Genomic DNA, 142,220 nt, shown 5'->3' with positions numbered 1-142,220 from the left:
CAACTTTATTGAAAAATTGAATTGTTCAGATGACAATAATTAAAATGAAACGAGATATCATCCCTATACGAAGAAAATAAAAGAGTAGAAAAGAAAAAGAAAGACATTTGATGCTTCTATTGTGCTCCCTTGACAAAGACAGTGCTCTTCCGAGATCTCTTGCTGGTGAAACCCAGTCTTGCTCTGCGAGGATGATGACTAGGGGTTACTGGCTCTAATCGACCATCTTCATTTTTGCCTAACCCTCTGAAGGGCTGATAACCATGCTTCAGTAATAGATCGAATCCCTTTTTAGCTTTCATAAACTGTGGGAAAAGGGGATGATTCTTGACAGTGCTGTAGTCCAGGCGACCTCCAATCTTGAAGAATTATGGTCCTTTCCATCGAGTCATGGCTACAATATGCTCCAGTGGTTTTGTCATCTGAAGTATGTCCAAACTTTCTCCAAGGCTGACTTCATCAATTTCCCTAATGCTAGGGATGTCTACAGTAAAAGTGGGTCTGAGAATCATAGGCTGTGAAAGTCTTTGCTCTGGATCTTGTCCCAAGACAGTTGTGATCATACCACCTTTTGACCACTTTATACACCGATACAAGGTAGATGGCACTACATTTGTGTTGTGAATCCACTTTCGTCTCAATAACAGATTATACATTGGCAGTACATTGACCACGTGGAAGAGGACTGAGTGAACAGAATAATCAATGAAGATCTCCAGGAAGATTTTTTCTTTTGCTGTCTGGCCATGATTGTCGAACCTGTAGATGGTGATTGGGTCTGGGATGTATTCTTCTTCCTTGATGTCCAAAGCTTTAGCTGTCATTTCAGGGCATATATTGAGGTTGCTGCCTCCATCAATCAACACATAAGGAACAATCCCTCATATGAAAAAGTGATCGGAGCATTAGTCATGGCCTGATTGACGATCTGGGCCATATCTTCAAAAGTAGTACTTGAATTCACTTTAATCTTTCACAATAAATCATCCAACACTTGCTGATGCTTGGATGAAGTCTGTGCTAGGTCCAGAATTGAGACATTGGATAGGGCAATTATTGGTTTTGGTGCAGATGTCTCACCCTTTTCTAGGATGGATTTGATAAAGTGCTTGGAGAATCCCAAAATTCTCTTAGCTACTTCCAGGGATATCTTATCATGTTTGGCAGATACATTCATCTTGCCGAAGGCTGAAATGAGGTCCATCTTCTGAGCATTAGACTAAGCCTGTTGTGGTACAAGGACCTGATTTTGAATTTATATGTCTCTGTTTGAGCATTGCCTGATGTGATCTTGTGGCTGAAATAGTTGTTCAGAGATAACTGTCGCAGAATGATGAGAAAATGGTTGCTTCAGAATTTCCATCTCTTCATCTTTAGCTCCTTCTATCAAAAGATTCTTATCTCTGTAATCCTGAACAATATTTTTAAGAACAAAGTAGTTCTCAGTGTTGTGTCCCACTGTCCAATGAAACTTACGAAATTGATCTTTGAATTTCCCCATAGGCACAGAGGGATCGACCATTCTGAGCAATTTGATCATATCCTTGGACAACATGTACTCGAGCACAACTTCAAGTGATTTATCCAAGGAAGTGAACTTTCTGTCATATCTCCATCCTTATGTTTCACCTTTTCATATGATTTCAATCCCTACTCTAGCTAAAGTGGTTTGTTATTTTGAGGAGCCGACTTGACTTTTTTATCATTCTTGTAGGGATTTGAACCCTCTGCAACGTAACAGTAATCCTTATTCTGTTGTCTGCGATGATTTCAATTATTGTTTCTGACAGAATGGGTGAAATGAGCCTTCTTCTTCTGCTCATTCTGACTGCTGCCCTTGGTAAAAGTGAAGCCCTCATAGACTCCATTTTCCATGCTTAGTTCGAGCCATTCAGCTCGCTCTGTCAATTCAATGAATGCTCTTGATGGTGTGGTAGAAATGAGACCCCTCAGAGGTTACAAAAAATTGCTCAATATTAAAGACAATGCATGCCCCTCTAATATCGGGTCTCTCATCTTATTACAAGCTGACCTCCATCGATGAATAAAGTTTATGGCCTTCTTATTTCCTTTATGCTTGAGGCCACAGAGATGGCTGAGAGTTGGAAGTGCCTCAGCATTGAAAAAGAATGGTTCGATGAATAAATTCACTACCTTGTCGAACTCTTTCAATTCAATCAGAGTGACATGCTCTGAATACCATTTAGCTATTGTTCCCTCCAAACTTTTGCATATTCGACGAAGAACATGGCTAGATGTGCCTTCGGATCACCAAAACCATCGAATTTGATAAACTTTCTGGGGAGATTATCAAAATTGTCATCCCCGTCCAAACCATCATAGAAGTCTTCGCTCGTGAAGACTTTCTTGCCCTTATCGCGGGTCTGCAGATCTTTGACCATTTTGACTACATCTTTGAGTTGTGATTGGTCAGAATAATTGATAGATAGATCTTTGAATTTGTAGGCCGACCCCTATCTTTGAGTTGGCTTGCGAAATTCCTGCTGAGTCTCAAACTCTTCATCGGTGTCACCCACCGATTCCGATTCATCAGATGTATCCTCATGTTGGATACACTTCTTGGATATCTTTACTTGCTTTTTCAGTATTCGACCCTTAGTCTTCTTCTTGGTGGAGATTTTCTCTGAACTGGCTTCAGCCTGTTCACTTATCATTTTTTTCATCATTTTCTGAAAAGGGCATATATCTGCGGATCAACATCATCATTATTCTGCCAGCTCTGGCCCTTGGAAGATCGTTGAGACGACATCGCTTGCTCAGATTTGAAAGAGTGAACAATGAGTGCAATCTTCTTGTCAGATCTTGTCAGTACCATGAAGAATTGTAAATGCTCTATGCAGGGCAAAACTGAGGGTTAGGTCCTGAGAATGATTTTGAATGGAAAGAAAATACTTGGCGGGAATTTGGTAGACAATTGGAAGGATATCCCATTACTAGGGATTGAGTCATCGCTGGAGTCACGACAATTGTGTTGTCATTCTTTGCAAAATAAACAACTGGAAATGTGCCTTGTTACCTAGGCGAGGTCATCAAACCATGATAGAATGAAAATTGAAGGAATTTTATTGAAGAAAAACATAATTTTATCAATAATAAACTTGACAAAGAGGAGGGGGACAAATAATTTTCCACCACTCTTGATAATCGGCAAACACTCGAGGACCCAAAAAAAGAGTGAGAGTAACAAAAGAATCTTAGCCATATCTGGCAGAATGGTATGCTCTAGACCACTGCGCTGATGTGAGATCGAACTCTGGCATGATTCCTGATAGTAGACAAGCTTCTATGCACTTCTGTGTCTGCGAAAACTGCTTGACACATCGCTCTGGATGGTAGTAGACATAGAAGAATGGGCCAAGTAGCTTGAACCACTTGCCATATGCATAAATGTATCTGAGAGGAGACATTTAACGATCAAAGTAGTCCCATACCACCTCTTCTTCTTGGAGGTTATCGATCAAGGATCAGTATTGCGCAATTGGAAGAAGTTCTTTGCCATTGTACTTGAATGAGCTGGCTCTGGTTGGCACATGTCGGAGGAACCAGAACTGTAATGCGTAGGTGCACCCTTCGACTAAAATTGATTCTCCAAATGTGAAATGGGTCAACCCTCGGTACAAGAAAGCAAGTGCGGCCATGGCTATCGAGAGGCGGCTGGTCTGTCGACTTCCTCACCTTCGCAGGAGCTGAACTATTTTGATATTCACATAATTTTGTCTGTCTGAAAAGAAGTGCAGTCCCACAGTACATAAGACCATTGCATGCTTAATTCTCTCTTGAGCTGTTTTAGATAACGAGTTGACTTCTGCGAATGTCCCATACTGACGGTAGAGTTCGAGCAAATCAACATATTCATTTCCATCTGCTTCAATCAATGGTCGAGATTTACGTCCTGTCATGCGAGCTAAGGCGTCTCAGGGATCCAGACCCTTGACATTGATAAAAAATTGCTGCTTCAATGGATCTCTAGGCTGACTGGCTGACTCAGGCAATTCCATGATCTCTGAAAATCCACATGATTTACAACCATATTCATTTACAAAAAATATTAGTATTTAGTTACAATACATCATGACCAAATGGTTTGGCTTAGATACAATACATGACCATTATCATCAAAGAAAACTGATATCATCATCAGTATGAAACCCACATCCAAATAGTGATGTGCTTCAAATGCAATCCAGGTGTGCATGAAATACAGCTTGCTAGTGCAGAAAGCTTTGAAGCTGCATATTGTATGAGATACCAATACGCAGAGAAGATGAAGCTCGCACGACTGTAGCTTATTTGTCATGAAGTATATAAAAAATTAGGTAGATATTTTTCCAACTGCGAAGTATGGTTTGTGAATGATGGAGGGTCCAACAGTAGGAATAGATCAAATAGATGGTCATCAGCATCACCCCCTGTCTATCATGCAGAATATATGTGCTTACTCCGGTATGATGGCCACGATTGAGGATAATTATGGTCGTTATATTCTGCATTAATTTTAATATACTTTACGACAAATATGCCACAGTCGTATGTGTCATGAATATATCGATGTATACACAGAAGATAACTACCATAATTGTAAGACCCGCAATTTTTCAGAAAATATCTGAATAAAATTCATGAGGCATTTACCTGTAAAAATAGCATTTTTCTCAGAATGCGAAACGAATCAATTCCTGCGAGCCAGTTATACTTAGGATATTCGTCGAATCGCGAATATATGCTCAAACACTCTGTAAGCCATAACTTCCTACCTGAATGAAATCAAAGGATTCCTGCGAGCCAACTTTCTTAGTTACGTCAATACGAAGGGAATGGCGTACTCAGATTTTTTCGGAAAAAAATCGCCGGAAACCCGAAATTCTTGCGGGACCCACGGAAATATTGGTGGGACTCACAAAAATATTCCTCAGAAAATATCTGGTGGGACCCACAAAAATATCCCATGGAATATCCAAGTGGGCCCCACACCAAGGAAGCTCTTGGCATTAAAAAGAAGCCAAGGGCAAATGGGTAAAGGGGAAACTTGGGGCCCAAGTTTCATTTCCTATAAATAAAGGCCCTCCCCTTTAGAAAAAATCGTCCCCCCCCCCCTTTCTAGCCTCCTCTTTCTCTCTCCTACTTCCTAAAACCTCCCCTACCTAGCCCAGTAGGTCTGAGCCTACCTGACTTGACCTGAGCCTGCCTGATTTGGTCTTAGCCTGCCTGACCTGGTCCTAACCCACTTGACCTAGGTCTGAACCTACTTGACTAAGTCCAAACCCAGTTGACTTGTCTTGAACCTAGTTAGGGTTGAAGTCAAAGTCAAAGTCCTTTTTGGTCCAGATCTCGGTTTGGATTTTTGAACCCAGACTTAGCCTACTTGAGCTGAGTTCGAACCTGCTGAACCCAGTTGACTTGGATCGAACCCTGTTTGGTTCAAACCACTTAGGTTGAGTAGCTTGACCTACTCTACCTCTTTCTCAACTAAGTCAGCTTCATCTGACTTAGTCTGACCTCTCGAAGGAAGGCTCAAAGCCAAAGAAGCAACCCGGAGCCGTTTCTTCCGCGATTTGAAGTAAGTTCGCTTCATTAAACCATCTCTCTCAAGTATTTGATTGTTTGTATATAGCATATACTTTCTGAAGTAGTATCTTACTTTAGTTCTTGGTTGAGCCCTCTAGGACACTTCGGTGTTCACGCGCTCGCCTCGTAACTATCGTTGGATATATATGTTCGAATACGCAGTATATGCGTTCTTCAAAATAGTATCTCACCCTAGTTCTTGGTTGAGCCCTCTAGGACACTTCGGTGTTCACTCGCTCGCCTCGTAACTATCGTTGGATACAGATCTAGGTGTATATCTGCTGATACTGCCAACGCATCTTATATCGCACAGGCCATGTAATTTACCTTTGTCGTCGCGTCGTATGATGCCAAGGCTCCCTGCTTTCTGTACTTCCGATTACTGCACTTCCGATTATGCATTTACTTACGCCGTCGCGTCGAACGATGCCAAGGCTCCTGCTTTCTGCAATGTATTTACTTACGTCGTTGCGTCGAACGATGCCAAGGCTCCTGTTTTGTTATATATGTAGAATATTTCGTTCAGTTACACACCCTGAACAATAGTATATGCATTTCTTTACGCCGCCGCTGTATAAAGCACAGGCTTCTGCTTATACTACATATATAGCGCATAAATGAGCGTTCAAATGGAGATCAACTCCAAATCGCCCATGCAATTCCTTGACCACTCCTCGTGCAAGATTCTGCTTGACGAATGAAGCCCCTATTGGAAAGGCTTCGCCTTTTGGCAAAATGCTCTTTACGTAAAGACTAAATCAATTACGTATGGCCTGGCTATGGCCCAAGGTTTCGGTAACCTTGATGGATGCAAAGTACGCACAACGGTGCGCATCCATTTCCCGAGTTAAGCGTAGCGATTTCCCACCAAAGAGGGGAGATGCCGCTGAAATGGATAAAAGAAAACGCACGCTTTCTCCGTTAAAGAGAGGAAGTGCTGCTAAAATTCCTGAAGGGCTAAGAATAGCTCAGAAAGAACGTAGCAGAAGTGCTACCCAGTTATGGAACGCCTTCTACGATGTAGAAAGGTTCGTCGCACCACTGCCGGTAGAGCAGAGAAGGTGTTGACAGAATGGTTGACAGAAGAGCTGCCAAAACCAGTTAAGTGGCACAATGATGTCCTTTGTTGGAACGATGTCAGAATGACTCGTCTCCCTGACACCTGCAAGGGCATCATACTTGTAAGAGCCGTTGCGCCAAAGTAGTGGTAGCGCCTTGACAAGGTCCTGAGCTCGTTGCGTAAAAATACGCCGAGTAGCCGATCCGTAGAGATCGAGTCATGTGCATGCTCATTGAGAATTATCAGACAACCAGACTCGTAAGGGCCGCTGAGCCGGAGTGAGTTGTTTCCACCGAAAGAGGTGAAGTGCTCGTCAAGGCCGAAGTGCCGAGAGCAGAGTTAAGCATGCATATGAATAAAACCTTTGTTCCACGGTGAAAACCGTGTGGTTGATTGGGGTCAGGTACATACTTCTCAAAGGCTGCCCTATAGGCATGCAATGTTTGTCAAGTAATTGTAAGACCGGCAGGCCCCTTTCAGAATTTCTCACCGAGGAAGACGGTGATGGCGCAGCCTTGAGTGACATATATTTCACCCGAACCTGATAGAGTTCATTGATGGCCTTCGTCACTCAGAGGTATGGAGGTCGTGGTTATCCTTAAATATCTAAGGATTGAACCCAACTACTGCAGTAGCAGAATGCATTCGGATACCTAGTAAGGATCTCTTCCGGTATGCTGTACCGTCCTACTAGGGGGATGGGGTCAACAGGCCTCTGGGGTATCTAAAATACATAGAATAATCACCCCCCAGATCGTCGCGTTGTCGCCCAGATATGAGTCCTCTAAGCCCAGGGGGAGGTGCAATTATCGAAACAAAGCATTAGCTTAGGTACAGCGCTACTTTGAATGTATGATTGGATGACGTTTTTGAGTCAGTCCTGCATAACCTTTGTGAAGGTGTCATGGTCGGTATACTACTGGACCGATTGGGAAAGAACCCCATTGATATCCGTACGACTAAGTGAAGCTCGGAGAGCTGTCCTTAGATTCGTAGGATACAGATGTGCCAAGCATAAAGGTTTGAGCTAGACATCCATTCGTGACTCTGAGGAAGTCAAGGCTAAGTCGTAGAGACTTAAGAGGTTATTCTAACTCACAGCCCTGAAGAGGCTTATGCAAAGACATGAAGACTTGCGTGGATGTTCAACTCATAGCCCTGAGGAGGCTCTTGCGATATACGCTAAGTCTTGGAGGCTTGAGCGTCGTTATTGCGCATTGCGACCCTGAGTGGTCATTATCGTACTTGAGTTGAATGGATGTATGACTGCATGCTTACCAGACCATCAGTGGTTCTGACCACGTTTAATGGGGATTTCAGGTGTTGAACCTGCGTGGCGATATGCGGAGCAAGGCGGCATCAAGTTCCAGGGTTTCTCTAGACAGAGTTGTACTGCTTCCTTTTTATTGAACCTTCACTGCTTTTCTAAGCAGTAGTGTTGTAATAAACATGTGCTTTCGATAAAATGGAACACTTTGGTGGTCAATGAGTTGCTTGGTTACATACCTGCAACGTGCTCGGAGTTTTCTAAAACCGACGACTCATTATAGTCTTATTCCGCTGCTAAAAGCTTTTCTAAGTTCCGCTGCAAAGAAAAAAAAAGAAATCCATGAAAATTTTAACTTAGCTTTGTTTTGGAAATCCGGGGCGTTACAATAATCATCATCAAAGATTATACAGATCTTTCCACATGGCGTGAAACAACTACGTTATCAGCATCAAACACGATCTATCAAGCACATGTAGAAGGAACACATAAGAATAAAGAATAAAGAAAAATACAAGGAAGAAGAAGAAAGATAAGAAGAAGAAGACAACGACGGAGGAGAAAAAAGAAGAAGAAGAACTTGCGCTACTATAGAAAAGAGGAAGCGAGATTAAATAGATTAGGGTTTTAGACCTTGACAATATGTGAGGTCGGGTTTTACATAGAATTGGGTTTTACACAGATCTATATTAGGGTTTTATGTACGTGTACACAAATCAACATAATGTTTAGACTTAGTAAAGTAAAAATCAATTTAAGTAACAGTTATAAATCGATATCAATGTTTCGTTCATAATATTTTAGTGACAGTTGCAAAGCGATATAAGTAAATCATGATATTACATATCGATATCGTTAACAAAGACATATCGTTGTTGCAGTAACTTCATAAATACAATTCGACGTCCCAATAATTACCTACCAGTGATGATATTTATTTTCTTTGATGATGATGATCATGTATTTATCTGAGCCAAACTATTGGTCTTGATGTATTGTAACTAAATATTAATATTTTTTTGTAAATGATTATGGTCGTTTCACTCAAAATAGTCGAGAGGATTGAAGGTTTTAATGTTGTAGTGCATGTATGTAGGGTATTGCTGCATGTTGGGAATTACACAAGTTAGATATTGATAAGTTGCACATACTATAATTTACATCGGAAGCAATATAATGTATTACATGCCTGTTCATGCGAATGACTTAGTTGCTTTTGCTTAGGGGTTGGTTGTTTCTTAGACCTTTTCTAGCCAACCAATTCTAGTGCACCCGTTGTCCTCTGATGACTGTGATCAGAGTCAGGTTTCCTTTTGATACCCTTCGATAGATAATTGTTTCCATCATAATATACAACGTTGACTCCTGACTTGTTGAAGATGATGTTTACGCTTTGACATAACTTCTTATGCTGGTCAAGAGAAGCATGATTTTCACCTCTATTGTTCGCTCTCATTTTCTTAGACTGGTCTTCATGAGCTACAACAGACTGATGGTAAATTAACTGCATGTTTTCAACTCCTTTGACATTTTTCTCATGCATACATAAGCTTCTTCACTTTTTGATGCCAAATATGTAACATGCATAAGTGACCTATATAGTTGTTGGTAATGGGAGGCTATGTAGCACTTCTCATCAACACGAGATTGATTGACATTATCTGTATCCAGCAGTTTAATCTTTGCTTGTCTCATCCATCTTCGCATTAAATATGACTGAGGTATTTCTTGTATCTTCTCTTGATTAAATACCTTTAATGCATGACATCATAAATTACCTTTGAATTCATACATTTTGCACGTATATTCAACTGTTCCATTGTTAATATTATATGTAACATATGCTTCTTGCATTTTTGGATATTGTTCGCCCTCTTATACAATATAATATTTGTGCATATTCTCAGTTTGCATACGTCCTTCTATGTTGCAATTTATTACCTGTATAACCTCCTTCTTAATCCATTCAAATACAGTTAGTGTATACAGATCTATAGGTCACATCAATATTTTCATGCCCAAAGTTACATGGCGTATATTGAAGCATTTCACATCTTGTTCAAGCTCATTTTGTTTAAGACCGTCTACAAATAATTCATATTATTCCATGAAGCGAAACAATGTAAAACATGAATACAAGGTTTTCTTCAGTGTGACATGCATAAATTCAATTCTTTATGTGCTTATCATACCTGCACAAAAGTATTGTCTTCCATATGCCAATGCCCACTTCTCTTTGTCTGCATATAAATTTTATAACCACACACATTCTTCAAGGTCGTACATCTGAATCATTTTCTCCTAATCAGACATAAAGGTTATCTCTTCTACGCTCTCAAGTACACACATTGTAAACTTTTTATCAAACCTTGTCTTTCGATTAAATATGTGTCCTATGTTCTTTGTTGCATTTTGAAAGATATGCTACAAACATAGGCGATGATGTGCATCTGGCCATACATGTGATACTGCAGGCACAATTACGTGATCATCATCTATAAGTACAACTTCAGGTTGCTTCACATTCATTGCCTGTGTAGATACTCTAAACAACCACTCAAAGCTTTCCTTGGTCTGGTTATACAAAAATGTGTCGCCTAATATACAACTCTGCGAGTGATGGTTCACTCTGACAGACTGCGCAAATGGCCACTGTTCAGTATTAATCTTCACTGTCATATAAAAAATAAACACATCATTGAAGCATTCATAATCTACTCTTAACTTTGAATCTGCCCAAAACATATTCATAGCATATCCATCTTCATCCAGTTGCATTGTACTAAAGAAACCAGGGTTATTGTTTGATTTCTTCTGTAAGTAATCAACCAAAGAACATATTTCTCCATTCTTCATATTATCTGTCACCTTCCTTCTCAAGTGGTTTCTTAGATCCATAGGTGTGAATGACACATTCTCGCGACCACCATCTATGTGCACGCATAAATTGTATGTCTTCCTTGGTGCAATGTCGGCGCTATCAGCTATTTCAACAATTTCAGCATGCGCTTCAGTTACTTTACAATGTGACCTTAACATAGAAGTCATGAATGAAGATGCTAATTCATGATTATGATCACCGATTAAAGTACGAACTACATATTTTTCATTCGGAAATCTTCTTAACACCATTCTCGCTGGACATCCACATCTTGAATATGGCTTGCTCCTTGTTGGATTTCCATTTGACTTCTTCCAACCTTCCTTAGGACAAACATATGTCTTTCTCACCACGACACCCTTGTGCATTTTTTGACCAAGAATACCTTCTAACACTGAAGCCAAGTTTTAAGGCATAATCATTATAAAATTTATATGCAGCTTTCTCATTATTAAATTGCATTCCTTCTACAAGAACAGAGTCAAGTGTACTATCATGTATATTCTCAGTGCCTACACCTTTATCAAGTGTACTATCATGATCGTCTATCTCATTATCGAATTGCATTTCTTCTGCTGGAACATTCAATTCAAGAGTGAATCCAATGCCTGCACCCTTCTTATCATGTGCATCATTAGTGCACATGTTCACTTCTTCAGGTGCGTCATTAGTACAAATGTTCACTTCTCCATAACTTTTCAATGATTGAAATACATTATCTTCACTGCAATCAGATGATAAGCTCACCACTGTCATAAGCAAGATATCAATTTACGTTAGTCAACGCATACATTTACTATGATTTATTCAAGATGCATATAACAACGGATACCGATTAGTTAAGCAAGTCAAATAAACGATTAAATGAATCACTGTATAAAAGCAACAATGATTTGTTATTTGCTTATACTATGCATCGAGTTATTATTTACTATGCCAATAAAAGAAATGATTTATCGTATATGTGTGTTGATGATAACAATTCACGTGACAACGATTTAATTATATCTACGATGCAGTGAAGCGATTTCAATAGAAATCGCTAAATGAGCAACGATTTGAATATGAAAATTGCCACCACAAGCGTGCAATAATGTATTTATGCACGCACATGTTTTAAAATCATACTACAAATGTCTTACAAATCAATACTAGAAAACACATAATATCTTACAAATTGATATACATATCATATAATATATTACAAATTGATAAAACAATTCAGCATAATAGCTTACAAATTGACACTATAAAATACATAATATCTTATAAATCGATATACATATCACATAATATATTATAAATCGATACACAAATTTAGTATAATAGCTTACAAATCGATATTAACAAACAAAACAATATCTCACAAATCAATAATATGTTACTACAACCGCGATTTGCGTTACATTGCATATATTGAGTGAATGGACGATACCAGATGGGGTAGAGGCCCTTCCTCGCATCTGTAAATAAGCATTCTTGTCAACAGGTCCCAGCGTCTTATAAATATCTTTAATTTTCCAACCGTCGAAAAGACAATATCCACCTGCAATAACAAAACAATGCCTTAATGGTACTCACGATGACATACGTTCTTCAACAATAACATGATGACATGGAAAGGTACTCATGACGCCTTAATGGCATTTGTTGAAATGTTTGTGCGTCATTTTTTTTTATATACTGCCTAACAAAAATGAAGAAGAAGAGAAGACTGTAAAAAGAGATGGTCGACAAATGCCCCTATGACGCCCACCAATGATCGAACCAGTTGATCGATTTATAGTTATCTCCACGAGGTAGGAACGAACTCGAGAATGTTTTGTAACACAAGGCAGGAACGAGAAGGCATCAATGTGTTGTAACACAAGCTAAAAACCAAGGCGGGAACCTGGACTCAAGACGACGACAAAGGGTGCTCTGGCGGCAATAGAGAACAGTAAAGGGTGTGTCATCAAAGGGAGCTTTTGTTACTGCAGATGATGCATTGTCAAAGGGTGATCCGTTGGCAGCATTGGAGTTTACTGCTTAGGGCAAAAATAAAATATTTAGACTTTTTGAAGAGTTAAAGATCATCCTCCTTTTTCGGAATAGAGGACATTTTTGTCATTTTCTTGAACCATCATTTCATGGTGGGAAAGGGTACTTAAGTCTTTGCAACCGCACCGCACTCTGATGCTAAGTGATGTCGACACACACAGGGATATGAGCCCTACATGCTTATATACATGGCGCTCATTCGGTCCCCCAAACATGCACTGTAGCAAACCCCTCTTCTTCGGGGGGGAGAACACACAACACCCTCCCCTAAAGGAGGCTCACCCGTTGAATGGTGGACCACACCGATCAGAAGGAGAGAAAAAAGAGCTTATTGGAGAGGTGGCGACCCAAAGAAAAAGAGTATCGTTTTAGCTTTAGGATTAGAAACTAGAAATATATATATATATAAGTTATATGAAATTTTATTAAATCATTAAAGGTATTTTAGTGATTTTACTAAGAGTAAGAGGATGGGAGACAGAGTGAAGGCGAGGGAAAGCATAAGTCCAACTCCGCCTCCATCCTGCACGAGTTTTGATTTTAACCTCCATTCATGTTTCATGTGCTTCATCCCTGGTTCAAATGGGGGTGTCGAGGTGGGCCCCATTTTCCCATGGTACACTGCCATCCCTGCATGCTGCTAGGCTCTAATCCGCACTTACACGCACTGCAGGAAATTCCTTATAATTGTTTCTATTTCCATCTGTACCTTTCTTGGCATAAAATATGCAGGAATTGTACCAACAACATATCTGATTTTGGTGGCACATCTCGCAAGAGAGATACAGGCATCTCCATGATTATAACTTTGCTGCCACCCGGTCAATAATCGGCTTCCATTCAGTTGGGTGGGATCTAGTTAGGGGTGCAGACCGTTGGGGCAGCCAAAAGATGGAGGAGGCAGCGTGTGACGTAGCATGGTTCGAGTTAAACATAGTAACCGTGCATTTAGACATTAATATTTTTTTTTTACAGAGAAAGCTGGGGTTAGGCAGACCCCTATCAGTTATACAACCATACCATTGGGATTTGAACTTGCAACGCCCCAACATAAGGTGCCAGACAAGCCGAGCCCCATTGGTTAGACATTAATTTTTGTTAAGTAATTGTTTGAAATCTTGTTTTATTTTTTGTCACAACAGTGTCATCCACACATAATGGTGATCCATTTTTTAGGCAAATAAAGAATAATCAACTTGACTTCTATGGAAACCATGCTCTTATATCACACTACAAAAACTTTCAAATCTTAACCTTTAAGATTGTTTTAGCCCATTTATAGTTTTTTTTTAATCGCCAGACGTCATGCACCGGATCACCTTCACTGTATTCAACTGGTTGTTCTATATATAATTCTTCATTAAAATTCTCATGTAAAAAAGTATTTTTAACATTCTGATTGTCTATATGTAGTTTATTAAGAATCATATAAAAAAAACATTTTTAACATTTATTTGTTCAATGAACCAATTGAATCTAGTATTGTTCGAATAGTTTTCTGGATCAATGTTTCATCATAATTCATACCATATTCTTGTGTATACTCATTTGCTACAACATGACCCTTATATCTCTATGTTGTCATCATATTTATATTTAATTTTGTAAATTCATCTGGATCTGATCAAGATCCAAGGAGAGTGGCACCAATTTGTAACATTGGTGCCAATCTCTTTGGGCTAGATAGGATCTTGATCCGGGATCCAATCTAGATCCAAATAAATTGGTTGCAGTCTTCAATGCTGGTGCATGCATGGTTGGAATTCTCGAGACTCGGTATCGGATCAGCCACATACAACTCGGTGACTCGGGCGAGTCAACTCGGTAAATTAGGCAAGTCAAGATTTTTTATTTAATTTATTAAAAATAAATATTAAGTATGTATTTTATGTTACAAAAATAAAAAATAACAGATTAGGTGTGATTTATTATATATAGTAATAAACATAACTTATATATATATTAAAAATATTTTTAAAATATTAAAAAATAGCATGTTCACTATTTGAAATTGAAAAATAGCTAAGACTCAACCGAGTCAATGATAAATTAAGCCGAGTCCTAGCTGACGCAGCCAAGTCAAAATATGACTCAGCCGATTTTGGTCTTTGCCGAGTTATACTACTTTTTAACTCGGTTAGGTCCTGATCTGAGACAATCGGATGAGTCACGAGTTGACTCATCGAGTTTGCCAACTATGGGTGCAGGTCTCTTTAGACTTGATCAAATCTGGATTGGGTCATATCTGGATCCAATACAAATCCAAAGAAATTAATGCTACTTTTCAACACTGGTGTCAGTCTCTTTAGACTGGATCAGATCGAGATCGAGATCAGGTTGGATCTAGATTTGATTTTGATACAAATAGATTGACACTAGTTTGTTATCCTGGTGCCAGTCCAGATGGATTCATATAAGGATCATGTCAAAGACCAAAATCCAACTGGACTTGTTCCAACACACTATGGTAAAATGCCTATAACTTGAGTTCTATATGGTTGATACATGGTTTGGTGTGTTTGACAGCCGACATCCTCCACTACAATCAGTCTTTTAGGCTTGAAATCTAATTCAACTATTTAAATTATCAAAAATGCCCTCAAAGTGAGCTCTACTTTCCTAACAAGTCTTTTAAAATCCAAAATCATGTTTTAGTCATAACTTTTCACTTTAATGTCAGAATCAATTGATTTTTAGCTCATTGAAAATCTAAAAACCTCTACTTTTGATTAAAAATGGCTGAGGATGTTTTATGGGTCAAATTTTGATAAAAAACCATATTTTCTTTTGAAAGGCCCCAAAATACCAAAAACCTTTGAAAATATTATTTGAAATACAATTATCAAATAAGACTTTTAAAAAATACCATTTAAAAATACTTGAGTGTGTTTGGTATGGATTTGGGATGATAAAAAGCATCTTATTTTCCAAAATATTTTGTATCCTTGACAAATAGTGAAGTATAAAAGGTTCATAGCTTGAAACTGGAGGAATGTGAATGAATACATCCCGTTTTCTGATGAGTCATGGTATGACATGATGTCCGGACCAACATTCGAAGTTGGTTTGGGTGTCAATAAATGGGTCTGTGTTATCCTGCAGGTGGATCTCGATTTATAATAAAGAAGTTGACACACACCCAAAATTGCTTCAGAGAAAAGTTCGAAGAAACTAGAAACTCCTTACCAAAAGAATATGAGAATGGACAGAAAGGATGATGAAGACACATGCTACTGGAGAAATTTTAACAATCCACTTAGGGGTCCTAACGCTCATCCAAGTGAGTTGGGGTCTTGCTGGGTCACACAACTGGTTTAAAGACAAGGTTAGCAATTTATTCTACACAAGTGCTCATCCATGTGAGATGGAGGTTTTGTCAGATACAATGTTGGAGCACAACGATATCTTGCACACCGAGCAAGTTCTCTAATAACAAAAAGATGAAAGATAATGAATTTAAGGACACATCCAGATTCCTTATGCAAGAAGAATTTCAACAAAATCTAATGCATGTTGGAATCAGGGGTTCTGTCTAAAAAAGGAATACCCGAAGATCATGCTCGTTGAAAGATGAGAAAAGCTCGTTTGAAGACATGAAACAAAAAGACAAGTTGTCTCCCAAAAAAAGATGACCATGTTCTTTGAAACAAAGGAGTTCACTTCAGAAAATTTTGCCATACTTTAATTGGAAGAACTTTATCAATTTTAGGATATTTTTTGATGATTTTTTAAATTTTGAGAGAATTTAAAAAAAAAAATCCAACTTTTTTGTTCGACTTTTTTTTTTTATATTTTTTGGTTTTTATGAATTTCTCAATGCTGATTATGGTATAAAAGACCTTATTCAAGATTTCGAGAATGACTTTGAAGATTTTATTTGGATTTTTGTTAGAATTTTTCATGATTTTTAGATTTTTTATAATTTTTTTCTTTTGCATTTTTTCATAGTTTTATAGATTTTAGAACTTGGACTTTATTGAAAGATGTCCACTATGGGGTGAATGCATCGAATACATATTTCATCCACGAGAGAATGATTTATCCATTAAAAAGCTCGTCTTTCCTCTATTGAAAATGAAAGGAAATAGCAACCAAGCCTCCCAAGTTCTCTTTGGTCGCTTCTGGTCGGCCGATTCACCTATGCATGCATGCATCCATCCACCCCCACCTAAATCTATGCACTCTATTAGGTGAAATTAATTATTCTTATTTCTCATTATTCTCTCATACAATGATTCTGAGGCTAGAATGAAAAGGTAATTCTTCTGAAATCTCTCCCATATCTCTTTGCTCCATTAGAACTTTCTAGGTCCACTAACCTAGGAAAACATGATTTATGGGAGTATAGGTCATCCTAGCCTATTTCTACAGGGAATAGGCTTCAATCAAGGAGAATCTCCACACATACCCAGCCAAAAGAGTAATTCTACGCAGTGTTGTGAGAGCCGTACGCCTCAGTACCTGAAGCGTACGCCTCAGAGGCAAAGCGCACGCTCAAGGTACTGAGGCGTTGTACCGAGGCGTTTGAGTCTTGAAGCGTACGCTTCACATGGGTGAAGCGGACGCCTCTCATCGAGGCGCGCTTCACCTCTAAGGCTTACGCATCATGTAAAGCAAAAAAAACCCGATTCGCGCCCAACCCGCCGATCCCGGCTACTTTCAGCGCGTCGGTTAGCGCCCCCCCCGATGATCGCCTTCCTCTTCCTCGCTCGACGACACCTTCCTCTCGATTTTCTCTGGCAGCATTTCTTCAAGGTATCCCATTGTTCTCCCCTTATGGGTGGTTCTTTTGTTCGGGGCTCCAGTATGAAGGGTCTAGGGCACAAAGTGCAGGTGAGGAGAGGTTCTCCATTTACGTACACTCGAGGCCCGGATTCATCTTCGACCACACAACGACCATGTGCTCCTATTGCTACAGGCGCCATTTGAATCATAGCATTAAGGTTTGGGCTTCTTTTTTTTTTCTCCCTTCCTTGATTGATCAGCGGTAGATGAATTGGTTCTATTGTTGCTTTCGATGGTTTGAGTTTGTGATTATTTGGGTGGGGATGTAGGTAGCTTGGGGAGAGGCGAGCATGATCGATGCAGAGCTTATGTTGCTCGCTGAAGCTCTTCAGGATCAAACGAATCAACGATTTGTTCTTGTTTCTGACAGGTTCTGTCATGTCTTCCATGAGTTTCTTACCAATTGCATCCGTAATTTTATCATCTTAGCCAAAATTTCCCATGTTTTCCTTATTTATGTTGAATTATTGTATACAATATTTGGGTTTGTTGTCATTCGTTGTTTTTTGTTGATTGGTTTAATAGTTGGAATTGTTCTATTGTGACGATTCAGGAAATGAGTGTTCATTTTCTTTGATAGCAGAAAAAAAATCATGGAGTTTTTCTATTCGCACGATCGTATAAATTGCCTTTTCTTGTTGGCGTCATTGCAGTTGTGTCTTTCTAGCTTCTGCATTGCAAATTTCGTACTAAACTTTCTAGGATCGACTGATTCTGTGCTTTGTGGTGATATCAATTATCGGGTTCAGAACTAATGATGGCAATCTTTAGTGCAGTTGTGTTCCTTTGTACAACTTGCTGATGTACTAATAAGATGAAATATCATAACATGGAGGAAATTCACGAGCTAGCTGATTTATGTATTGCATCTGTTCTTACAACCAACAATCATGTGAGTTCAGTTTAATTTTCCAGCTATTTTCGTTACACTTTGTAGTGGTACTGTGATCGTGAAATAGGTGTGACCTTTTTTATTGGCAGCAAACCATATTTTAAGAATTCTGCCATAACCTTTGCTGTTTGAATGATTTTAACTGTATTTTGAAATTATACACCTTGTTGCATTGACAATTTGCTTCAGAACCATGCAGTATCATCATGGATCTGTTGTAGTATTGGATGGGTGTCCGCAAGTATCACTTATTGTGAATGCCATCTTTCTGTTATAGAACGCTTTTTTCCTTGTATATCATTTTTCTTTTCTCCTCACATGCTCTGCTTGTGCTTATAATCATCTTTCTTGAAGTTTGGATGAGTTATCTAGATACAACCTTAACAGTTCATGTCCTATAATAGAAGACCACCCTGCATGTTGGCGTAATGTTTCTTATCATCTCAATGTTTTCATTGAACCATCAGACAAGGAATAGATAATTCAAACTGATTCTATGTTGGGACTCTGATCAGGGCACTGTATCAGAGCCATAAGTAATCTGGATGATGAGAAACCCAAGAAAGGACAACCAATTACTCATGAATGGAGTGGTGCGTAGAAATGAGAGTCTGATTAATATGTTATTGTTGGAAGTCGATAAGATTGAAAAAGCTGGACTTAACAAAAAAATATTGCCAACTTAATCTTCTTGCCAAATGACCGTATAGATCGCCAATCGAGCTCACGGAGCTATTGACGCCACACACGCCAAGTGTTTGATGGTATGTGTGAGAGGACAGTGGTCTTGAAGCTTATTTTATTATTTTGATCATGAAGCTTACGCTTCAACGCCTCGAGGCCTACGCCTCGCTTCATAGCATGCTCAACGCCTCGCTTCGCCTCATCACATTTAAGAATTCACATGAAAACATCATAGCTTTATGCAGAAGATAACAAGTTAAAGAACCTGAAGCTATCAAGGTCAAAGTCAACTTGCAATAGGAAAAACTTTTTCAAGGAAGTTAGGTTTGAATGATCCCCAATGGAAAAATTATTTTCCTGGGTAAAACAATGACCTTGATAAGAAAATATGAGACTTTTTGAAAACTTTGTTTTGCTAAGAATTTTTTTTGAAGAGAAATGATGGAATATATAGATTTTTTTTTTTAAATTTTAAAATTGTTGGCTTTTTGGTGAAGAAACCAATTTGGCTTTTGAGGAATTTGGATTTTTTTTTAAGCATCTTTCAATTCTCTTGGATAAAATTATTTGCAGGAATATCTGATTGGTTGCTTTTTACTTGAGAGCGCAAAAATCTTGATGACATGATTATTTAAAATTAGGTTGCTCCACGCTTGTCTTTAATTTCTAAAAATTCTTTCGAAATAGTGAAGTATGTGTTTGAAGTGCATCTTTTGTTTTATTCAAGGTTCAATATCCTATCTTTTATTTCAGATCCAGACAATTCCTCTTTCCATTATCCTTTCAAGAAATATTATGGATTAGGAATTAGGTCAACATCTTGAAATTGTAGTCTTTTCTTTCCCATTTTCAGTTAAAAATAACAAATTAGTGATGCCCTAGTTAAAGCCTTTAGAACCTTTAGTTAATTTGGGATTCCTTAACATGAATAATACATTATATTAAAGAAATAAAGACAATTCTTCTAGTTGGCTTAAAATCAAAACACTTTATTCTCACTTTTGCCACTGCTTGGTTTGTGACTGGGTGAACCAATTCTAGGGGTAGCACCACTAACACGATATTCTAGTACAATCCCTACCCTTATGGCAGTCATATATTTTGGATCAACCGAGGCTGAATGTTGGCTTAAGTGCACCTCTCATGCCTTTTCATCATTTTCGATGCTTTGTGTATTTTGTGTGTCAATCCAATCCCTACCCTCATGGTATCCATTTTTTTGGAACATACTTGGGGTGGGCCTTGGCCTAAGTGTACCTTTCATGCCTCACTTTTTTGTATTCGCTTTTTTTATGCATAATTTTCCTTTCTTTCTCTTAATTTTTCTTTTCCTTTTTTTTGTTCATTCTCAGCCCCCCCCCCCCCCCCCCTTTTCCCTTTATTTGCCACTCTCTCGCTCCCTCTTCTATCTTCTTTTTTTATCCTTGCATGTGGTGCTTTCAAGGATAAGCCTTCTCAAATCATTGTTTTCATTTCTTCAATATATTTAATTATTCACTTACGAGTGCCTTTGTAAAATAATTTTTTAAGGTGTCACTCGAATTGTAACGCCCCAAAAATTTTAACTTAATTTTTTTTTTGTAAATATGATTCTTTCAAACAAAGAAAATGTTCAAATACAAGTTAGACAATTCTGAGCGAGTTATAATGAAAAGAAAACTACAAAAGACTGGATCCATTCCCCTCAAGGCTTGGATCCCGGTCCGAAATCAACGATTCCATACATCCAACTTTGATACCCATTCATCAAAATTAAAAAGATAATTAATTTAATATTCAAAGTAAATTGTCAAAATGGCTCCCGCCTAATAGGAACCCCAAAATAGTCCTAAGAACAACTACTAATAGTGTTATGGTTCACTAGCCTTGGTCCTGCACCACGCCATCTTTTCAACTAACGTTCCTCACTTCAGTTCTCCATAAAACAGGGTCAGTCTCTTTCGAACTGGTAAGATGCAACACAACATAAAGCTTATATATTCTAAAGTATTAATGTTCATATGTTGATTATAATTTCAGACAAGCATTCACAACATATAGACAACATAATTCATTTAGTGACATATGCATGATATGATGATAATGCAACAATTGCATAAATTTTTTGATTTATCAACTATGTATATGTGATATGATTTAAACAAGATGAAATAACAACAAATGATAACAATTCTCAATATATACACATAATTCTTTGTTTCATCTTAATTACTCAACTCGTGGTACTCAAGCCTTCATTGCATCAACAATGCTACTTTTGGAGTGTACTATTTGATTTACCCAACGAGTCAACCTGACCAAGGTTTCCAAAATAGGCGGTTCATGACCGAGAGAATTCCTGTAATGACAACCATAAACTAAAAGTGGATGCTTCCAACACTACTGCAGTAGATGGGGTAATCACCTAGGACACACTGAAAACCTCGGTCTCCCTAACTCCGAGTGATTGAAGACCAATGTGATGCCTTGCTCCCAAAACAAAGTGGCATCACAAGTGTTCACATGCCCAATGTCACTCGAGGTTGTACCTTCTATCTTCTCTGAGTAGATTTGTCGTGGATGGGTTAGTGGGTCTATTATCTTTATTAGATATATTATTATATCATGCACCTCATTCTGTGAGGCCATTCAGGGCTCGAAAGCCCAAGTACCCCCTTAGGGCATAGTCACATCAATGCCATTATGCGAACCCAACCAATTTTCACTTATGCTCGGACGTTTTTAGCCCACAAGGGCATACCACCGATGAAGGTGGCTAAAATTTTTAAGTGTGGAGTTATTCATGTATTATGACACTTCCTTACGTGCCTCACAGGTTCTTAATAGACCCCAGCTCGCTCACAAGCTTACGATGTGCAACCAACGACTCATAAGAATCATACATCAAGTTCAACATTAAGAACATCTAAACAAATGTGAGCATAGCACCGTGAAGGTTCCTTGAATCCTTCACGCAAACTTAAGCAAGATAATGAAAACATACATATCATTCATATGGCTTTTGACAAATGTGCTTTTCATTCATAACATCATTATCAAGCTCAAGCTCCAAACATCTGCTCAATATAAAATCCTAAACATTCATAGACATTTTTCAGCAAGTGTAAAATTTGTCGAGGTATAAGTGTGCATATCTAGACATATAGATATAGGCTCTTTCTTGGTCGTGCACACTACCCCCATACTCAAATGCATATGCTTGAAATTCAAAACACATGTATATATAGTTTTCCAAAATGATATATATATATATATATTTATTTATTTATTTATATTTATATTGAGAGGGTATATGAGTTAGAACCATATACATGAAGTTATTTTTGAAGGAGATAATATATTTGTATATATATCCTAAACAACATATACAATCAAAATTTTAAATATATCCTTATGGTCTGATTCAAAACACATACTCAGCCTGATAGGGTCATTATACTTGATCGGATTTGTGACTTCATGTCTGAATTAGGTTTGAACATGTTTCTGATTAGATTTTCCTTTTTTTTCTTGAATGTCAACAAATATGGTTTTAAACCATCCCTATATAGATTCTAAAAGAATCTTATTCAGTCTTGATTGATATGACATGTTTTTTTTAACTCAAACCTGATTAGGTTAGCCCTGATCAGATTTGTCAAATTGATACAAAATGTATATATATTTTTCTTTAGTTGACCCCGATCAGATCTCAGAGATTTTTTTTTCTATGCAAGCTTGCCAGCCCACACTACAATCAACCATGGTCCAGATTCAGACCTTTGTCTGATTTTGGACAGTCCAGTCGGGTGGCCTGACCCAAGACTTTAGACCGAGGTTCGAATATGGCCATTCCAAGTCTGGTCAATCCAACTCGGAGATCGACCCCAGGTCTGGCGCTGCCCAGGTCAGACCGTGGGTCTGATTGGCTGCGGGTCTAGACCTTGGTATGACCCAGCTGGGTTTAGGATAGGGTTCAAACCCCCTTTTTTTTATGGATGCTCTTTCACAAGCACACATACACACATACTAATATATATATATATATATATATATATATATATATATATATATATATATATATATATATATATATATATATATATATATATATATATAGGGCAGACCTGCGCTTATGCAATATGTGCATGAGACAGAACTTGCATAGGGTGTTGGCTGCCATATTACTAAACCATAGTCTACGTGTGTAATTTTTTTTTTTATAAAAAAAAATATGCAGACTTGCGCCTATGTAGTCTGCATACGAGACGCAGCCTCCATAGGGTGATGGCTGCCATGTGTGTTGCCAACCTCCATCAAAGCCATGGTCTGAACTCATGTGGGTTCAGACCTTAGTCTGGATGGACCAACTGAAACTAAAAGAAATCAGTCCATTATGGACCTGATTCTAGAATCCTTGCTTAGTTCCAATTTCGGAACCTAAGCAGGGTTCATCATTGAATCCATGTTTTGAAATCCAACAAACATAAAACTCGCCAAAACACGTGCTTAACAAAACAAAAGATGCATATATACATTTTTTCTAACCGTTGGTCATGCACAAGATTTATTTTTTATTGTGAATAACAATGCATTTACACCAACCCAACATAGAACATGAAAAACACATTGGAATGCATAGAAATTTAAACAACCATGAACATTAGCTAGAAATTCAAAAATCATTGTTAGAAATGTATATAAATTGAAACAACCATGAACATGAACTAGAAATTAAAAAATTATTGTTAGAAATGTATATAAATTGAAATAACCATGAACATGAATTAGAAATTCAAAAATCATTGTTAGAAATGTATATAAATCGAAACAACCATGAACATAAACTAGAAATTTAGAAATCATTGTTAGAAATGTATATGAATGAAACTTAACCATGAAAAACATATTCTTACCAAGAATGACTACATTAAACATATGCATGGGTGTTTTCTCATACGTACTCATGCTTTTACCTCCATGCATTAGTAGAATGCATGGATGTAAGAGGGGTAAACCAAACTTTAGAATGTATAAGAAATATGTTAGATTTTCATACCTTAGTCTTTCGAACAACAAGAACGAATGGGCTAGTCGAGTGGATCTTTTTCTTAACTCGTGCAGAGAGGAGTTCAGATGCACCTCTCTCTACACAGATTTTGGTTAGGTGAAGCTCCTCAAAAGATAAAATGAAGGTTAAAGAGAAGAGGAAGAAGATGGAGAAGGAGATATAAAATATGGTTTGAGCTCCTTCCTCAAAACTTGTTCTTATAGAGGTTTAGAGAGAGAAAGGTAGATAAGGATGGAGGATTGGGAGAGGTTTAAGGGAGATTGAGAGTTGACAAGAGTCAACACCAACATCCTTTTCCCTCTTCCAAGACCCTTTTACTACTTTCACAAAAATGAAAAGAAGAGGAAAGAGGTAAAACCCTCCCATGTCATAACTTTGTCTTTCCTTGAAAGATAAGTTTATGACCCTCCAATAGGACCAATGGCTTGGGAAGGGGAGAGAGGGTTGTTCCTATCATGTGGGCCCCACTCCTTCCCACAAAAAGTATTGAAATTCAATGGCCCAAACATTTGGATCTCAATCTTGTTTGGTCCAAAATAAAAACCGATGTGGGTCCAAATCCATAAGGATATAAATATTTTTATTTTTAGATTTTTGTTAATCATCTACATCTTAGGTAAAAAAAAATTATGTTCATAAATCATAATTAGAAATTCACTTAATACCTTAGCATAATTTACATTATATACTTGTTAATTAGCAAACAAATCACTAATAAACCCTAATTATTGAACATAACCACTTAATCACCAACATTTTCAGTTAGACACCAATTTAATTAATTAACCAATTAATTAAATAGTTTAATCACCATTCAAAATTATCCAACATTCTTAATTTAATTACCAGGTGACCCACAAGGTCAACTGCACCAAAAATTAAAGTCAGAGAAAATCAATTCAAACACACAAGGCAAAAATAAACCAGTATTCAATAATTAACAATGACCAAGAAAAATTTCTATTAAAATATTTTACATTTTTTTTGGGTTTTAGACAAACTCTACTAACTTTGTTATTTTAAGCTTTTTAATCAATCCAGTTAGGATAAAACTCTTCGCCTCTTGGCAAATTCCTCATTCTAGAATAATGACATTCATTCGACTTTCAAGAAGGATTGACTAAATTTAAAAGCCATTATTTTTTAGAAAATGGTAAGATAAAGCATCTTTATAAAACTTCAGATTAATTTTGAACAATTTTTCAAAAGATGGGCTCCTACCCTTAGTTTGGGAATGATTTTTTTATAAAATTGGTATAGGAAGCTAAAGGCTCGTTTGATGGTGATCATTTTCTTCTCGCATGTTGACAAGGCCTTGGCATGGTTGGTGAGGCCTTTACTTATGAAAGTCAATGGTTGACCTTCTTGAATCAAGACAACACAAATTCTAATATTACATGCATCGATCTCTATAATGAATTCCTTGAAAAACTTTAGTTAGGGAAGCACGGGAGCCTCACACATAGCCCGCTTTAGTTTTTTAATGGTAGCGCATTGACGGGAATACATCATTCATGACTCTCTGAAATGTAGTTGGGGAATTTATCAGTCCAAAGGGCATTACTAAGAACTCAAATAGACTATCGTCTTTGAGACATCTTTATGGTCATAATATTTAAGGCCCTATAATCGACACAAAATCGCCATATATGGTCATTTTTTCATACCAAGAACACTAGCAAAGATAGGAGCGCAAACTTGGCCGGATCACAAGCATCTCTCAGATAAGTCTTTCAATATTGTCCTTTTGGGAATGCACATATCGGTATGGCCTATAACTCACTGGTCCAACACTTGAAATAAGGGTGATGTGGTGGTCTTGGGATCTTGGGGAGATAGAAGTTGATTCAACGAACATCCTCAAACTTGATAAGAATCCTTTTCATTTTAGGGAGAACCTCCTCCACTTTTTCATCACCCGTTTGATCCTTCGCATGGATCATGCACTATAAATTTTGAGAGCCTCATCCTAGCCTACTTCATCTCCTCCCTTAAGATTATGAGCCTTTAGTCATTGTTTTCCTGACCTTGTCAAAATACATCTTCATTTTATAAAAATTTCATTTAACCTTTCAAGGTTACAAAGCCAACTCATTCCTAGCAACATATCGACATATTTTATGGGCAACATGTAAAACTCCAATTTGAATTTAGATCATTGGAGATCCAACTCCATATCAGGGCACACACTAGAGCATTTGAGATGGCTATCATCCCCAACCATAACATCTAAAAGGGCTTGCTCCTTAGCATGACACCCCATAACTTGCATGAGCTCTTCCTGCACAAAGTTGTGGGTCGACCCGGTGTCGATGAGCACTTTCACTTGTTGTTTATGTCAACACCCTTTCACCCTCATAGAGTTTGGGATAAAGACAATAGCAAGGACATGATAAGAGATTTCATGTCCTTGTTCGTCTTCCTCGTCTGTTTCACCATTGACACATTCTTGCTCACTCTCATCCTTGTTATAACGACCCCAAATTCACTTTCGAAAATACACAATTCTTTTTTTTTATGCAAAAAATATCCCATGGATTTGGGGTTCATCACAGATTTACTTTCCAATACACTAACCATTCATATCAAATCATATTCGAAATAAAATAATTCAAACCACAATTAAACTTAATAAACTTTAACTTAAGTTCACAAGTTTAAATCAATCCCAACGTTTAGAACCCAACAACCAATCATAAATCACGCCATCTCCAGCATGCCAGTTTTGCCTAAATATATGTGATTTTTTTATAAACATGCAAATTTTCTCCTAAATATATGTGAATTTTTGCCTAAACATGTGAATTTTCTCCTATATATGTAATTTCCTCTAAATATGCGAGGTTTCTTCCAAATATATGAATTTTATCCTAAATATGTGATTTTCTCTCAAACATGTGACCTCCAAAATATACAAATTTTTTCTTAAATTTTGAGAAGAAAAATCATATATTTAAGAGAAAAATGACATATTTGGGAATAAATTTGCATATTTGTATGCTTGGAAGGCAAATAGCATATTTAAGAGGAAATTGACATATTTGAGAAGAAAATCACATATTTAGGAGAAAATTCACATGTCTAGAAAAAAAATTCATATATTTATGAAAAAATTCACATATTTAGAAATAAATTTTTTATATTTGAGAGAAAAATCACACACATATATATAGAAGAAAATTCACATACATTTAGGAGGAAATTCGTATATTCACATATTTTTTGCAGAACAATCTTTGTTCTCCTATTTGTATCTCTCTGATCCAACTTAAAAAACTATGTTTTTACAATCATTGAAAAGTTAAGACATAGGCTTGTAACTTTTATATTTTGAGTTAGAACAAAAAACCCCTCCAGGGTTCCTATTTCTGAGTTCCAAATCCAGAATAGAAACATACTCTGCAGACTAAAACAACTGAACAATTTATTTCAGAGAACATTTCTCTCCAACCGCTCATTAGATCAAGGTGAACTTGGTGGCGTTGGAAAGCTAACACCCTAATTTATCTCTATCATTTTTATTTTTTTCCAAATTTTTGATGTAAGTATCCAAAAAAGCATAAAATAATCATGATTGGTGCTGTTGCACATGTTCATCTCTTGTTTTAGGAATATGGTCAGGGTTGCATCTCAATGTCCGCTCATCACTTTCCAACAAATCTGGCATCGTTGAAAATGTATTTTTGTCTAATTTCTTTATTTTTTTATATTTTTTTGAAATTCATCATTTTTTGAGTAAAAAATCAACGACAAAGTCTGTCATAATAAATCTTTGATGCAATACTTGAGCACATATTTCAGAGAAAATTTATATATATGAAAAAAAATCATTATGTAAAGGCTAACATGGTCATTTTAATACCAAACATTTGTGGTTTTGAACATCAAGTAGATTTTTTAAAATTATAGGTTTTTTCGAGAAACACATTATTTTTGCAATACAATACGGTAATTTTTTGTATATATATATATGTTAATCTAACATTAAACTAGTTATGTTTAACAATAAATGAGTTCAACCATATTAAAATAACTAAAATACCCTTAAAAAGTGATACTTTTGAAAATGAATGATTGCTTTTTGAAGTAAAAACGATAAATTTGATGGATTTATAAAGTTACTTTTTTAGAAAAGTTTTGACTTTTCAATTCCCTTCAAGTTCAAAAGACCTAAAAAAGTAACAATGCATTTCTAAAAGTATAATTCTTTTAAGAGTATTTTAATCATTTTCATAAGGTTGAATCGATCTAATGTTAAACACAACTAGTTTAATCTACCTTATATATATGTAGTAAATCTTTGGTATTGATTAATGTATAATTTGAGTAGAGATTACCTTTCTTTTCATAATTTTTTACAAATGTAATCTGCATGATTTTCTTTGGTAAGAAATGGGTTTTGAATCATGTGATTGAGACACGTGAGCAAGTTTTTCAAGTGTTCAAAACATCAACTTGCAATATATTAAAACTTGATGACTCGAATATATCTAAGAAAAAACCAATCAAAAAGTTCAATCCTCAACAAACAAATCATGCTGAACACTACATAAGCAATTTGAACTGGTAGGGATACACCCAACCCCACCTTGCCTATCGACAAAAGAGAACGACTATAAGCAATTTGACGTGACAGATTCTAGTACCATTCCGATTCCTGTTACTTTAAAACCGTTACATGCATCTCTCTCTCTCTCTCTCTCTCAAATCGCCCATGTTATTGACAAGTCACTTCACCTTAATTGGTACATATTATTAGGGTGCATAACAATTGTAATGATCTACGACTTCTTGCTAGATGGGTTGTGACAGATCTAGCCAACACTTTGAGAGATAAAACCACCTGTTTGGGTACCCAACATCGACAATGTGTAACCCTGTATATTGACAAGGATTAATGAACTGGTAATGGTCTGCTTAATCCCAGCCTAACTTAATAAATTACTAAAACTAAAACAATTTCTGAGATTATAGTAGCCAGAAGACGTGATCCAAGGAATCATCCAATTCTTGGAATTGATGCTTTAATGCAAGCCTCATCGTTATTTTTTTCAGATTTGCATTTGGATGTTCTCACGCAAGAAACGAACTGTACAAGGGAACAATCACCCAAAAATACCACCGGAAAGGAAAAAATCCATTAGAAGTTAGAAGTTGCAAAACCCACACTAAATAATAAATATTACAATGGATATTACCAACCATCCAATCATTTATATATATGACATAAAAGGCTAGGAACAGCAAAATCCCTTATGGTGCTCCTTTTTCCAACTCAGAGAATGGTACAACACTGATTGGTTTTCTTTGCTTGCTTGTAGAACATCTGTTATAAATGCACCAAAATATCATGGCATCAGAAGACTTCAGGCACAAACATCTCTACAGAATAACCCTTCACACACACAACATTATTTTTTAAAAAAGTTTTTTGTGTATCTAACCTTACATATATGACTTACAAAAACAAGATTTGGATCATGTATTTGCAACATGTACGCAGTTTTTTCAGGTGCTTCAAAATCAACGTCCACAATGTATCAAAATTTCATGACTGAAGGATCATATTTTTATGTCAAAAAAGAAGTGATCCAAGGTGTTATTCCTAGCAAAAAATCCATGCCGAACACACACATATATGAGGTCAGATCAAGTCAAGTGGATACAACTTGCAGCTCTAACTTTCCAACTCTATATATATAGGGAAGGGGAACCGTCCACAAGGTCCAAAATCTACAACCAAAAATGATTGGACAGCTCCCCTTCCCCAATGAGAGTTTCATTGATCAGACCTTACATATTTGTTCTTTATGATTTATTTAGTAAGAAATACGCTTTACAGAGACTTTATGAAATCTAGACATGTTTTTCAAAATGTGAAAAATCGATGGCTCGCAATGCATTTAAAACATTACAATACAAACTACAAAGTATTGTGGGCCGTTGAATTTTAGTGCTTTAAAAAAATGCATCTAAATATAAAAAATTCATAAGCTAAAACATGTTGCTAACTAAATAAATGATAAAAACCCAATATGTAAAGTCTGATCGATGAAAAACTCGATCAATAGAGAAGGAACACCATCAATCATTATTTATTGTAGATTTTGAACCTTTAGTTGGACGGTCCCCCAAGTATATATATATATATATATATATATATATATATATATATATATAAGAGAGAGAGAGAGATACTAGAATATGAGAAATATGAGAGCTAGAGTGTGAACTAGGCATTTTCAATGCTATTTTTGCAAATCCAACCCTGCAGATGTGTTCATCATGGCCCACTTGCTAGGAATAGTGTTGGATCATGCTTTTCTGACAAAAAAACATGATTTTTGAAGTTTTAATATTTATTAAAATTCTGAGTTGTCAATTTTCAAGTCTTAAAAAATCCTACTTATGCATTGCAATCGGATGATTCAAGAGCTGGTCCCTTTAAAACCAAGCATGTAGAACACATCCGTACAGTCAGATTTAAGGAAAAAAAAACCCATGAAATTCTAGCTTCCTCTAGAACTCATATTTCCAGTTCTCATATTCTAGTGGCCCTTTGGGATGAAGGCGTTGTTGTTGTTGTTGTTGTTGTATAATTTAGTGGCCCTATATATACACACACACACACACACACACACACACACAAATGACCTTTTTTTTCATTTGATTGGTTGCTTTTCATGAAACTAACCTTGCATATATGATCTACATGATTTGGTTTATTGGGAATCGATTCTTGAATCATCCGATTATGACATATAGGCACAATTTTATGAGCCCGGAAAAATCAACGGCCTACAATGTGAGATATTTTCTCAGCTTATAAAATCATGTTTCTTCGATGTAAAAGAAGGCTGGTCCTTGGCATTCGGCCATGCTTTATCCATCTATCAGGTCTGTTGGGTCGGCACAACTGACACCTATGACTTCTAGCTCATTTGGGCAATGAGGTCAACATGACCAAATATTTAAATAAATAAATTATTTATATATATATATATATATAGTTATTTAGGGTGTAGCTGCTTACACCCTTGGGTGTGAACAGCGACCGAATGGGGGTTTTCATTTTTTCTGAAATCTGACCTTACATATGTGATGTACATGCTTGATTTTATAAGAATTGGCTAATGAATCATCCAATTCTGTCATGTGGGTAATTTTTTATAAGGTTTGAAAATTCTTGGTACAAAAATTTCACAAAATTCAAGGCTCAAAGCATCATATTTATTTGTCAAAAAAGAAAACACAATCCAAATGTTGATTCCTAGCTAATCGACCATGCTAAACACATCTGCAGTGTCAGATTTGAGAAAAACACATCGCAAACTCCCATTCACTCACTATTATCACATAATTTTGTTAGCACCTACTCCTCTCTCTCTCTCTCTCACACTCTCTGTGTGTCTATATATATGTTTATTTATATCAATATTAGCAAGCAGGTCCTAAGCAGCTAAAACATGCTTTAGATGAGGTACTTTCATGTATAGATCTTTTTTGGAGCGATAAAAGATCAACAGCTCACATCACACTAAAACTTGGTGATAGAAAAATCAAAATTCTAATGAAATTGATTCAATCCAAAGCAATTATAAACATATCTATAGGTATAAATTAATCAAAAAATACCTGTAGCTTTTTCTTTCGAAGTGTTTGGAATGTTTAGGAGATAACTGTTTAGCAGCTACTAATTTTCACACACACACACACACACATATGAGGTGGTAGCTGCTAACCACTTTAGCTAACCGGGCTTTTGAAGAGGTTTTTTCATGCTTTTCCTTAAATCTGAATGCACAGACGCGTTCTACATGCTTGATTTTATAGGAATCAACTCTTAGGTCATCCGATTCAGATACACATAGGTTCTTATAAGGTTTAAAAATTGACGCTCTAAGATTTTCATAAATATTCAAGGCTTAAAAAATCATGTTTTTTAACGAAAACACATGATCCAAGTGTCGTTCCCTAGTAAATTGACCATGTCGAACACATCTGTATGGTCAGATTTAAGGAAAACATGAAAAAACACTTCAATATATATATATATATATATATATATATATATATATATAGAGAGAGAGAGAGAGAGAGAGAGAGAGAGAGAGAGAGAGAGAGAGGTTGGAATGCACTGAACAACCATCAAATGACAGCAGTCCTGGTATATGCATTGCCTGCTTTTTATATATAAGATAATTCTCTAACAAGTAGAGCCATTTCTAACCATCTTTTATCATACTGCAACCCAAGCTACTGACAATAGTCTATACTATCTGAAAATGATACAACACTAAAAGTTTGATTCCGACTTTCCATAAATGATATTGCCACTGATTCTATGCTATCTGAAAATGACATTGCACTAAGATGCTGATTTACTAGAATCCCTGCTATCCATAAATGCCACAGCTGCTGATTCTATACTGACTGAAAATGCCATAGCACTAAGACACTGATTCCACACTCTATCCACAAAGACACTCAATGGCCAGGACAAACCTAATGAACAGTGGTAACTAAAACATACCAAACATATACCAAGGTTTAGCACCAGCTCCTAGTAACTGGATGCATGCAAATAAATAATGCATCACAATAAAGTATAATATTCTGGTAGCATGGTGCCAAGAAGTATTCTAACAGATCTTACTAATTTGTGCCATACAAAGAAATGAGGAATCCTTTTCAAAGTAACATCTTGTACTTCTACAATTCATCAAAGAACCCTTGGAGAACACCACCATTAAAATTGATTAGGGGAAGGTTTTACGACCTTTTTAACCTGATTAAAAACTGCCATTAGAAACTAGAATAAAACCCATAGAATGTAATGTCAAGCTAAATATGGTATCTTAAATGCCCTTGCAACGCATCCTTTGGTTGCTACTACCTGTGGAAACGGTGCACCAACATAATCTTCGGAGGTAGGTAACCTTCTAAGCAGGCAGGCATGCCAATATCATGCAATTAAATGTATATTGGACCCAAGAGATCACACCCTGTGGGTCCAACTTTTTCATGGAAAACAAAACAGCATTTATCAGGACAACCACAATCACCAGCACATCGTGGAAAGCATCTTGTAGAACAAGCAAATAGCCAAGTATGTGCTATGTGTAAAATATTTTGTATATATATATATATATATATAATTTGTATACATATATAAATATATATTTTATTAAATATGTATTTCCTTTTTTGTATTTTTTATTTTATTCAAACTAGCTGTGAAGCCACGCGTTAGGAATGCCTAACGGCTAGTTGGGTTCCTCTTGTCCTCTCTTCTTTATATATATATATATATATATGTATGGGCATCTTGCCTATTGTAAGGTATGCTTGTTAAGAGCATTTTATTAATTAAAATTATATTTTTTATGAGCTCTCTCTTGTGGCTGTAAGCTTGTGCCTTTGTCTTTTTGTGTGTGCCCCTTAGTGGCTTTATATTTGGTTTAGTGCCCTTTGAGATCTCTTGTGCCTTTTGAAGGTCATTTCATTACAATATGCTGTGTGCAGAACAGCACCGAGATACAAACAAGTGTGCACAATTGCTCTCAGTGCACATGAGTGCATGCACAATCAAGCAAGCAAGGAAGAGAGAGAGAGAGAGAGAGAGAGAGAGAGAGAGAGAGAGAGAGAGAGAGAGAGAGAGAGAGAGAGAGAGAGAGAGAGAGAGATGTCACATCTACCTGGGAGGCAGCACTTAGATCTGAACTCTTCTCCACTAAACTGTCCAGCTTCTCACCTCTCTCAAGGACACTGTCAATGGTTTTGTGCTGCATTCATTCAAAAGCTTATTAGGCATGATTAAAATTTGTTTAGCAATAGAAGAGGGAAAAGTAAAAACTGGAAAGCTAAAATTAGGGTAGTCAACAGACCATAAAGTTCCTGTTGTAGAAACATCCTATGTGATAATAGAAAGAAGAAAATGAAACACCAAAAAAGTTGACAAACTGTTGCTTTCCAAGCTTCACTTAGCTACTGAAAGTCAAAATGATCTAGCTATAAAATCCATTCAAATCCCAACGGAAGCTGGACCAGAAGATAATCTTTATGTTTCATCTTATATCCCTACTCAGTAGTCCTTTGAGATAATCTTAAGTCTCAACAACCTTGCCTGATCCAACTTAGATATTTGATGCTTATTAGTTTTATCAAACCAGAAGGCCTTCACAATAGGGAAGAAAAATTCAAGAATAGAGCATCATTATAGAAGCTGCCATCCATCCCATCATATATGGGAAGATTTCAGCTTTTATCCTGAAGGTGAATTTGGAAAAAGCTTTTAAATAAGTTCATTGGGATTTTCTATCCTTTTGTATGAAAAATAAGAAAAAGGCCAGGTAGAAAAAGGGTACTGTGATTGACATCACTTTCCTACCTATGTCACATAGGTACGGGTGTGGGTTCGGGTGCATGTAAGGTTGCGGGTGAGGCACTTTAAAAAAACTTGGGTGCGGGGGTGCGGGAGGGTATATATATATATATATATATATATATATATATATATATATATATATATATATATATATATATAGAAAGAAAGAGAGATAGAAAAAGAGTTTGGGTCTAGATTCAGATCCAAACCCCTCTTTTCTCTCATTAACTCCACCCACCACCTCTCTCTCTCCAAAATTGAATCTAAATTCTGTGCCCTTGATCCAAATCCAAAAAATATCTGACAAGTGTATGTGGTAATACTGGATTTGGAAAAAACATATCCAAAACATGTTTCTTACATGTAAAAATTCAATTGCATTGGATTTTGACTTGACCCGATGCATCCAACTTAAAATATTTATTCGAATCTGAAGACAAGATATTAAGCAAAACCAAGTTGGACCCAAATGCATGCTTGGATATTAAACATCCGAATCTGAATAAATGAATGTCAGAATCAGATCAGAGATTCAGCCTTATCCACATAAGCTGAAGCTGAAGATTTAAAACAGTTAGGATGTAGGTTGCATCATGCTTAAACGGGTAGGATATCTATTCATGTGGGGAGGAAGAAACTTCTGCGCTCAGCCACAAAGTTCATTTTGTACATTGTTCAGACTCATAAGATCCAGATAAAGATACTTGATTTGGACTATCATAAACCATAATTCAGCCCCACTTGTTGCCTGATTAAGATCCAGAAATTTAACATGCAAATGTTAAAATAAATTTTTTATGGGTTATGGTTATTACCATCCAGACTCATATCCGGGTCTGATCCTGTTTAAGCCAGGCCCAATGGGACCAGAGACAAAATCAGTACCATTGGCCTTAGGTCCGGCCAAGGCCAACAAGTATATGATAGAAGTACTAAAAAAATGCCTAAATTACACAGAGATCTATCAGACTTGATCTAGCAATTATTTCATATGCCGATTTCATTTGTGAGAGTACAAATCCTCTTGAGAAGTACGTACACAACCTCAATACCAAAAAAATAACTTAGAAAACAAAGGTCATGCATATCAAAATCTCTTTTAAGAATATTTTTAATATCAACCCTTTTTATTACTTCCAATGATAATCATATCATCAACATATAATAATAAAATAATTATACTCGTTCTTGCATTCCTAACAAAGAGAGCAGTATTAGCATAACATGATGAAACAAATCCAATGTCAATAATGACCTTATTAAAACAATCATATCATGCCTTAGGGGCCTGCTTAATACCGTATAAAGTTTTCTTAATTTTTAGAACTTTACCTTTATCAATGTCAAACCCAGGAGGAGGATCCATGTGCACTTCTTCACTAAGGTCCTCATTAAGAAAAACATTCTTGACATCTAATTGATAAATTGACTATTTTTTAATAAAGGCTACAACTATAAGAGTCCTAACACTTATCATTCTAGTTACTAGTGTAAAGGTTTCTTCATAATCAATCCCATATTCCTGAACATACCCTTTGGCCACTAACATAGCCTTATATCTTTTCAAAGTTCCATCACTCTTGGTTTTAACTTTGAATACCCATTTATATCATATAATTTTCTTTCCTAAAGGAAGATTCACAGTTTCTCAAGTTTTAACTCTATGGAGGGCATCCAACTCAACCTTAATTGCTTCTACCCAATGGAGATAGTCTTTGGCTTCTTTGTACGTAGAAGGTGTTAAGATAAATGCAATATTGCGGTTTAGTTACCGAGGTATACTTAGGTATACTTATCGGTGCTTCCATTGTATTTGTTATTGTTCGTATCCTTTTTTTTAGGTATACCTTTGGTATACTTATTACGTATTTAATATTTAAATTAAGCATACATAAATGTATACTTATAAGGTTAGAATATGTATTTTTTAATTTGTATTTGTATGTTTATTTTTTAGTCAATATTTAATAACTAATATTTTTGTATTTTTTTTGGTCAAACTATTTTGACCAAGCTAGCCGTTAGGACAATGCCTAACGACTAGTCCTCTCATTTTCTCTCTCTCACTCATATAAAAGGTGTGTATGTGTGTGTTTAAGTGAGAAAGGATGGATGTATATTGAGTGTGTGTGCATGAGTGTTGTAGTGAGGTTTTTCTTATATATTATTTTGTTTATTTCACATCAATAAAATATTTATCTTTTTATATCTTGTTTCTTCTCTTGTATTTGCATAGCTTATTGTATCTAGCCAAATGCATCTTTATAATGCATTTGGATTTTATCTATGTTCTTATGTTTAGTTTCTTATGTCTCGGATTCTGTGCCATTTCGTGACATGGTATCAAAGCCAAAAAAAACTTTCCTGGTATTTTGTTTATTTGGTATTGGGACTCTTTGGTTTGAGTTCGTGCTTCGGGAAGGAATCATGATCAATGTATGACTTGGATTCAAGGGAGATCGTGATTCGGTATGTATATCTTATATCTTTATGGTTTTGTTTGAGTTATCTATCTCATGCAATGTGCATGAGAAAGTACCCATTTTTCCTATCTTTTGAAAAATTATTTGTTATTTTTAACTTTTTTTTTTAATTTCTTTGTTTTATGCTTGTTAATTAGCAAATCATTTAGCTCTTTGAACTCTTTTTGGTATATGGGATTAAAAAAAGAGAACCTTTAAATGTTTTTCAAACTTACTTAAGTATTGTCCTTTTCTTGGATATAATAGCATTCATATTTGTGCTAAATTAAAATTTTATTAAATATTTTTATAAGGTTTATAGTATTTATTTGATTTTGTGAAACAATATTTATACATGCATGAGAACTCTATAGTACTTAGAGATTTTAATATTAAATCATGATTTTTTCATGCATGGTATATGTTTTCTTATGAAAATCATACTATTATCAGGGTTGGATTTGTAATACATACTCTTATATTGAATGTATTAGGCACTTTTGCTTGTATTTTAACATGCATTATATCTATAGGATCATATTGTGATACATGTGTTCTTTGGATATTTGTTTTTCGTCATGCATATTTTGTGCATTTTGTGAGATTAATAAAAATACTTTTTATTTATGTATGCTCTCTTGCCTTATTGGCTTGTATTTATGCCTTTAGTAACTTTGTATGTGCCCAACTTTTAATTCATTAAAATTAATATTTTAAGTATGTGCTCCTTTGCATTAATGGCCTTGTTTGTGTCCTTAGTGGCCTTGAGTGCTTCCATTGCCCTTAGGTGGTTTGCGTGTTTCTAGCCTTAGTGGCATTGTAATTATTTCACTGTTGACGATTTTCCCCTTGAACTGCCTTTCATTTGTCTTCCTTGTAAGATTATGTCTTATGAAAATTTTGTTACATATTATTGTGAGACTTATGTATGTCTTATTTGTGGCTTCCCATGAGGACATGCTTATATCTTATTTTGCATGTGATTGCACCATAATTCATTTGAGGTTTCAAACTCCCTTTGTTAGATTTGATTTGAAATTTGTTTCTTCAAATCGATTATTGTTTATAACCTCCTTTTTGGAATGTGATTTCCAAAGTTTTCTTGTGTCTTTGGTTTAGTGCATCATAATATTTTCTTTAATGCACCATATCTTTCTTTTGGCCTTTTGGGGGTGAGTTGCGTGCACCTCGTTATTTTGTCAGTTTAGATTGCCTATTTATGAGTGTAGTGTTGGCACTCGGTTTGGCCCTGACGGTTGTTTGATCTCTGATTTTGTGAGTGTGTTGTATCACTCATTTGCTTATTTGGCCATTGTTATTATGTTGGACGCTTGTCTTGATCTTTATCTGTGATATATTTGCTTGTAACCATGGTGATCCTTATGGATTAAACCATATTATATTGCAAAAATTATTGCTCTTGCGTTGATTTGAATATTGTTTTTTAAATTTTCTTGCTTATTTTTGTTTACATTAGTTTGTTTCCATTATAACATTTTTACCACTAGTTTTTCCACTCTTCCCTCTTATTTGAGTGATTTTTTATTTAGACAAGAGATCTTGTTTATCAGCTTTACAACCATGTGTGTGGTGAGTTATGTGCACCCGCTGTAGTTGATTGTGTTGTTTACAATTTTACAACCATTTGTGAGGTGATGTGTGCACCTCTTGTGATTGTAGTTGGTGTTTACTATCAGTTTAGAACATGGTTATACGTATAGTACGATGCGTATCATTACTTTTGAGTTTTGCGATACGATACACACTCTATCGCGATACGAGTGTATATCGAGGTGTATCGTACCATACACCCATGTATCATGTTGTATCATATGAAACAGTGTGTATCGTACGATACAATATCGGCACACTTAAAAAAGGCCAAAAGTTGTCCTTTTTCATTTTAGTTTCAAAAGGCTTCTTGAGGGTCGAGTTCTTTATATGTCTAGAGTTCGTTAGAAGGAAACCCATGCACCCTAGTGTAATGAAGTGCCGGATGAAGTCTCCAAGAGCAAAACAAGAGAGCACGCACATACACAAATAGCCACTAATGGGCAAAAGAACAACACAACCACTTAAAGTGGTAAGGCACCCAAAAGAAGAGGAAAAATATATATTCCACTCAAAAGGCTTCAAAGAAGCATGCATTACAATGGGGAGAAACCCCTTTATTTATAGACAAAAGAGGAGGCCTTGGAAGGGCTCCTAGAGGGACGTTGGAGCCCTTCCAACGGTCATAAATATGACCGTTGGATGCTCCAACGTCCCCCTAGGTGGGGCCCATTCCAAGGAGGAAAAGGAAAAGAATAAAGAAAAATAAAAAAGAAAGAAAAAAAAGGAAATAAAAGAAAAGGAGAAAAAATACAATATGCGATAAGAAGTAAAAAGACTGTTTTACCCCTATATGGGTCTATTTACAAAAGATATAAATATATATATATTTATATATGTAGATAGACACATAGACATATATATAATTAATATATATATGTGTATGTGTCGAGATCTATATATATAAATATATATATGTACAATATATTTTAACACCCCCCCTCAAACACACGGTGAGATCACCGAGAGTTTGCTAAGGAGAAAGAAGAAACGAGGCGATGGCAAAGCTTTGGTGAAGAAGTCCGCCAACTGGTACTCGGTTGGAACATAAGGCAATTGAATGGTGCCTCGTAGGAACTCATCACGAACATAATGGCAATCCATCTCAATGTGCTTTGTTCTTTCATGAAAGGTGTGATTGCTGGCAATGTAGATAGAGCTCTTGTTGTCGCAGCACAGCTTTGAGGGAGTTGAGAATGAGACTCCCATATCTTTAAGCAAACTTCTTAACCATACGATCTCCGTGGTGGTAGTGGCCATCGCACGATACTCTGCTTCAGTAGAAGAGAGTGAAACTTTCTGTTGCTTCTTACACCTCCAAGAGATAAGTGACTCTCCAAGAAACACACAATATCCTGTGGTAGAAATACGATCATCGGGGTTACCACCCCAATCAGAGTCAGTATAAGCAAGTAAAGTAAGAGGTGAAGAAGAGGGTAAGAATAATCCTTTTGTTATGGTGCCTTTCAGATATCTGATAATTCTCATGACAGCAGCCATGTGAATGGTGGAGGGAGCAGTCTGAAATTGACTTGCACTATGAACTGCATGAGAAATATCGGGCCTAGTGATGGATAAGTATGTGAGCGACCCAATCAATTGACGATAAGGTGTAGGATCAGCTAAAGGAGTGCCATCACTAGCTCTCATCTTGGCATTGATAATTTCTGGCGTCTCCACCTTCTTGTCATCAGTCAGTCCAGATCTGTCAATAATGTCGGAGGCAAGCTTCATCTGAGAGAGGACATACCCTTTGGGAGAGTATGCAACTTCAATTCCTAAAAAATATCTTAGATAACCAAGATCAGACATATCAAAATTTTCTTTGAGAATATTCTTAATAAGGTTAATACCTTTCTTATCATTACCTGTGATAATCATGTCATCAACATATAATAACAGAATTGTAATGTGATCATTAGAATTTTTAACAAACAAAGCAGTATCAGTATAACATGAGGAGAAACCATTATCAAGAACTACTTTGCTAAAAAGATCATACCAAGCTTTAGGTGCTTGTTTAAGACCATAGAGAGCTTTATTTAATTTTAGAATATTTCCTTTACCAATTTCAAGACCTGGCGGAGGATCCATAAGCACTTCTTCATATAAATTTCCATTTAAAAAAGCGTTTTTAACGTCAAGTTGATATATAGGCCATTGTTTAATGGAGGCTAAGGCAATTAAAGTTCTCACACTAGTCATCCTAGCTACAGGAGCAAAGGTTTCCTCATAATCAATTCCATATTCTTGGGCATAGCCTTTTGCAACCAAACGAGCCTTGTATCTCTCAAGAGATCCATCACACTTGGTTTTAACTTTATATACCCATCTACACCCAATTGCCTTTTTTCCCGATGGTTGGGGAATAATACTCCAAGTTTGAGCTTTGTTAAGAGCCTCTAATTCAACTTTCATTGCTTCAATCCAATGTGGATGATCTTTAGCTTCTTTAAAGGAAGTAGGCTCATGATATGAATGAATTAACATGAGACAAGCCCTATAATTAGGTGAGAAAGATTCATAAGATACAAATTTTTGTGGAGGTCTACTATTACGAGAAGATCTCCTAGGTGCATTAATAGGTTCTTCAAATGAGAGATCTTGAGAATATCTTTCAAAAGCAGGTTGATGTTCAATTCCTGACCGCCGGGTATATACATTCATTTCATTAAGATTCTCAACTTGAGAATCATTACCATGCTGAAGTATATCATTATGATGGGAGATGCCATCACAAGTATTATCGCAAGTACTTGCATCTGGTGTTTCAATTCTAGGAGCAAGATCAAATAGGAAGGAATAGTCAAGGTTTTCTCTAGATGTGTGAACATCAAATCCATTTTGTTCTTCAAGAAAATTTACATTTCTTGATATATAGAGTTTATTATTTCGAGTGTCATAGCATCTATAACCTTTTTGATTTTCACCATATCCAATGAATGCACATTCAATAGCTTTAGGTGATAGTTTATCTTGTCCTTGAACAAGCACAAAACATTTACATCCAAATATCCTTAATCTATTAAAATCTGGAGTAATTTTGAATAATTTTTCAAAAGGTGATACATTTTTTAAAGAAGCAGAGGGCATACGATTGATTAAATATGTTGCAGTAAGAAGAGCTTCGGCCCAAAAGTTTTTAGGAACATTTTTAGAAACAAGAAGTGTTCTTGTAGTTTCAATTAAATGTCTATGTTTTCTTTCCGCAAGACCATTTTGTTGTGGGGTTTTAGGACAAGATCGTTGATGTAAAATTCTATTTGTTTTGAAATAATTTTGAAAGTCTTTAGACATGTATTCTCCTCCAGAGTCGGATCTAAATATAGCTATATTGTTTTGAAATTGGTTTTGAATAAGAATATGAAATTCTTTAAAATTGTTAAAGACATCGGATTTATTTTTAATAATGTATACCCATGTATATCTAGTAAAGTCATCAACAAAACTAACATAGTAAGAGTAGCCTCCCTTGGACAGAACGGGTGCCGGTCCCCATACATCGGAATGCACAAGTTCAAAAGGTCTTTTTGACACAAAATTACTATGAGAATACGGAAGCGAATGAATTTTTCCAAGGATACAATCATTGCATGTAAATGTATTTGTATTACAAAATTTTTCCAAAAAAGGAAAGAGATACAATTTAGAAACACTAGGATGTCCAAGTCTTTTATGCCAAGTCTCAATATCTTTGGATTGAACATGATTACAAAATGATTTGGTTGGCAATGACAAAAAATCCATATAATAAAGATCCCCTCTTCTATGGCCTTGCCCAATCCGCTTCCCGGACCGGAGATCCTGCACATAGCAATGGGTAGGTGAAAAAGTGACATTACATTCAAAATCGGTAATTTGGGAAACGGAAAATAGATTTAAATTAAGTTTTGGAATAATTCGAATTTTGGGAACGAAAAATTCTTTGTTTTCATTATAAATTTTCTCAAGATTCCCAATGCCTTCAACATCCAAGGATGTTCCATCGGCAGTGGAGACAAAAGATTTAAGTTTGTTGAGACTTGTTTTTGATAAGAGTGATGCATTCGGAGTCATATGAAAGGAGGCACCCGAATCAAGAATCCAAGAGGTCATACCTGGGAAGGAGGAGATAGCGGCGCCGGAAGTGGATGGTGTAGAAGAAAACTGAGAGGAGCTCATCTTCATGAATTGTTGAAGCGTTTCGGTAAGATGAGCAAGAGACTCTTTTATGTCACCATCTTTCTTTGAGTCTTCATTTGGAGGAACTTCACCAACGGAGGCCACCTTCTTTTTAAATCTTGGGCAATCCGGACGAATGTGGCCCGGTTCATTACAATTATGGCAAATGATTTTCCTTCCTCCACCACTATTATTTTTGAAGAAATGAGGAGGTTTATATGGCCTTACATTGTTGCCGGGTCTAGATACGGCATGAACTTCATCAACATCTCGTTTTAATGCCAAACGAGTCTCTTCTTGACATAAGTCGGCCAAAATATCACTTAGAGGAGTAGAGGCCCTATGGAGAAGGGATCCTCTAAGTTGCTCAAATTCGGGGCGAAGCCCATGAATAAATTGGAAAAATCTTTCTTTTTCCATTTGCTCTTGCCTCATAGCAATAGCACTACCCTCCCATTGAGGTTCGAGAAGGACAAGTTCATCCCATAAAGAGGATAGGGCACTATAGTAGTCCCTAATACTCATATCACCTTGTTTAGTAGCTCTTACCTTTTCTTGTAGGAAGAAATGCCTAGCAAGGTCTCTTTAAGTGTACATGCCTTTCATAAAGAACCAAGCTTCATTAGCTTTCTTGAATTTGGCGAGATTTGCACAAATCTTTAATTCAACATTGTTCATGAACCATGCTAAAATTTTAGCATGCTCACTTTCCCAATCTTCTAATTTAGAAGAGTAATCAAAAATAGCCTTCTCTTTTTCCTCTTCGTTCAAAGCTTTTTCCTCATTACCTTCAAACTTAGTCAACTTCAATTGTGGTTCCGGAATGGTTCCACATACATAACCCCAAAGTTTTTTACCTTTGAGATTGTTTTCCATGGCGGCCGCCCACATGCGATAATTGGTCCCATCCAATTTGAATGAGAGGTCGATTTTTGCATCCTTGTTGGCCATTTGTAGAAGAGGAATATAAATGCACTAAAGAGAAGGATATTTACTTGACAAAAGAAGATCCGATGAAGCTTTATCAACCAAGGCTCTGATACCATGTAATGAAGTGCCGGATGAAGTCTCCAAGAGCAAAACAAGAGAGCACGCACATACACAAATAGCCACTAATGGGCAAAAGAACAACACAACCACTTAAAGTGGTAAGGCACCCAAAAGAAGAGGAAAAATATATATTCCACTCAAAAGGCTTCAAAGAAGCATGCATTACAATGGGGAGAAACCCCTTTATTTATAGACAAAAGAGGAGGCCTTGGAAGGGCTCCTAGAGGGACGTTGGAGCCCTTCCAACAGTCATAAATATGACCGTTGGATGCTCCAACGTCCCCTTAGGTGGGGCCCATTCCAAGGAGGAAAAGGAAAAGAATAAAGAAAAATAAAAAAGAAAGAAAAAAAAGGAAATAAAAGAAAAGGAGAAAAAATACAATATGCGATAAGAAGTAAAAAGACTGTTTTACCCCTATATGGGTCTATTTACAAAAGATATAAATATATATATATTTATATATGTAGATAGACACATAGACATATATATAATTAATATATATATGTGTATGTGTCGAGATCTATATATATAAATATATATATGTACAATATATTTTAACACCTAGATTCTGTGAGATCGATTTGAGGGTGGGGGGCTGATTCGTGCGCAAGGGAGAGGGATTTTGCGATTTTATCAAGAGTGCATTTCCACCATTTTTCACTCAAGGAAGTGGGTTAAGGTACAAAATCCCTAATATTTGCTTCTTATTGAGTGTTTTTGGGGAAATGTGTATCTGGTGCTTATTCTTTGCTTCTTATTGAGTTTTTTAATTGGTTATATTTTATTTTAGATCCTTCAATGTCGTCTTCAGACTCTTCACGTTCATGTCATAGAGATGATCTTGCATGGTAATACAAAAGAGGCATTAATGATGTACCACGACTAAGGTCACTATTGAATTTGAGATGTATGTTTTATGATGCTATTATTAGAGGTGAACTGCATAGATTTAAGCAACATATTGCAGGTTAAGATCAAAATGTACGTCCATGTTATTCTCCATTTATTCCTGTCACTTTCGTGCCGATGTTATTGCTAAACTAGAAGAAATTTGAAGAGGAATTTTGCAAAAAATGCAAAGATGAATGGCTTCCAATCATTGTTCCAGATTCTGAAGATGATGATGACGACCCAATTGCCAAAAAAATGGCTGAAGATAAAGAGATCATCACGCTTTATTTGGATGCAACACTGAGGAAATATTGTCCTAATGTTTGGCAAATAGGCGCTTGAAGATAGTTTAGTTTTAGGATCTTTATAGTTTAGAACTTTAGAGATAAAGATTGGCATGTAAGATGTTGGTTAAATGTAATATTTTTAGTTATCATGAACTCTTAGCAGTTTAGTAATGACTTATGACATTTTAGTATGACTTGGATGTGAATTTAATATTGTTAGTTAAAGCTTTAATTGTGTTTAAAATTTAAATTATGTAGTTGCATTTTATTTACATTGTCAGTTATCAGTTGCATGGTTTGTTATTAATTTAAATTTTAAACTATGTAATTGCCTTCATATGTAATTTTATGGTTGTATTTTGTGCAATTTATCATTGTTTTATGTTATATGACTTTTTTATAAATTTTTTCTAATTTTCTGATTTTTCAAGATTTTTTTGAAAATTTTTATTAAAAAATTACGATACATTTACAATATGATACAACAACACAAACAAGTGCCTCTTATGGGCAAGAACAACTTACACAAATAGAGATAACTTATGGGTTAAGATATAATCATAAACACAATGCCACTTATGGGCAAGAGAAACAACATAAAAATATAATGATCTTATTAAGAGAATGCTTGAGAACAAGCTAAAAATACAAGAGGGGGTTCACCCCCATTTATACACAAAAGAAGGCATTTAGATCCGCAAAAATTAAAAATTTATATCAATGTAGAAATCAGACTCCACACTCCAACAAAGATGACATAAGATGATCCGGCATGGCAATGGGGCACTCAAGCAATGAGTGAAAAGCGATTGAAAATCAAGTGCAACTATTGCCATAATATTTTTGTTTATGTAATATGAAAATATAAGTCTTGTGGCATGTTCTTAATTGCAAGATATTAAATATTTTGCATTGTTCTTGTGAGATAGTTGATATTTGATGATGTCTTATACAGCTCATTGAGACATAAATGCTTCATATGTGATTTTATGGTTGTATTGTGTGCAATTCATCATTCTTTCATGTGATATGATTTTTTTAGAATTTTTACTAATTTTTCTTGATTTTTTTGGATTTAAAAAATTTTATTAAAAATGTACAATACGATACGTGTTACTTTGGGACCCAGAACACAAATTCGCGTGTTCCGATGTGTACGTAGGAATATCTTGGGACCCATGATAATTCATATGCCAATGTTGCCTACGATGACTTTATAATAAAATAACATATAAAAAAGGTAGATATGCTTTTGACTGAAATGTCCTCCCGTAAGATAGATATGCGTTGGACGAAAATATCCTCCCACTCCCCGTAAATAGATTTGCACGTTCCGCCTATGTTTTTAGCTTGTGTTACAACACATGGCCGCCTTCTCGTTCCTGCCTTGTATTAGATAGAAAACTTTTTCGGGTTCGTTCCTGCATTGTGTTAGAAAACTTTTTCGGGTTTGTTCCTACCTCGTGGAGATAACTATAAATTGAACGACTGGTTCGATCATTGGTGGGCGTCATAGGGGGATTTGTCGGCCATCTCTTTTTACAGTCTTCTCTTCTTCGTTTTCGTTAGGCAATATGGAAAAAATCAATGACGCACAAACATTCCAACAAGTGCCATTAAAGCGTGGTGAGTATCTTTCCATGTCATCATGCTATTGTTGAAGAACGTATGTCGTCGTGAGTGTCATTAAGGCGTTTTGTTATTGCAGGTAGATTTTATCGTTTCGACGGTTGGAAACTTGAAAATATTTATAAGGCGGTGGGATATTATGACAAGAATGCTTGGTTACAGATACGAGCAAGAGCCTCTACTCCATCCGGTATCATCCATTCACTCAGTATATGCAATGTAACGCAAATTGCGCTTGTAGTAACATATATATCGATTTGTGAGATATTATTTTGTTTGTTAATATCGATTTGTAATATATTATGCTGAATTGTTGTATATCGATTTGTAAGATATTATGTATTTTCTAGTGTCGATTTGTGAGATATTGTTTTGTTTGTTAATATCAATTTGTAATATATTATGCTGAATTGTCGTATATCGATTTGTAAGATATTATGTATTTTCTAGTGTCGATTTGTGAGATATTGTTTTATTTGTTAATATCGATTTGTAATATATTATGTTGAATTGTCGTATATCGATTTGTAAGACATTTTGTGTTTTCTAGTGTCGATTTGTGAGATATTGTTTTGTTAGTTAATATCGATTTGTAATATATTATGCTGAATTGTCGTATATCGATTTGTAAGATGTTATGTGTTTTCTAGTGTCAATTTGTGAGATATTGTTTTGTTTGTTAATATCGATTTGTAATATATTATGCTGAATTGCCGCATATCGATTTGTAAGATATTATGTTGAATTGCCGTATACCGATTTGTAATATATTATGCTGAATTGTCGTATATCGATTTGTAAGATATTATGTGTTTTCTAGTGTCGATTTGTGAGATATGTTTTTTTTGTTATTATCGATTTGTAAGCTATTATGTTGTTGCTTTGATACTGTGATTCATTCAATCGTTTCTTTGACTTGCTTAACTAATCGATAGCCATTGTTATATGCATCTTGAATAAATCGCAGTAAACGTATATTTTGCTCATGACAGTGTTGAACATATCAACTAGTTGCAGTGAAAATGATGTATCTTAATCATTGGAAAGTCATGGAGCAATGGACATCTGTACTATCGACGCACCTGAGGAAGTGAATCACAGTATTGTGCACTAATGATGCACATGATAAGAAGGGTGCAAACATTGGATTCACTCTTGACTTGAATATTCCAGCAGACGAAATGCAATTCAATAATGAGGTAGACGATCATGACAATGCACTTGACAAAGGTGCAAGCACCTCAAGTCTACATGATAATACACTTGACTCTGTTCCCGTAGAGGGAATGCAATTTAATAATGAGGAAGCTGCATACAAATTTTATAATGATTATGCCTTACAACTTGGCTTCAGTGTTAAAAGGTATTCTTGGGCAAAAAATGCACAGGATGTCATGGTGAGAAAGACATATGTTTGTTCTAAGCAAGGTTGGAAGAAGTCAAGTGAAAATCCAACAAGGAGCAAGCCAGATTCAAGATGTGGCTGTCCAGTGAGAATGATGTTAAGAAGACTTCCGAATGAAAAATATGTAGTTTAATCAATGATCATAACCATGAATTAGCCGCTTCATTTATGACTCCTATATGTGTGCGTGCACATAGATGGTGGTCGCGAGAATATACCATTCACACCTATGGATCTAAGAAACCACTTGAGAAGGAAGATGTCAGACAACATGAAGAATGAAGGAATATGTTCTTTGGTTGATTACTTACAGAAGCATTCAAGCAATGACCCTGGTTTCTTTAGTGAAATGCAACTGGATGAAGATGGATATGCTCTGAATATGTTTTGGGCAGATTCAAAGTCTAAGAGTAGATTATGAATGCTTCAATGATGTGCTTGTTTTTTATACGACAGTGAAGATTAATACGGAACAATGACCATTTGCGCAGTTTGTCGGATAGAACTATCACTCACGGAGTTGCATATTAGGCGAAGCTTTTTTGTATGACCAGACCAAGGAAACCTTTGAGTGGCTGTTCAGAGTATTTACACAGGCAATGAATGTGAAGCACCCTAGAGCTGTACTTACAGATGATGATCGTGCAATTGCGGTTGCAGTGTCTCATGTATGGCCATATGCATATCATCGTCTATGTTTGTGTCATATCTTTCAAAATGCAGCAAAGAACATAGGACACATTTTTAATCAGAAGACGGGGTTTGATAAAAAGTTTAGAAAGTGTGTACTTGAGAGCATAGGCGAGGTCACCTTTATGTCTGATTGAGAGCAAATGATTCAGATGTACAACCTTGAAGACTATGTATGGTTACAACATTTATATGCACACAAAGAGAAGTGAGCATTGACATATGGAAGACAATACTTTTGTGTAGGTAAGATAAACACACAAAGAGCTGAATCTATGCATGCCACACTAAAAAAAACCTATATTCATGTTTAACAATGTTTCGCTTCATTGAACAATATGAATTATTTGTAGACGGTCTTAGACAGAATGAACTTGAACAAGATGTGAAATGCTTCAACACCCGTCCTATAACTTTGGGCATAAAAATATTGACGCGACTTGCAGATCTGTATACACTAACTGTATTTGAATGGACTAAAGAAGTTATACAGGTCATGAATTGCAACATAGAAGGACGTATGCAATATGGGAATATGCACAAATACCATGTTGTATGGGAAGGCGAAGAGCATCCAAAAATAAAAGTACATGTTACGTACAATGTTGAAAACGAAACAGTTTAATGTACGTGCAAAATGTTTGAATTCAAAGGTATTTTATGTCGTCATTCATTAAAGGCACTTAATCAAAAGAAGATACAAGAAATATCTGAGTCATATATAATGCAAAGATAGACGAGACAAGCAAAGATTGAATTGCTGGATACAAATAATGTCAGCCCATCTAGTGTTGATTAGAAGTGTCACATAGCCTCCCGTTACCAACAACTATGTAGGTCACTTATGCATATTGTAGATTTGGCATCGATTTTAAATTCAATTCAATATCCCAGATCGTATTTCAAAGTTCAATTTAAACTTTAGAATTTCCAGATTCATCTCCTGATTTCAAAATTCAAGTTTAAAATCAAGTTTATTCTTTATTTTTCAAAATCTCCAAAGTTCTATCTAAAGATTGAGTCTTGATTCTCAATTCAATTCATTTATCCAAAATCAAGGTTTTGATATTGATTCTGAATCTCAAAATTTGATTTTTCCGAAATTTAAGCCCACTTTCAAATTCAATATGGATTTCCAAAATCCAGATCCATCTTCAAAGTCTCATTTGGATTTTCGAAATCCAATTCCATCTTGGATTCTAGATTTAGAACCTAATTCCACCTTGGATTCAGATTTTCAAATCCAATCTCATCTTGGATTCCAGATTGCAAGATCCAATTCCATCTTGGATTCCAGATTTCGGATCCAAGTCCATCTAGGATTCCAGATTTCAAATCCAATTCCATCTAGGATTCCAGATTTCAAATCCCATTGCATCTAGGACTCTAGACTTCAAATTCAATTCCATATCAGATTCCAGATTTAAAACCCAATTCTATCTTGGATTCCAGATTTCAAAATTCAATTTCATCTAGGATTCCAGATTTCAAATTCGATTCCATCTTGGATTCAGATTTTCAAATCCAATCTCATTTCCCAATTTGATTTCTAATTCCAAACCCAATTACACTTCCTAATCTCACATTGATTTTCAAATCTGGATTCCAATTACAACTCTATTTTAAAATTCACTTCTCCAAGTCTAAATTCAATTTCCAAAATCAAAAATTCCTATTTTGAGTTCTGAATTCAAAAGTCAAAACCAAAGATCCCTTTTCAAAATCAATTCTTGAAAATCGATCCAAATTCAAAGTTCATCTTGACTTTGAAATTTCATTCTTACTTCAAAAATTCTAAATTCCAATTCTCCTTTTCTCTTCATCCAAGATTTATTTACCAAACTCTGATTATTCCAAGACTTAGAATTTCAAAGTCTCTTCTTCCAAATCCATTGTTCAAGTTCTGAGTTAGATTCAAAATCTAACTTTACCCTTTGAATCATTTCTTCAAGTATCTTCAAATGTATTTCAAAATCACTTAAAAAAATCAAAGTTCTAAAATCTCCTTTTCACAAGCATACATCTTTGCATTTGCATTACACAAGCATGATTCTTTGTGCATCTAGACCTAGAATAAATTCTTAGACAATATTTAGGCAAAGCAAAAGGTATAAAATTCGATCCTTAGTTCGATTACCCATGGTAAAGGCGCCAGGAACGGTCGAACCTCGTACCGACGAGCGAATCCCGTCTCTTCATTTTCCCGCAAATTTTCAAAAACGGAAGCGAGTAATTTCAAAATATTTTCAAAATTAAGGTCAAGTGAGACCTTTGCAAAAGAGTTGCTCTCTCTTCTTTCTTTTATTTTCTCTCTTATTTTCTATCTTTTATTCCCCTTTAAAAAGGGAATAGAGGCTAGAAAGGCAAAGATAAGGAAAATAAGGAACGAGAGAAAAAATTTTGCAGTGATCACAGGAATGGCGACCGAGATGGGACATTTTTTAGAAAAATGCCTCGTGAGATGAAGCTCAAGTATGATCCTTTCTTGGATGGATACGAAGAGCATGAAGTCCTTGATGGAAAAACCATGATGGGACTGGGAGAACTACTTCGTCGAAATGAGAAACCTCGTCGGAACGAGGCTCAGGTTTAACCCAAACCTGAACGAAAGATACCTCGTGGAGCGAGGTTCAGGCTTAACCCTTAACCTGAAAGGGACGATACCTCGAGGAGCGAGGTTCAGGCTTAACCCTTAACCTAAAAGGGACGACCATACGGAATCCTCGAAGGAAAAAACCATGATGGGACCTTCGGAGTTTGGACGAACAAATCCGAGAGGGGTTTGCGAAAGGAAGAAAGGGGGTTCCCTAAAGCTTGGAAAATGGATGATCTTGGACGCCTCATTGCTGAGACTAAATCATCTTTTAAAACAGATGATCTTTTGCAAAAAGTTCAGGTTTAACCCTTATCCTGAGCGGGTGTGAAAGGAAAGTGAGATGAATAGGGCAATTCTTTTGAAGAAGGATAAGGTGACAATTTATCAGTGTGAACAAATGAATAAGGCAACATGAGTCAATTCTTTCGACAATGCGAAAGATAAAGTAAAGAGACATGAGGCAATTCTTCCGACAAATGCGAAAGATGAACAAGGCGATCCTTTTGACAGGAGCAAGGCAACTCTTTCGACAATGCGAAAGACGAGTAAGACGATCCTTTTGACAGGAGTAAGTAAACTCTTTCGACAACGCGAAAGATGAGTAAGGCGATCATTTCGACAAGAGCAAAGCAATTCTTTCAACAACGCGAAAGATGAGTAAGGCGATCCTTTCGACAGGAGCAAGGCAATCCTTTCGACAACGCGAAAGATGAGTAAGGCGATCATTTCGACAACGCGAAAGATGAGTAAGGCGATCATTTCGACAGGAGCAAGGCAATCCTTTCGACAACATGAAAGATGAGTAAGGCGATCCTTTCGACAGGAGCAAGGCAATTCTTTCGACAATGCGAAAGATGAGTAAGGCGATCATTTCGACAAGAGCAAGACAATTCTTTCGACAACGCGAAAGATGAGTAAGGCGATCCTTTCGACAGGAGCAAGGCAATTCTTTCGACAACGCGAAAGATGAATAAGGCAATCCTTTTTTAAAGGAGAAGGGCAAATCTTTCGGCGATGCGAAAGATGAATAAGGCAATCCTTTTTGAAAAGAGAAGGGCAAATCTTTCGGCGATGCGAAAGATGAATAAGACAATCCTTTTAGAAAGGAGAAAGGCAAATCTTTCGGCAATGCGAAAGATGAATAAGGCAATCCTTTTTTAAAGGAGAATGACAAATCTTTCTATCAAAGCGAAAGATGAATAAGGCAATCCTTTTTTTTAAGGAGAAGGGAAAATCTTTCGGCAATGCGAAAGATGAATAAGGCAATCCTTTTTTTTGAAAGGAGAAGGGCAAATCTTTCGGCAATGCGAAAGATGAATAAGGCAATCCTTTTGAAAGGAGAAAGGCAAATCTTTCGATCGAAGTGAAAGATGAATAAGGCAACTCTATGAAAGAGGAGAAGGCAACTCTTTCGACTATGCGAAAGAAGGAAAAGGCAACACCAAGATGTATCAAAACGTACATCAAGTTTTTATTTCTCATCAGGAAAACTGAAAAATATTGCCAAAATGATAAAAAATTGTAGTTGATTCAAGGTAATTGAAGGCAGACACATTTGAAAGATGTTTCCTCTTCTACCTAGAGTATTACCTCCAATTGGGTTGACTCTGTAGAATCAAGAATCAAGGTCGAATTATTGTTGTTGGGTTTCTTCAAGGAAATATTCTTAGTTTCATAAAAGCAATTGAGTGAAAAGATATTGATAGAAGAATTTACATAAATAAAGAAGATTCTTGGCAGTTTGATATCTGAGCTTTGCCCCTGATGATCTTTTTGACACTCTTTTTAAGATATTGAGCTTTCTCAGGTTTTTTTTTTGGAAGAAGTTTATTACATCATCCTTCATTTTGGAGATGTCCTGACTTTTCTTTTTTCGGAAAGTGTACGCCACAAACTCCTTCATCTTGGAGATGCTCTGATCCTTCTTTTTCTTAAGAATTATACTGATGATATTGTTTCTTGGGTTGAGAATCTTTTGATGATAGCAGAAATCAAATATCCTTTAGGGTTTGTCGGGAGGTTCATCGCATTCGCCTTCATCTTGACGGCGATCTGAACTTTCCCTGGAAGGATCCGTCACAAACTCCTTCATCTCGAAGATGATCAAAATCTTCTTTGACGCCGGGGGTCTAAACTCATCCACCAGCCTTCAACTCGACGATGATTGAGAGATCTCTTTTGCAGATATTTGATTGCAACTTAAATGGCTGAGGAGATATGGATTGAGTGAATTCTTTTTATCGCTCAGGATATTTTCACTGCCTTACTGCCAGAAGAATGGTCTTTAAGAATGTGCCATAGCTATGATCAATATCAGTTCACTTATGGCTTTTCAACATCATTGAATTTTCCTCCATATCGAAGATTTTTCTTCATCCTCTTCGTTGACCAATAGAAAATCTGAATTTTGAGTCTTTTTTCACAAAAGCTTCACCCTTTTGGAAAGAATACTAAAAGAGATTTGAGGTAATTATTTATGCAATAAAAGCTTGAGATCAACAATTATTTTTTTATAGCAATTTAGCAAAATATTCTTGAAATCCTTGATGACGGAAATTGCTTAACATCGAGTTTAACACATCAGTGGGATTCTGGAGGAAAGTCTAATACGAAGCTGAACTCTGAAGGTAAATCCAATACGAAATTGAAATTTTGAAGGTAAGTTCTGGCACAATACTGGATTTTGAAGGTAAGCCCAACTCAAAAGTTGGTTTTCGAAAGAACATCCAAATCAGAACTCGAATTCTGTAAGGAAAGCTGGAAAATTCGAGTCGAAACTCGATCCTTCAAAGGAAAACTAGAAAGTTTGGTTTTTAAGGAGAGAAAATTCGGGTCGAAACCTAAATCTTCAAAGAAAAACTAGACCAACTCGGATTTTTGAAGGAAAGAAAATTCGAGTCAAAACTCAAATCTTCAAAGGAAAGCTGAAAAGTTTGAGTCGGAGCTCGAATCTTAAAGGGAAACTGGAAAGTTCAAATTTTGAAGGAAAGAAAACTCGAGTTAAAACTCAAATCTTCAAAGGAAAGCTGGAAAGTTCGAGTCAGGGCTCGAATCTTAAAGAGAAATTGGAAAGTTCGAGTCAAAACTCGAATCTCAAAAGGAAAAATTGGAAGTTCGAGTCGAAACTCGAATCTCAAAGGAGAATCGGAAGCTCAAGTCAGAACTCGAATCTCAAAGGAGAGTTGGAAGTTCGAGTCGAAACTCGAATCTTAAAGGAGAATTGGAAGTTCGAGTCAAAACTCGAATCTTAAAGGATAATTGGAAGTTCGAGTCGAGCTCGAATCTCAGAGAAGAGTTGGAAGTTCGAGTCGAAACTCGAATCTTAAAGGAGAATTGGAAGTTTGAGTCGAAACTCGAATCTCAAAGGAAAATTGGAAGTTCGAGTCCAGCTCAAATCTCAAAGGAGAGTTAGAAGTTCGAGTCGAAACTCGAATCTCAAAGGAAAATTGGAAGTTCGAGTCAAAACTCGAATCTCAAAGAAAAAATGGAAGTTCGAGTCGAGCTCGAATCTCAAAGGAGAGTTGAAAATTCGAGTCAAAACTCGAATCTCAAAGGAAAATCTTTAATCAGAAGATTGAATTTTGAAAAACTTTATATTGAGGAGCAAAGTTTTGATAGGATGTAAATCTATCTGGAAGCCTATATATTATAGTAGATTTCCTAAGAGTGTTTAGTTCTATGCTAGAATATTGTTCTAAGGCATTTGGATGTTGATCACGAGTTCTTCATTCATATTAGATAACTAGAGGTTCACCATTAATGTCATTGGATTCACCATATTGGATGTTACATTGAGGTTCATCATTAACATCATTGTTGTTTAGTATATCACCATTACATTTAGGAAGTAATTCAAGAAAAGAGAGAAAAGAGTAATCATTATTTTCTTTAATAGGCACATTTAAATCAAATAAACTTTCTTTAATGTAAAATGTCATAATTCTCTAAATAATTTTTAAAATCTTTTGACATATACTCTCCCCCTGAATCAGACTCAAAAATAGAAATATTGGTTTTAAGGAGATTTTGTGAAAATTTTTGAAAGTTTCAAAAACTTCATATTTGTGCTTAAGAAAATAAAATCTAAGTGAAACGAGAATAATCATCCACAAATATCACATAATAAGTAATTCCTCTCTTAGAGGCAATACGAGCAGGACCCCAAACATCTGAGTGTATTAATTCAAGTGGTTTGGAGGCAACAAAAGTTCTCTCTTGATAAGAAATGACTTTCATTTTCTAAAAAAACAGTCAGTAGATTGGATTTTTTCATTATAAATTTTTCTCAAATGAGATAGATTGGATAATTTAGAAATGTTAGGATGACTTAGTCTTTGATGCCACAAAAAAACATCCAATTTTTGTACATCGAACCAAAGAGAATCTTTGAGAATGATCAATTGATCCATGTAGTAGATATTTGCTTCTCTATGTCCTTACCTAATCTGCTTGCCAGACCGAAGATCTTGTATTAAACAACGGTCAGATGTAAAGGAGACCTTACAACCATGGTCGATTATTTAGGAAACTGAAAGAAGATTTATGTTAAGTTCAAAACATTTCTTATTTTTAGAATAGAAAATTTTGAAGAATTTAAAAAAAATTCAATTCCTTTAATTTCAAGAGAGGATCCATCAGAGGTAAAAACATTAGATCTACTTGAAACACAATTGAAGAACATAGTACTATTAGGGGTCATATGAAATGAGGCACCGAAATCTAGGAGCCAATAAATCTTACCGAGAGGTAAGAAAGATGAGACTGTGGCACCAGTTAAGAAGGATGAGCCTTTGAAGAGCATTTATAGAGCTTTCGTAAGCCGAGACAAGGACATGCCTTGGTAACCGGAGCTGGAGGCTTCCTTGTTTTCTTGAGGAGCTTCTATAGTAGCTACTCTTTTCTCATCCTCTCTGAATTCAGGGTAAAAAGGTTTGATGTGTCCATGTTCTCCACAGTTATGTCAAGTAATTTTTTATTTTCCATTATTTATCCTATCATATATCCTATTATTATTCTTTGGCCTCCAAGAATTATTCTTGTAGAAGTAAGGAGGCTTATAGGGGATGAGTATTGGCACCGGGTCTAGACACTGCCAATACATTGTCCTTAGACTCCCTAGATTCGATCATAGATTTTAGCCTTATTTCTTTCCATGCAAATTTTGGCTAAAAACTCATGGAAAGAAGGAAGATCCTCTTGATTTTTGTTCGGGTGGATGATAGAAACTTAAATATGTTCAAATTTGAGCCTAAGCCCTCTCATAAATTGAAAAAATTGCTCACCAAGGATTTGATTTTTCCTACGACGAGCATCATTAAGGGTATCCCAAATAGGCTCCATTTTAGCCATTTGATTCCAAAGTCCTTTGAGGGTACCATAGTATTCTCTAACACTTATTTCTCCTTGTTTGCAATTGTGAACCTTATCTTGCAATTCTCATTTATGGGTACCATCATGTTGGGTGTAGGTTTGTTTGATATAAACCAATGCTTAATCGACCCTCTCAAATGCCAATATATTTTCACAAGGGTCTTCACACATACTCCCCATAAATAGGGATAAACCTTGGCATGACCAATATATCATGCTTTAATAGCCTTTCTGTAGTCTAAAAGAGTCTTTTCTCTCTCTTTATCTTTAAGAGGCTCTTCTTTGATAATTCCATCTTTCCCACAAATATATTTTGTGAGAATAGGTCGAGGTTACGATATGGAGCCATCAACATAGTCCCACAAATCCTTGCCAACCAAAATTATTGTCATGGAAGTAGTCTACATATTATAATTTTTTCCATCAAATTTGACGAGAACAATCGTAACTACTTTTTCGGCCATCGTACCAAGAAAAGAAAGAGTAGGAGAAGAGAAAAAATATAGAGAAAAGAAGACAAGAAGATTGCAAGAAATGTATTGAAGAAGTTTGATGGCGTGTTTCATGATGCGATGAATCAACGAACCAATGCTCCACCAATCTCACTATCCTCCTCTTAATCCTCACGTACAAGTTACTGTTAGATTTCACTAGGATCTGTCACACGTGAAAAGAGAGATGAAAGAGAAAGGAGGAGTTGCGGCTGTCACAATTTTCAATCATGAAATCGTGACCTAAAACATGTATATATATCCTTCGTTTACAGTATGGGTTGGGTCTGATATATTATCCAGACCCGGAATACAAAATAACAAATACAAGTAAAGAATACACAAACAAATAGACTTTTTCACCCCTCTCAAGTTGATCATGGTTTTGAACCATGAACAACTTGCCTTTAAGTGTCCAAAATGATCCTTGGTCAAGCCTTTTGTGAATATGTCTGCAACTTGTTTTTCAGTGTTAACAAATTCAGGCTCGATCTCCTTTTCTTCAACCTTTTGTCTCACAAAATGTTGACTTGGCACGACTGTGATGAACCAGATTGAATGACATGTTGAGAGCACTTTGATTGTCGCACAGCAAGATAGATCGAGATATCACCATGGATCTGTACTCAGCCTCAGTACTTGATCTAGCAATGACCTTTTGTTTTCTACTGCTCCAGGATACTAAGTTTTTTTCAATAAAAAAACAATATCCTGATATAGACCTTCGTTCATTTGGATCCCCTGCCCAGTCTGCATCACAATATACAGTAATCTCGTGCATGTCCTTGCACAGATGGTTTTGGAGAGTATATCAATCCATCCCCAACTGTGCCTTTCAGATATTTGAATATCCTTTTAACAACCTTCATATGCCCAGTACGCGGTTCATGAATGAACTAGGACACCTGATTGACTGAATAAACAATATTAGGTCGAGTGAATGTGAGATACTGTAACATCCCTATTAGGCTGTGGTACCTGGTGGGATCCTCACACAAGTCTCCATCATGGGCACTCAGTTTTTGGTGAAGAATACTTGGAGTCCCCAGAGGTTTACAATCCTTCATACCTGCTTTGGTTAGAACGTCCATCGTATACTTGTGTTGGGTGAGAGTCAACCCATCAGCTCGGCTATCAACTTCAACTCCAAGAAAATAACGCAGGGCTCCAAGGTCTTTCATTTTGAATCTCTGACTCAGTAGTTTCTTTACTTCTTTGATATGATCTTCAGAGTTTCCTGTGATGACAATGTCGTCAACATAAATTAGCAATAAGGTGATCACATTTTGCCCTCTAAAGATGAACAATGAGTGATCTGGTAAGGAGTGAGCAAAGTCATGCTTCTAAATCTCAAGAGAGAAGTTGTCAAACAAAGAGAGAGATGCTTGCTTTAGACCATAGATAGCCCTTTTTAGTTTGCATACATTTGTCTTACAAACTTCCTCAGTATCCAGGTGGTTGTTCCATGTAAACTTCCTCCTTAAAATCTCCACGCAAAAATGCATTCTTAACATCAAGCAGACCCAATGTCCATCCATGTTCAACAACTAAGGAAAGAATGATTTGAATCATTCCCATTCTCACCACTGGACTAAAGGTCTCATCATAGTCTTATCCTGCTTCTTGTGTGAAACCCTTTGCTATGAGTCTTGCCTTGTATCGTTCAATGGTCCTATCTGGTTTATATTTTATTTTGTAGACCCATTTGCATCCTACCACATTTCTGTCAGGCGGTCTGGGAACAAATTCTCAGGTTCCACATTCATGCAAGGCTTGCATTTCATCATTCATGGCTTCTACCCATTTCTTAGAAGTGGCTGTTTGGTAGTACATAATAGGTTCATCCTCCTTGTTGAGAGCAGTAAAAAAGAGTTGAAAATCCATGGAGAAATTGTTGTAACTAACCCACCTATCAATAGGATGCCGCATGCAACTGGACCTCCTGACGTCAAGGGCGTGTGAGGAGGTAGGTGCAGCCTCTTGAGCCCGATTTAGGAGTCCTGAAGCAGACGTTCTCTGTCTGGTGTAGGAAATGCTCTTATACCTTCCCGATTCCAATGGTGGTGTTGCTTCACAGCTCTGTGATTTCGATGTACCAACGATCTTGAGACTCTCTTCTTCGTGTTGCACAGAGTCTAAATGACATTCTTTATTCGAACTATCAAAGAGTTCTGAATTCAACCAAGGGTAATAAACTTCAACTGAGGTAGAGGACATGTCACCTGTGTCAATTTTATGATCGAAGTTCAGCTCGTCAAAAACAACATTTCTCGAGATTTTGATGCGTCTGCTAATGGGATCATAATAACTGTATCCTTTGTAGTCATCTGCATATCCCACAAATCTACACTTTTGAGCCTTATCCTGAAACTTGTTTCTCAAGGACTGATCAATATGCACATAACAAATACATCCAAAAACACGTACGTCATGATAATCATGATGAATTCCAAAAAGACAGTGATAAGGAGACTTGTTTTCTAAAACAACCATAGGCAGTCTATTTATCACATGTACAACACAATGAAAAACTTCTGTCCATAGATTTATGGGAAGATGACTGTCATGAAGCATACTCATCGCACTTTCAACAATATGCCTATGTTTGCGCTCAACTATCCCATTCTGTTGTGGCGTGTATGGGCATGACACTCTTCTTCCTATCCTATTATTTTGAAGAAAAGAAATAAAGTCACTGGATGTGAACTCCCCTCCTCCATCACATTGGAAAAATTGAATAGACTCGGAGAATTGATTTTTTACTAAGGACAGGAAGTTCTGAACCAATATGAGAATTTCGTTGGGGCGTTCCCTACTGAGCGACGCGCTGTACTCTATAGGCCCGGAGACAGTGATAAATGGGCAAGGGTTGCTAGGTCGTCGCCCGGAAGCGACGCGTCACACCGGCGCCCAGGTGTGGTGTCAAATAGGCAAGGGTTCCCTCACTTTGTTGGACGGGTGGGGGTAAAGAAGTTAGTCCAAGACCATAAAATTAGGTTAGCCACTTGGAACATAAGGTCTTTAACTGGTAAGTTGGTAGAGTTAGTAGATGTTATGTGTAGGAGAAAGATTGATATTTTATGTCTACAAGAGACCAAATGGGTAGGTGAGAAAGCAAAAGTGATAGAACCTTGGGGATATAAGATTTGGTATACAGGAATAAATAGGAATATGAATGGAATAGGGATTGTTATGAGTCGTGAGTTTATAGATAATGTAGTTGAGGTTCGTAAGAAGGGTGATAGGATTTTACTTATTAAATTAGTATTAGGTACGGATATTATTAATATTATTAGTGTTTATGCACCTCAAGTAGGTTTAGATGATTCCATTAAGCGTCAATTTTTGGAAGATTTAGATGGAGTAGTACAAGGGATATCTTATGGAGAAAGGCTTTTCATCGGCGGTGACCTTAATGGGCATGTAGGCATTAGTAGGGATGGATTTGAGAGTATCCATGGAGGTTATGGTATAGGAGAAAGAAACGAAAGTGGAGAAAGGATTTTAGATTTTGGTTTGTCCTATGATATGATCTTAGCAAACACTTGGTTTAGGAAGAGGGAGTCTCACTTAGTAACATTTAAAAGTGGGGTTAATACGAGCCAGATAGATTTTTTCCTACTTAGAAAGAGAGATAGGGGTTGTTGCATCGATTGTAAGGTTATACCTAGAGAAAGTGTAGCTACACAACATAGAGTCTTAATTTTAGATCTTAGAATTAGACAATGCCGCAAAAGGGATAGACATATGATAGATCCTAGAATTAAGTGGTGGGCACTGAAAGAAGCTAAACAATGAATGTTTGTAGAGCAGTTAGTTAAAGAAGTTGATTGGTGTCTCGAGGAGAATTCAGAATCAATGTGGAATAAGATAGCGGGTGGCATGAGAAAGGTGGCTAAGGAGGTATTAGGTGAGTCTAAAGGCAGTGCACCGCTAGGTAAGGATACATCGTGGTGGAACGAGGATGTCAAATTAGCTATTAAGGTTAAAAGAGTGTTATAGAAATCTAAGTAAGAGTTGTGATAATGAGAATTTGGAGAAGTATATGATAGCAAAGAAGGAAGCTAAAAAAATAGTTCGGAACGCGAGGGATAAGGTATATAAGGAGGTTTATGATAAGTTGGATACCAAAGAGGGCGAGAAGGATATTTATAGGCTTGCAAAGATGAGATATAGGAAATCGAGGGATCTGGGTATGGTTAGATGTATCAAAGATGAAACGCAAAGGGTTTTAGTCAAAGATGAGGAGATTAAGGAGAGATGAAAAGATTATTTTGATAAGCTATTTAATGAAAGGCATGCTCAGGATCTTGGAGACTTGTCCATTCCTTTTCATGAGATGAATCGTGACTTCATGCGCAAGATTCAAAAGAAAGAAATTGCAGAGGCCTTGAAGAAAATGAAATCAAGAAGGGCAGTTGGCCCAGATGGTATACTTATCGAGGCTTGGAAATGCTTGGGAGAGAAAGGTTTAGAATGGTTGACAAATCTTTTTAACAAGATTTGGCAGACAAATAAGATGCCTAATGAGTGGAGGAAAAGTACTTTGGTGCCTCTATATAAGAATAAAGGTGATATACAAGATTGCACAAACTATCGTGGTATAAAACTCGAGTCATACTATGAAACTTTGGGAGAAGGTGATTGAGTCTAGGTTGAGGAAGGTTGTCATGATATCGGAAAATCAATTTGGTTTTATGCCTGGAAGATCAACTATGGAAGCTATACGTCTTCTTAAACAACTTATTGAGAGAAATAGAGAGAGGAACAAAGATTTGCATATGGTTTTTATTGATTTGGAAAAGGCATACGATAGAGTACCTAGGGACGTTCTCTGGTGGACAATGATGAAGAAAGGTGTTTCTCTTAAGTACATTAGTATAATTAAAGATATGTATGAAGGAATAGTAACCAATGTCCGCACTTGTGGAGGGGTAACAACCAATTTTCCTATAACGGTTGGGTTACATCAAGGATCTGCTTTAAGCCCTTTCCTATTTGCTATAGTGGTGGATGAGCTTACGAGATCAATTCAAGAAAATGTGCCGTGGTGTATGTTGTTTGCTGATGATATTGTTTTGATTGATGAGTCTAGAGCTAGGGTTAATGCTAAGTTAGACTTATGGAGACAAACATTGGAAGCAAGAGGTTTTAAGTTGAGTAAGAGTAAGACAGAATACATGGAATGTCGGTTTAGTAAGCAACGAAGTAGTGATGGGAGTATAGTGAAGCTTGGTGAGCAAGAAATACCGGTGGATGATTGTTTCAAATATTTGGGATCTATCATTCAAAAGTATGGAGAAATTGATGGAAATGTAAATCATAGGATAAAGGTTGGGTGAATGAAATGGAAAAGTGCAACTGGAGTGTTGTGCGATCGTAAAATGCCATTGCGGTTGAAGGGAAAGTTTTATAGGACGACTATTAGGCCCGCTTTACTATATGGTACGGAATGTTGGGCTGCCAAGAGACATCATATTCAAAAAATGAGTGTAGCTGAGATGCGTATGCTGAGATGGATGTGTGGAAATACAATAAAAGATAAGATTCAGAACGAGGAGATACGTAAGAAGGTAGGCGTTGCACCCATTGAAAATAAGATGAGAGAGAATCGTTTACGGTGGTTTGGACATATTCGACGAAGGCCTAATGATGCTCCAGTTAGAAGGATGGAGAAATGGGAAAATATATTAGTTAAAAGAGGTCGGGTAGGCCTAAAAAGACATGGATGGAGGTGATAGGAAAGGATATGAATGCTTTGAACCTCACCGAGGACATGGCATTGGATAAAAATGATTGGAGGAGAAGGATTCATGTGGAAGACCCAAAATGATTTTCTTTTTTGGTTCATATCGCCGACCCTAATTGTTTTGGGATGAAGGCGTAGTTGTTGTTGTTGTTGACAGGAAGTTCTGAAACAAAAGGAAAACTTCAGACTTATTTTTCATGAAGTATATCCAGGTGTATCGAGAGTAACTGTCAACAAAAATTAGACAGTACTTGCTTCTAGATCCAGAGATGACTGGAGCAGGCCCCCATATATCAGAACATATTATCTCAAAAGGCTTTGAAGCTCTCTTATTAATGAAACGAAAAGGTAATACATGACTCTTGCATAAAAGACAATTGGAACACTTTTGACTTCTCTCTTCCACATTGAGACTTTCTTTTGGAATGAGATTATTAAAAACAAGTTTCTCAATAAAATGACTCCCACAATGTCCTAAACGACTGTGCCATAGAGAAGACTTATTACATTAAAAAATACTAAGAACATTTTCAGAAAGATATAACTCCAATGGAGACTTCAAATCCGGGTGAGCAAGACATGTTGAATGACATGGGTCTTCTTGAAAGACATACATATTGCCTTGTCTCTTTCCTTCAGCGAATGTTTTCCTCGTGCAAAGGTCCTTGACCTGCACAGAGAAGGGAGTAAATTCGACTGAAGCATGATTATCATCAACAAGTTTAGAAACAGAGACAATATTTTTCTTGATATTGGGAGCATGAAGGACATTGGAGAGTTCAAGAGTAGAGTGTGACATGGGGATGATAAACTTTCCAATGTGAGTAATAGGGTGGGAAGATCCATCTCCAGTGACAATCTTACTTTTTCCAAAATAGGGAATAGGTTTGAAAAGTTTACCTACGTCACCGGTCACGTGAGTTGCTGCCTCAGAGTCAACGAACCAAGTTCCTTGTTCATTTTGCTTTAGATTCAATCCTGACAAGGCAGATATTAGCAACTCTTTAATCTCTCCACTGTCTTTGGTCCTTCTGGACTTCTTTTTGGATGTTGCCTGATGAGACTTTCCTTTATTTTCAGGATTATGCCAACAATTCGCCTTGATATGCCCTATTTTGTTGCAAAAGAAGCATGTGGGAATGGGTCTTGATCCCTGAGTAACGGTGGGTGTAAGAAGTAATCCGCGTCCCCCGTGTCCATTTTGTCCTTGTCCTCCTCGCCCTCGTCCTCGACCATAAGTCATTCTTGTGGCAAAGACCTCTTGGGTATTTGTATGTGTGATTATCCTCAGAAAAGCCTTTTAGGGTCATTTCATACTGAATTAATTTAGCCCGAAGCTCATCAAAGGTGGGAAGAGCAGGCAAACACAGTAATGAAGTAACAATCATGTTATATTCTGATCCCAATTCACTCAAGGTTTGCTGCACGATATCACTGTCGCTCACAGCACATCTTATAACCGCAAGTTGATCTGTGATGATCTTCATCTTGTTTAGATATTCCATGATAGTCATGGATTCTTTTCTCAGTAACTGAAATTCTCTCTTGAGAAAAACCATTCTTGCTTGAGAAACTTGTGAATATGTTTGAACCAGTCTCTCCCAAAGTTGCATGGTTCTGCAATTGTCAGGAATTGCAATAAGTACCTATTGAGAGAGTGTAGAGGTAATGTACGCGACCCCTCACTGATCTTTATTTTCTCAGTTGAGATATTTTGCATTTTTGACATACACAATTGAGATTGCCCATTTATCATCCTTCTCTTCCCGCGCAACGAATTCCAGTGGAGTTGAGGCAGTTTCATCCAGATGACCTAAGAGACCTTGACTCCTTATAAAATGAATGATCTGTCTTTTCCAAATCAAGAAGTTTGAGGTAGTCAATTTTTCATAAACAAGCCGATTGAGAAAACTCGAAGAGAGGCCAGACTGGGAAGAATGGGAGGAGTCCATAGCCTAAAAGTTAACAAGGTATTTACGAGATGCACAGTCCATTGCTTGAGAAACTTGCTGGTCATCCCTTCTTGCCTTTTTTTTTACGGTTGTGATAGATGCAGGAAAGGGAGCAGAGCAGCTCACGCTGAACAGACTTTAATAAATCGCAGATGGAAACTATGCTGGTTCAAGAACAAAGAGTTTCGTGAATATAGAATTTGACAACAAGTGTATTTCAGGCACAACGATTGCAGGCACAATGATTTATAGGCACAACAATTTGTAGGCACAACGATTTGTAGGCGCAATGATTTGTGGACACAGCGATTTGTAGACACAACGATTTGTGTGATTCAGCAATCAAGAAATATGGTATTCCAGATTGGATATTGATGGATGATCAGATCCGATTGTTTCAGACAAGGTTTGGCAGAAATAGAAATTGCGAGACCAAGAGTATTCACGATCAGATATGAGTATTTCAGATCTGACAGAATGAGAAAGTGCGAGACGGAGAATATACACGACCAAGAAAATTTGGAATCTGACACAAGGATTGAATATTTTAGATTTGACGTATGTACACAATCAGATCTAAATATTCAAGACAAACCATGAGACGAGAATAGAAAGAAGAACTGGGAGAAAGAAAAAATGGAGCCTTTCAGGTCTAACGTAGATTCTCGTCAAATCTGAATACTCATGCACAAAAAATAGTAGAGAATGAGTAAATGAAAGAAAAAAGAAGATGGAAGAAAAGTGTGGAAGAAGAAAACCTCTTGATTGGATGCAAGTCGATCTCTCAGGTCAGACCTTCTGGAAGCAACTTCGAAGCCCTAGATGGATTTCTGCTATGATACCATGTTAGATTTCACTAGGATCTGTCACACGTGAAAAGAGGGATGAAAGAGAAAGGAGGAGTTGCGGTTGTCACGATTTCCAATCATAAAATCGTGACCTAAAACATGTATATATATATCCTTCGTTTACAGTATGGGTCGGGTCTGATATATTATCCAAACTCGGAATACAAAATAACAAATACAAGTAAAGAATACACAGACAAATAGATTTTTCCAATTACAACCCAAGAGCACCAATTCTCTGATACCATGTAATGAAATATGATCAATACAAACAAGTGCCTATTATGAGCAAGAACAACATACACAAATGGAGACCACTTATGGGTCAAGATATAATCATAAACACAATAACACTTATGGGCAAGAGAAACAACATAAAAATATAAGGATCTTATTGAGAGAATGCTTAAGAACACATTGTGTTATAATCCCTTAGTTGTAGTTATTTTCTCATTACAGGAACTAAAGAAAGTCGTAGATTGAGCTAAAGTACTATGGAGATTTGAAGATTAAAGTGCTTGGAATTTTAATGATGATTGAAGTTTGAAGAAGCCTTGGAACTTGAAGATCTCATCTTGAAGATTATTTATTGAGGCATTTAAAGACCCTTTCTTATCTTGTTTTTATAAATTTTCGATTTTACACTGTAAGTTTGAAGGGAGGGTGTTAAGATAAAGTTTAGTTACCAAGGTATACTTGGGTATACTTATCAATGCTTCTTGTTATTTTTTTTATCCTTTTTGTTTTCTAGGTATACCTTTGGTATGCCTATTAGGTATTTAGTATTTAGATTAAGTATACTTAAATGTATACTTGTAAGGTTAGAATATGTTTATTTTTTAGTTATTATTTAATGACTAATATTTTTATATTTTTTATTTTTGGTCAAAGTGTTTTGACCAAGCTAGCCGTTAGGACCAATTTTGTCAGTATCGGTATCGGGCCTGAATCGTTTGGCCACTTATTTAGTTGTATCGGCCAATACTGATACTCAACTGAATTGTTTTGTATCGGCCCAAAAATAATAAAAAATTATTATGTGTCAATCAAAACGTGGCAGATGTTAAAACCGTTAAAATAATTTTAAAATAATTTTCAAAATAATTTTTTGGTAGTTTTTTATATGTTTTAAAAAGTTGATTCAGGCTTGCAACGTATCGAATTTCTGCCGATACACACTGATACTGATAACTTTGTTAGGACTATGCCTAACGACTAGTCCTAGCTTTTCTCTCGCACTCCCTTATATAAATGGTGTGTATGTGTATGTGTATGTGTGTGTGTTTAAGTGAGGAAGGATGGATGCATATTGAGTGTGCGCGTGTGTGTGTATGTGTTGTAGTGAGGCTTTTCTTGCATATTTTTTTGTTTATTTCATATCAATAAAATATTTAACTTTTTATATTGTGTTTCTTCTCTTGTATTTTCATGGCTTACTCTATCTAGCCAAATGCATCGTTATAAGGCATTCGGCAAGGCCATTTTGTTGAGGGGGTTTTGGGCAAGATCTTTGATGTAAAATACAATTTTCTTTCAAATAACATTTGAATTCATTTGACACCTGAATCCTAGCAAAAAATAAGAATGTTAGTTTGAAATTGATTTTTAATTAAATTATGAAAATCCTTAAAACAAGAAAATGTTTTTGATTTTTGCCTAGGGCAATAGATCAAAGTATATCTACTATGATCATAAATAAAAGTAACATAGTAGGAGAATCCTCCTTTAGACATAACAGGAGCGGGTCCCCGTACATCCGAATGCACCAATTCAAAAGGATTCTTAGCCTCATAAGACCTAGAAGGAAAAGGAAGAGCTTTCATTTTTCCAAATATACAATCTTTACAAACAAATTCTTTTTCATTACAAAATTTTTCCAAGAAAGGAAAATGAGATAGTTTGAATGCACTTGGATGACCTAGTCTTCTATGTCAAGTTTCAAGTCTCGCACTGCAAAAGCAATTTTGGTTCCAGATCTCTAAGACCAACTAGCAGCCTGAATTTGTAAGACATCACCTTTTTGAGGGATCCAATACTCACAAATTGGTGCATCATTGATTTAGATTTGTATAAAACCAGGCTTCTTTATGCCAGTTCATCATGCCAGATTTCTTGTTTCATCTTGGATGCTACTAAGTAACATCCTTGTGAACAATCTTGTTCCTGATCCAGATCAAAGTATGAAAAACTACTCACCAGAAGCCAACATCCAATGCACTTAAAACTTAATTGAATACCACCAACTCAATTCAGTAACTATTAAAGAGGAAGGCGTTCATCGAACAACAAACTTTCTTAAAATAAGCACACAATTGTTAGTTGCAGCAGTGCACTTAAAAAATGTTTTCATTTTCTTCTGGAGATCTATACATACATCACACAGAATTGCAAGGCCACAGGGTTTTTCTGGGTCAGACCTGCTATACCTCATTTCTTGAGCCAATAATAGATCCCTTTTAGAAGAAGTCAATTTGGCGGAATGGCCCTAGTCTGTGTGCAGTGGTTTTCTCATGGCTGATTCTATGGACAGCATCTGACTCATGTCAATTTGAAAAAGGGTTTCATGATGGCTAGCAGGTACTGCCTTCGCAGGGCTGCAGAAGAATTCACTCTGCGCATATTTTGGGAGAACCATTTCCGTGAAATCTCTTAAGATTTGGCCTGAGGAGACTAGGGTTTAGTTGCAAAGAATTGAAGATAAAGAAAGTGACTTTCCAGTGACTCACTTGAAAAACCATGGTAGTATTTTATTTGCGCAGAGGATAGATTGGTGGGAGATCTGATTTGGGCAGGATTGGATCTAGGAAAATAGGTCACTAGGGGCCATGAGTTTGTATTACCTTTTTAGGGGTGTCTTCTTGTCACTCATTGATTGTTGTTCTTACTTTATTTTTAATTCAACATATAAAAAAGATGACAAATTTTAGAACCAGATACTTATATCAACCAAAATGATTCAGCTTCTGGAACATATAAGGGAAAATAAATAACAGCAACTTAGCACCCTACTGCAGCCCACAAAAAAGTTATAATTACATAACATTTCAAAGCATATAGCAGAAAATTTTACTCACAAGAATAATTTTAGTTTCATCCAAATCACGCTGAATTTTCATCAACTTATCAGCCTCGGCAGGGTCCTGAAATTGCAAGATATAGTTTCTCAATATGATGCATCTTGGGACATGGCAAAGATTAAATCATAGACTTCGGAAGCTAGAATATATAGGCATTTTAATAAGTAAATAGTGGGATGGAATGTTAAATTCACAAGAATAACATACGTAAGAGTATACTAGAAAAGAAGGAAGAATTTTTATGAGCAAAAACTACACGGAGGCATATACCTGAAACTTAGTAAGTGCTTCATTTAAATAAGGCCATGCTTGATTAGCATCAGTTTGCAATGTCTTCCAAGAATCCCCAAAGTTCTTCTGATATTCATCTAGTACCTGAGATTATCGCACATATATTCAACTTTCATATAGCAAGCTTGCAAATAGTGTTTTCAGAACCTCTTAGAAAATCTGCAGAGATACAGTTGCAATCCCATAACCTGGGCGTATTTGATGTGCAAAGAGTACGCAAAAGAAGATAGCCAACAATCCACTAGTTCAATCTTTACCATTTGTTTGTAACAACCATGACAGCCAATTTTCACCACCTGTCAGTGAGCCATTATCCACATTGACAGGTTATCTTGATTATGTGATCCTAATATTAGATCTCAGAACCTGACTTTCACATATGATTATATCGATTGATTTTAATAAATTAGTATGGAGATGAACACTGCAAATTCAAACACAAATTTTGAATTATCAGTCTCCATTAACATATTATAAAAGCTGAGCTGGGGCTTAATGCTGATCAGTTCTCTCTCTAAATAGAGAATTTTTAGCTACTCTTCCTCTCAGCCATTATAATTCAATTAAAACATCTAGGAAGCGTTTGGATGACACCCAAAACCTGGTTTTTAATCAGGCTTTGGACATAAATCAGGTTTTACTCTTAAAACCAGGTTGGATGGTTGGTTTGGATACCAACAAACCTGATTTAAAGTAAAACCTGGTTTTTGCACAAAAACAGGGAGAGGTAGTTTTTTCATCCAAAAAAACCTGGTTTTTCGTGGTCCGCTCCTCACCCTCCCCTCCCCTCACTCTTTTCCGCAGTCTTCCATGTGCTCTCCTACCCTCCCCATTGAGCATCTTGTCTGACCATTACCTGACCACTCACTGGCCAGAAAACGGATGGGCTGGTGCTCCCAACATCAAATGGCATCAGTCCGGTTATTTTCTGGCCGGTGAGTGGCTGGAAAACAGTCAGTTAATTCCCCTTCTTTTTTCCTAAATGATGGTTCTTTCCAAACGTAGCTGGAAAACTACCAGTCTGGTGCCACCCACGTGTATGGCACTGGCCTGGCCCGTGGATGGCTGAAAAACGGGCAGTTTTTTGCCTGTTTTATTTTTTTGTTAGTGTGGGTTTTCCTCATATTCCGGCCACACACCAGCCGGAACACAATCAGCTGGTGCCATCAACTTCAGGGCCAGGCATATTAAATATTCAGAATTGGTTTAAGTGGATTTTTATTTGCTCATGTCCATACAATGGTTTATGTTTGTTAAACTGCCTCTGTATGTGTAAAATACTAGATCCCCTACAATTAGGACAAGTAAATTTTCTAGTAGGCAGCTAACAGAAAAGCACTTTTGTGCAACGATCTTTATATGATTTTTCTATAATGGAAGAAAACATGAGCACAAGAGGATATTTGAAGTAGAACAAATCTTTTTGTTTTTGACGGCAAGTGCTCTAAAGGTTGGATAACGTTCATTAAACATTGCATAAACAAAGAAAGAGATAGGTTAACCTCCACAACAAGTATAGGAACAGTTTGATTAGAATCTAAACAATGAACTACTGATAAAAAAAGAAATCTGATCTTGATTGTTGTTTCTAATGTAAAACAAGATAAAGAAATATTAGAAGAACAACTAACAAGAAAGCCAAGAGTATGGAAAAGATTTCATCACCAGCTCAAAAGCTCTGATTTCCAGAAAAATGGTTGTACCTCATATTATTTTCAGGATCTACAAAATTTTTGGTGAAAAGAAAAGGGTTCAACAGAACAGGATAAAGCGTAAGGTATTGATAAGTCTTTGAATATTTAAGTAGGTGATCTTTGCATTTTTTTATTTAAGTTTTCAAGGCACAGCTGAAGACCAGATTTCTTCATAGTTTTGCAAAGGTTTCTTAATATGAACAAGCTTGGCGTTTATCCTACAACGCTCTTTCCAATTTGGCGTTTACAACATAAACACCAACCATTCTGCAAATTGTCATGTAAATACCACAAAAAACACTGTCTTTACTTTGCCCTTTTGGAAGAGATCCTAATGTTTTTTAGCAATTATTTTAATATGTGAGTTATGCTCTATTGATTTTGGGAAAGCATCACCTTATATTGAACTCTACGGAAAATGGATACTACTTCTTCCATCATTAACTACAAATGCATTTCTGTCCCTTGAATGCTCAATTGTAAGATTTAAAAGAAATTGTAGCCCCGTTTTTTGCCAAGCAAAGACAAGATCATTAAATCAAGAGTCAAGACAAAGTACACAAAACAAAGGGAAAGAAGGATGGTCAATAATGGGTCACACATAGGGCTGGGATGGATGGGACAACCAGCCTGGCAGCAGGCCGGGCAAGGGTCCAAACCTTGCCATGCCACAGGCCCAGCCCCTTTTATATAAGAGAAAGATATGGCTAGCTATGTCACCTGGGTACGGGTGCGGGTATAGAGGGTACGACAGCAATTCCAAAAAATGTGGGTACGGGAACACGATTATATATATATGTATATATATTAAATATCACATTGATATAAAATAAAATTCAAAATAAACTGAATATAATATAAATATATATGCTATATCTAAAATATATATTATATACTGAAAATATAAAGTTATAAACTAAAAATATAATTATAAATTATAAATTGAATACAAACTTGTATGTATGGAGGGTAAAATGGTGTGTCCAGGTGTCGATGTGTGTCAACACGGGGACACAGGTACGGAGGGCAAAATGGAGTGTCCAGGTACCATAGATGGCTAGGGACCACTCTACCCAGCCCACGTCTATTTTTTATTGGGCCCGCCAGTCCGTTGACAGGCTGGGCTAGGTCTAAAAGATGAGTGAGGCCCAGGCTCAGTCAATTCTGGCCAGGCCACAGGTCACCTAACCTAATGCCCAGCCTTATTCATACATAAATGACAAGAAATCTCTGAAACACAATAATTAAAACAACACTCTGAAAAGACAATAAAGTTCAATGATTAGTTTACATCACTACAACTTGCAATTACTGAACAAATGAAAAATAGAAGGAGAATGGAGAGGAAATATGAGAAAAGAAACTCCCTCTACAGAAAAGCAGGCCCCTTCAAGCTTCTCTAGTATATTACTTGGAAGGGCACTCATTATAAGAAATATTTGATCTTTCAACAAAACCCGATTAAAAATGGAATGGAAAGAAAAAAAGAAAAAGTACTGAATGGTAAAGATCCCATGTTACCTTATTGAGAAGACTGAATGCACTACGGACAGGGTAATGATCATCCATAAAGGCCAATGCACAGAGACCATTTCTGTTGTAAGAATGCACCTTGTATTCTAAGAAAACAGGAACCAAAATAAGCATGGGGATCAACTATTATGAGCAAAACTAAATATAGCACTTATAAATTATGAATCACCTTCTGAGCCAATTTTCACAAGAAACACATCCTAAGGAGCAGATAGAACAGCATTCAGAGAATAGACAGATAAAACAACATTAAATGATACCATCCTAATAATGACCAAACTCTGAGTTAAGTTCTTTCATGAAAGCCAGTCGAATCTCAAGAGAGGTTTTTTTTCTGATTAATCAAAACCAAAAGTATCAAAAGTACAAGTACACCTAATAATACTGATTGAAGTTGAACCCTTATGTACATGATTACACAAAAACATGGAAAGGATGCAATAAAAATAGCGATGCCCATTTTCTTTATATAATTTAGCTTTCTTCATTTATCGTAGGCAAATTCCCCCCAATTGCCAAGATGAACCTAAAGAGAACGATATAAGTTGTCTTATTCTTGCTACAGGGCAAAGGAAACATGGTCACAAGAATTGCCCTCCAAATGCAATTCATCGTGTATCTTTTATCAGAAATATCACAAGAATTGCAGGCACAGCAAAGAGAACAAACTTTGGGATGAGAATACCAGAAATCTGGTATAGAAAATCGATCGATAATCCATGGATTTTCAATCCCTAATATCTAAAAACACGGCGTAAATCCCTTTCCCCTATTTGGGAAAGAAATTCGACAAGAATTCAGATAACGAATCGAATACAAAATTTATTCTATCCTAAAGACTCAAAAAGGGATCGAATTTGAAAAGAAAGAAGAGAATAGAGAGAGAGACCTTCGTGCTGGACGGACTGCCTCTGACCGGGGAGGGTGCGTTTGGCGACGGTGCGGCCAAAGAAGAGGATGAACTCCTTGGCGCTGGCCCTCTGGAAGAAACCGAACTGGCTGACGTCAGAGGCGTTGGCCAGAAGCAGCGGCTCCGACGCCGAGTCGGCGTTGCATCTCACCACCAGCAATGCCGTCACCTTCATACTTTCCGATCCTTCTTTCTCTCTCTCTCTCTCTGCGTGTGTGATGGAGATTCGAAGAGCTGCCGACGCGGAATGAGGAGACAGGAGAGAAACAGGCGAACAGCCCAAACAGATTAATAATAAAATGTATTAAACATATTTTATAAACAAGACAGAGAGAGAGGCATTTTTTCCTTCCTCTTTTCAGTTAGCAGGAAATTACAAAGCTACCCACATAGTTAGGTATTACTTCAATTCTTTTGATAAAGAACATATATATATTGAATGTATTTTCTCATTTTGCATAACTAGTCAATGGTCAACTAAAAGGATTTTGCATAACTAGTCAATGGTCAACTAAAAGGTTTTAAGATAAACCGTCTTTGAAACGAAGATTTCGGTTTGATGTAATAAGTGGAAAGTCTTATTTAACTGCCTAATGTTTCAAAAAACGAACTTCTCGTAGGCAAAACTTTAGTTTCTTATGAGATTTTTTCTTGCTTTCAAACGTGCCCTCAACGTCTAAATTTTCATTAACGTTTGTTAGTCCCCATCCAGCTAACTTTAGTTTTTTTTTAAAGGCAAGCTCTGGTTAGGCAGACTCCTACCAGTAATTATGCAACTTACCACTGGGGTTTGAACCTGCAACGTCCCACCACAAAGAGACGTGCACTGACAACTCATACCAACCACGCTGAGGCCAACTAACTTTTGTTTAACTCTCAACTTTTGTTAGTTAATTACACAAAATGTTATTCTTATTCCCTTTTTTATAAATTTTAGATGCCCATAACAGGAGATTCAAACTTTTCTCTTACAAATAATGTGCACGCTAGACCAGATCAAAATAGGGATAGGATCTAACACAAACCGTTTTGCCTTTGCCACACAGAAATCAATATGTTCTACGTTTTCATCAGATCCATTTCCAAGTAAGATCAGGCCCTAAACTGCAATATTGTTAGCTAAAACAGCATTTCTGTTGTCATTACAGTTCACTAGCATAGACCTCAGTTGGGTGATGTTTTTTTTCAGTAGAGGTTGATATCATCCTTTGAGCAGGAGTTGCAGAAATGACATCCAAAAACAAATAAGCAGCCCGCTAATAAAAATGTCCAACTGGTGGTAGATGCCGTGTATACTCTAGCGTAAAAGTTAAACTGTTCATAAGTTAAGATTCCCATGATTTGCCCCTTTTTTTAACCAAGTGAAGAGAAAGGCCCTGACAAGGGGATGAAGTGGAGAGTCCATAGACCCTGGAAGTTTTTGATTTCAACGTGGCTCAATCATGGGTGAGTTCCTCGTCATCAAGAGAGAGAGAAAGAGAGAGTATTTACAAGGTGACTAGGATTGTCATGGGCCTATTTTTTTAATAGGCCAGTGCGACGTGACAGTCTTTTCTTACCGTTGCAAGCTTTTTAGTTGCTCGGTTGTAGTTGCAGAAGCCTTTGAATGTCAATACCCTGAAGCGTTAACCCATAGATCTGAACTGTAATGAGTCGGCAGACAAATTTGTGAATGAATGCAAATGGATTGAGCTTTCTTTTGTTCACCCTCATTGCGATTACTTTCAAGTGATTGCAATTTCTCTTCCTCTTTATTCTCTCTTGCATTCTCTATTATCAAAGTTTCTGCAGCGACAAGCAAACAATCGAAAGGCTTGCGGCAGTAAGACGTGTTGAAAAAATAGACCCATGACAAAGATAGACCCCAAGCAAAAGTAACACAAGCAGCAAAGAATAAATAAACAAATAAGCATAAGTATCAATGGAAGAAGGGAACAACATTTCTTTTAATATCTAATCTTCGTTCTATCAAGTCTGGTTTTTAGAACACTTCATTCTACCAAGTCAAAAGTACTCATTGTACATGTTCCGAACAGCCATGCTTCTAAGCCCGTGACAGTACTCTTATCATACAAAAATCGTGTTTGTAATCTTTTGATAGTTGCCCAAGAACAAACTAACCTGGTTATTTAGTGGCCAGAAGTTCAGAGAACCCTCACCGACAACCGGACTGCTAAATGGGCCCTCTCCATGCAAGGTAAATCCTAAGTGGGGTTACAGATACCCAAGTTCTTATAGAGCCCACCAGTTAAAGGCATAGGCACACCTGATGGGAGTCGAACATGGGATGAAGGGGTCAGCACATTCACCTCAAGCCCGCTGCCACTTGAACGACCCGGGTGGGTGTTATCCTTTCAAGTGTTTCCTACACACAGGAATACAAGGCCCCACCATATTTAGGAGCAGTATGGAAAACAGACATAGTCAAGCAAAATCCAAAAATAAAAACACAAAAGTTTTTTTTTATGACAAGAAACCCTTGCCTAAGTGAGGAAAACACTGGTTACGTAGCTTACCTCAGAAAGTAAAAGATAAAAGCATTAGTTTGTGCCTAACATAAATCACATACCTCCAACCGTATAATCATCCAAGTTCAAACGGGCAATAATTGATAAACACGCACACAATGATACATATTTAGGGATGCACAATGAGCCAAGCTAGATCAGACTTGACCCATTTAAGCTCAACTCAAGCTCGTTCAAAAAATAAATGAGCCAAGCTTGAACAAAGGTTTAGGCTCGGTACACATAAACGAGCCGAGCTTGAATAAGCGGTTAGGCTCGATAAACCCGATTAAACTTGCTCCACATAGTTATATAAAAAGATTACATTTTATATATGTATATTATTTTTTTTTACATGGACACAAATAGAGGTGTTATCTCAGCGGGTAAATCTTTGGACTCTTTTGAAAGTAGCCTGGTTTTAAATCCCACCACTTACGTTTCTTTCAAAACGTTCTTTTGACACAAATTTAAAATCTAGTATTTCTTCTCGAGCTGAGCCAGCTCAAGCTTAACTCGAACCCGGCTCGTGTGCACCCCTATAAACATCTACTCCTTGCCAAATAATAAACAATATGTTGATAAAGATTGACCCTTTTTGTAAAGTTTGGCAACTAAGTCATGCAAATTAGAATCTTCCAATGGAAAATGATTATACTGTACAACAAAAATGACATGTTTTCAAAAATGCCTTACAATTTATCAAATCTACCAAATAGATAATCCGTAGGTTTTCACATTTTTTTTTATGCTTTTACCCCTCGTTACTGCGAATTTCTAATTTTCATTGGTCACGACGCTAAAAGTTGATGGACTCACCAAACTCGTCAATAAAATTGCATATGAGGTTGCGATATTCCAAAAAAGATTGTGAAATTCTAAATACTTGCAAAAAAATGTGACGAGTATTGCAAGGCACATTGCAAAAATCTTTTAAGTGTTGTGAAAGTCCGTACTTTGCAAAATTCTAAAAGTATCGTATGAGTATTGTAAAAAAAAAATCCTTACGAAATTATGTTTTATATAAATGATATTTTGTTTCTTAACTTCTTATTTGCATTCAGATGTCCTATTTTCACAATCTTAGGGTTCTTTTGGCGATATTTTGATGACATTCAGGCTTTGCAAAAATTCCTCATTGGTGACAGTTTATGTAATATCTCATAATTTTTTCATAATTTTTAAGCTTAAAATTATAATTTTAATTAAATATTTTATATTTAATATGATAAAATTTAAAAAATATATTTAAATATGGGCTGACATCAACATGGGTCTGGACATGGTCCAGAGCCCCTTTGACAAGATCCATATATGGTAAGAAAAAAATCTGTGAATTTATTTATTTTTAACCTTTAAATTCAAGCAAAATTCAAGTTAAATTCAGGAGTGAAATTGATCTAGGATCATAATTAGATCCGTTTTGAACAGATCTTGTAGAAAATCTGATTTATCGAATTCGGGTATGGGTTGGCCCCAAAAATGCATTTTTCTAAATTAATCAGCCTCTATTTTTTAGTCTTTTCAGATTAGATCGGAGTCGAACCACTCTATTTACATTTGGATCCATATTCATATAGATCTAGACCTAGTCCAGGATTCATATTGACTAGTACCACTATTGGGCTGAAATCCAATGAATTTAGATTTAGATTATGGGTCTAACCCAGACCCATAATCCATCCCTAACCTTTTTAAAACAAAAGAAATTTAAAAACTTAAAGAGTGAATTTAAAACTTGAACATAAATAAAAATATATGTACTTTTATATATATATATATATAAGGAAAAACATTGTAGAGTACAGTTCTACCCATCTGGATTGAATACTTCTGAGTATGACAGCCTATCTTGTCTTCTCGCCATTGAAAATTTCATATTAGATATTGCAACCATTGGCATATAACCTGAACTCTGGATTCCACAATCCCAATATTTAGCCTTGGCGCTAGATTACACAACACTACCTTTTGCTAGCCCAATAGCCAACAAATCTATAAGAAAAGAGAGATGATTGTGAAGAGACAGATGGGAACATATCTAAACTTATGTTCTTCATAGGGATGTCAGTTGTTCGGGTTTTGGGTTGGATACCAACCAACCCGAAACCGTTTACTCAGATTTGATAAGAAATTATGCATCTGATTTATAATTGGTCGGATTCCGGTCATCTGATCGAATTTGAAGTTGAATTCAATTACGTATAGGGATCAAAACAGATGTTTATACGACATATTTTTTAACACAACATACGACACATTTACATTTAATACTCATTTTTATGAAGTGTTGAAGCACGTTCATTTTCTTAAATGTGATAAATGCCTGAAACAAGTCTAAAAACCCTTTGATAATGTTGCAGTAAATGCACAACAGCATTATCAAAGGCCTTGTGCATGGTTTCACATATTCGAAAATGTTACAAATTCTGAGAGGTGTTGTGCTTGAATTTGGGTGGAATGGGATTTCAGATCACATTCAGTATTTATTTTTTTAATCGGATTTAGATTTGGTTTAAGAAAATTTATGTGGGACTTTGAATCTGATTGAACGAAACTCGATTAAACGGATTTGTTATGAAGCACATCAGAACTAAATCTAACTTGTTTACATCCATAGTTCAGCAGGAAAGCATAATGCTGAAAGTCTTTGGAGGAGAGATCTTGTACATACCTCATTATTGTTTAGTAGAATATGAATCAATTCATTGAGCATACTCTAAATATGGAAATACCCCAATATGCAGTTGTTTATATAAAAGAAATACAGTAACGCTTGTCCATATATTGGTATTAATATTCAACACAGACAACCACTTTCATACTTTTCTTGAACTCTAAATATGTCCATACAAATCATTGGGAGTTTGATGACAAGAGAGTGAGAGCATGAAAATGAATAGCGAAGGGATTTGTGTGTATAGAGACTCACTCACTATATATAAGAAAGAACCAAGCTCTCTCTCAAATAGCGTGCTAAAAAAATAGAGAGAGAGAGGAGAAAAGAGAGAAAGGAGAGAAAATAGAGAAAGAGGAGGTGAAGAAAAAGAAGAAGAAGCCCTTCAACATCTCCTCCTTCCTTTAAGTTTTTCATAAAAAAAAAAATCAAGGTACGAGATTCTCTTTATTTCGATGAGTGAAAGGATTTGTGTGTACCCAATCAAGTATGGGTTTGAAAGAGAACTCAAATTTGTGTATGTATATACAGATTTACCGATTCTATCAAATCTGAAACTATGTTGATTGTGTTAAATATTGATTCTTGATTTATGTTTTGACGGGCCTAAGCATCAAAGTTTTATTGCAGTCATAATAGAAAAAAAACTAAACTAATCTGACTGTTTGTCTTGCATTCTTGCATGTTGTTTTAATCTGTTGAGATTCTATCGTATGCTTTTACTGATATCAAACTTATTGTCAATAATTAGATTGTTTAATTCTGGACTGGTTAGGTTACTCTAAAATCAGATATGTTTACATACCTACTCGTGACTGAACCATGTAGAATTGACAGAGCTTGTTGTTAATAATGATTGTGCAAATAATAATAATGTGTTTTAACCTGTCTTATTCATAAGAGAACATCATGGCAGCCCATGTTTCTGTTTGGGCATATTGTGGATCTAGTAAGAATAATATTGGATTTGCAAAAAAAAAATTGCATGCATGTTAAATTTGGAATTCTGATTGAAGTAGGTAAACTAGATTTTGATGCATTAAATTTGAACTGAAATTTTCATTTAAAGAGAATCGATATAGCCTAACATTGTATAGATGTCAGATAAGAAAATCTGGCTTCTCTTTTATAGTATTTATACAGAGGGTCACGCCATTTAGCATGCTGTTAGTTCTCTTTATTAAGCATATTATGTTGTCAGTTCTTGGGCATATTATGCTGAGCATACTAGGTTGATAGTCTTTATTTACTGTGCGTATGATGTTGTGTTTATTATGCTGATTAGTTCCTTACTGTGCATACCATGCTGATAGTTCTTTACTGTGCATATTAATCTATCAACCTTTGAGTTCTTGATTTAATTGAGCTCAATAAATCAGAAATATTTATGTATATATTCTTTTGTTGTTGCTGTGATTAAATTTTTTTATGGTCTGCATCTTCTTTTCTGAATGAAGATCACACAAGAAGGAGACTGATTTGTTTGGATCAATGATTTTGTCCATAATTAGATTTAGTTACGGTTCAACTATCTATCTATCTATCTATCTATCTATATATATATATATATATATATATATATATATATATATATATATATATATATATATAAAGTGTTACAGTCTACACATTCAGGAAATCTTTTGATGTTTGATTTTTTCCCAATGATTTGATCATGCATACCATTGTTTAACTTTCTGTTTTAGTCTAGGCATGCACAAATTGCAGTGATTGGTTTGTCATGTCTTTAGAAATATGACCATAATGATTGCGGCTTTGAATACATGAGATTGATTTTATGTACAGGATTTGCTTTCTTAAATTTGGGTAAATCATTTGCCAAATGGATTCGAACTCATATTTGAAAGGGGTTTGAAAAACTGGAATTTTACTTATGCTATTCCTAAAATCTAATTTCTTTTAGAGTGATGAAATTTGGTTGGTCATGGATATTTTATTGAATTTGAACCTAATGAGTGCCGAAATTGGTCAGTCTCAAAAAGTTTGAATTTTAGACCAGTATGATAAATCTGATTGTGTTTTATAAAGTTGCATTCGCTCACTAGCCATGAATATATTTTGGTATCATGTTTTGTGAACTGTAAACATTAAATTGTCCTCATCTATGGATGATTGTTGTTAATGTGAAATGTGTAATGGTATTTAATTTACTTAGTGGTTATGCATGAACCACAGATGGGCCTTTGGAGGCTAAGAGCATGTGTTGCTCATGCAATAGTAAATTGTAAAATGCATTACAAAATTATTTGACATTGTTTTGAATTAAGTACATTATTGAATTGATAGGACAAAATCCCAAATTCATTATTGCACATTGATTTGCATAATTGTTCTTTTGTAAAGAACTCTTAATTAATTAATATGATAAAAAAAATAATCAGTGTAATAATATTTTTTTAGTGTTCCTCTGAAAGGGTGAGAACCTTGGATGACAATTATGGGGGACCATGAAGATACTAAACACCCTATGAACTTGTTGCCTCCAAAAACCTGATGAGTTATTCATGTTTTCAGCCACAGTTGTAGAGAACTTTCGACCACTTTACCTAGGGTTGGTGTTTTTGACTCAGTTGTAGTTATTGGTATATTAGAAAAGTGATATCAATAGATGATGATTTTCTTGATATACCTACATTTGATGATGATTCATAATATTTTGATTGATGGTGATAATTTCTGATATTGGTTGGAGAACAAGTGTAGAACCTAATAATTAAAATATAAATTATGTGTTAAGAACTGCCTTAAACCTTAGAAATTGTACCTATATAATTAAAATAACTCTCCTGACTTATTTGATTAAATAAATGAAGTTCAATTCATAGTTTTAAGTTGACTTTATGCTTGAAATGGTTGATGGAATGGGTATATTAAATCTATAATGCGCCCCTGGTCCTTGAGAGGTTTTTCATAATTTAAAAAAAAAATATATTTTTTGAGGATCATTTTAGGATCATTACAGTTTATCGGCAGCAGTTCACCAGTGGTGGTAAACCTCCAAAAACATGGGCGACACTTCGTCGATAGTGAGTTTTTTTGGTAGCACCGATGAGAAGATCGGCTACACTTCATCGAGGATGAGCTTTTTCGATAAAAGCATCGACGATGAAAAGATCGACAACACTTCATTGACAGTGATTTTTTTCGATAAAAGCATCGGTGGTGAGATCTTATAGTACAAAAACCAAAAGTTTGTGAGTTGTTTGTGAGTATTGCATTCTCATCATAGATAACGTGAAAAATGATGATGAAGAAGACATTTGCTCTAACGAACTATGATAGCTGAAAAGATATGTTAGGCAATGATGATGCAGAGTCGACGTATTTTACAGTCATTGTTTGTTCGATTACATGGTATCGGTGGGATAGGAAAAATCAAGAGAACAACACAAACCATAGAATTAGTGATGGTATGTTGTGTTTTTTTATCAAAGATGCGGTGTAATTTGGCATTATTGAGGCCGAAGAGATGAAGGTACCTCCGAACATACTATGTTTTTTCTTTATCAAAGAGGTAGTGAGAAACAACATTATGGTAAAAAAATGAAATGAATGCAATGTACGAGCAACTTCATTTTGTGAAAGAATAGAATAAATGCAAAATGTATGAGTGACTTCATTTGTGAAAGAATGAAATGAATCCAATGTATGAACGACTTCATTTTGTGGAAGAATGAAATGAATAAAATGGTATGAGCGACTTTATTTTGTGAAAGAATAGAATGAATACAATGTATGAGCAACTTCATTTTGTAAAAGAATGAAATGAATGCAATGTATGAATGACTTCATTTTGTGAAAGAATGGAATGAATGCAATGTATGAACAACTTCATTTTGTGAAAGAATAGAATGAAATGTATGAGTGACTTCATTTTGTGAAATAATTGAATGAATGCAATGTATAACCGACTTCATTTTATGAAAGAATGAAACAAATGCAATGTATGAGCGACTTCATTTTGTAAAAAAAAGAATGTCACACATATACATATGAAATTCCTATATAAATTCACATTTATATTTGAGAATTTGTTTCAAAATATATGAATTTTCTACTTATGTGATGCTTTTGATTAAATTTCATTGTTAGATCAACTTGTGTAACAATTTTATAATACATACAAATATAACTGAAATTTACATCTAAAATCCATCCACAAAAATAACAAAACTATAAATTTTGTCAACCTTACATGAAAAATTACAACCAAGGTTTTAAATATAACCATGAATGAACTTTACATCTAAATGACATTAAAGTTTTTATTCGTTTTGTTAAAATTACATCCACATAGGTCGTCTGGATGCAAATAAGGGGTTAAAAACCATAAAAACTTTAGGGTTGCGGAAATAGGATATCCGAATGCAAATAAGGGGTTAAAGCATCATCTATATAGAACAAAATTTTGCAAGAAAAAGAAATTTTGTAATACACGTGATACTCATCACAATTTCACAATATCGGACTTTCATAAGTTTTTTATAATTTTATAATACCTCATGCAATACTCTTTTGAAATTTTGCAAGGTATAAACTTCCGCAATACTTAAAGAATGTTTGCAATGTGCTTTGCGATACTCGTCATCTTTTTTGGAATATTACAACCTTATATGCGATTTTGTTGATAAGTTTTGTGGGTCGATCCACTTTTAGCATCGTGACCCACGAAAATAAAAAAATTGGCAGTTATGAGGGGTAAAAGCATCTAAAAAAAGTGAAAACCTGCGGAATTATCTATTTGATGAATTTGGTAAATTATGAGACTTTTTTGGAAAAGCATCAATTTTGTGGTACATGATCATTTTCTGATCTTTCAACTCGACATTAACTGTTTGGTGCCTGGCTTCCTGCCATGCATGAAAGAAGTGGGAAAATAGAAAAAAGAGTACAGTTAGGCGAAAATCGCTCAAAGAAACAAAATATCTAGTTACTATAACTAGGTTAAGCAAATCAGGTGGGCATATGGTCCAGCATTGGTGGAATCAAAACTAGAATCCTCACACATTGGACTTTGAGTGCGCCAATACCAATAGGACAATTGAAGTGGCGTACCAAACATGAAAAAGACATCTGCCGCCCAACAATTAATTATTGGATGAAGTCTTGAAGAACTTTTTTTTTTTGAAAGGCAAGCAGGGGTTAGGCGGACCCCTACCAGAACAACAGCCGCCCCATGTGGCAGAGGGATTCGATCCTGGGCCTTCAGCTTGACACATGACCCCGCTTACCACATAGGATACCACCTCCGTGGTAAGTCATGAAGAACTTGCTATGCCAGAATAGCTGAGATTGCCAGGAACCTGAAAATGGACCATAGTTGTATCGGATGTGGCGAGTTTTCACCAGAAAAATTCAGTTAGCTGGATACTATACATTTTTTCCTTTTTCTAATTCCCTCAACCTTACAGAGAAATAATGGATAAGGACAGGTTGAGCTTGCGTCAATTTTGAAATACATAGAGACCAACGGGGGCTCCACTTGTCTGGTAGGATCACCTAGTGCACATCACCTTGTGTTGGGACGTTGCAAGTTCAAAACCCAATAGTATAGTTGTTTAACTGGTAAGGGGCCTGGCTAACCCAGCTTGCCTTTCAAAAAAAAATAGATAAGGACACCTTTGATAAAGCTTAAGGAATCCTTACAAATGGCCATTGAAACATCACTCTCACAGAATACTTTGGATTTCTATCTCATGCCTTTTTATGACTGCCCCATTGGATTGTATCCTCCAGATGATCAAGGACACCGCAAGGAATAAAAAGATATAACTCCAGTTCACACACGCGTGCATGCGCACACGGACATGTGCGCAAAGTCACATAGAGGTGCAAACAGGTGGATTAGATGTCAGATCATGGTATATCCAAATCCAAATATTATGCAATGGTCACAAGCCTGGATCTGGATTTGAATTATGTGGTTATACTCCGTCCAACAAAAAAATTGGTTGAACAGAAGGATTTTACATGTAAAAAGTGCAAATAGATTGGATGTGATCTGGTTATGAATGTAATCCGATAGAAAATGTTGATCCGAAACCAAAAATTCTGCCCATGTACGTCTGAATACGATCTGAATAATCAGATATTGTTTTAAGATCAAAATCCTAAAATAGTGCGACATATTTAGATCAGATACCCAACTTGATCGGTCCATTTGCACCCCTATGGTAGTGTTACGCTGAGAGAGAGAGAGAGAGCCGTAAAGATCTCTTATTTTCTTCATTGAGAAAATGATATAACCGGAGAATCAAACAGCAAGGTTTTATACAACAGAACCAGCAAGCTCGTAAGCAGAGGGCACAGCGTGGAGATGATGGCCTTTCTTGTTCCGTTCTATGATCCTCCTAGCCAGGGGAACTTGCTTTCCCACAACAAACACAAAAGCCTTGCCCCTGCCACCAGCACCTCGAGCAGTCCTTCCAACTCTTCGCACGTACTCGCTCGGATCCCGCGGGAAATCAAACAGCACCACATGGTCCACGTTCGCAAAGTCGATTCCTCTAGATGCTCTGCATCACAAAATACAGCAGCACATTGGGAATCAAGATTCTCATGACAAAAGACATTAATTAGCATTACAAACTCATCTAGCAAGCTCTATTAACTATATTAAAATGATTGCTATTGAATTGTAATCTTGCCACAAGATTCCTCGTTAAGAACTGCACGTGTATTATAGATGGGCCTTCCATTTTCGGAAAAAAAAAAAACTGAATGGGGGCTTTATGCCAACCCAGAATAGCCATGGGAAGTGATTGCAGAACAAGGCACAGTGACATTTTAACTGCTACACCAAATAATTCACACTTCAACCATGTGGTGCTCCAAATAGGTTTTTTGTTTCTAAAACCAAATGGTTGTTACAGAAGAGGTTAAGGAACTTCCTGTCATGGAGAAGGAATGAGAATGACACCTCTAACAAGCATTAAAGATCGCCATTAATTTGAAACCATAAAGGGAGATTATCATTCAAATGCATTTCATCAAATTAATTAAATACCTATCAGTACAAATTAAGAACAAAGAGCCGTCGGACTCTGAACTGCAGAACTCCTTCATATTTGAGAGACGCGTTTCCTGTGTCAAGGCAGCATGGAACGGGAGGACATGTACTCGTGTTCCCTTCCGGTCATAACGGTGCAGCACATTCTCAACTTTTCTGCATGTCTCAATCTGCATGAGGAAATGATATTGTTAAAATCCAAGGAACAAAAGATATGATATAGATTAGGGCTTGAAAAACATACCAAATGGATCAGCCATGAGATCAAGACCAATTTCCAATTTAAATGGGACTCCACAAGAGTAGGACTATACACATAACATGGCCATGACGTATGAAAAAAATGATGTTGAGACTTCTCCTAGCATTCAACGATAGAGAACCTATGCGGGTGGTGACCTCACCAGACTCTAGGACAAGCAAAATCCCTCTCATATAGAGTAGTTTGTAATACCAAGAACTCAGGCATTTGCATGTTCACTCACTCCAAGTTACTTGTATAGGATAAATGGGGGTTCATAAATTTATATGTACACAGACCTTATTGCAGAAAATGATTGTTCTAGAAACAGGAGACTGCTCCAGCAGCTGTAGAAGAGCTGATTTCTTGTTGAGGAATGCAGTCTCTGGGGTTTTCTCCGCTCTGTCATCTCCACTGCAATCAACAAGAACCTAAAAAATTGGAAGAGAGTCACTGATGGTGCAGCAACAGTTAATATTTCCATCTTACATAGTCCAGATTACAGATTGATGAGTAGGAACAGCACTCTAGAAGTAACTATATACTAAATTCCATATTTCCCATTCTATTACTTCCAAGATATTTGTCCCCAAGAAAGTTTTGTTGCCAAAACCCATCTCCTGAACTTTTGGAGATTACTTTGGATGCAGCAAATTCACTTCTTAGAAAGGGTGGACTCAATTAACTAAAAAAGTGTGAGGGTAGCTGCTAACCATGTTTTGGGAGCATCATGAGCGGACGCGCACCCATGCGACATGCATCCCACTCATTCTTTTTTTTGCCAAAAATGGGCTTTGGAGGCAGTCGCGATCGTCACGAAAAATTAATTTCGCAACTTTTTGGGGTGCGACCGTTAAATTGCGCCAATGTTGATCGGTCTGAATCAGCCCTCTGCTGATTTGTTATAGGGCACGATTCGACCCCTTCCAAAATCAGGCGATTTTGGGTGGAATCAGAAGGATCAGTGTGAATCGGCCGGAATTGGTAGTGACATAAAAAAAAGAATCAGCCCTCTGCCGATTTGTTATAGGGCATGATTCAACCCCCCCCCCCCCCTGAAAAAAAATTTGGGCGACTTTGGGAGGAATCAGAAGGATCGGCCTGAATTGGTGGTGACATGTAAAAAAATGCAAAAAGAAATGAAACCCTAACTCTATTTGACCCATTGTTCCCTCTTTCATTTCTTCACTTCATGATCCCTCTTCGGCCGTCTGCCTCCCCTCTGCAGCTCCGCCTCCTCTCATTGCTGGTGCCTACTGCTTGAGAGGTCTGACCTCCCCCATTGCTGGTAATGCTCTCTCTCTCTCTCTCTCTCTCTCTCTCTCTCTCTCTCTCTCTCTCTCTCTCTCTGCAAGATATGGAAAGAAAAAAGAGGGAAGGGAGAAATGATTGGGGGTGGATGGATGCATCATCAACCATCCTCTTGTTTTTGCTCTTATCGAGCTTCCCAGGAAGAGTCTGATCGTGTGTGTGTGTGTAACATTTCTCTGCAATAGATGAAAAGAAAAAACAGGGAAGTGAGAAATTATTGGGGGTGGATGGATGCATCATCAGCCATCCTCCTATTTCTGTTCTTATCGAGCTTCCTGAGAGGAGTCTGATGGGAAGAGTTGGATCACAGATACAAGCCTGGTGACAGTCATTTTCCTTCTTTTTTTTATTATTAATATTTTTCATAAATTTCTTGATTTTCTGTATTTTTTCTGATTTTTTTTAATAAAAGTCATTTTTTAAATGTACCGATTCGATTTGATTTAGGTGTTTTTTAAGAAAATGATTCACCTTCTAAACCGATTTTAATAACAATGGATTGTGCACGATCTGACGGTCGCACATGGTGCGCTCAGATGGTGGTTAGCAACTAACACCTTCTCTATATAGGAAAAGAGGCAGCTGACTACCACTTTTCTGAAATAACGCCAGCCCAATGCAAGTGAATCGGCATTTTCTGATTGTTTTTCACAAATCTGACCCTGCAGATGTGTTTGACATGGTGAATTTGCTAGGAAATGACACCTGGATCATGTTCTTTTGATAAAAACATGATTTTTAAGCCTTGAATATTTATGAAAATCTTAGACCATTGATTTTTAAACCTCTTATAAAAACCTACTTTCGTGTCGGAATCAGACGATCCAAGAGTTGATTCCTACAAAATCAAGCATGTAGAATGCATCTATACGATCAAATTTAAGGAAAACATAGAAAAACCTTCAAAATCCTGGTAGGCTGGCAGTAGACAGCTACCACCTACTCTCTCTCTCTCTCTCTCTCTCTCTCTATATATATATATATATATATATATATATATATATATCCAACCATCCAAACCACCCTCAAACATCATTTTTGGAAGTGGTTATTGGAAAATCTGAATGTAAGGCTGAAAGACCTAGGAACCATCTCTTAAATCCAATTTTTTTGGTATGTAAATAGATTTCTTATAATCTAGAAAATTTCAAACCGTTGATTTTTAGCACATTATAGAATCCTATTTATGCATAAAAAAATGATCCAAGGGCTGGCTCTTTAAGTTTTTTACTATGGAGATCACATTTGTACAGTCAGATTTGCCTAAACTTCCAGAAATGATGTTTGAAGGTGGTTTGGACTTCCCATGGTTTTAGGTTTGAAAGAAGCCCAAAATGCAACATGATGTAAATATCCTAGCGTACTTCTCGGCATTAGACAAATATAAGATTAAGATAATTCTATTATTTTTTGTTATATTGTGTATGCACGCTTCCAGGTATGCATGCATAACAGACATGTAAGGGCATGTTTGGTAACCTCTCGTGAGATTCAAAATCACATGCAAATGAGAGAATGAATCTCATTTGCACAAACTAACCAAACATCAGAAAATGAAAAATGAGAAACGAAATGTGATTTGAAATCTTGTGATTTCAAATCACAAGGTGGAATATGAGATTTGAAATCACATGACTCCAAATCACTTGTGATTCATCTCGTGATTTGGAATCACATGAGATGCAACCAAACATTCCCTAAATGAGCAATAACAGGTGAAAAAAAATAAAAATAGTGAAGTTAGCATACCTCTTCAAGACCAGAATTCGTACGATGCAAGCCTGGTCCCATGATAGCTTTGCAATCGGGAAATACTTCAACGAGTTTGTTGTATATGTCGACCGGTAGAGTTGCAGTAACAAAATTGTACTGCACTGTCACTGGGGTGGACTTAATCAAGTATTGCAAGACTTCTTCGAAGCCATCATCACCAAAGAGCAGATCCACCTCATCTAGCACAACACTGGAAAGAAGAAAACAGAGAGGACAATGGTGATCAGTAGAAGTGGCAAGTCAATCTAGCATGAAACTCTCCTTGCATAGTGCACTTGTCAACAAAATAAAGGACCGACTGTCAACATGCTCAGCCTTTGACTTGCACCAGAGTCAGAATTTTCAGATGTAATGAAGGCAAAATCCACTTTTAAAGGATGAAAGCCTTTCATAGTAAACCACGATTTAAGACTTAACCTTACAAAGCATAGAAACATTCTAGTACCTGTCAGAATTCCACTCACACAATATCATTAATACTATAGGTTTCATTTCACAAAAGTTTCTGTTTCACACTTAGATTGTATTTAAAATAGTGCCACAAATTTCTATTTTTTCAACCTCAATAAACTTTTTTAGTAGAGTACTGCTTGGACTCTCTAATTTACCTCAAATCATCGTCATGCATTGGGAAAAATGGATGCAATACTCAGAAGAATAGAAGAATATGCATATTGTTGTACAGTACTTATCGTAGTGGACAAAACTGTAATACTTCTCTCTCACGCATTATAATTATGTAATATCTTCACCACTCAGTTTTTTGTTGCAACTGTGAACGACCCTCTAGTACTTGTGGTATAGAGACTCAATCTGTGAGCAAGATTCGGCTTGTGCCAATTAACCAAAGAAACCAATGCCTTTCATGCTGATTGTAAAGCTTTAGCCATTTTGAGAACACACCTCTGAAGAGAAATATTCCGATGCATTAAAGGAATCTTTGCTAAACTGTGAGCACAATTGACACATTAAATGTGCCACAGTTTGCAAAAGAACATAAAAGATGTTTGTACAACTCACAAGACACCACAGCTGGCTGCTACACATACAAGCAGAAACAATTTTGGGGGAGGATGATTAAAAATCAGCTAAAAGGCTACAAAAGCCAAGTGGCCTTACCACATGAGATTATTAAGGTGCAAAAATCCCTCTTGAAGTAAGAACATGAAACGACCAGGTGTTGCTATGAGAACATCAACATCTTGCCGAAGATTATCCAATTGAGTTTTCTGTTTAAAACCCCCAGTTGTAACCATGGATCTGAATGGAACTCCAACTTTGGATATTGATCTACAAATATGTAAGACCTGCATGAAAGTAAGCCTGTACATGACTAGATGCAAAGGTGAAAAATATTCATGAAACTTAAAAGACAGATCTCCGTCATTATTGATGGATTATATCAGAAAAATGGATTATATCAGAAAATGTTTCCACTCTCAAAAGAACTAGAACAGGCTTCTAACTCAGGACGCTTTTCTACATCATATTAACAATATAAAATATGATTGAGAGAAAATTCTGCATATGGGATAAATAAAAGGTTGAGAGAAAAATCCTTTATTTTTTGGCACTCCTTCCCGTGCTGATGAATTCAATCAACTGTACAGATAATACATTAGAAAAATCATGTTGGTTTCCATATGAAGATATTGATTTTGTTGCTCGTTCATCTTCCAGAAAGGGAATAAGCTCATAAAAAGTTGTTTTAGCTTAAGAGGGTACTTCGTGGATGTTACTTCGCTAATCTTAGGGGCCGGGCACATCAGTCTTAGATGCCCCTGGATATAGATACTGACAATGACACCTCAGGAAGTTTTTTCATACTGACAATGACACCTCAGGAAGTGTTGAAAAAATTACTTGGTTTTTGCATTTTAATTAAATAGCTAATAGTCTCTTTCATTGGTATACTACTACATTGGAATTGAAAATCCAACCGTATTCAAGGACCCAATCCACTTCTTTAACACAAAGTATCCATTCCAGCATCATTGTGTCATGTTTCCGACACTAAAGAATTTATATTACATGCTTATACTTTAGCAGTGCTAAGAATACACAAAATTTCCCTTTTTCCAGTTCTGGTGCTCGCTACTCCTGCTGAGTGATACAACAAAGTGCTTGACATCTCCTCTCTTGTGTAGGACACTCTCCTAAGGTCAAACCACTTTTGTAGTTCAACTTCAATATGGTGTGTGCATGAATGCGTGCATTCATGTATAACTAGCTGTAACCACAGGTCTAGTTTTGCAAGGTTGTGAAAAACTATACATCCGTCCGAAAGCAGTGCCTACCTCTAGGTGATGTAGACATGGGTCCTCCCAATAGCTAAAACGTATATCATGATGAATGTAACTGGAGTTGACAGTCAATGAAGGAATCAGTTGAGAAAAAGAGAGACTCTAATGGTATGGAAGGTAATGAAACAATGCCGGGTATTGAGGCCCTCACTAAGAAATGAAATGAAGAAAACCAAATATATGGAGTTTACACTGTACAGGTGGTGTAATCGATGATCAATCTATCCGATTCAGAAGGGAGGAACTTGCATGATTCACACTCTTGGAACTGTGTCAACTTCAGTAGAGGACAACAGAAAAATCCATAAAATTGCAATTCATCCAAACTTGCATAACATTTCAGCAGGAATTCCACTAAAGTTACGGTCATGGCTCAAATTATACAGGGAATTATGGCTTCTTTTTTATTTTCTTTAAAGCAAGGATTGCATAACAATGACTAAATATCATAAAACCATAATGCAATTTGGTGAGCGTCCAACATTAAATTTTTTCTATGCTGAAGCTCATGTTAGTATTTCTAAAACTTAACTAGTGCATGGTACAATCTAAGTTGTGCAGGTGCTTGAGGGTATAATTTCATGAACTATATGGAATATTGATCTCAAAAACATGAAGTGAATAAGGTCCCAACTAGAAAAATACAAGATGGCCCTCACAATGTGCACTTTTCTTTTGATATGTAACCAAACATAATTTCAACAAGCCACTGCACACACATGCATGTGCACACACTCACATGCATGCATGCATACGCACACGCCATACACACATGCAAGCACACACACACGTGCACTCGCCTACACACCGCAACACAACACACATGCACAAGCATACACACACACAAACACACACATGCACCCACACTCACACCCATACACACACTCTCAGACCCACACCCACACCTACACACACACACACAGCTCTAGACATACTGTTTTCTCGAAAATAACCATGTCATACTGTATATCTATAGATGTGCCTATGTGACACACACTTGCATGAAAATTTTTAGGAAAACAAACTAAAACTGATCTTGCTGGAACTGGGTAATGCCAGGTCAAATAGCTAAGTGCAAAGTCCAAACCCCTTATAGTAATAATGCCATGATAAAGATGCATCTAGCAATGCCACTCAGAATTTTTTCTTATCTGGTAACTAAATGGATGTTTCTGTCCAAACCGTAACTTCTATCAAGCGATAACTAACAAGGCAACCATCAAACCCAATGTCTCTATTTAGGCCTCTGCTTCTAATTCCTTTTCCTATTACCACTAAAGGTGTTTGGCTGAAAAATATATAAAATATATAGTTTAGTGGTTGACACTAACTTGGATCGCAATATGGATCTTGGACCCTTTGGGCTGAGATCCAAAATCCAGTTGAAATTGGATAAATAAGCTTTTAAAATTTTATAATAATATTAATAAGATATTATATATATATATATATATTTAAGAGTTTTATTTTGGAGAGTCTTTTATTTCCTTATGGAAATAAAAGACTTACTATTTTGATAAGGACGTTCCCCTTTATGAGGAGTCCTTTTCATTTTATAAATTAAGGGTGAGCTTCTCTCTCTCTCTCTATCACGATTTGAGAGAGAGAGAGAGGTGGCTGCAGGCCAGAGTGTTCTATCTCTCCTTCAAGGATTCCTTCCTTCTTTTCTTCACGAATCAGCAAGGTACGGATTCTTCTCTGATTCCAATGGACGAGGGGCTAAGCATGGGTCGAACCACATCGGATTAAGAAAGCTAATACTGAAATCAAACCTATCTTAATAGGGTTTTCGGTTTCAGCAGGCTAGGGAAAATCACAGCCTATATTGGATTTGGGTTTCACAACAGTTTCCTGAACCCATTATAACTGTGATCGAGATGATTTTTTTTTCAGCCTATATATATGTGCTGTTAGTTTTATGCTGCTGATTTTTTTATTTTCTGTAAGCCACTAAATAGATTTGCATTGATTAATTTGCTTAATTCCGGTCTGAATGGGCAGTCCTTATAGGTAACGTCAGGCCCAGGAAAAAATATATAATATTTTGCTTTGTGTATGTTTGATTTCTGTTGGGTCCTTATGTTAAGCCCAAAGAATTTGTCCAAAGATCAGATTTGTGGAAGGAGACCCATTAGAAAGCAAGCCTTTGGTTTATCGCATGTTCTGGCAGAAAACTACGTTTAACATATGTTTGTTTTGAGAAATAATTAGATAAACAGGCTGGCCATGTTCAGATTTAGTTTTCTTGAAATCTGCCTTCTTTACTTTGATTTAGATTAATCTTTGTTATGAATAAACATTACGCAGACTTGTACCATGCTTTGATGTTGTACAGCTCCTTTTGATTTTGTGTTCTGTCATGCCCAATGCATGGGGGACTGGGTGTATTGTAAGAATCAGGCATGCTGTTGGTGCTTTGGATTAACTGACAGCTTAAATAAAATTCAGCTTCTCTTATTTTGATAAATCTGATTATTAATTGGAACCTTTATTAAGTATGGTCTTAAATAAGGATTTTTCTAAATTAAGCCTAAGTTTCTGTTGATTCAAAAGTCCGTTTTCTTTTGACTGAATAAAGTTTGGCTCCTATATGGCTAATCAAATCTGATTTTTTTTAGAGGATTAGACAAATCAGATTTTTGTTTCATCATGCTAATTCTGAACCGGTTGATGTGATCCTAGAGCTGTTGCATGGATCAGACTGCATGTTCATTCACAAGTGCAATTCGTTAATGTATATTGGAATCAGGGATTCTTAAAGAAATAAAAATCTGAACTTTCATGAAAAGTACAAAACTGTTTTTGCTTGAACTTAAGCAATCAAGCTACAAATTTTATGCAAAAAATCTGGTTTGGAAATTGATTTGAAACCTGAATTTTTCTTAGGATGCCTAAAAATCTCATTTCCATTAGAAATTGTGAAAAATGATCTGTTTTGAATATTTAGTCAAATATGAAGTTAATAGATGTTGAATCTGGTCGGTTAGAGAAATTTGGATTTTTCGGCTGATATGAAAAATCTGATTTGTTTGTTACAATATGCATTCATTTATTAGCCATGAATATGCATTGGTGTTGTGTACCATGAACACAAATTGGTATTTCTATCTTCATGTGTGATTGTGATTCACCTAAATTCTTGCAATGTCATTTAATTACATTAAATTGTGTAGTGGTTAAGTGTGAACTTATATTGGGCCTTTGGAGGTCAGATGTTTGTGTTATTCTTTAAGTGACAAACTTTGAATGCATTACAATACTATTTTATATTGCTTTTGAACTAATTAAATTGACAGGACACTGGCTCAAATTTGTTAATGCATGTTGATTTGCAAAATTGTTCTTGTGTAAAGAACCCTTAATTGATTAAAAATGATAAAAAAAACAAAAAATGTAATAATTGTTCTTCCTTGGTGGCCTTTTGAAAGGGTGAAAACCTCGAATGCCAGTCATGGGGCATCATGATAATACTAATCACTGTGTGCATTATTTTTCTCGAGAACCTGATGAGTAGTTAGTATTCCCGGCCACAGTTGTAAGAAACTCTCGCCACTTTGCCTAGGGGTAATGTTGTTTGACTCAGCTGCAGTTATTGGTATACCGAGAAAGTGACATCAATGGATGTTAATTTCCTTGTTGTCCTGACATTAGGTGTTGATTCTTAATGTTTCGATTGATGGTGTTGATTTTTAACGTCGATCGAGGAACATGTGTGGGATTTAGTTAATAAAATTCAAATTGTGTGTTAAGATACTACTGAAAACTGCCTTGAACCTCGAGAATTTGGTCTGTTTTGAGTGTCTGCAGGTTTTATATAAGTGATAACTTAATTGTGTGCATTAAGCAGAGATATGCATACAAAAGTAATACTTGATAATTGTACTTAAAAAGTCATTCATGCATGTCGCATTGGTTTATACATCCCTAAATATTTAATTTAGCAAAAGATGATTGTTTGTTTTTACGTGAATTGCTTATATTGTAAGCAGGTTCTGATTATGTGATGTTTGTAGAGTCCTCTTAAACTTATGTTTGATTTGAGTTATCTTAATTTCCTTACTGTTGAATTTTGATAGGGTCTCGTACGAGAACTTCGATTCTTACCTCGTTTTTAAAAACCTTTTTTCAGGTACTGAGGGTCGGTGATAGAGGGACCGGCTTGCTGGAGGGGATTGAGGATTATGTTTTTGGTGGACCGGATTCTGACGGTTTTCGTAGTTGTGGTTTTTGAGGAACTTATTGAACCCTAAATGAGGACTATTCTATTAAATTAAATTCAATTTAATTTAAATTCATGGTTAGATTTATTATATGTGCGGGATGTTTGTTGGGTTGTGTATATTAAATATGTAATGTGCCCCGGGTCCCTGAGATACCTTTTCGCAATGTTTTAAAATTATTTATTTGCTTTAAAAAAAATCCACAAAATTTTTGGTTAGTTTGGGGTCATTACAAAAGGTAATAGGCAAAAACTATTGTACCTACAGAAATTTTCGTGTTGGTGTTGGATGCATCGGCGTTGGAATTAGGACACAAACTGGTAGGAAGATCCGGATCCATAATTGTCAAGTACTTCGATTGGAGTCCGTTGGACTCAAGAGGATCGAACTTGTTGTTCCTCGACCTTGGGGACTATGGGTGACGTGTCCTAGGGTCTGAACCCTGGTTGACACAATGGAGAAGATGTCAGAGGTTTCTTGTTGTGGCGAACGATGCCGGACAAGCAAAACATGGTGAATAAGGTAGGTGCGGTTTTGGCTCAGTAAATGGTTCGGGTATGACACGGGGTCCAAAACGTGTAAGACCAGGCCCAAAGGTTTTAGGGAGGCCTACGGACGTGTAAGAGGGTCTAAGGCAGTTGATGGACAGGTGTATAGGCTGTTGAAGGTCCATGGCTACCAGATTAGGCTTCTCGGGTAGGCCGGTCTTACAGTAGGGGTCGATTTCGGGTTTCACGTTCTGAAAAATAGGTGAGGGCTAGGTAAAGACTGAGATTCGTATATGAAGGTCACTTACGAGTCTATAGTAGGTTGGGAGAGTGTAATGAGATATTGCGGAAATATAAAGAGTGCATACAAGCACATACAACAATGAATAAAAGAGAAAATATCACAAGTCCACGAAGGGACAATACAAGCACAAGCCTTTAAGAAGGCAACAATATACAAAGCCTCTTATTGAAAAGAGAGAGGAGCTCTCCAAGATAAAAATACACAAGGGGATCACCCCTATTTATACAAGAGAAGGAGGAGGAAAAAGGAGGGCCAAAGGGCCTCAAAAGGAGAGCCAAAAGGGGGCTCCCATAGAGTCGTTGGGAGCCCCCAACGGTCACATTTGTGACCGTTGGGGGCTCCAACGACTTCTATGTTGGAGCCCCTTTTGGTCCTCAAAAATAATAAAAAAAGAAATAAAAAAATAAATAATAAAAATTACATTTGATCAAAAAGGAAAAAATAGTTGTTTTCAAAAACAACTGTGAAATTACAAAAATACCCCTATCGGGTATTGATGTAATAAACAGAATATATATATATATATATATATATATATATATATATATATATATATATATATATATATATATAATAGGTACATTTTAACACCCCCCCTCAAACTTTACGGGGGAAGGACGGAAAGTTTGCCGAGAAGAAACATGAACCGAGGAGCTGGAAGAGCTTTAGTGAAGAAGTCTGTCAACTGATATTCTGAAGTGACATATGGCAGAGCAATAGTTCCTCGTAAAAATTCGTCACGAACATAGTGGCAATCCATTTCGATATGCTTCGTACGTTCATGAAAAGTATGATTGCTTGCGATATAGATGGCACTCTTATTGTCGCAACACAGCTTGGAGGCTTCAGTAATATCAACTCCCATATCTTTAAGCAAACTGCGAAGCCATACAAGTTCCATTGTTGTGGTTGCCATTGCCCGGCACTCAGCTTCAGTGGATGATAGTGAAACTTTCTGCTGCTTCTTGCATCGCCAGGCAATCAATGAGTCCCCTAAAAAGACACAAAAACCAGTAGTTGAGACTCGATCATTGGGATTACCTCCTCAATCTGCATCAGTATAAGCAAGAAGATTCAAAGGGGAAGAGGAGGATAGAAATAGCCCTTTATTGATGGTATTCCGAATGTAGCGAATGATTCGGAGAACCGCACTCATATGCACGGTTGTAGGAGCATGCTGAAATTGACTGACTGAGTGAACCGCATGAGTGATATCTGGTCTGGTGATGGTTAAATATGTAAGAGACCCAATGAGTTGTCGGTACGGTGTAGGATCTTCCAGAAGAACCCCATCTTCTAACCGTAACTTGGCATTAATAACCTCGGGAGTCTCTACCTTCTTATCATCAGAAATCCCAGACTTAGAACATATATCTGCAGCAAGCTTCATCTGTGACAAAATATATCCTCTAGGAGAATATGCAACCTCAATTCCAAGAAAATATCTGAGAAAACCTAAATCAGACATATCAAAATTATCTTTTAACATATTTTTAACATTAATAATACTACTTTGATCATTTCCAGTGATAATCATATCATCAACATAAAGCAACAAAATTACGATACTAGAACCTGCATTTTTAACAAAAAGAGCAGTGTCAGTATAACAAGAATGAAATCCTAATTTTATCATGATATCACTAAAACGATCATACCAAGCCTTAGGAGCTTGTTTAAGACCATATAATGCCTTTAAAAGTCGAAGTGTTTGACCTTGCTTAATATTTATTCCGGGTGGTGGATCCATATAAACTTCTTCACTTAAACTTCCATTTAAAAAAGCATTTTTTACGTCAAGTTGATAAATAGGCCATTTTTTGGTTGATGCGACAGCTATTAAGGTTCTGACACTTGTCATACGAGCTACGGGGGCGAATGTTTCTTCGTAATCAATACCATATTCTTGGGAGTATCCCTTAGCAACCAATCTTGCTTTATATCGTTCCAACGAGCCATCGCTTTTAGTTTTAACTTTGAAGACCCAACGACAACCAATAGGTTTTTTGTGTGAGGGTAGATCAACTACTTCCCAAGTATTGGCCTTTTTTAAAGCATTTAGTTCAACTTGCATTGCTTCAACCCAATGAGGTATAGATTTAGCTTGATTATAGTGGGTTGGTTCAAAATAAGAGTGTAGAGTTATCAAACATGCCCGATAGTTGGGAGTTAAAGAGTCATAGGAGACAAACCTATTTGGGGGTATTGATATTCTAGAAGAATGCCTAACTTGTGGTTCCTCAATGGATTCGGAAATTTGAGAGTATTTTTCGAGGGCACTAATAGGTTTTTCTTGATTTCTTCTTGAGTAAACATTTATATTGGCATTGCTATCATGAACATTTGTATTTGAATTATTATCATTTGAGAGTGTTATGTCAAGAGGGGATACCTCGTGAGTGTCATCTATGTTTTCAAGAGAATCTTCTTGTATGTCATCAATAAGATCATATAAGAATACATAATCAATTTCATTTGTTTCTTCTATTTTATCAAAACTGTTTTCTTCTTCGAGAAATGTTACATCTTTTGAAACATATAGTTTATCATTCTTAAAATCATAACATCTATACCCTTTTTGATTTTCACCATATCCAAAAAATACACATTCAATTGCTTTGGGAGATAACTTATCCCTTTTATGTAGTAGGACAAAACATTTGCAACCAAAAATACGAAGTCGATTAAAATCGGGTGAAAACTTAAAGAGTTTCTCATAAGGAGAAGCATTTTTTAACTTAGAAGAGGGCGTTCTATTGATTAGATAGGTTGAGGTAAGAACGGCTACCGCCCAAAAATTTTTTGGAATATTTCTAGACACAAGCAATGTTCTAGCGGTTTCTATAATGTGCCTATGTTTCCTTTCCGCTAGGCCATTTTGTTGAGGAGTCCTAGGACATGACTTTTGATGACAAATGCCATTTTAGCTTAAATAGTTTTGGAATTCGTGAGATAAGTATTCACCACCGGAATCGGATCTTAAAATAGATATGCTACTTTGAAATTGATTTTGAACCTTTTTATGAAAATCTTTAAAGAAAGTAAATACTTCCGACTTATGACTAAGGAAATAAATCCAAACATACCGAGTAAAGTCATCAACAAACGTAACATAATATGAATAACCCCCTTTAGACATAACCGGAGAAGGACCCCAAACATCCGAATGCACCAATTCAAAAGGCCTTGATGAGAAAAAAGATCTAGTTGGAAAAGGAATAGACTTCATTTTTCCAAAAATGCAATCTTTGCAATTAATTTCTTTTTCCTTACAAAATTTGTTTCCAAAAGGAAAGAGATACATTTTGGAATAACTTGGATGACCAAGTCTTTTATGCCAAGTTTCCATATTTTTTTCTTGGACATAAGAACAAAAAAAGTTTGTAGGGAGATCAAGATGGTCCATATAATAGAGGTCTCCCTTTCTATGGCCTTGCCCAATCCGCTTCCCGGACCGGAGATCCTGCACAAAGCAACCATTAGATGAGAAAGATATTTCACATCCATGGTCGGCAATTTGAGAAACCGAAAAAAGGTTTAAATTTAATTTGGGAACTCTTACTTTTGGAACACAAAAATTTTGAGAATCTTTAAAAGAGCCAATACTTGAAATTTTCAAAAAAGTTCCATCGGTCGTTGAGACACAAGAGTCCTTTGAATTGATGCAAACATCACTAAGTGCATTCTCATGAGGGGTCATATGAAAAGAAGCTCCGGAATCAAGGATCCAAGAATACGTACCGGGTGATGATGTCGAAGCAATGGCCGCACCCGATGTGGAGGAAGAAACTTTAAGCATTTGTTGGAGAGCCATAGATATTTGTCCAAGAGTTTCTTTAATGTCATTGTTTTTGCCTTCATCTTCTTTGGAGGTGGTTTCTTCAAGAGAGACTACTTTAGGCTTGAAGGCTCCCATAAGCTTTGGACAAACGGGTCTAATGTGACCCGGCTCATTGCAATAATGACAAACAATCATTTTTCTTCCTCCATTGTAGTTCCCTTGTTTCCCAAAATGAGGAGGCTTATAGGTTCTAACATTGTTACCCGGTTTGGATACGGCAAGGACTTCATCAACATGCTTACTCATGCCAAGCCTTGTCTCCTCTTGAGTGATTTCGGCAATAGCATCCTCAATAGGAGGAAAAATAGATCTATGGAGAAGTGAGGATCTCACTTGCTCAAATTCGGGGCGTAGCCCAAAAAGAAATTGAAACAATCGCTCTTGTTCCATTTGTTTTTGTCTTAAATCAACATCTTCCATAGAAACCCACTTTGGCTCTAAAAGAGCCAATTCATCCCATAGTGGGTTAAGGGCACTATAGTAGTCTTGAATGCTAGAATCACCTTGCTTGGTGGTTCTAACTTTTTCTTGCAAGAAGTATGCTCTTGCAAGATCCTTTTGGGTATACATACCCCTCATAAAGGACCAAGCCTCATTGGCTCGACAAAATTTAGCTATATTAGCACATACCTTAAGTTCCACATTGTTCATAAACCACGCAAGGATTTTTGCGTGATTGCTTTCCCAATCTTCTACTTCCTTTTGATGATTTTCAATGGCCTTGAGACGAGCATCTCCCTCAAGAGCTTTTTCTTGATCTTCTTCCATTTTTGTGAGCATAAGCTTCGGTTCCGGAACGGTCCCCATGACATAACCCCAAAGCTTCTTCCCTTTGAGATTATTCTCCATTGCCGATGCCCACATCATATAGTTCTTTCCATTGAGTTTGAAAGAAAGATCAATCTTTGTCTCCATGATGTTGCCAAGAAGTGAGAAGATGTCCACCAAAATAAGAGATACACGAACCACACCTTTCCTTCAAGAATCGAGTGGCTCTGATACCATGTAATGAGATATTGCGGAAATATAAAGAGTGCATACAAGCACATACAACAATGAATAAAAGAGAAAATATCACAAGTCCACGAAGGGACAATACAAGCACAAGCCTTTAAGAAGGCAACAATATACAAAGCTTCTTATTGAAAAGAGAGAGGAGCTCTCCAAGATAAAAATACACAAGGGGATCACCCCTATTTATACAAGAGAAGGAGGAGGAAAAAGGAGGGCCAAAGGGCCTCAAAAGGAGAGCCAAAAGGGGGCTCCCATAGAGTCGTTGGGAGCCCCCAACGGTCACATTTGTGACCGTTGGGGGCTCCAACGACTTCTATGTTGGAGCCCCTTTTGGTCCTCAAAAATAATAAAAAAAGAAATAAAAAAATAAATAATAAAAATTACATTTGATCAAAAAGGAAAAAATAGTTGTTTTCAAAAACAATTGTGAAATTACAAAAATACCCCTATCGGGTATTGATGTAATAAACAGAATATATATATATATATATATATATATATATATATATATGTATATATATATATAATAGGTACATTTTAACAGAGAGTGCCTCCCACGATCTAGTACGCAGGCACACGATCTGCAATGCAACAACACCAGTGGCTTGCCGGAGAAGCAGGACCGCACGGCTCGGGATGCAGAATGAACTTGGGCTCTCTAGAATAAATGACCCACCAGCCTTGGTGGTCCGTTCCAAACATGAACTAGGGAGAAGAAGAAAGAGGAGAGAGAAAGAGAAAGAGACGTCTAGGGAAAGACACTCATGGAGGGGGAGGACAACTAGGAGCCTAGGAGAGAGAGAGAGAGAGAGAGAGAGAGAATCAAATCACCAAATTTTATAACTTCTCCAAAAGGGATCCCAGAACATTATTTATATTGTATGGTCGGGGTCGGGGTCCAACTCTGATCAAAAAAGTAAAATTTAACCAATAAACCCCATACACCCTCTAACTGCCAAAACAGGGTTCTAACTGACAATCAAAATTATACTATAGAGGGGGTCAGTTAGACTGACTGGGGTCCCTCCCTAACCAAATCATAATTACTACAAATAATAAAGCATAAAAGGGAATATGCATAAGTTGGACCCCTTACATCAAAATACAAAGTAGAAGGAGAAGGGGGGGGGGGGGGGTCCCGCCCTTTTTCTGGAAAGTAGGGGGCACCCCGCACTTTCCTTTTCTCTTTTCCTTTTTTCTTCCTCCCAAAAATTGTCGCACCTTGTGGGCCCTATTGTGCTTCCTCTCCTTCAAGCTAGTTGGGGCATGTGTCTCTTAACTTTTCTCCATAAAGAGACCCTACCTTAGCAGCCACATGACTCGATTGGGCCCCGCTTTGACTTGGGCAGACCCCTTGCATGGGTGAGCTGGCGTGTGCATCCTGGAGCCCCGGATCCAACTCTCTTCTTGGATTTTGGTCTGTAACAGCTCCACCATGCTCCGATTCACCGTGCCCCAGGGTCCAAAATTTGTGAACCTCCTTTTCAAGCCAAATTCCCACTCCCGTGTCACTGACTCCTTTCCACCATGCTCTCATTTAACGAAGTGCTTTTGCATCATTTGATCATATTTCTGGAGTCGCTTGATCTTCATTATTGCAGTGGACTGGGACTCACGGTCTTCGTCATAGGGCACATCCACATCCGTCGAAGGCTCACTGATCATGCATAATTTTTATGCATATTATATATAATTCATGTGCATGATTATATATGAAACAAGGCTAAAATACCCATGTTTAATCGAGTTTTGGCATGACACTTCGTATTTTTCAAAAAGAGAACCCATTTGAGTGTTTTTGAAAATTAAAAATTTTTAACAGCCTTTTTGAAAATGGGTGTCTTCTGAATTTATTAAAAATTGGTGGTGTTTTTAAAAAAAAAAATTAACCTCACTAACCCTAGATTAAGTTATAAATAATCTCATTAGAAGAGGTGAGGGACGTCTTCCACATTAGGATTCACGCCCCTCACATCCTCTCTCTTCAACAACTGGTTCTCTACCCTCTTTCTTTTTCTTCCTCTTCTTCTTCTTCTTCTTCTTTTCTTCCTCTTCGTCATCGGCTTCCTCTTCTCCTCATCATCGGAGGGTGGTGGTACGCGTGCGATTTCATCGGAAGACTGCTCTTCTTCTCAATCCCTCCATCAGAAGCGACCGCAAGATACATTTCTTCTCCCTCGTTTCTCTATTTTTTATGCACTTAGTTAGGTTTTCTGATTTCTTTTTCTTAAGGCATAATCTTGCGTTTATCATTGCATATAGCATAATCCGTTATTTTCTGTAGTTTAAATTTAATTTTTTTTATCAAATACATGAAATCATATTCAGCATAGCATATTGCATAGGTTGCATATAGTTTAGAGTAAAACGTACTTGCAGTCAGCATATGGTTAGTTGTTTGATTTTTTTTATTGTCGTGTCATTTATATTTTTTTTAGAAGGCACGCAGGCTGCAGATCAATCTGCACTAATCATATACCAGATCTGTCATCATTGACAGATCATGACAGATCTGGTCAGATTTCTGTACGCAATATCAAGCCCAGCCAACAGGCTAACCTGATCAGACACAGCGCTGGCTGATCTGAGTTAAAGAAAAAAAAATTTATATGTCATGTGCATCTGCCGATCTTCATGAGTTTTATTTACTGATCCAGTGATCTGATCTGTCGTCACCGTCGACCAGATCAGATCACGTTGATATCGCCGACCAGCGTGATCTGCTCGTGTAGCTTCAGTCGACCAGCATCATCAGCATGAGCATATTACCTCAATCCAGCAAAGATCAATCTGAGTGTTTGATACCCATTATTCTGTAGTCAAACTGACCTGCTTGCAGTCGGACATACAGTCGGTTCCCAGCCTGTGAAGTTCTTTTTATTGTTGGAACCGATTTGCAGGTGGGTCGTACTCAATTTGGAATTTAATCAAACCTAATCTGACCAGCAATCTGCTGCCAGGTTAGGCTGATTAAACTCGATTCAATCTAACCAGGACTGCCAGCATTGGAAGACCAGACTTACAATTCTATTTTGTTCAGACCCCTGGCTGAATGCAATAGCAAGTCAAATCTACGTTAGTTTGATCAGAATACATCAGCGCAGATTCAGGACAGATTGGATCCGGCTAGTGTCAAAATGACAATCGGCAATTGTTGGCCTGTATGCTTTTGTTTTCTGCATGTAACCTGTGCCCCTTTTGCGTTAATTCATGTTGTTCGGTTTTTTTTTTTAGCATTGCATCGCATGATACGCTGTTTCGATTCTTGTTAGTTGGATTAGTTAATGCATCATTGCATATTAGTTTGTTACAAGTTAGTTAGATTGTAACATTCATTTAGTTTTAGTTTTTTTGGTTCTTGGTTATTTATATACTAACATTAGTTTTAAAAAATAGTTCACTGCTTTTGTTTCGTGTTTTTGTATTCTTTTGTATTTTGCAGGTGGGTTCACTTTGGGGGATAGAAGCGCAATATCGAAGAGCCGTGCACATTTTACGAGAAGGCCAAATCGGGAGGAAAAGAAACCCTGCAATTTTTACTTTTCTTTATTTTATTTTTTGGGGCTAGAGGGCTATTTATTTTAAATTTGATTGTAATAAGGCTTGTTTATTTTTGAGCCCTCCAAAGAGGATAGTACATTTCATTTATTTAATTATTTTTATTCAAAACAATAAAGATTGTTCCCTGTGTTCGACCTGGATTTCGTCACTAGTATGAGCCAGAATTTAAAATTTGGTGCACGGTTTACACAAATAATTTTTATTGAAAATTTTCTTTTAAAAATACTTTTCTAAAAAGTTGCATCACTCACCATGGAAGGGTTTGAGGTGAGATACATAAAAACAAGGTGAATCTTAACCTCTCTAGGGAGTGTCAGACGGTAGGCTAGCTTCCCTACATGCTAGTCCACCCGGTACAGATTGTAGTACTTTGGCAGGAGCTTGTGATAATCCTGGACCAAGAGAATCTTTTGACCTATAGGCCTTCGCTTCAACCCATGACTCACCAATTCTATGGCAACCAATCCAACAAAATACTCTTATGGCAATATGATGAAATGAGTGTATGGGGAAAACCTACCCATCACGGTCATGATGACCTCTTTCCGCTCACAAAAGGCTAATGCTTCCACGAAGTCCATAGAAATGTCTTGCCATGCTCGCTCGGAGATCGACAAAAGTTGTAGAAACCCAGGTGGTTTCATCGCCTCATACTTGTTGGCCTGATAGACCATGCATTTACGCACATACTCGCAGACATATCCCTTCATGCTCGACCAATGAAAGAGGACCTTCAACCTCCGATAAGTCTTGGACACACCTCACTCGGAGTGTCATGTACCTCGTGCAAAAGACCTCAGATTACATCGCTCTCCGGCATCAAATAGATGTGTCCTTTATAGAACATGACCTCACCTCTAACCGTGTAGTTAGGGTGACTTTTCGGGTTCTTACCCAACTCACACACCACTTTTTGGATTCCACTATGGCCTGTTTGAGCGTTATATGCCTTGCTTCATACATTGCATTCAATAGTGGTGAGTGTCTGCGAATTCAGTGCAACTTCGAGTTGACAAAAAAGTGAATCGACCGCTTTGTTCTCCATGCCCTTCATGTATTGGATCCCGAAGTCATATCCGATGAGATTCGTGACCCACCTTTGCTAGCTAACAGGGATGATATGTTGCCCCAACAAGTACTTGAGGTTTTGATGGCGGTCTACACGATTTGTGGCTTGGGCCACTCTCATATCATATCAATCTTGTCTGGATCGGCTCAGACTCCTTGACTGAAAACCATATAGCCGGGAATCTTATGGGCTTGAGACCTCCTAGGTGGCAGCCCATGTGGCTCATCAACCACATCAGAAAATTCAGTCAACGACATAGCCAATTCGATAGGGATGTCCATGGGAATCGGAGCGGTTTTCAGCTCCACCGCTTGGGCAATGAGCAAGTAGGCACATTGAGCATCATGCAACTTCAAAACCCCTCTTGGGGGCACTTTCTCCATTGTAGGGGGTTTAATCGCAGCAAGTACCACATCCCCTTCGTCCTTATGGAACGACATCTCCATCACAGAGAAATCCCATGCTACTTCTCCCAACAACCGTAGCCAAGACAAACCACGGACCACATCCACACCATAGATAGGTAGGACGTATAGATCCACAACAAACTCAACTTCTTGGAGCAGCAAACTCACACAGGGACAGACCTCCACATACTTGAGGTTCGTTCTGTTCCCAACCATTACATAAAAAATGAGATGCTCTTTGAATTTGCATCCGATTTTCCGAACTACACTCCTTAGTTGTCATAGGCGCTAGGCGGAGCCTAGGTGATGAGTCCCTAAAAAGGCCTAAGAGAGGCCTAGGCGGTACCATAAATAAAAAAATTTAAAAACATAATAAAAAACATGTATACAACATAAAATCAATCAACAATAAGCAATAGACAAATAATATGTCGTTGAACAGTGTAAAGCAATTACATTACATAACCTTAACCTGCTCAAACAAATTAAGAATAAATTGACAATTTGAATAAACAAACCATACAACTAAAAATGTGAATGAACCGTACACAAAAAATAAAATCATGTATAGAAAAAAACTAACAACAATAATAGACATAATACAAGCAATAGATAAATAATGTTTTTTTCTTCTTCTCAACAATAGACATAATACAAGCCATAGACAAATAATGTGTTATCTTCTTCTCGACAATAGACATAATACAAGCAATAGACAAATAACATGACTTATCCTTCTTCTTCTTCTTCTCCTCCTCCTCGAAGAAGAAAACAAACGTCTTAAAAAAAATCTTTAAAAAAAAAAGCCTAGGCGATCCCAGCCTAGGTAGCAATATAGGGCCCCACCGCTCAAACCTTGTCGCCCATGCGGTGGGGTTGCACCTAGGTCACTTATACCGCCTAGGCAGCGCCTTTGACAACTAAGCTACACTCTCACGAATGAGGTTGTGGGTGATCCCCATATTAAGAACATTCACCTCTTAGGTGCTTATGAAGTTGTGCACCTGCATAGAGTTGGGCGTAGGTATGCCCGAGAGTGCATGATAGGAGAAGTCGTGGCTTTCTCGTTTGGTGATTCATCATCCAGTGGCTCATCATCCTCAGAATCGGTCTCTACCACTTGGAAGATGTGGTAGCGCTTGCATGTATGACCCTTGAACCACTTTTCATTGCACTTGAAGCAAAGACCCTTCTTTATACGCTCTTCACATTGTGCATATGTGATCGACTCCACCTTAGGGGTTGACGTGACCTCTTTAGGTGCGCTCAGCTTGGAAGGCCCACCCGAACAACATTTGCAGGAATCGGTTGGCTGATTCAGCCTCCGCATTGCTTGGAGACACCTTTACTTTTCTCATGGAGCTTGGTAAACCTATAGGCCTCCTATGGACTCCTTATGGTTGCAGCTAGGACCTCGATAGGAAGGTCTTATCGCAGTCCATCAACATAGGAGTTGAGCAAGGTCGCATCGTCAACAAGGGGCAAAAGCGTGTAAAGGTTCTCAAACTTGGCTTGGTATTCGTCCAAGCTACCCTATTGCTTGAGGTTTTTGATCTCCACGTGGGGGTTAACCAACACCGCGGGCCCAAACCTCTTCATGATCTTCTCAATGAAATCAGCCCAAGAGGGCTTCCTATGTACGATGTCTAACCACTCGTACCATAGAAGGGTTCCACCTTCTAGGCGGGTGACCGCTTCAGCAACTCGTGCCTCTTGGAGCACGTTATGACAAGTGAAGAAGTGCTTGAGTTTAAACACTCACTGGAAGATGTTCTCACAGGAAAAAGGGGAGACATTAAAGTGAGGTTTTATACCCATGTTGCACACGTAGTCATGCGGCGGCTCCCCAAGGATGGATTCGTTCGAGTCCCCCATATGGCCATTGTTGAATGTAAAGCCCTGGTTGGTAGCTTGCTTCGACATGTGAAGAGTGTCCAAACGGTCCACTAGGGCTGCTACAACCCCCTCAATCCGCTCTAAGCAGTTGGTTTCTTCCATGCTCTCTTGTTGTTGCCGAAAAAGTTTGACTTCAGTTTGCTTGGCGATCGTCCAAGCTTGTTCAACATGCTGGCGAATCTCCTCATTCTTGTCCACATGGGAAGGTTGAGATCTCTCCATAGTATGAAATCGGCTCTAATACCAATTTGTTGTACCCACAAAATTTTTTTTGTTGGTGCTGGGTGCATCGGCATTGGAATCAGGAGATGGACTGGCAGGAAGATCCAGATCCGTAACTGTCAGGTACTTCAATCAGAGTTCGGTGGGATCAAAAGGATCGAACATGTTGTTCCTCAGCCTTGAGGCTTGTGGGTGACATGTCCTAGGGTTTGAACCCTGGTTGACATGATGGGAAAGAGGCCGAAGGTTCCTCATTGTGGCGAACGAGATGGGACAGGTGAAACAGGGCGAATCGAGTAATGGGGTAGGTGCGGTTTTGTCTCAGGAGATGGTTTGGATATGCCACAGGGTCCAAAACATGTAGGACCAGTTCCATAGGTTCTAAGGAGGCCTAAGGATGTGTGAGAGGGTCTGGGACAGTTGTTGCACAAGGGTATAGGCTGTTGACAGTTCGAGGTTATTGGATTAAGCTTATCGAGTACGTCGGTCTAACAGTAGGGGTCGGTTTCGGGTTTCAGGTTCTGGAAAATAGGTGGGGGCTAGGTAAGGGTTGAGATTCGTATATGGTCACTTACAAGTCTACAACAGGCTGGGAGAGTGCCTCCCACACTATAGTACGCAAGCATGCGATCTGCAATGCAACAACGTCAATGGCTTGTCGGAGAAGTAGGACCACGCGACCCAGGCACTGGATGAACTTGGGCTCTTCGGAATGAATGAATGACCAGCCTTGGTGGTCTGTTCCAGATGTGAACCAGGGAGAAGAAGAGAGAGAGGAGAGAGAAAGAGAAGAGAAAGAAGAAGAGAGAGACATTCAAGGAAAGACGCCCAAGGGGAGAGGGAGAGGGGGGACGGCTAGGGGAGAGAGAGAATCAAAACACCAAAATTCATAACTTCTCCAAAAGGGATCCCAGGCCATTATTTATAATGTATGGTATGGGTCTGGGTCCAACTCTGGTCCAAAAAGTAAAATCTAATGCACAAACCCCATACACCCTCTAACTACCAAAATAGGGTCCTAACTGGCAGTCAAAACTAGACTAGAGAGAAAGTCAGTTATACTAACTGGGGTCTCTTCCTAACCAAATCCTAATTACTTAAACTTAATTACTAAAAGCAATAAAACATAAAAGGAAATATACCTAAGCTGGACCCCTTGCATCAAAATAAAAAGTACGAGAGGGGGGCGTCCCACCCTTTTCTGGAAAGTAGAGGACACCCCCTCCCCCCCCCCCACTTTCCTTTTCTCTTTTCCTTTTTATTCCTCCTTCAAAAAAAAGATCCCACCTTGTGGGCCCTATTGTGCTTCCCCTCCTTTAAGCTGGTTGGGACATGTCCCTTGACTTTTCTCCATGGAGAGACCCCACCTCAGCAGCCATATCACCCGATTGGGCCCAGCTTTGAGTTGGCTGCTCCCCTTGCCTGGGTGAGGTGGCGTGTGGATCCTGAAGCCTTGGATCCAACACTCCTTCTGGACTAGGGTCTGTAACAAAAAGTCAGTAATAGTATATAACCAAATTCTTCATAACTTTGAATTAACATGTGAAGCTTTAGACCATTGATTTATGTATTCAACATTCCATATCTTAATACATAGGTTATGCCAATGAAACCACACAAAATAGAGAGAAAATGGTACTCTAAAGAGCTGCAAAAAAAATCTCAAATATGTACATCAAAAGAAAAAATTGGAAGCATGTCTACTACCTAAAACAAACATTTAATTGGCTAAAGATAGAGAAATATAAACAAGACAATGGGAAAAAATACACAAAAGAGCATCAAAAGCTTTTGTTTGGGAAAATAATAAATATCATGGTTTTAAAACTCGCAGAGTCAACTCGTTGACTCGGCTCGGCTCGGCCTTCCAACGAGTCAACCCGGCAAGGCAAACTCGGCTTGCCAAGACTCAGGCTTGACTCGGCCTGACTCGGCTTGACTCAGGCGAGTTCTGGGATGTTTGAAATTTGATTTTTTATTTGAGTTGAAACAAACATGGGATGAAGTACGGTTGTTATAGACAGAACATATGTTTTGTCTGTTATGTTCTAAGGGTCTGTCCAATCTTGGACAAGCAATCAGACAGACCCTTAGGGTCTCTTGTGAGTGTGTCCTTAGTGGTCCTTGTGTTGGCTGATTTGGTGGACTGATGTGCTCATTGGATTTGTGGTATGTGTGCTCTTGGATCTTCCCTGTGTGTGTGTAACTTCGTAACATGTACTAGGTATCACTATCATAGCATAATCAACTATAATATTCATCATGTATTATCAGAAGCATAAAATTAAGGAACTAAGTATATGTTGGAAACTGGTAATTGGCCTTGTGGTAGCCAGTAGCTAGAAGTCACTCAAGAGAGGATTCGTAACGTTTCCATAAATTTCTACCAATAAGACAAATGTCAACAGAGCTTCACATAAGTTCGTGATTGCTTGACAATGCACAGAACCATCAAAATACAAAAATCCCGCTAATTCATAAGAAACAACATTAGGAGTCAGTGTTCATAGGGAAAAGAGTTTTAGCTCTATTTGGGAGTGAACAACCAGGATTTTATATGTTGCATCTCTTTCGAGAATTTTTGTCATGCCACTTAATTTCATATTTTTCAACTTACACCATAGTTATTCTTCAACTTACTCCATAGTCCTTTGTCTAAAAAAGAAATTTGAAGGCTATTTAGCAGGCTATCCTAGAGTTTTTTGCTACAGCATTAGTTGCTTTTAATGACCTTTGTTCATTTGTCAAGGATGTACATTTATATATGGTCACATGGACAACAAAAGGGACACATGGCATGCCATTGTTGTTCAATTTTTCATTAAGAATACTGTATAAGGGGGCATGACACAAGGGTAACTGGTAAGTTGGGAATATTCCTGTGAGATAGTCTGGCAGAGATCAGCCTATGCATTTTTCAATGCTACTGCTCTCTATGAATGGTTTAACTAGAAAATGACAAACCCAAGAAGTAATACAAGCAAAAACCAAGCTAATTTAGTTGATGCCAATTGTTATCAGTTCAAAAGCAACCTAAGAAAGAGTCACAACTCTCTCCCAGTTTCAGTGATTGCATGCCTTAACACAACCCAAGGATCTCTTGTTTACTGAAAAACATGGTTTGAGACAAATTATAAATTGTTTTTCTTTTAAAATCAAAAGTTAACAAAACCCGGTCCGAGTCACCGAGTTGACCCGCCGAGTCACGAGTCAATAAAGAACGAGTCGAGTCCCGAGTCACGGGTTTTAAAACCTTGATAAATATTATTAGCTGGTAACATGATGAGGATTCAAGTTAAGGAATGTAGACTGATGAAAAACCAACCTGAGAAGCCAATTCAGCAGTAGGCACTAAAACAACTACTCGAGGGCTACTTGGCAAAGATGTAGCTAAACCTTGGAGTTCTTCTTCCCTGAGTCTCTGTATAACTGGTGAAAGATATGCCAGAGTCTTTCCAGAACCACTTTGTTCAGCGATAATGCAAGTTTTTCCTTCAAAGACAGGTAGATATGACAATGCCTACAATTACAACAAAAGGCATCTGAACATGATTATGGTAGCAAAAATTATTTTGAATAGTTCAAAGAATATGCATTGACATGTTAACAATCCAGCCATGGCAGCTAAGTCACTAAATTATACACTAGAAGCCATATAGACATAGACACAAACAAAACTTTGCAGTAGCCAAATATCCAAGAGAATTCATTTTGCTACTGCTTTAAATCGAAAAAAGTCACCTGAATATGAGAGGGTCGAAGAATACTTAGATCCCTCAGAGCTTTAACCATATCGTCGCTACAGCCCAAACTTTTAAAGGACTTCCTACTGAAAAAATCCCCATCAACAGGAGCCCTCCTGCTCCACATTGAAGGTTTCAATGAATTGTTGTCATCCATCTGAGGGTAACGCCCAGCAGACCATCCTCGCAATGAAGGACCAGTCCTTCGAGCGAAACGTCCCGTCATTTCCATATTCTTCTCATTAGATCCCAGGGAGGCAGATCTATTTTCTGAGAAAGATGCAACATCATATTCTTGATTTCGATATGAATCTTTCACATCTGAAAACTTCTTATATAATTTATTTGAAGCACCTTTTTCCCAGACCACCTTGTCCACTCTTGCCTTAGAATTAGCTTCTGAATCCTTATCTTCATTTGGAAGTGCATTCTGAGAGACCATGTTAACTCTGTGAGTGTCTTTTTGCCTACTTCTGGAGGACCTACTGATAAGTGCTCTTACATTTTCAACCTTCAATCGACTGAAACTTCCAGAAAAACCATCTAAGCGTGGTGTAGTTTTTCTATTGCTTATGTCAGCTGCAAGTGGATTGTCCCCTGTAGTACCAAAAACCACTGCAACCTTAGGCAATCAATATAGAGCAAAAATCAGAACACTTGCAACAAATATGACAAAAACTATTGAAGTTAATGCATCACCACTACCAAAGGAAGTATCCAGTAAAGAAAGTGTCGCTCCTGCCAATAGCTTTCTTTTGTAATACAACAGGAATGACGTATATTCACATTCAAGCTCCACAATCATGTGGATTAAAGCACTGACACATTAGTGGCTGCAATTTCTTGATATACATAATGGATTTTTGTAAAAAAACCATCAAGCAGTCCAAGTTAATATCTTTTTGTACTTGGGTCCTCAAATGGAAATGACAAAGAAGGAAGAAAAAGGTGGAACAAAACATGCATAAAATTGTCTTCTCCTTTCAATTTTTTTTTGTCATTATGTATTTATGACAATACTATGAAAGAAATACTTTCATTGTGTAAGAAATATAAAGATTTAAAGACTACATCATAGATTAGTTGCTCCATAACGCAAATTAAACATATAATACAAACTATCAATAGATTTGACACTAATACATTCAAGAAGCTCTTTGACAATGACATCTGGTTGAGTTCCTCTACCTCCAACACTAATCTATTCATTCTTTCAAACCGTGTGACATAGGTACGGATATGAAGGGTACAACAGGGGAATCTTTAAAAGTCTGAGTAATGGGAATGTCTCTAACACCAATTAGTGTTCATTCTTGCAAACTATGTCACATAGGTACAGGTACGAAAGGTACAACATGGAAAATTATAAAAGTCTGGTCAGGGGGACACACACACACACACATATTAATGTTTAGAGCTTGGATCTTGACCTAAACTTCAATAACATTACACATCATTGGGCTCAAAATGACTCTATGACTACTTTTTGAAGGAGGGAGGCATGAGGCTGATAGAGAGTGCAACCAAGCAGATCAACAACAACACCAATGCTAGAGCAACGATCGATGATGTAGGCAGAGCACATTAGGAGAAGGAGAAAAAGGCTGCAATACATGTCATTTGATACTGGATGATCCCACCATGTGGACATGGCATTGTGAAAGCATGGCAATGTGATAACAACTGTACTAATTTTGGAAAGCCACTGGCTCGGTCAACGGTCGAGGGGTCAAGCCTAGTATAGCCTAGGTTAAACGGGGAAAATAAGCTAATTTGGATATGCATATTGACTATATAAATTGGATTTGGATAAGATCAGGAATCCAAGACATTCAATTTCTGTAATGGGTATGCGTTTGGGATTTAGGTTGAGTAGCTGGAAACAGATTATATCCAGATCACAGTCACAGATATCGCCGATATTTTGAAAATATCGTGATATTAATGCTGTAAATTGGAAAAATGATTTAAAAGGTAAAATATCACGATATTTTCAAAATATCAGAATTTTATATATATATCGATAATATCATCATCGATTGTTGTCTTTTAAAACAGTTAGTGTAAGGGTGTTTTAGGATTTTTTAAAAAAGGGGGATACATATGTCTTTGTAATTTTTTTAATAGGTTGGCTTGGGTAGTATAAAGTTACCTTTTTGATTTGCTGTTCGGGTTACTTATATCATCCTTTAAGAAGAAACGTGAATAAGAAAGAAAGAAAGAAAAAAAGCAAAAGGAAGAAAGAACCAGGCTGTTTTGTGTCATCTCGTTCCAGCCTCTCATTCCAGCCTGCATCTCATCTCGAGTTCCAGCCAGCGTCTCTTCTCGAGTTCCAGCCTCCTCCTTGTTTCAGCCTGCATCAACATGGACAGGGAAATAAAGAAAGAAGAGAAAAAGGAAGGGAAGGAAGGAAGGAAGAGGAAGCGAAAGAAGGAAAGGAAAAAGAGGAAGGGAAAAAAAGAAAGAAAGAAGGAAAGGAAACAACTTTGCTTTACATTTATCTTTTCTTATTTTTTCCCATTTTTTTTTATTTTTTCATTTTTTTAAATCCCGAGATTTTCTAGAGATTTTCCCGAGATTTATTGGAAAACCTATAATATCCCGATATATACCTCGCCAAGATAATAGCCGATACCGATATTTGTGACTATGATCAAGATGCATGGTTGTCTCTGTACAAGAGTATGGGAATGGAGAGCCTTCTAGAGCACCTAGGAAATGGCACAACCAATGTTGTGAAAACCATTGAGGTGTAGCAAAGCGCACCACCAAAATATGAAGCGAGGCATAAAGCTAAGCCTCAAAAGTGTAATTTTAAAACCTAAAAAAACCTTAAAATATCTAAAAATATAAATAAATAAAAGAAATGCTTTAATGATGAAGGTTGCCAATGAGAAATAATAAGGTCTCAAATAAATACCAAAAAATATGAGAATAACATGTAAAAGTAACATTAATGCAACAATTTGATCTATCTAACAGTCAACTACATATACATACACAGTCACATGCATATTTGCAAATAATCAAACAAACTGCAAGTAACAATTTCACATATATGGTTTTCATAAAAACAAACTGAAGAAGAAGAAATAAGCTTAAACAAACTAAACAAATTGACTATATGATTTTTATATACACAGTAAATTAATTGTAGAAATACCCAGTCATTAAGAAGAAGAAGAAGAAGAAAAAGGAGAGAAGAAGAAGAACAAGGGAAGAAGATGAAGAAGACTGGAAGAGGAAGAAGAAAAAGGAGGAAAGAAAAAGAAGGGAAGAAGAAAAAGAAGAAAGAAGAGAAGAAGAATGAGAAGAACAAAAGAAGAAGAAGGAGAAGAAGAAGAGACGAAGAAAGAGCGAGAGAGAGAAGGGTTGGTACGTACCTGTTGGGTGGCTGGTGGGCTCTCCTTCCTTTCAGAGAGAGAGAGGGGCCAGTGCCTAACCCATCAGGTCTCCCTCATTCCTTTTTTTAACGCATTAAATTTAGGTCAAATGGGGGCTTTGACCCCAATTTGACCAAAGAAATATGAGGCTTACGCCTCAAACCTTTTCTGCTATATTTGTGTGCATCAAGGCACAAAGGTCCTCACCTTGAAACAAGGCACACTTTTTGTGCCTTGAGATGCACTTTTCACAACACTGGGCACAACTTTATCCAGTCTCCACTCAATTTAGGGAAAACTTGGGGGCTAAGCAAACCAGCCTTGAGGGACACCTAGCATGCAACATTTTGGACAAAACTCATGCATGGCCATACTTAGCCAAGTCCAAATTTAGCCAGGCTATTTTAGGCCAAGGATTACTTGGAACATAAGTAATGAAATCTGTATAAAGGGGCTAGATCCCTCTTGTAAAGCATTTTGAATTTGACATAGAAGTGAGCTTAGGCTCTTGTGTGTATGTTTTTTTTGGTGATTGAGGTATCTCGCTGTAAAACCCAGTTTAAAAAAAATCTCGGACCCGGGTCGGGTCCAGACCCGACCCGGATCCAACCCGTGCCCAACCCCTCGAAAACCCTTTTCAGAGGGGCTGGCAGCCAACGGCAGGGGGGATCTCCGGCGACACAGGGGGCGGGCCCTGTGTGCGCCCCCTCCTTATTAAAAGGCGAGAGGGGAAGGCTTATGAGCCTCCCATGACCCCCCGACCCCCTGACTCTCTCTCTCATCTCTCGTCTCTCCCCTCTGTCTCTGCTCCCCCCCCCCCCCGACTCTATCTCTCTCTCTCTCTTTGCATCTCCGGCGAGCCCCCCCCCTTCACGACGGTCACCTCTCCGACGAGCCCCCCCCCCCTTCCCGGCGACCTCCCACTCCCTCCGGCAGCCCAGGTAACCCCTGCGCTCCCCCTCCCTTTAAAGACTCAGCAGGGGCCAAAGGCCCCTGCCCCTCTTACTGTTATCACGGCAGAGGCTGATGGCCCCTGCCCTCCTTTAGATATCCGGCAGGGGCCAAAGGCCCCTGCACCTATCTCCTTTAACGGCATGGGTCATTGGACCCTACCCCGTTCTTTTCATAACTGTAGGGGCCGATGACCCCTGCATTGAGTTGCGGAGAAACCGAGTTTTCTCCCTATCTTTATTCATTTTATGCATGCTAAACAACGTACTTTTACAGTGTTACGCAACGAAGCCCGTTCGCGCCCCGCGAACTAAACCGACGATCACCTACGTTCGTAAACGACTTCATTCTCGCAACACCCCAAGGTAGGAGAAGTTGCACAAGGACTTAAATAATTAAATCAAGCTTAAATAATTAAAGATTGAAAGGACTTAATGATATATTTATATACATATACGTATATAAGTACACTTTTAAATAAAGGACGCGGTTTCACGATCTTTGTCCTTTGCTTTCGCATTTCCGGTTTCTGTTTGTCGTCGCGCTTTGTGCCTAGGCTTTTGTTATAGCAATTACTACTTACTGTCTTTTAATTCAAGGACGCGGTTTCGCGATTATTGTCCTTTGCTCTCGCATTTCCTATTTCTGTTTGCCGTCGCGCTTTGCGCCCAGGCTTTTGCTTTCGTATTTACTACTTTGCTTTCGTATTTACTACTTACTGTCTTTTAATTCAAGGACGCGGTTTCACGATCCTTGGCCTTTGCTTTTGCATTTTCTGTTTTCGGTCGCCGTCGCGCTTCGCGCCCAGGCTCTTGCTTTTCGCATTATTGTTTTTCGTTCTTGTCTTGCCATCGACACAGCGTATTCGGAAGGAATACTTATTCCTCTATTTTTACCCGATATGTTTTGGGAAAACCCTTGATCTGAGGCAAGATCAAGTTGTTGGGTGATGGGTTCATTTGTGAAGCTCATTTACCAAAACCAGTGTCGTAACTTACATAGCACCCAGACGCTGCGTCATCGGATGTCAGATTCGAGAAAATCACATGTCATATGTTGGCAAGTTGTGTGTCGTTTCGAAAGATTTGAAATGTTAAAATAGATTTTTAAAAACATTATATCTCTGCGAAACACACTCTCGAGGCTCCTATTAAGGACCTATATCCCTTTCCTCGTAAGTGTACTCTTTAACATGCGAGGCATGTTAGTACTACGACGATTGGATAAGAGGGTCTTATGACCTTGATTAGTGCCTTGTGCACATTGTTGAAAACACATATAAAAAAATAATGGGATCGCCTTCATAGGCAAGATGCTCGTTTTGGTCTAATGGACCAGAGCATGAAGAATGAGGCAACGGCTAAGAAACCCCGTCGCGCTCGATTCAACCTGGCTTCGTCAAGAGAGAGGACGAAGGGTACCAACTCCGATGGACAGACCATTTATGGCTTTTTACGGGCAAAAGACCCGTCTTCCCCAGTCATCGGAGGTTAGGGGGGATTGGGGCTACAATAGTTAGCCTAACACTTCTGCAGAAGTTGGATGCATCCCTATCAGGCCTTGGAGACTTACTCTCTCGACCATCGGTCGTCTCCATAGGAATAGGATTCAGTCAGACAATCGAGGTATTTTAAAATACTTAACATAATGAACACTCGGCTTGGACTCGACTGTTTCGACTCACGTGCCATGTATGTACCCGCATGGCCAGTTAACAAGTAATAACTAAATTGAGCATGCTCACTTTTCAGTTTGTTGGACTTAGCTTGTTCCTCCGGTCTATCTGCTTAGTTTGCTCGTTACTACTTGCTGCATAAATTATCTATGCCTAATTTAGTTCTTTCTGTCTTTGTGTTCTCCTGCTAGTTTTTCGCAACACTAACCCATTTCATGGGTACAGGTGACGAATAGGTGCATTCAGGCGATGACGCGACTGCGAAATGATTTAAGGATCCACTGTTTCTGCTCGTAGTTCTTCTCCTGGACATTTTGGTTTTTGATACGGGTTTCCGTAGAGGAAATCCAAATTTTGTACAAACTTGATACACTCTTTAAATAGAAGAAATTGTTTCCTAAGTATTATTGCAGATCGTCCATGGTAAATCTTTGTTCTCTCGCTAACGTGCCCAAGGTTGTCAAACCTGTCCTTTTTCTTTTAAAGAAATCGTTTCCACTGAATTTAAAAATAAACTCTGTAAAGAAAATGAATTTTTCAACTATTTCAAGGAAATTATAAGGTTCAAAATTTTGGGGCGTTACACTCGCTCTCTCTCTCTCATGACCCCCTTCGCTTCCTTATCCCTTCTTCCCCTCTAACAACCAGCTATGTTTCTTCCCTTTCCCTCTCCACTCCACACACTCCCTCTTACCACCTCAAGTCAACCCCCTCCCCTCTCTATTACTCTCTAACTCCCCCACTCTTTCATTCATTTCTCTACTCTTTTATCCCTCTTCTTCTACCCACCAAATCACCCTTACGCATACATCTCTCTCTCAGGTGGCCACACCAAACCCACAACCCTCTCTCTCTCTCTCTCTCTCTCTCTCTCTCTCTCTCTCTCTCTCTCTCTCTCTCTCTCTCTCTCTCTCTCTCTCTCGTACCTATGCAATCCATTAATTGGATTGAATCCCTTTTCCTTCAGATCTAAATCTGTATTTCTTAGTAAATCGAGCTAAGAACACTCTCAAATGTGAATTTACACCATGGTTGCTAGTTGAGGAAGCGGGAGCGGGAAGCGAGGTACTTTCAAAATTTTAGGAAGCGAGAAGAGTGGGACCACTTAGGAGCGAATCGGGAATCGTCTCGGAAGCGACCTAGGAAGCGAGGGGGAAGCGAAAAAAAATACAAAAAAAAATTGAAAAAAGGGGGAAGCATGGTGGGAAGCACATTTCCCATTAAAGGAAAGCGTGTTTCCCATAAAAGGGAAGCGTGTTTCCCATTCAAAAAGGGCACTTCCCCGCGCATTTTGGAAGCGCGACGTTTTGCGCTTCGGGGAAGCGCGCTTCCCCACTTACCTAGGCGCTTCCGGTAACTCTGATTTAAACACTACCTTATTGACGAGATCTTGGGATTGGGCGGACCCTAGAACCAGGTTCATAACAAATAAAAAAGTAAAATTTGAACATGAGATACAAATATAAATTTTATAATAATTAGGACACATTCCTAACATGTATTCTTTAAAATAATTAATTCACCTCTTAGGAATATGAATGAAATTGCTCACATTTATATTTTCAAGAGAAGAGTGCCATTTTCCAAAGTAATCTTTAGAGATTGTTACTAGTGTGGTAATTACACGAACTTCATGACTACTTGCTTTAGCACTATAGCAGTCATCGAAGTGGAAGCATGCCTTTCCGGCCTGCAGAAGAGCAGAGAATTGCTATAACAAGACTAAAAAGCTAACCTGGTCGGAGTCTCTGTCACACAAACACTTCACTTAGCATGTGTATCTCGTATCGACACGATACGACACTTGGACACTTCATGGACAAGACACGACACTTCATGGGCACACTCAAACCAGTTTCACACATTCAACATTGTGTGATTAACTTTATATATTTTCTTTTATGATCTTATTTACTTATCTCATATTCACTTGAATTCTTTTTCTTTTAGAATTTGCATTCAATTACATTACATTTCAATTCCAATTTAATTTCATTATTTGATGCTCCTATTATAGTGATTTAGAATTGTTGTTTTATACATACATACATCTATGTGTGTGTACAGCTGTGTCCCTGTATCCTAATTATTTAAAATTATTGAATTATACCAACCAAATACGCATCGTATCCTGCTCCCAAATCCGTATCCATGTGACAGGTAGGGGTAGGAAGACGATTGCACTAATTTAACAAATGAGAATGCTAGATGCATCAAGATTCAAAGAAGAAGAATTCACTTCTTTTTTGTTTAACTCCAAATCAGCCATGATCTTAAATATTCTCACTCCTAACCAAGTCCTCCATGCATGTTGAAGGGTGCCTTCACCATCCGTTTATAAGCAGGATACTCATGTTTCACCTTGGCAGGCTGACAAGCTTTCCCAATTTTCAATTTACACATAATGCGATAAAGACTGAACAACAACACGTCAAATCCCATCCCCAACTAAAGTTATCAAAAAGCTTTCTCAATGTCAAACTTCAAAATGAAGGCTTTACTTTTTCTTTTTTCTGATAGGTAAGCTTTGGGATAACCCTATGGGATCGGAATCCGAGTCCCCTTGATCAAGTTAGTCCGAGGCAGCCATCCAGCTATCTCAATTATTTTTATGAGACCTCACATAGTGTAATATTCATCAAGGTTCAGTTGCAAGTTTATATCAGCAACAAAAACCAGACAGAACTAAGTTTTAAACAGAATAATTTTCCAAATGTTCCTTTGCAACCACAAGATATGGTCTTGGAAACTTTCAATAACGCCTTTAAACATTTTTGCCAACTTGAACACGCATTGCAATTCCTTAATTCGCATTGTCAAGTAAAACATGCATTATATGTTATAAAGAAAGGAAAACTTAGAAGAATAAAAATTTGGCCACAGTTTATTTCTTAGTTATCAGCATTTTTCTCATCATCATCATCATCATCATTAATCTAATTGTATTCGTTATTTTCTCCCTAAATGAAAGAACATAGACGAAAGGAAATCTCTACATACTGAACGCTAAGTTTTTTTTTAATAAAGAAACACGACAAACAACACGGCTGATTAAAAAAGGCAGCAAAAGCAAGGATAGAAATACTCGAAATGCCAACAGAAACAGAGGAAAACATAAATGATCAGGCAGCAGACTCACCGGAACCCAGTGGCGCATTTTCCCCAGGAGTCGGATTCCACGTGAGGACTTCCTTGGGGGGAAGGGGAGAATCGTCGCCATCGTCGGCGGCTCCCCACACTATGAAGCGCTCGCCGGTCTCGTCGTCGATGAGGTGGTACGCACCGGGCGTACCCGTGGGCTTCCGCGTATACGCTGCCCTTACCACAACAGCAGACCTCCTCCTGCTGCTGATGGGGTGCAGCGGCAAGCCGCAACCGGCGTTCTTGGAGGGGCGGACGACGAGAGAGGCCACAAGACCCGATGACAGTTTAGGGCACTCTGCCAAGCTCGGAGGAGTCCTGGCCAGCAACATCTTCTTTGGCTGCTCTTCCCTTCTTCCCCGGTGGGGTTGAAGCCGGAGGAAAGACGACGGGTTCTGTGAGGGCGTTCTGTCATCTGCGCTGCGAATTTGGTTGGATAAGGGCGGGCAGCCTTCCGACGGGTCGGGTCACGGACCCCAGAAAAAGTCCGGAAATGATGCCCCGAATCCGATGGATGGGGCTGTGGCCCTGTGGGACAATGTTGTATGATTTATGAGGGTGTAAATGGGCAGATGATACGGCTCGGATATGGGCTTTAGTACTGACCTCGATCTAATCAGTTCTTCGGGTTCTGAACTTCTGATGAAATGGTTACTATTGAATCTGGATCCAACTGGATAAAAATCACAAAATAGCTAACTAGTCAGGTCCAAAATATAGACCTGTACCAAAATGGGTTGGGTCTTGGGTATTATAAATGAAGACCCGAACCAGCTTGGACCCAACCTGCATTTTATACCAGACCTAAATGGTTTCACATAATGTACAACTGAATTGATCCAAGTCCGAACAGGTTTTATAACTGAATCGAACTGAACCCAAACCCACTTTTATCCGAATCAAACCCGTTAAAACCTGACACACTTGTTTAGAATAGTTAATAACCTTCTTATTTGTTAACATATAATCTTCATAATGAATAGTTGATTTCATTAATTTACATATTATTTGATTGGTGGGTAATTAGGTCTAGAATATCAATCATATGGTTCTACATTTTTCTGCCATACCTAGACCCGAACCCAGGCACAAGTCAAAATGGGTCAGGTCTGGGACACAATCTTATACCCAATCAAAATGGGTCTATTGAAGATCAGGCCCGATTATACCCAACCTGATACATACCCGAACCCGTTAACCCATATGGGTCCACAATTTTCAGAAATACCCGAACCTAGACTCGGAGCCGAATTAGATTGGGTCGGGCTTGGGTCTAACTTTTAGGCCCAATTCAAAATCAGGTCTGATAAGACCCGACCCAAACTAACCAAGTTACACCACTCATTGCAGGTAAAAAGTTTTCTAAGGAAAATCCGAGGGACCCCCCATTTCTCCATGCTCTCCATGTTTCTATAGCAAACATGGAAAATTTTTAACCTGACTTTTTTTTGTCAGCTTTTCCCTATTTCATTGAAGGGGAGTCGGATGAAAGGTCTTACATCTGACTTTTTTTCCTCTAAAAACTTTATTTTACTTTTTCTTTCTTCTAATTATTTGTGTAGATTGCAAATGTGTACCCCATAGCCTAGATCATCTATAACGTGGATGAGAATTTGGGAATTTTGACAGATTAGCTTAGCATTCAACCATAAACTTGTCCCTTCCATTAAGCACAAAAGACTAGATCCTCAATCAAAGCTCTACCAGAATAATATCATACTTCCAAGGTGAGCTTTTTCCCTTTTCTTTATTTTATTTTTATTTTTTATTCAAAGTTTTCTTTGACTTTTTCCTATTCTTTCTTATTTTTAATTTTTTTTTGAGATTTGTGGTGTTTGTACACAATTGAAGCTCTTCTTTTAAGAATTCAAGATTTGAAGTATGCTTCTCAACACTTAAAACCAAATTGAGAAGAAACTAAAGTTTCTTGTTGAAGTTGATCCCCTTTTAACAATGGGGAAAAAGCTATCAAATGGCAAGTTCCACATATTTTCAAAAGAAAAGCAAGTGCCAAATTTTCATTTAAAGTACATTACCAAGTTTTATACCAAGTCTATATCTGTTGTTCATCAAAGAGTTTGCCTAATTAAGAAATTAATTTATTTAAACTAGTTAAATCTTTGACAATAGGCTTCTCAACAACCACCTAACCTAATCAATTGAATGGAAATCAAAATATGTTACACGAAAAACAATAATGATGATTGAATTTCAAAGATCAGCTTACACAGTAAACATCCAACAAACTGTAAAAACAATTCCACATCCTTGTTGGCCGGCCATAGCTCCTAGAGATACTATTAATTAATTCAACATTATGTAGACGAGAAATTGTGCACCAAATAGATTTTAAAAAGATAAAACACATTTTTCTTTTGAAAGATGTAGGTATCCGGCCTACAAGTTGATCGCCTTTCCTTCCCAAACGATGAGTGATCGGCACCAATAAGACTTCCTTTCCGTCAACTGGCTCTTTCACGTATTTGATGCTCACACGCACCTTTTTTGATCTCCTAAAACAGAAAACGGGCCCTTAATGGTGAAGAACACCACCAAGGCTCAAGAAAAATGGGAAAACACATGAAATATGCAATACTTTAGACATATTCATTTTAATGCAAATAAAAATGAAATAAAATATAATAAATGAAAAAGATGCTCACCACTTGTTTAGGCAGCCCTCCTATGTTGATTGGTGATCACAGTTGGTTTGGCAGTCTCCACAGGGCTAGGATTTTGGAGACTTGGGTTCAGAAGAGTGGACCCAGCAAGTTGGTGATCTAGACCTAAAGATGATAGGTAGGCTTGCTAGGGGGTGAGAGCACCTAGGCTAAGTAACTCTCACGTTAGCAGTACCCTCACACTTAGGGTCTAGATGCTGGGAAAAGGGATCTAGGTCCTTATTTATAGGATTTCTAATGCATTATGGTTTTAGGTTCATGGGATTTTGTACCAAGATATTTAGATTCGGTTGTTGATAGCAACCTGAATCTAGTGACAAGCCATGATTGGTTGGACTAATTTCTTAGGAACTAAAACTTCATTTTGGGCATGCTTCGAGGCTAAGAAAGTGAATTTGGAAGGGTCATACCTACAAGGTTGGGTAGGTTCTATCCATTGTTTTTAACATGTCTCATAGAATATAAATCATTTTCATGTAAAGTTTGTTTTGTTTGACAAGATAACACATTTATATTCAACTTTTATTTTAGACTCAAGACCCAAAAATATAATTTTCTAGGTTAAGCGGGCCCCAGATAAAAATCAGGGTCTATCTCAGGTAGGGATGCACAATGAGCAGAGCTAGCTCGGGATCGGCTCGAGCTTGACTCATTTAAGCTCGATTTGAATTTGTTTGGGTGATAAACGAGTCGATCTTGAGCACAAGCTCAAGCTCAGTACACATAAACGTTCCAAGCTTGATCATACAATTAAGCTCGGTTGAGCTCGATTAGCCTGATTAAGCTCAGTTTGCATAGTTATATAATGCACAAAGTATAGTATATGTATAATTTATGTTGGCAAACTTAATCTATCAAATGGCCTCGCTTAGACGGGTAAGGTGTTAGCCTTTATTGATGAGGTGGGTAATTCAAATCCCACTGTGTATAATTTAGTTTTTTAAATAAAAAATACTCGGCTTGAGCCAAGCCAAACTCAAGTTTGGACAAAAGCTGTTCAAGCTTGGCTCGAGCTTGAACAACTAAATTTTTTATTCGAGTTGAGCTGATCCAGCCTAAGCTCGGCTCGTGTATAGCCCTAATCTCATATAGTCTTGGCTGTTTTGTCCATAAATCCTTCTTTCAGTATTCGATTCAACCCAAATTAATTTTATTTGAAAGGTAAGACATCCTATAACATTTAACATTTTTGGTGAAAATGTTAAAAATGTCCTCTTGGGAATCAAAATCCCATTGCAAATTAATTCATCCCTACTTTAAACTCGAAACACCCTATTTGCAAAATTCAATCTAAGATTCAATTTACCCATGATCTAAATAGGTCAAAATTAAGTTGTTTATAGATGCTCCTTTTTGTTGTCAAACATGTGAAGCTCGATTGATGACAAATAATTAAACAATTAGACACCGATTTTGAAAAGACAAAAGACATTTTATGAAAAAGTTTGATGATCATAATAAGACTTTTGATAATTTTGGGATTGAGTACATTCCATAACTTAGGCACATGTGTGGCTTCACGTAAGGGTCTCCTAGGCTCTTCACCTATTGAGTGGAGGCCTTGTGGAGCCAGCATCTTGTCCCATATGGTCTCCTAGGCTCTTCACCTACTGACTAGGTGTCTTGCCTAACAAGGTTGAATTTTGCAAGATGAGAGAAATGCTTGTAAGTGTAAGGTTGCATGAAGAAAGATAGTAAACAAATTTTGAGAGATAAGTTTGATTTTGAAAAAGATGATTTACAAGACAAATGTTGCTTAGAAATGCATGGGCTATTAGGACCAAAACAATCATTAAGAAAATACTTTTTAAGAGGTAAAACTTGCATTTGGAAGGAGGATATTTGTGTGCTCACCAGATTGGGTAGTTGACTGCTCCATTAGTTTGTAGGACATCAGTAGATGTAAAAAAATCACAAACAAAGATTTTATTGATTTTCAAAAGATTTTACAAAGAATTTTCTTCAAAAAATTCACCTTTGATTTTAGAAAAATATGGGAGCCCCATTGATACGAGATATGGTATGTCTCCCCAAGTCGAAAGGGATAACCCGATCAAAATTGAGACTTTCCCTAAGAATCACATTTCTTGGTTTTTTTATAGAGTTTCAATAGCACCGGCAAAAAAGAATGAGGGAGTCTTGGTGGTGGAACCCATCATACTTCAGAAGTAGGAAAGAAAGATGAACTATCAATTAGCAAATGAAAATCATGAAAATTTAAATAAAAATAGAAAAGACAGAGGGTAAGAGAACTTACTTGGGCTTGTCGAATCCCTAGCCTCCGCTCGTGATGCTGACAGAGCCTCCCCACTCTGATGCAAACTTATGATATGGTAGAGTATCCCTACTCTGACCGGGGTTTTCTAATGGGAAGGGACACTCTCTGTAGGAAAAGCTACTCTATTAAGCAAGAAAAACAAATTCCTAAGCTATGCTAGAGTAGTTATTTAGTATTTTCCTACATGAAAAAATCTAAAGAAAGTTATCCTAGGCTAAGGGAGTGCTTGACACACTCTCTAATTCTTTGGCTTGGTGGCCAACCCAAGCAAGAAAGCTAGACTATAAAGCTTGCTTCCTAGGAAAGCTACCTATCCTAGAGAGAATGATAGAAAATCACCTTGAGGGGCTGCTCCTTGAAGTGAAGAAAAGGAAAGAAGAAGGTAGACACTCCCAATTCTTCTCCAAGCACACACACTCAAGTGAAAAAGCTTGAAAAAAGTTAAGGTATGAAATGTGTCAAAAATGGATCAAAGAGAGGCATTTATAGGCATTTTCACACCCCTACCTCTAAGATCGATGACAAATGAACTATTCTTGAAAATTGGGCCATCTACCATTGAAATCATCGATAAATGAGCCATTTGTCAAGGATCAATTTGGATGTGGGTCAATTGGGCCAAGTCAATTCTTGATTTGGTCTAGATCCAATTGATTAGCGGCAGCTGAACCATCTAAAATTGATCAAATAGATCTGGATCCAGATCAAGTTGATTTTGACCAAGATCCAAGCCTGGATCCAGTTGGTCATCGGCATATGGGCCATCTACTGCTGATCATTTGGATCCAAACCTAGATTGGGTCATAACCCAAATTGTCTAGACTCATTTTGACACACTTTAGGGAAATAACTATATCTTAGGATTTATAAGTCCATTTAATGAGTGATTTTGTGTGTTGGAATTCTAACACCCTTCTCATTGGTCTTTTAAGTGGTTGGTTGTTTGGTTGGTAGAAAATGCACTCAAAGTCAACCCTATTTTCCAAATAATATTTTCAAAACCAAAAACATGTTTTGGCCATAACTTTTCTCTCTGATATCAAATCAAAATGATTTTTGACTTGTTGAAAAGTTGAGAACTTCTTTTTTTTATTAACATATTGATTGTAAAACTCACAAATTTTAATGATTTTTCAATGAATAAAAATGTGCATTTTGGTGAAATAATATGGTTTATGTCATATTCAATGTGATTTCAATGGGTACGGGCTAGTTAGTGCGAATCCGATAACGAATACTCGAAGTGGGACTTGAATTCGGACTTAGTGAGATCCGAAGATTCGACCCGATTTGCGAGGCTAATTCAAGGAATTTGAATATTCCAGGAATATAGAGTGACATCTGAAGCACATTATATATAAGATAGTACAGAGACGGAAAAGCTTGAGAAAAACCCTCATGAAAATGCAAAAATCCACCAACTAGGGAAACATCCCAAGAGAACATATAGGAAATTACTTTGCATAATCAAACAACAAGAGGTGAAGTGGTGTTATGGAAAAAAGTATTGCCTATTTGTGAGGCAACCCCAGTTTGAAACCCCCATGCACGGAGTTCCCTTTTTTGTACAAAAAGATCATGATTTTAGCTCGGTAAAAAGATAAAAATGTGGACTCCAAGAATCCCTACATTACAGCCCATCTCCCACGAGAAACGTGTGGGAGTTGGATATTTTTTTTTCCTCTCTCTCAAGAGAATAGAAGGGGTACCAATGTAGAGGGAATGGGGGAAGAAGTTGGAAAAAAATTACACATGGAAAAAGGGCGATATTGGAAGAGAACCAATCTCAGCAAAAAAAAAATTTGTGGATTGGGTGTGGTGGTTGATGCTCGAATTTTGAAACTCTACCTATGAAGGTGGAGACAAAATAGGGTGGGGAGGCTTTAGAAATCGTGGAGCACAATTTCCTCTCCCCTACCTCTCTCTCTCTCTCTCATTGTGCTCGACCCCCCATTGTTGGACGGTGAAGGTATTGCTCCTTGTGACGACGTGCTGCTCCTTCGTGAAGAAGAAGAGTCGTCCTCATTGGCTTGAAGCTCCGAATAAGGTAAGGGATATTATTTTTGTATGTGAGTGTTCAATGCCCTGTTGTATGAGTACGTTGCATCTCCCTTCCGAACACAAGCAAGGGAAACGTGCCTACTACAGTAGTCACGAGCCTTAATCATGGTCGTTGATGGTATAGGTCAAAACCCTGTTTGTGTGGTTGATTTGGAACCCACCAAATTATTTTTTTTTTACCACCGTAAAGGGGCATTTGATCACATAGATAGCGTTGCACTCCCTCATGAGTTGCAGCCCTAAAGTGATGAACAACTTTCAGCGTCAACCCCATAGCCCGCGGGTTTGACATTGAGGGTGGTTTAATCAGGCCGGATCCTCGTTGTGGTCGATGCAAGGGGTTGCGTATTGCGACTTCAAGTGTGCACATGACCTGGGGCTGTCGAAGTACCTTCATTTTTACTCTTGTTGTTCATTATGAGTCCGGCAAACTGCTCGGAGACCTTCCACCAAACTTAGTGGATGGTGCTTACACGTAGGTGTAAGTCTTTAAACGTTGTTGTCGTAGATACAGTAAAATGGCATGTTAACAAGTTATATTTCTATGGTTTATGCAAAGATTCAAGTGTATGAAATTAGTTACATACATGTTCATGTTTAGGGGTTTATAATATTAGTATCAACGTTCTATGAGACAAGATCATGTTGTATGCTATTTGCGATTGAGCACACTAGAATCAATATCTAGCATGTGTTTTCATAAATGAATAGGTACTGCTTTCATGTGAAATTTTGGACCATATCTTTGAAAGATGTATGCATCTAATTAATTATGACGTTTAGCAAGTGGGATGTAGGGTTGGAAATAGGTCTAGAATGGCTGTTATGCTGCTTTATTTTTTTTATTTGCACATATGAATAATCTCATGAAGTCACGGTTATACATGAAGATTTTTTTTTTGGCCCAAGGCCCTACTAATAATTACATATTTGGCTTATTACCGGATTATTATACGTGAAGGTTATCATTGTGGCTACGAAGTATAGATATCTAAATCTGATATGAAGACTCAGTTACAACTATGGTCGTGATCTCAGAGAGGTTCAAATATATAAAAAATAATAATAACCTTTTTAAAAGTGGGATGCTGGAGGTTTAATTGGTTGTTCAGGATTTATTGTTCAGAACTTTGATTCATGCTTAACACATCTATGCCAATTGTATACCTATTTCTGGGTTATGCGAACTATGAATCTGTTGTTTCAACCTTGGTTTAGACGCATGAATAGGGTCAGTGCGGTTGATAGGAGCTCACTGTGGACGTCTCACTGTGGTGGGACGTTGCAAGCTCCAAAAGAAAAAATCCTACTAACGGAGACTAAGTTGTAGGTACAATATGTTGACTGACCAGCCCAGCCTGTTCAGTCTCATCAAGCCGACTAGGGTTAGACAATCCTGGTTGTGTGCCATCAAGAGTTTGAAGCACAACTTGTATCTGGTGTCCCTGTTGGGTGTTGCAGACCCAAACAACAATGTATTACTGTTTCATTTGGAGGTTGTCGCACCTCCCGACTTACTTTTAGCAACTTGACGTTAATATATATATATATATATATATATATATATATATATATATATATATACCGTATTAGTGCCTTCACTTTTTAGATGGTGATATGGCACCATACTGGGTCACCCGAGTGCGGGGTGGGTGTTTGTGGACCCTCGAGGGGCCAGACATTCCACTAAGACAACCATTTTGTTCGCTCACCAACAGTGGGTGACGGGTAGGACACTACCCTGGCGGCATTACTTGGGGGTGGCAGCCACACGGCCACGACACGAGCAAGCTCAGGGCAGCCCGACGTGGTGTGTGAAGTCCATGTGACTACAATAAGAGTGCACATAAAGAAAAGAAAAATGTGCGTATACAAGGTAAACAAAGCTTGCCACGAGTATGGCATTGTTCATGGATATGAAAGTGTACGCCATAGCTTAGAAAATAAATGTTCAAATGTGGGCTCTTGGTTGAGCAAAATTCCGAGAATTTTACACATCTGGGCGGTGCTTATGATACCCAAGTGATAAGATGCATACAATGTGTTTGAACCCAGTAAAAGGGTTCGGGATTTTGGAAATCCCTCGTTGTGCGATGGCTCACACAAGAAAATAAATAAAAAATATATAAATGTATGCATAAATATAAAATTGTGAGACTCTGGGTATACCTGAAAGACAGTATATGTTACCGGATTCTCTGGGCTCTAAGTACACCTGAAAGACGATGTATGTTACCGGACCCGTGGTCTACCTTGGAGAGGGTAGATGGTACAAGCTCCGTGGGACAGTTGAGTTTTTGTGAGAGCTAGGCGTCTCACTCGGTCCTCAGTCCACGGAGTTAGGGGGGCAGGACTACCAATGCGTCCTAGGTGGTAGATCCAAGTCTTCTGCAGAAGTGTTCAGGGTGCATCCTAAATCTTGTTCTAGTCATTGAGGAGCTCTCTCTCAATCACAGACCGTCCCTTTTGGATATCCGTACGGCTAGTTATACAGGTTACTAAATAATAGACCCTCATATGGTCTCAGTCTGATACGATGTTGAATGCATGTGTGTACCCACAGGGTAATTAAAAGATAAACATAAACATTTTACATTGTTCTCGAAGTTGTTTCTGAGTAAATGTTGTAATCCTTGTATTGGATCTTATAAATGATAGAAACACATAGTGCCCGTAAGAATAAGCACGTATCTGGTACTTTTCTTGTTTCATAGCAAAGTAGAAAGCATGGCGGTTTCAGTAGAAATTTCCTTCTTAGCAAGTTATATTGCCCGAAACTTTTCAATTGTAATATCTGCAAATATTGCATATATTTGTACACAAGACACTGAGCATAACATATAAATATAATGCTTCTTACGCAGGCAGAGGAGTCTGATCCTTTTTGCATTAATTTTTTTTTCAGGTAGCGAGTAAAATGGAGCATCGGGCGTCGCATACGAATGTGGCCAAGAGATCTCAATTATTTCAGTATTTCATGATTAGACTCTAATTAGTTGTTTAGTTTTCATTTATGTGATGTAATTAACACTTTAACCAATGAATGAAATTATTTAGTAATTCTGTGTCTCATCTGTAATTTGCCCAACACTTTGTTTTCTCACTTCCACTATTTCAAAAAAATTAAATAAAAAATGTATTTCAAAAATTTACGTCAAAATGTTGGGGTGTTACAGCTTTGGTATCAGATCAAGGCTGAAAAATATGAGATCTTGACTCTTCCAGCGACCGCGATGGCTCTGTAAGTATGTTATGATGTTGTTTTTATAACTTAGAGGTAAAAATGTATAATTGTATACTGCGCTTATACAAAATTATAAACAAGGGTTGTGACAACCTTTTTGTTTGTCCAACTAGATGACTTGGTCAAACCGCTGCAATGACTTCATGGCGACATTGTTAACTTGTCCACGGTGGTAGGCTAACATGCATCGGCCATGCAACAAATGGGCGCCAATCTTCACCAGGTGGCACATGAAAAGAATGCTAATGGTGGGGCTATGTCCTATAAAAAATTCATGGACATGGACCCTCCCGCTTTCTCCGGGAAGACAGATCTGGAGACGGTCGAGAGTTAGATCTGGGAGATCGAGTGCATCTTCCGTGTACTAGAGATACCCGAGGAGCATCGGGTGGACTTTGGGACTTATCGTCTCAAGAACCATGCCAAAAAGTGGTGGGAGACCACTAGGACAGTCAAGTTCCAGGATGGCCCTGTATCTTGGGCAGAGTTCGTGGAAGTCTTCAATGTCGCCTACTTTACAAATCATGAGAGGGCGAAGAAGATGTAGGAGTTCTTGGACATGCAACAGGGTGAGATGTCCCTGGCAGACTACATCACTAAGTTCCATAGATTAGAACGTTATTGTCCAAACGTGTACACTTCGAACGAAGATCGAGTTATGAAGTTTGCCCGAGGCTTGAAGATGGGTTTGAGGAACCGTCTGTACACTCGAGGGCTCAAGACCCTTGACGAGGCTATCCAGGTAAAATCACTATATTCATTGTGATACAAGTTTTATTTTAAGTTATCGAAGTTAACACTTAGAATATCAAGGAACGTTGACTTGTTATCAACTACCCTTGCTATCCAGGTTGCGACTCTCCTTGACGATGACTGGAAGGAGGGGCAGAGGTCGCAGAAGAATAGAACTGGGGTTCATAAACTCGAGTTTAAGAAGAGGTTTGGTGAGAAGCGTTTCAACCATCATGCCAAGAAACAGAGGCACGACGGAGGCACCAGACCAAGGTCAGCTCAGAACCAGAGGTGCCAAAAGTGCAACCGCTTTCACCCCGGTCAACCATGTCCCCGTGAGATAGGAGGATGTCTCTACTGTGGAAAGATGGGATACTACATTAAGGAGTGTCAGAAGAAGTAGGCTGACGTTGCAAGGCGTGAGACTAGGGGACAACAACCACAATAGCATCGAGCACCACCACCATAGTTGCAAGCGGCTCAACAACAGGTAGTGGGTCGAGTCTACCCTACATCGGCTGATCAATTGCAGAGAGGGGACTTGGTGTAAGGTACAATGTGTATTTTCGGCTAAGCTGCTCTAGTATTGTTTGACTGTGGAGCTTCTCATTCCTTCATTTCTTTACATTTTGCAAAACAACTTAGAATCCCCACAGAATCATTGAATAAAAAACTAGTAGTATATAACCCTATAGGATTTAATGAAATTTGTGTGAACTACATGCCAAAAGTAAAAGTTATTTTAGGAGAACACAATTTACCTGACAACCTAATCATACTCGATATGACCGAATACGATGTCATATTGGGTATGGATTGACTTTTTGAACACTATGCTAGAGTTCTTTGTAGAGAAGAGAAAATAATTCTATCTCGACCGGATATGCTGAATGTTGAATTCCGACTGGCAAGGCCTGAAATAAAGAAAAGGGTTATCTCGACCCTCAAGGCCCAAAAGTATCTCCACTGAGAAGATATGACTTTTTTAGTCAGTGTGATCGGAGGAGAAATAAAACCAACACCGATTGAAGATCTGGAAATTTTCTGCGACTTTACCGATGTATTTTCGGAGGAACTTTCTGGATTACCTCCATAGCGGGAAGTAGAATTCAGAATTGAACTGATGTCGGGTACAAAGCCTATATCGAGAGCACCTTATCAGATGGCACCAACAGAGTTGGAGGAATTAAAGAAGCAGCTGCAAGAGTTAATGGAGCACAATTTTGTGTGACCTAGCACATCTCCATGAGGAGCACCGGTCCTGTTCATGAAAAAGAAAGACGGGTCTATGAGGTTATGCTTAGACTACCGAATGTTGAACCAAGCGACCATGAAAAACAAGTATCTGTTACCATGTATCGAAGACCTGTTTGACCAATTGAAAAGGGCAAAGGTCTTCTCGAAAATTGATTTAAGATTTGGATATCATCAACTAAGGATAAAAGATGAAGATATCCCTAAGTCAATATTCAAAACCAGATATAGGCATTATGAATTCATTGTGATGCCATTTGGACTCACGAATGCCCCAGCTATATTCATGGACCTGATGAATCGAATATTCAGGCCATATTTGAATACCTTTGTCATTATTTTCATCAATGACATACTAGTGTATTCTGAGAATACGGTGGAACATCGAAAACACTTGAAGATTGTTTTAGAAACCCTCCGAACACATTAGTTGTACGTCAAATTCTCAAAATGTGAATTTTGGCTTGAAGAAATGTTCCTTGGGCATGTGATCTTGAAGGACAGAGTCTCAGTAGATCCAGCCAAGGTTGAGGCCATGATGAATTGAACTCAACCAAAGAATGTTAATGAGATTCGAAGCTTTCTGAGATTAGCAGGATATTACACGTGATTCATACAAGACTTTTTTTGAATTGCTATGCCAATGACTAAACTCCTATGGAAGGGGGTGAAATTTGAGTGGAATGAGAAGAGTGAAGAGAGTTTTTAGACCCTTAAGGCAAAACTTACCACCGCTTCGTTGTTAGCCTTACCATCTGGAAGCGAAAGATTCATGGTGTACACGGATGCTTTCGGTACTAGGTTGGGTTGTGTGCTGATGCAACATGGCAAAGTCATTGCCTATGCATCACGACATGTGTATTTGTGAATGTCCTCTTGCCTGTGCTATTTTTTTATGAAAGTTCATACATGTGTGAGGACATTTACAAATGTGATAGTATTTAGTAAAAAGAGGTCTGCACATTTTGGGCACATTCACAATTAAAAATTATAAATATTTTTTTTGTATATATATATATATATATATAGAGAGAGAGAGAGAGAGAGAGAGAGAGAGAGAGAGAGTTTGTTGCTTACCACTCACCTGGCGAGATGCCAATGGACTCATGTGCACTAAAAGGCTTTAACGGCGTTTTTTCAAATATCAGGCAGGAGGCTCTTTGCCTGACATGTCTTGACATTCATAAATACATTACAACATTCATAACCATGAGTTGCAAAGGTCCCTAAAATGTGAAAACCTCTTTTTACTATAATTAGATAAGGGGCATGCATGAGTTCATTCTTAGGTGCATGTTTATATGTACTATTTTGTTGTGTTTTTAAGATAAATATCACATATTTCGGAGAAAATTCACATATTTAGAGAAAACTTGTATATTTAGGAGAAAATTTACATATTTAGAGAAAATTTGTATATTTATGAAGAAATTAACATATTTGAGAAGAAACTCATATATTCTCATATTTGAGAGAAAATTCATATATTTATGAGAAAATTCACAGATTCTCATTTTTAGGAGAAAGTTTGCATATTTGAAGAAAATTCCCTTGTGTAGAGGGAAAAAGGTCTTGGTAAAATAAAAAATTATAAATTTGGACATCAAACGGATTCAAAAAATTTAGAGCATTTTGAGAAACATCTAATTTTTGGCATACAATACAATCATTTTTGGCATACACTACAATCATTTTTTTATTTTTTTATTACATTGTCAAATCATGTCATTAAAAAAAAGTAATGAAACATCTAATTTTTTGAACTCGCCCTTATCTTAAGCCCAAACCATTTCTTGAACTCACCTAGCCTATGTGAACCTAGTCTGGTCCATGTTTTTGTTGCTGTGAACTACACAAATTGGTCCGATTTGCATACATCATATCTCCCTGTCTAGAACTAGTTTATGTTTGAAATTTTAACCCTAGCTTCTCCAAAGTGTCCCTAACTTACCTTCAAAAAAAATAGATTTAATCTTTATACCAATAAGGAGATATGATTTTTTTTTTGCGGAACCTGTCAGACTCAAATCACAGTCCAAACCCAATCCAAACACTAACCTGGCTCCCTGTTGCTAACTTCATAACTGCCTAACCCCATTGAGTTTGGATCTGATTTTTTGTCACGACCTTTCTCTACTTGTCCTAAACCTCATGCCCAAATTTGAAATTTTTCTGTGTAGCCGTTTGAGAGAAACAATTTTTCTTCTGAATTCTATCAGAACAGTCTGAAAACAAAACATGTTTTCTACTCAACTAGACTCACCTAAACTAGGCTTGACCTAAGACCAATACTGTGGGCCTAGGAATACATCGAGCATCCCGCCTTTATGTGATTTTTAGTTAAAAGCGATCCACATGATATCTGCATGAAGGTGAGGACGTTCACAAAGGTCAGGAACAAAACATTTTTTTTACTAGCACAGTGATTGCACAAGTAAAAGTCAAATTTCTTATAGTGTGTTGAGCTCAAATTAGAAAACAGGCGAAGTTAAGGACATTTGCTGTTTGCAAACAGTATTTGCGAAAGTTACACCATATATTTGCGGACATCTTGACTTTATATGATTTTCAATTAAAGGAGGTTAACATGGTATGTGCGCAAAGGTCGGGACATCTGCAAATATATGATGCGAACCTGATAAGCTCGAATCATAAAACATGCAAAGTTAAGAACATTCGTAATAGGCATTTGCAAACGTACATCCTATGTGTGTTTTTAGTTAAAAGATGTTCACATTATATCTGCGCAAAAGTCTAAACATTCGCAAAGGTATGATGCGACCCTATCGAACTCAAACTTTTAAATTGTACAAGGTTTGCATCGGACTTGCGAATATCAAAAGATCTATGTATTTCATATGTGAATCTCCAAGGTTGGGATTCAAATTAGCATGCTCACAAATATTTTATGTGAACTTTATCAGGTATGCTAAATGTTGACGCAAACTCCTTGTTATTGAAATGTTGCGACCTTCGAATGGCATACATATCTATCGCATGAATGTCTACAAGTTTGCTTATGCGAACAACAAAAATGTCCAAAAAAAAGCCAGGAATAAAAATTTTTGATATGAAGAGGATTTCAGCAAATTGTGAGGCATTTCACTCACGCCTACCATCATTTTCCAAAAAAAAAAAAATAGACGTCATGGTGACCTGGTCATGCATTAACCCCGTCACGTACAATTCAGTTTTGAAAGAAAAACAAGAAATATTTATAAAAGCACAATGCTTTTAACATAAAAGGTGCATTTTGCCACAGTTTCCAAAGCACACATGCGGTTTCAAAGCGCACTTCTAGTGGCTACTCATGTACATCAGCGTGTTTTCCCCTCACTATCACCTTCGCATTAATCGGCTGCTCCGTAATGCCATGTTGTGTATTGTCCAAAGTGGGAGTTCCAGGCGTTCTCAGCCAAGGAATCAACCAGACAACCCTCATGCTCAACGCACTTTTCAGCTGTAGCAGCAGTCCCCGACTCGTTGGACTGCGGAACATCTTCCTCCCAGGACTTGCTCGTGTGCTTTCTCTGCTTCTCCGGTGAGTTCAGCACCAACGCCACCGAGACAACGCATAGTCCTGTGGAGACCATAAGCGGCACGAAGAATCGAAAAACCTCTATGACTTGAGGAACTGACAGCGCAATGCATATCGATGACGCAGAAACAGCGAAGATGACCATAAACCGGTGAGCTACGGCTGCTTTGAGGCAGGTCCTCAGTTGGGTTTTCTGGGTTTCAAAGATGAGCCTCAGGTTAAGCGTCCGCATGATGGAAGCTGCTGGGCACAAGGAAAGCGATGAGGTGGTAGAGTCTGGCTTTCTAATGGGGGTACAAAAGCGTGTTGCACTCTCTAAAAGAAGCGTGTTGCATTTTTGCTTAGTTTTTGTTATGCTATTGTTGATGGAAGTGAAGGGCTCAAAGCAAAGAATAATAATATGCTTTTACCACCCTGCAAGACAGAAAGGATCTATTCTCATCTTTATCCAAGTTGCGAATAAACAAATGGAAGCCGGAATCATATTCTTCCAAAGAATAAAAGATGGTCATGGCATAAATCAACCTCTCGTTTTTCCTTTTTACTTACCATTACCGGGAAAAGGCATTTCTTTGCTGAACCAACAGCTTATCTCAAACATTAATAGGTTAAACTGAATGCAAAAACTGGGATGAATGCTTCGTTATTCCTGCGAAAAATGCGGATTTCAATCGAGTCAAACAGGCAATTTCTCAATTGATGATTGGAAAAGGATTCGGTATATGTTCCCCTACCAAGACAAAGCAAACAAGTGGCATATGAACAGGATGCAGCTCCAAAAAGAGTTGGGCATAGATCGGTCAAGCAGCCAGCTATCCAGTATCATTTGATGCCAAGTTCCACTGGGAGATGGGAAAAGATAATATCAAGATACCTAAGCCATCTGTGCACGACGTAGCTGCGTTCATGCTTCCGAGACCACGTTGGCACGAACTCATGTTTGGCTGCTTGTCTCCGAGCTACCCTTGAGGATTTCAGCACAAAGAGTGCCACAACAAGGGCTTCTATCTGTTGCGGTTTTAGGACCCAAACACCAATCCTGATAGAGGTTTAAATCTGATCGTTCCTTAAAGAGGAAATGCTAAGCAAAGAAGCAATCAACTGCAAACTACAAGATAAAAAGATTTAGGTGGTTCGGTGATGTGCGTACCTTCTTGGGAGAGTTCCAGATGATCTTATTAATGAGAAACAATCACCGATCTATGTGTGCAGCTAAATCTTCCTCTTTTAATCACCTATATGGGCTGCCAAAAAAACTCCTCTATGATGATTATTGCACTCAATGGTTTCTCTTCTCTCTTGTTTCTATTTTTTGTTCTCACAAAAACAAACTCACAATACCACCACCATACAAAACTTGAGAGGCTCCCTCTCTCTCTCTCATGTATTTTTCTTAATGTACAAGAAAAGCCAATAAAATAAAATAAAATAGAGTCTTATGGGGACTCTACACATGTCATCACAATCTCTACCTTGGCTTGAATGTTCATAGTCGCCCAATCATTTATCTCTCAACTATGCCCCCTCTCCCTAGGGTCAACAATGTCTAACTCAAGACATTTATTAATGCCTGCACTTTTTAGCAGTAGCTTCATTACCATATTTGCAAGGATATCTCTAGTAGAAATATTCTCATCTTGAATGAATTCATAAGTTTTATTGTACCTGATCTCAATATGCTTCGACCTTAGATGATACATCAGATTATAAGTCAAGTCGATCACACTCTTGTTATTACAATGCACAAATACTTTTTCTTGTGAGATGCCACGTTCACTAACCAAACCTTTCAACTAGATAACTTTTTTTGTTATCTCAACTACTACCATATACTCTGCTTCAGTTGTAAATAAAGCAACAATGTCTTGTAGAATGCATCTCTAATTGAGGTCCACCACTGAATGTGAATACATAATCTCTCAATAAACGTTTTATATCAAGATCACATACATAGTCAGAGTCAACACATCCAACCAATACGTCTACACCTTTATCCTTCTAAAACAATAACCCATTATTTGTAATATCTCTCAAATAATGCATAATCTATCTAATTGCATCCTAATGAGCCTTACCTAAATCAGCCATATACCTACTAACAATGCTTACTACATGTATAATATCTGGTCAAGTTTATATCATAGTATGCATCAAGCACCCAACTGCACTAGCATAAAGAATCTTCTTCATGCATTCCCTTTCTTCATCATTCTTTAAAACATTAATATAAAAAACATTCTTAGCATCAATCAACACATAAAACCAACACTATAAAAGGACCATCAACCAACTTATGGTAATAAACACAAGAATTATAACTACTACAAGTATAATCATGTAAGTATTGAACATTTTATACCATTGTCTAGGAAACTACTTAAGCCCATAAAGTGACTTCTTCAACTTGCAAACATGGTTCTCATGACCTTTCTCAAATCTTTTCTATTAATTTATGTAAATATCTTATTCTAAATGACCATGAAAGAAAGTTCTTTTAACATCCATTTGTTCTAGCTTGAAATCAAACATAGCCACCAAAGCTAGCAATAAACAAATAGAGATATGTTTTACAACTGGAGAAAATACCTCATTATAATCAATACCTTCTTTATGGGAAAATCTATTTGCAACTAACCTGACTTTATATTTAGGAAGCTCTCCTTCATGAGGCATTTTTTTTTGAAACACCCATTTGTACTCAATAACTTTTTTACCCTTTGAAAGTTTTACCAAGTTCCATGTTTGATTCTTTTGCAAAGAATGCATCTTATCCATTATAGCATCCAACCATTTTGCATTGTCTTCAACTTCAATGGCTTCTTGATAAGTATATGGATCCCCAGATCCAACTAAAAGTACATATCTTCTCTGTAGCGAATAAGTGGTTGACTTTTTTTTCTTGGCCTATCCTTTGCAATCAAATATGGAGGCACCTCTTGATGTGAAACATCATCCCATGAATATGCTTGTGACAACTCTTCTCTAGATATTTCTTTATTTTATTGGTTTTGTCTCTCTAGCTTTACTTGCACTGAAGCTTTATCACATTTTTTCTCATTTTCGTCTTCACTTTTGTTTGCCTTCAACATCAAGTTCTCATCAACGACTACATCATGACTAAGAATGATCATTTTGGCAATAGGATTCCAAAGTTTGTAGCCCTTAACACCTTTCTAATAGCCCATAAAAATATATTGATGAGACTTTGGATCTGACTTGGTATGTTGTTTATCCTGCACATGAACATATGCAGAACACCCAAAAATCTCCAATTTTGAGTAATCTATATGCTTGCCACTCTATACCTCTTCTAAACTCTTCAAATCTTCATGTGTTATAGTAGGTGATCTATTAATCAAGTATGTAATCATATTAATTGCCTTAGCCCAAAACTCCTTTCTAAGGTCAACACACAATCTCATGCATTTGACCCTCTCTAGCAGTGTTATGCTCAACCTTTCTGCCACTCCATTCTGCTAAGGAGTCCCAAGAGTGTTTAAGTGTCTTGTGATCCTTTCTTTCTTATAGAAGTTCTTGAACTCATAAGAAGTAAATTCGCCTTCATTATCTGATCTTAAGTACTTGATATATTTTTCAGTCTGCTTTGCTACCTCTGCCTTCCATTCTTTAAGTTTCATAAATATCTTTGACTTGTGCTTCAATAAGTATACCCAGACCTTATAGGAATAGTCATCTATGAATTATACAAAATATTTTGTACCACCTTTGGACTTTAATGAGGCTGGTCTCTATACATCTGAATGTAACTCAAGAGGATAACTGCTCATGCACACTTGTCTGAAATCTAACCTTGAATTGCTTGCCAAGAACACAATACTTGCAAAATTCTAACTTACATGATTTTATGCCATGTAATAAATTCTTTTTATGAAATTCAAACATGTCTTTCCCAGTCATATGACTGAGTCTCATATGCCAAAGATCAGTATTGTCTTCCTCCATAAAAGATAACATAGCAGCAACCCCAACTATTGTTTTTCCAATAAGTCGGTATAGGTTACCCAACTTTTCTTCCTTAATCAATATAAGAGCACTTCTTATAACTTTCAAAATCTCATTGGTTACACTAGACATGCAACTTTTAGAATCTAATGCACCCAAAGATATCAAATTATTTTGTAACTCTAGCACATGTATCACATGAAAAAGAGTACAGATAGCCCTATCAAACATTTTTATCTTCGCACTAACCAATTCTTAGTCTTATATGCAACATCGCTCTCCATGAAAATGGTACCACCATTATATGGGGTGTAGAAATCAAATATATTTGTATTGGGGCACATATAAAAAGAACATCTAGAGTCTAAAATTCATGAATTAAGAAAAAAAATCCATACCTGAAGAAACATAGATTATTTTTTAAATTCTCAGCATATGATGCAACACCTACTTGATCAGAATCCTTTGTTTTTTCTTTTTTGGCTTTCTCTTGATGCTTGTAACACTCTCTCATAAAGTATCCTAACTTCTTGTAATAATGACATCTCACTTTAGATTTGTCTTTAGATTTAGACCTGCTATGATATGGTAATTGTTTGTTCTCCTTACACCATCTGCTACTTTCATTTAGTGCCTTGACAATCATTCCTTCACTTTTTTTATCATTCAAAAAAGGTTTATTAAGCAACTCATTTGAAAGCAAAGCAAAATTTACATCATTAAATTTAATAACCTGTTTCCTATACAAAAGTGTAGTCTACAAGTTTGCATATTTAGGGAGCAAAGACTTTAAAAGAATGAAGGGTTTATCATCTTTGTCAAGCACTATATCCATACTTATAAGATGACTCACAATTTTATTAAATATATTCAACTGATCCAAAACACTTGTGCCTTCATTTATCTGAAACTCATTAAGTTGTTGTTTTCAATACAACTTATTAGGTAGGAACTTGGTCATATACAAACTCTCCAATTGTTTTCATAACTCCTTGGTCGTTCGAGCACATTATACATGATATCATTAGAGAGACAGTCTTATTGTTCTCGCAACACTAAAATTGAACTCTGACCAATCTTCATCACTTATTACAGGTGTTAAGATGATGGTTTGTTGCCCATCAGCTGCCACCACCAGTTTCATCAATCTGCCTGCCAAGGCTTTGTATAAAGCATGTTGGATCAAAATACCCTTCATCTTTCTTTGCCATAGATCAAAGTTCCCTTTGCTATATAATTTCTTTACCTCAAACTTGGCACTCGATATCTTAGGGCTATATTGAATCCTTCTCAAAGAAAAACCACAACTCTGATACAAGTTTGTTGTGGTTTTACGACCCAAAGACCAATCCAAAAAGATGTTTGAATCTGATTGTGCTTCA

The 142,220-nt window shown here is 37.3% G+C and overlaps 2 protein-coding genes and 1 long non-coding RNA gene across 3 annotated transcripts; all 3 read right to left on the bottom strand.

Moving 5' to 3' along the window:
- Nucleotides 1-29,361: 29,361 nt before the first annotated feature.
- Nucleotides 29,362-73,614, bottom strand: LOC149839639 (VAMP-like protein YKT61). Its single transcript, XM_090002701.1, has 6 exons — nt 73,310-73,614; nt 72,409-72,506; nt 69,173-69,277; nt 68,900-68,965; nt 33,944-34,030; nt 29,362-29,571 (listed from the first exon to the last, which is right to left on the bottom strand). Exons 1-6 carry the CDS (start codon nt 73,503-73,505, stop codon nt 29,521-29,523), a joined length of 603 nt encoding a protein of 200 aa, XP_089858827.1. The 5' UTR covers nt 73,506-73,614; the 3' UTR covers nt 29,362-29,520.
- LOC149839640 (uncharacterized) lies at nt 38,553-45,074 on the bottom strand. Its single transcript, XR_016431508.1, has 2 exons — nt 44,479-45,074; nt 38,553-39,070 (listed from the first exon to the last, which is right to left on the bottom strand). It is a non-coding gene; the product is annotated as an uncharacterized LOC149839640 (long non-coding RNA).
- Nucleotides 73,615-84,595: 10,981 nt separating the features above from the next.
- Nucleotides 84,596-121,479, bottom strand: LOC149839638 (DEA(D/H)-box RNA helicase family protein). Its single transcript, XM_090002698.1, has 9 exons — nt 121,086-121,479; nt 112,292-112,552; nt 111,936-112,207; nt 111,520-111,714; nt 89,989-90,176; nt 88,846-89,059; nt 86,085-86,216; nt 85,542-85,714; nt 84,596-85,050 (listed from the first exon to the last, which is right to left on the bottom strand). Exons 1-9 carry the CDS (start codon nt 121,417-121,419, stop codon nt 84,804-84,806), a joined length of 2,016 nt encoding a protein of 671 aa, XP_089858824.1. The 5' UTR covers nt 121,420-121,479; the 3' UTR covers nt 84,596-84,803.
- Between the last annotated feature and the right edge of the window lie 20,741 nt (nt 121,480-142,220).

Source organism: Nuphar pumila, chromosome 4, assembly GCF_984573655.1.
Source record: "Nuphar pumila chromosome 4, dmNupPumi1.hap1.1, whole genome shotgun sequence".
NCBI lineage: Eukaryota > Viridiplantae > Streptophyta > Magnoliopsida > Nymphaeales > Nymphaeaceae > Nuphar > Nuphar pumila.
Note: the sequence above shows the minus strand (reverse complement) of the source record. Positions and strands in the feature narration are given on the sequence as shown.

Excerpts from the sequence above, each read along its gene's own strand:
- LOC149839639 (XM_090002701.1), bottom strand. The coding sequence starts at position 73,505 with ATGAAGGTGACGGCATTGCTGGTGGTGAGATGCAACGCCGACTCGGCG. Across the intron at positions 72,507-73,309 it reads GCAGTCCGTCCAGCACGAAG|AATACAAGGTGCATTCTTAC; the intron begins GTCTCTCTCTCT and ends CTGTTTTCTTAG. Across the intron at positions 34,031-68,899 it reads ATGAAACTAAAATTATTCTT|CACAAAACCATTGACAGTGT; the intron begins GTGAGTAAAATT and ends GAATGAATGCAG.
- LOC149839638 (XM_090002698.1), bottom strand. The coding sequence starts at position 121,419 with ATGTTGCTGGCCAGGACTCCTCCGAGCTTGGCAGAGTGCCCTAAACTG. Across the intron at positions 90,177-111,519 it reads CTGCTGAATTGGCTTCTCAG|GTCTTACATATTTGTAGATC; the intron begins GTTGGTTTTTCA and ends ACTTTCATGCAG. Across the intron at positions 85,715-86,084 it reads CAATCATTTTCTGCAATAAG|ATTGAGACATGCAGAAAAGT; the intron begins GTCTGTGTACAT and ends TTCCTCATGCAG.